Source organism: Ictidomys tridecemlineatus, chromosome 2 (genome assembly GCF_052094955.1).
Source record: "Ictidomys tridecemlineatus isolate mIctTri1 chromosome 2, mIctTri1.hap1, whole genome shotgun sequence".
Taxonomy (NCBI): domain Eukaryota; kingdom Metazoa; phylum Chordata; class Mammalia; order Rodentia; family Sciuridae; genus Ictidomys; species Ictidomys tridecemlineatus.
The window spans coordinates 5,938,487-6,081,791 of NC_135478.1; the positions used below are offsets into that span (position 1 = coordinate 5,938,487).

General features: G+C 41.6%; 15 protein-coding genes and 1 pseudogene across 15 annotated transcripts; 10 read left to right on the top strand and 6 right to left on the bottom strand.

The window, feature by feature from the left end:
- Nucleotides 1–2,230: 2,230 nt before the first annotated feature.
- On the top strand, nucleotides 2,231–3,190 carry LOC101954662 (olfactory receptor 7G2). Its single transcript, XM_005332161.3, has one exon. The coding sequence runs from the start codon at nucleotides 2,252–2,254 to the stop codon at nucleotides 3,188–3,190; it is 939 nt and encodes a 312-aa protein (XP_005332218.2). The 5' UTR covers nucleotides 2,231–2,251.
- A 3,974-nt stretch (nucleotides 3,191–7,164) lies between these two features.
- LOC144370715 (olfactory receptor 7G2-like) lies at nucleotides 7,165–9,913 on the top strand. Its single transcript, XM_078031613.1, has 2 exons — nucleotides 7,165–7,190; nucleotides 8,968–9,913. The coding sequence occupies exons 1-2, from the start codon at nucleotides 7,165–7,167 to the stop codon at nucleotides 9,911–9,913; spliced, it is 972 nt and encodes a 323-aa protein (XP_077887739.1).
- Nucleotides 9,914–14,001: 4,088 nt separating this feature from the next.
- On the bottom strand, nucleotides 14,002–14,972 carry LOC101969496 (olfactory receptor 7G2-like; annotated as a pseudogene).
- A 7,869-nt stretch (nucleotides 14,973–22,841) lies between these two features.
- Nucleotides 22,842–23,780, bottom strand: LOC101969791 (olfactory receptor 7G2). The gene has a single exon (XM_013361443.2). It carries the CDS (start codon nucleotides 23,775–23,777, stop codon nucleotides 22,842–22,844), a length of 936 nt encoding a protein of 311 aa, XP_013216897.2. The 5' UTR covers nucleotides 23,778–23,780.
- Nucleotides 23,781–30,568: 6,788 nt separating this feature from the next.
- Nucleotides 30,569–31,528, bottom strand: LOC144369428 (olfactory receptor 7G2-like). The gene has a single exon (XM_078029571.1). The coding sequence runs from the start codon at nucleotides 31,505–31,507 to the stop codon at nucleotides 30,569–30,571; it is 939 nt and encodes a 312-aa protein (XP_077885697.1). The 5' UTR covers nucleotides 31,508–31,528.
- Nucleotides 31,529–37,437: 5,909 nt separating this feature from the next.
- LOC101970083 (olfactory receptor 7G2) lies at nucleotides 37,438–38,358 on the top strand. Its single transcript, XM_013361441.3, has one exon. It carries the CDS (start codon nucleotides 37,441–37,443, stop codon nucleotides 38,356–38,358), a length of 918 nt encoding a protein of 305 aa, XP_013216895.2. The 5' UTR covers nucleotides 37,438–37,440.
- Nucleotides 38,359–46,577: 8,219 nt separating this feature from the next.
- On the top strand, nucleotides 46,578–47,537 carry LOC144370717 (olfactory receptor 7G2-like). Its single transcript, XM_078031627.1, has one exon. It carries the CDS (start codon nucleotides 46,599–46,601, stop codon nucleotides 47,535–47,537), a length of 939 nt encoding a protein of 312 aa, XP_077887753.1. The 5' UTR covers nucleotides 46,578–46,598.
- Nucleotides 47,538–53,167: 5,630 nt separating this feature from the next.
- Nucleotides 53,168–54,110, top strand: LOC144369431 (olfactory receptor 7G2-like). Its single transcript, XM_078029586.1, has one exon. The coding sequence runs from the start codon at nucleotides 53,193–53,195 to the stop codon at nucleotides 54,108–54,110; it is 918 nt and encodes a 305-aa protein (XP_077885712.1). The 5' UTR covers nucleotides 53,168–53,192.
- Nucleotides 54,111–68,374: 14,264 nt separating this feature from the next.
- Nucleotides 68,375–69,334, top strand: LOC101955216 (olfactory receptor 7G2). The gene has a single exon (XM_013361446.1). The coding sequence runs from the start codon at nucleotides 68,396–68,398 to the stop codon at nucleotides 69,332–69,334; it is 939 nt and encodes a 312-aa protein (XP_013216900.1). The 5' UTR covers nucleotides 68,375–68,395.
- A 6,835-nt stretch (nucleotides 69,335–76,169) lies between these two features.
- On the top strand, nucleotides 76,170–77,129 carry LOC144369434 (olfactory receptor 7G2-like). The gene has a single exon (XM_078029605.1). The coding sequence runs from the start codon at nucleotides 76,191–76,193 to the stop codon at nucleotides 77,127–77,129; it is 939 nt and encodes a 312-aa protein (XP_077885731.1). The 5' UTR covers nucleotides 76,170–76,190.
- A 6,769-nt stretch (nucleotides 77,130–83,898) lies between these two features.
- On the top strand, nucleotides 83,899–86,495 carry LOC101955510 (olfactory receptor 7G2-like). The gene is made up of 2 exons (XM_078031632.1): nucleotides 83,899–84,592; nucleotides 86,191–86,495. Exons 1-2 carry the CDS (start codon nucleotides 83,899–83,901, stop codon nucleotides 86,493–86,495), a joined length of 999 nt encoding a protein of 332 aa, XP_077887758.1.
- Nucleotides 86,496–102,729: 16,234 nt separating this feature from the next.
- Nucleotides 102,730–103,668, top strand: LOC101955800 (olfactory receptor 7G2). Its single transcript, XM_013361447.2, has one exon. The coding sequence runs from the start codon at nucleotides 102,730–102,732 to the stop codon at nucleotides 103,666–103,668; it is 939 nt and encodes a 312-aa protein (XP_013216901.2).
- Nucleotides 103,669–103,824: 156 nt separating this feature from the next.
- On the bottom strand, nucleotides 103,825–112,824 carry LOC144370718 (olfactory receptor 7G2-like). The gene is made up of 2 exons (XM_078031636.1): nucleotides 111,888–112,824; nucleotides 103,825–103,877 (listed from the first exon to the last, which is right to left on the bottom strand). Exons 1-2 carry the CDS (start codon nucleotides 112,801–112,803, stop codon nucleotides 103,825–103,827), a joined length of 969 nt encoding a protein of 322 aa, XP_077887762.1. The 5' UTR covers nucleotides 112,804–112,824.
- Nucleotides 112,825–121,669: 8,845 nt separating this feature from the next.
- Nucleotides 121,670–122,590, bottom strand: LOC101958942 (olfactory receptor 7G2). The gene has a single exon (XM_013366500.2). It carries the CDS (start codon nucleotides 122,585–122,587, stop codon nucleotides 121,670–121,672), a length of 918 nt encoding a protein of 305 aa, XP_013221954.2. The 5' UTR covers nucleotides 122,588–122,590.
- A 4,980-nt stretch (nucleotides 122,591–127,570) lies between these two features.
- Nucleotides 127,571–128,557, bottom strand: LOC101970671 (olfactory receptor 7G2). The gene has a single exon (XM_078031646.1). The coding sequence runs from the start codon at nucleotides 128,537–128,539 to the stop codon at nucleotides 127,571–127,573; it is 969 nt and encodes a 322-aa protein (XP_077887772.1). The 5' UTR covers nucleotides 128,540–128,557.
- A 5,982-nt stretch (nucleotides 128,558–134,539) lies between these two features.
- Nucleotides 134,540–137,379, top strand: LOC144370721 (olfactory receptor 7G2-like). Its single transcript, XM_078031650.1, has 2 exons — nucleotides 134,540–135,453; nucleotides 137,325–137,379. The coding sequence occupies exons 1-2, from the start codon at nucleotides 134,540–134,542 to the stop codon at nucleotides 137,377–137,379; spliced, it is 969 nt and encodes a 322-aa protein (XP_077887776.1).
- The last annotated feature ends 5,926 nt before the right edge of the window (nucleotides 137,380–143,305 follow it).

The following is a 143,305-nucleotide window of genomic DNA, read 5'->3' on the forward strand; positions in this document are numbered from 1 at the left end:
CGTGCAGAGAGCTGAGAGGGGCAAACATGGCCTCAGGGGTCAGGAATCAGCCTGAGTCCTTCCCTCCTGCAGAGTTGGTCTTCAAGGACGGGCCCTCTTGGGATCAGAGCATTAGTAAAATAGATGATCTAATGAGGACTTTTGGATAGTGAGCCTCCAGAGGAACAGAGACTATAGACGTCAGTATGGAATCATCTCACTCGACAGGAAGCAGCACCTGAGCCTCCTCCTGAGATGAGCCTTCCTGTCCAGGGTCCTCTGACTCCTAGGTCTGCCTGCATTTCCTGAAGACCCATCTTCCAGCTTCAGTATCCAGGTGAGGCTTTTGGCAACATTCCTATTTAAACTAACCCGGCATCTAACATCCATATTTAATGTTTTGGAAGTGTAATTTATGTGTCTCGTTCCTTCATTGCTGAAGTCATTTGAGTTCCTATTCATGTCATCACATGCCTCGCCTCATGTGTATGTGCCGCGCCCAGGACTCTGCATCTCCACCCTCCTCCATCTCACAATGCACGCTCCACGTTCCCTTCTTATTCCTCCACCCGACCATCAATTCCAGCATTTGTTTCATCACAGTAAACGCTTCCCTGGTTTTTGCATGTGTGCTGCCAACCATATTTTCTCTGTCCTCGCTCATCAGTTACTCTGACCCACTCTTCCTTCTGAGGAATGAAGAGGGCGCTGAGCCACAGTTCAGGACTGTAAACCTGGAAACACAAAGGAAATATCAGAATGGGGGACCCACGTGGCGATAGTGTGCAGGGAGCTTTTGTTGGATGAATTTCATCATGAAACAGGACTATGGTATTTTTACAGATTCCTTGGAGGATAATTCAGTAAGATTTGTATAAATGCAAGGTGTTCAATGTGAGGTTGGATCCATGGGTGCACTCCCAAATGATTTCCACAAGCAAAGCAACTAACACATTCAACAGGCTGCTGGTTTCTTGTTCAGGTGGTGATTTCCCTCTCCACAGCTTTTCTAGAGCCTGGATCTCGTTCAGAGAGTGTGCTTTCCATACTGCACCTGATGGTAAATGCCATCAGACCCAGTTCTGTCCCACTCTGCAGACGAAGGCCATTGCCCCACTGTGACACACCAGGTAGGTCCCAGGTTGTCCTGTGAGGGTGTGTGGACTTGTGCGTTACGAGAACCCCAAAATTGTTTCTATATGCATCACTTTTGTTAGGAGCATATACATTTACTTTTATCTCATTTTAATGTTTTAAAAAATTCTTATGTTGTCTATTAACTTAAGAAAGACCTCCTTTAGGATGAGGTAGGTAGAGAATCTCCTGGTTTCCCTTAGAATTAGTTGCTAACGGGGCTGACTTATGTTCCTGGGATGGTATCTTCTGAGTTTCGAGTGTAGAGGCAACATTTCCTAATCTTTGCTCAGGTCCACCAGGAAGGATGCCGTCCACCTTCTGTAACTATTTTTGTGGGTAGAACTGGACATATATTGAAGGCAAAGGCACGATCAAAGGATTTAGATAGGGGAAAGAATAAAATTACAAATGAAATGATGAGATCTGGGTGGCCAATTAGCAATGTTAGTCCTGTACTATCCAGAGGCATTGACAGATTGCTTGAGAATCAACTCAACAGTCAGAATATCTGAGCCCCAATCCAGGCTTGGCCCAACCTGCACTGTGGATCTGACATCCGTGATATAAACTCACCTTCCCTGATTGGCCTCCTGGGTCAATCAGGATGATAATAAAGCATATGAAATCGACAAGATGATTTTGAAGCAAGCCCAAGTTAGGGGGCCTTTGCTTTAGAAAACAGATTTACAGGTTTTCAATGACTTTTAGAATAAAGGCATGACAAATCCGAATTCAAAAGTAATATCTCACACTTTATTTCATTTGTAGCACTTAGCACAGTGCCTGAAACAGCACTGGTGTCCAGGAACCACTTATTTCAATGAAAGAAGTGGAAGGGGAGGGGCAGTGTGTAAAGAAATGGGAAAAAATAGTATCACAAAAAAGTTGGAGTATTCACTTGGGTTCACAATAACCATGAGGAAGCTTTTGTTTTTAAGTTTTGTTCTCAAACTGCATCAAACATTCTCAAGGGCTTACTGAAGCACAGACAGCTTGTGTTTATCCTGAGGGTGATTCAGCAGATAACTGGGGCTGGGGACGAGGGATGTGCATTTCTGTTATCTTCCTAAGTGCTGCTGCTGTCCACACTGTTGAGATGTTTTCTCTTATATTTTCCATAAGATTCACCAGGAACATGGAACCCACAAACCACACAGCTGTTTCAGAATTCCTTCTCCTGGGACTGACAGAGGACCCAGCCCTGCAGCCCCTCATCTTCAGCCTGTTCCTGTCCATGTACCTGGTCACCATCCTGGGGAACCTGCTCATCATCCTGGCGGTCAGCTCTGACTCCCGCCTCCACACCCCCATGTACTCCTTTCTGTGCAGTCTGTCCTTGAATGACATCTGTTTAAGCACAAGCACAGTCCCCAAGATGCTGGTGAACCTCCAGACACAGGATCAGAGCATCACCTACCCAGGATGTCTCTGCCAGATGTTTTTTGTCTTAGTTTTTGCATACTTGGAGAATTTTCTCCTTGCAGTGATGGCCTATGACCGCTATGTGGCCGTTTGTCACCCCCTGAGGTACACAGTCGTCATGCTGCCCCACTTCTGTGTCCTGTTGGTTCTGGTCTCCGTGTCCATCAGCACTGTGGACGCCCTCCTCCACACTCTGATGGTGCTGCGGCTGTCCTTCTGCACAGACCTGGGGATCCCCCACTTCTTCTGTGAACTCGCTCAGGTTGTCAAGCTGGCCTGTTCTGACACCTCAGTTGATAATATCCTGATCTATGTGGCAACTTGCCTATTTGGTGGCGTTCCTCTCTCTGGGATCATTTTCTCTTACGTTCACATTGTGTCCTCTGTCTTGAGAATGCCATCAACAGAAGGAAAGCACAAAGCCTTTTCCACCTGCGGGTCTCACCTGTGTGTTGTGTCCTTGTTCTATGGGACAGGTGCAGGGTTGTACATGAGTTCTGCATTTACTGACTCCCCCAGGAATTCTGCTGTGGCTTCAGTGATGTACTCTGTGGTCCCTCAGATGCTGAACCCCTTCATCTACAGCCTGAGGAACAGAGACTTGAAGGAGGCTTTGAGGAGTCTCATTGGAAGGATAACTTCCCTTCTGTGACATGATGACTTCTATTTCCACGCCTTCATGGTCTTTCTCCGTGGTCTAGGGTCTACAGTAAGTCAAGATGACAGGATTCCTGTTGGGCCCAAATGTGTCAAACTTGTCTTAATGCATATTTCTCAAAGGGTGAGGTCAATAATCACCATGTGCATTATGACTTGTCTTGAACTCTCACTTTTTCCATTTTTGTCTAACTTTGTAAGATTTGACTCATGATTCCAATGAACAGAACACACTTCGTTTGCTAATGTTTCACAGAAATGATGCCTGAAGCCCTGGGCTGCTGGTTTTTGACAATTTCATTGTGGTGCCCTCCAAGAAAAAGGCAAACTGTAGAAGGTGATCAGCCAGGAATCTACTGAATCGTACCTGTGGTCATATGTGGAGAGTTGGCTCCAGCAATTCTTACAGTTGAGGTCACCTGAATCTCCTTCAGATTCAGTCTCATGTGAGGCAAATGCTTCCTATTCGTAGTCTAAGAAACAACTAGTGAGAGCTTTTAGTGATTCACTGCAACCTCGAGATAACAATAGCATCCTCAACATTCAGTGCCTTCTTCTGTGAACTTGGCATAATTAGATGCTATCAGTGGTTTGAGATGATTTTGACATAGTCAAGACTCATCAGTGAAGTAACCCTCAGTCCTAATAGGAAAAGAGAAGGCTAATAGCAAAATGCTCATCTCACTATGAGATAGAGCAAAGTAGAGAGGAAGTGGAGAGGAAGAGGAGAAAAGGGGGCACATAACACTGGAGATACAAATGGATTGGTGCAGCCAGTAGCTAATCATTTTGCCCTACAAAAAATCCATTTTCATAAGATTATAGTGTGTTGTAATCACTGTTTTAGAGATCCCTATACTAAAAAAAGTGCTTCCTTTTGACCTTGTTAAAATTGAAAATCTGATAAATGAATTCCATGCCTCATGGTTGCTATCACCCTGCTTTGCAGAATCAATCATGTTGGGTTTTGTGGTTATCCATTCATTTTCAAAATCCCTATTTATGAATTATGACATTAAAAATCAGAGACACTGTAGTGTTGAAATATTAGCATATATTTTTCTGCTCCTGTGAATCAGGTTGTTTGAATCTTCTCTACGGCTTATAAAGGAAATAAAAAATTTATAAACCTGGGGTGAGCCTATTGGCTGTAACAGTAACTACTCACCTTTGGTTAGTTCCAAAGGTTTTTTCCATTTTACTTACCCCAAGCAGATATTCCTGCACTTCCACATCATTCCGCAAATATTTTTACTTAATCTGACAATCTAAATGGTGTAGAGAATCAGATGTGACTGCGAGCTTGAAAACATAATGCTTATTTTTTTTTATTGGTTGTTCACAACATTACAAAGCTCTTGACATATCATATTTTATACATTAGATTGAAGTGGGTTATGAATTCCCAATTTTTACCCCAAATGCAGATTGCAGAATCACGTCGGTTACACATCCACAATTTTACATAATGCCCTATTAGTAACTGTTGTATTCTGCTACCTTTCCTATAAAAAAAGAAAAAAAAATAAAATAACTGATCAAAAAGATAAAAAAAAAGAAAAAATAATGCTTACTGTCCTTGATGGGGCCTGCCTGCAAGCAGGATGTCCTGTCAAGGTCTAGATAAGGTGACGGCAAGCATACTTGCACAGGAGATGTTTGTTGTCTTTGATGGGGCCGGTCTGCAAATGGGAGGTTCCCTCAAGGTTTAGATAAGGTAACAGCAGACCTGCTTGAAAACTAGGTGTCTGCTGTCCTTGGGAGGATTTGCTCGCAAACGGGATGTTCTGCTAAGTGGGCTACGAGGGCACTGAGAAATTTTGTATCTGTTCTTAACAAAGAGCTGAGCTGAGCATGCTCCGGGCCAAGAGTAGATTAAGCCATGAGAAGCGGGTCACTTCTGATTAGAAAGGAAGACTTCTGTGTGTTATGTTTAATTAGCTGAAAGACCTGACTTATTGCTGTTGGAAGGCTGCCTTCTTTGTTCACAATACTATAAAAAGACTGCTGTATATAATAAAGGGGCTTTTTTCTTCTGCTTCTTCAGCTTCTTCTTTCTTGCTCACGCTGACTTTCGAGTGAGTTATTTGCAACAAAATGGTGTACAGTATAATTTAATTAACTTAAATTTCTCTTACAAAGGGAATCACTGTCACTTCACATAGAACTGGACTTGTTGTCTGTCTTTTGAAAACTGTGTACTATGTTTCCATTGAGCTTTTTATCTTTTTAAAAAATTAATTCCTGATAGTTCTTTAAGTAATCTGTAATAGCGGTCCTTTTTTCTCTTTATACATCACAATTTATTCTTTAGACATATGTTTCCTTTATCATATGTTAGTGTATTTAGTAGATACGCTAAAGTGTTTTGATTTAATTTGTCAATTTTTTTGTTCATATATTTCCTTTTTTAAAAAAATTATGTGTTTTAATTAGTTTTACATGATAGTAGAATGAATTTATGCACTTTGATGTGTCATACATAGATGGGATATCATTTCTCATTTTTCTGAGTGTACATGTTGGTCATGCAGTCACATATATACAAACAGTAACAATGTCTGTTTCATTCTACTATCTTTCCTACCCCCACATCTCCTCCCCTCCCATCACTTTCCTCTTTATTTTGTTTTTCTGACAGCATTTTTCTGGACCTTACTGCTCAGAGGTGTTGGTACTGAAACGCCTACTTTGAGAACACAGTAGTAGTCTTGCCTTTCCCACTGGAAGATGAAGCCATGGAAATTTACTTTTCCCTTTGGTGTGAGAAGGGAGTCACATTCATTTTCATTACTGAGCACCCTTCATCAGACAGCCCAGCCTTCACTGTAACTCCAATTCAGCAATGAAGAAGCGCCGTGCTCAGGTGTCCATGTTTCCTGGACTCTCTTTTCTAAAGGGGCACTGCTGGATCTCTCCCTGCATAACCTCACGTCCTTGACGACTGCAGCCAACAGTCAGCAAAGCTGAGTTTCCCATGGCAACAAACAATCCCTAGAGATTTTTAGTTACGATCACAGAGGTACCTTGTCCTCATATCAAAGTATTTTCTGTTAATTTGCTTTTTTGGCAATAATATTGATAAGACTCTTAATTTATATCTATGACCTCTAATTGTTACTTGCAATGTGTTTATGTGCTACGACTCTGAAGTTGCAAAAGTGCAGTGGTAAAACTCTAAAAAGAAAGTGACATGTCTGTTGTAGTCTATTCTGACTACAGATAATATATTAGAAGCTTTTGCTTATGGAATGCCAAAGAAGTTCAAATTTCACAGAGCCATACAAAGGCTCAGCCTTAAAAAGTGGGTATTTTTATGGTTCTTTCAGTACCAAATCAGTTACTAGACAATGAGATATTAAGACAAATAGTCTCCTAAGTATCTCACCCATAGGTCCATTTGGCATCCTCGTATATATGCCTAATAGACATTTAAAAAATTAATGATTTTAAGACATTTAGTCTTAAAATCAGCATTTATATGGGACTCATGGTGTTGACCTTCCCGTGTGCTGTGCCCACACAATTTCTTTGATGGCGACTCCCTTCTTCCAGGTGCTGAGCAGTTTCTCTCACTGAGCATCAGCCCTCATTCCTCTCTTTCCTGAACGCCCTAAGCACCTCATTGGGAAACCCCATTGTCCACACTGTTGAAATGTGCCCGGCATTCAGCGAAAGGCCTCATCTCCACCACTGCTGCTCTCTCTCCGTCCCTCGGGTGCGCACCCTCAGGGTTTGTGCAGGAGACCAAAGGAGTTGGCTAATGAGGAGCTTTGGATATTGAAGCCCCAAGGGCCACGGAGATGACAGTCTGCCTGTGACCCCTACTCCACGCTGGCCCAGGTGAATATGTGGTCCCCTGGCCCTGGGCTCAGCCGCATCCTTTCCGCACAGGAGGCAGGTGCTGCACTGTGTCCGTGTCCCTGAGAACAGAGCTTCCACCTTTCTCCTTCGTTGCAGGGAAGAGCCATGTCAGTGCTCCGTGTTGGCACCAGGTAATCTGAAGCCTCCTGGTTTATGTGTCCCTGTGGGGCCAGGTCTTTGTCTGTCAGTCCATCTGGGGCAGTGGTGAGGTAAAGACCTGAGGAGGAGCAGAACTAGGTCACCTGCAGGGTGTCCGCCTGACTGTGCCTCCTCTGCACAGGTTTGCCACCTCTTGTGCCCCAGCACCGAGCGGCCTTCCTCCCACTAACACCTCACTCTGCCCTGGGTCTAGCGCTGCCTTCCACACCCACAGCACTCTGCTCCTGCCATGGTTGTGATTTGCTCTGGAATTCTCTAACCTTTTCTCTCATTTACTTTATTAAGGACAAAGGTCTGTGGCCAGCTTCTAGTAACTTTTTCCTTCCTGGCTCATAATTCCCTTGGCAGAGCAGGTCTTTAACTTTAACAGCACTGCCTCCTGTTCATGAAAATACTGTGGAAGAGCAGGTGGAGAACAAGGGCCATCCCAAGGGTGATTCAGCTTTATCTTGGCATTAACCTATGAAATGTTAAAAAATAGAGGAGCACAGCGTAACCTGAGAACTAAGCATGCATGTATGATTCAACAGTGTGGACGTCTCGCCACCCATGATCTTTTCATAAAATAACAAAATAGCAGGCTTCAATGTGACAAAGAATCTGTGTTCCACTCCATTCTCTTTCCTTTTGCAGAAACAAAAACTGTTTTTGATTAAATTGTCCTTAACGTGTTATTTTAAATTCATTTTTTCTTTGCACTTTTTAATGTGTGTATCTTTATATGGAAGTGTGTGTACATGAATATAATGTTCAATAATTAAAATGACCATCAGTCAGAGAAAGGAAAATTAAATTGTGATTTAATAAGGCATTGGAAAGGTAGATAAGGTCTTGAACAAGAGAAAATTGTACCAATACTGAGAAGTGATTAAACATGTTATTTTTTCCAAATAACAGAAGATCATGTGGTTTACATGAAGTTTCTGTGCTTCTAAAATGTTTTTGTTAGTGCCTTGTAGTTAAACATAAGAGTGAGATTCATTTTGACATAGTGTTACACGCATGGATTATGATTTGCTCCATTTCAAGACCCAGTACTTCCTCTGTTCTGCAAGAACAGAGAATAATGTATATCAACTTCACTATTCTGATTCTCTTGGGGAAGAGAAATGTACATACTTCTATTATTAAGGATATGGAAAATGAATACATGTTACTTATTTTTCAACAATAATAATACAAATAAGGCAATATCTATTAATTGAATGTGTATGGTGCACACCCAGTTCCTCATTCATAATAATCTGTATTTTGAATACGTGAGATGTTTTCATAATTAAAGAACAGAGCCTCTGAGTTGGAATCTTTTAAAAATCCATTACAATTTGTTTTATTCATTTTAATTATATCTGACAGTAGAATGTATTTTGACATCATATGTACATTGAGTTGAAATCTTGATTGAAGGTGTTGTTATGGATTTTGGTATAATGTTGTCTGTTCATTCATTTACTGTTCACTTAAGGATTGGAGAATTTTCAAGGAAAAAGCTACTTTTTAGTTGTGTGTTTACTCCTATTAGTTGGACAGAGTAGGGATGGAGGTGGTATTTAAGGAGTAAACTTTGAACAGGCAGAAAGTTGGGAGAGTGGAAGTGAGAAAGACAGGAGACTGAGACGGAAAGGAGCAGGTCTCAGGAGGTGAGAAGACTGTCACCTTACTTCACCTCACAACGCAGACTCTGTACTTTCCTATCACAGAGGCTCATGCATCCGTTATCTGCCCCATCACCTGTATCTTCCCCATCAGGCTCTCCAACAGCACGGAATTAGAAAAGCAAGCGGGCACAGTAGAATTCCTCCTCCTGGGTCTCTCAGAGGATCCAGACCTGCAGCCCACCATCTTTGGACTGTTCCTGTTCATGTACCTGGTCACATTGGTTGGAAACCTGCTCATCATCCTGGCCATCATCTCTGACTCCCACCTCCACACCCCCATGTACTTCTTCCTCTCCAACCTGTCCTTCAGTGACATGTGTTTCATCTCCACCACGGTCCCGAAGATGCTGGTGAACATCCAGAGACACAGCAAGAGCATCAGTTACGCAGGCTGCCTCGCCCAGGTCTGCTTTGTCCTGGTTTTTGCTGGAATAGAAAACTCTCTTCTTGCAGCAATGGCTTATGACCGTTACGTGGCCATCTGCCATCCACTCAGGTACACAGTCATCATGAACCCCCGCCTCTGTGTCCGGCTGATTCTCTTGTCCTTGACCATCAGCATTACGTATGCCCTGTTCCAAAGTTTGATGCTACTGAGGCTGTCTTTCTGCACAAACCTGGAGATCCCCCACTTCTTCTGTGAAATTGGTCAGGTCATCAAGCTGGCCTGTTCTGACACCCTCATCAATAACATGCTGGTATATGTGATGACTAGCCTGCTGGGTGGTCTTCCTCTCCTTGGGATTCTTTTCTCTTATGTTAAAATTGTGTCCTCCGTTCTAAAAATGCCATCATCTGGGAGAAAGTCTAAAGCCTTTTTCACGTGTGGGTCTCATCTCTTAGTGGTCTCCTTGTTCTATGGGACAGGTCTTGGGGTGTATGTTAGCTCTGCAGTCACAGACTTAACCAAAAAGAGTGCAGTAGCCTCCGTGATGTATTCTGTGGTTCCTCCAATGCTGAACCCCTTTATCTACAGCCTGAGGAACAGGGACATGAAGGAGGCCTTAAAGAAACTCATTCAAATGTCTTCCTTATGATGAGTTCTGTGCTTTGTGCTTTCACTTCTAAAATGAATCAGTGTCCAAAGAGTTGGATATTGAGCCAAAGAGTTCTCTTCTACCATTAAGGTCTTAGGGTGCAATGCTTAGCCCCTCCTTTGCTCTGTGTATTTCTGCTAGTATTTGGAAACTTACCTGGGTCTTCAATAGTTTGGGATTTTGAAAACTCATATGACATTTTTTGAGCCTAATTTCATGGTCAGCTTCCATATAATATAAATAAAGGGTTCTTACTATAGTGATTTGGGGGTATTTCTTAGGAGGATGTGAGTGACAGCAGGGAATTAGGACGAAGGATGGAGCTAAGTATGCATCTCAGTACAGGAGGAGGACTCGCCTCTACCTCAACCCATGTACACGGCCATTTATGGCTTCCCCAAAAGATTGCAATCTGAGTTCCTGTTTTATAACTCATGATACTCTAAACTTTGTCTCTAAGGCTGATAACTACCCTGTCAGATTCTGTTAAGCTGTTAAGAGGTAACTCTGCAGAGAATACAGGAGCTATGCAGTGTCGGTCAACAGTGACAGCAGGTCAGCTCAGTGTCCTCAACCTGCTATTTACAGAGCAAAGCCACACCCACTAACCTTGGCTTCCTCTTTCACCAATTTGGCCTAAATTCCAAGTAGCAGAATGTGACCTAATGATGGGATGTTTGAATTTCCTGAATGAGGATGGCTCTATTAGCTCACACCATGAAGCTGATCATCCCAAGTTATTTAAATTTCACAAGCTGAACCTCCACACACAGTGCAACCGCTTTATTCACTCCTCCACCTGTTAGTTTCACCCTAACGCTGCTCCCCTGGTCGTTGAAAACCTGGCTCAGTTCCAGGGGTCATACGCCTACATTTTCCAGAAAACAGAATGCAGACTCTGTTTTCCTTAGGTTATGATTCAACAGAGAGCCAGCCATCTCATGGAGTTATTGAGAAAACATCCTTTCACGTATCACAGTCCAGAATCAGGATCTTTGCTCCTTTGTAAACTAATCACTGTGAGGTGAATGGGGCGGTATTCTGGGGTCCCTACAATGACAGACTCACCCATTTATCTACAGCCTGTGAAAGAGGACATGGAGGAGGCCCAAACTCACCAAGGCATAAATCAATACATGAATAATAGTAATATTAGTAATAATAATTAATAATAAATAGAAGATAGTAGAGTAGAATGAGCCAATCAGGAGAAGGAAGAAAGGAAAGGGAAGCTACTAGGAAATGAACTGAATCACGTTATATTATGTGCATGTCTGAATATGGCATAATGAATCTCACTACTATGTATTATTATAATGCACCAATAAAAATGGTGAAACACTCATTAGATCATCTTCTACCTTGTTGTTCTTGTGTCACTCGATTTGGACGTTGGCTTGTTATTGATCGCTTTCTTCTGTACTCATGAATGAATGTCAGCCTCGGTCAACGGGGGCTGCTATTGCACAACACTGTAGCCTGGGAAGGTTCAATAGTGGACATTTATTTCTCTAAGGACTGGATGTTGCAAATTCCAAGATCCAGGTGACAGATGATCCAGACCCTGGTGATGACTCTTCTTGTGGTTTGTACACTGCTACCTGTTTGTGGTGTCTTCTCTTAGCAAGGACAGGAATTTCTGCTCTCATCTTCTTGTAACAAGGCCATGGATCTCAGGGTGAAGCTCCATGACATCAGAAAAACCTTATTAATTTAACAAGTCCGACCTCCTATAGCTATCAATGTGGGAATAAACTTAAATGATCAGAAAAGCTCTGACCTGTTGTAAAAGTCCATTTGTGGTTAAGAATAAAAAAGGCTTCAGAGCTCAGTATTACCATGGCAAACTTAGTTTCAGCTGACTGATGTCCTATAGTGATGAAGGGTTGTGATTTTGGAGCACAACAAGGTATAACAGTACCATTGCTCAGAAAAGACACTCCAGAAAACATCGACCTCTAAGTGAAGTTTATTTCTGAATTGAAATTACAGTGGACAGATGGATTATGTAGTCAAAGGTGCTTAAGAAACAAAAATGAATTTGATTCCTTTCTTGGGTCAAAGGGAAAAATAAATTTCATGTGGTTTCAGCCTAAATTGAAAAAGATAAAACTAAAAATTCCTTATTGGGGAAAGGAGAAGTTTCAAAATTGAGACCTCCTGACCACAGAGCATGAGGGGAAGTATTCACTAATTAAACCATGGGAATGCTGCACACCGTGGCCAGCTAGTGAATACCACAAGGTACAAGCATAACACGGCACTGTCCTAAGTAAGGAACTGCAATCTTCTATATTTATGTATGCGATACATATATAGGATGACTCTTCCAATTATATAAAGAACAACTTCAAATTGCCTTTTTAAAATAGATGAACAATTCAGTGGATATATCATAGATACATACTTCCCAAGAGAGAGAAATAAATGGACAATAATATGTGAATGCACTCTAAGCCTCCTAATGCGATAAACAAATTAATCAACTGCCATTTGCATCCTGTAGATTACCAGGGTAATTTAACTATTAGAAAATAATATGGAAAATCAGGAATATTTATTGAGAAGGTAAATTGATTCAACTACTTAGCAGATCTTTCAGAACTATGCAAAAATGAAAATCCACTCCACTACAACCCACAGATCCACCCCTCTATAAAACCACCTTTTTTTCCCACGTCAGACATGGAGAAGAATATTGAAATGACTTTATTTACAAGAGAAGAAAAGAGATAAAACATTTCATCACCATCAAAAATATTCCTCAGTTTTAATGTCACTGTAACGGGCATAATCTTATGGAACATTTGGAATAAGAGAGTAACTGCCATACCCAAGAGCACAAGAGATTCTGGGGCAAAGGGATGAGAGTAACAGGGAGACATGGAATCCATCCACTAAGTTTGAATTGAGACACGTGAAATGGAAGCACTTTTATGTAATAAATTGCACAGTTATATCTGCACTGGAGATGCAAAGGTATTAGAGGTCTATGGGAATGACAGCTGTGTAAGGGAAAAACAGTCAAGTACCGACCACATCAATTCCATCATGACCTGTGTGATTCCCACATGTTGTTTTCTGTGCTTTCTCCCTTCTGGAATCACTTGATTCCCTGAGAGCCCAGATCATCCACTAATGCTCCTCCTCCACAGATCCCCTATTGCAAACAAGTGCCTTGCAGCAATTTGTCATGTAAGTTAGTCACAGTGGCTGAGACGGCAGCTGGACACTGAGGGCCACAGCTCCATGCACCTCAGAGATGTGATCTGCTTCACCCATGGGAAGGTCACCCACCAGTGACCCACGGAAGGACACTCAGTTTCCTGTCTCTGAGATCATGTCCAGGTGTGACACCTGATGGCAGCACGTTCTGCAATAACTTGGGGACCAAGAGAACCAGTCCCAGGATGTGGCCCCTTCGTGGAGAGAATCACTCTCTGTTCCAGTGTGTTCCCTGTCTCTGAGTCATTGCAGGAAAACTCGTGTTACTGTTTGAGCTCTTTAACAATTAGGTTTTCTCTTCCTTATTAGGAATGAAGACATCTTCACTGATGTGCTTCATGACCAATCACACCACTGACATCATCTAATTATGCAAATGTCATCACCATGAAGCTGAGGGTGGTGGATGCTAATTCCACCTTAAGTGGGCATGGTTCGCCAGGACAGGTCTCAGTGTTTATTTCCCAGGTCATGAAGGTTTACTACTTTGCCTCACATTACACTAGAATGTACTTCTATTGGCCCTAAACACATAAGCAGGCAGAAGTTATATATAAAATATAATAATAACTTTGTTTAAATTTTTCCTTGCCATCTCTGAACCTCACATTACCTACAGCTGAGGATGCAAAAAAAAAAATGTTTAAATTGGAGCCTTGTCCACAGGTTCTGCATCTACAGAAGCCAAGCAAGGAAAGATTATTTGGAGAATTGAGACAGAGAGCAGGACAAGAGCAAAATTAGGTTTAAGCCAATTTAAAATGGACCTAGTCATTATTTGATCATTATAGAAAACTATGGTTTCACAGAAGGTTCACAAAGAAAATTGTCAATTAGATTTTCTTTAGAAACCCAAATTCAATTCAAATAAAGCATAATAGAAAAGAAGCTGTCCTACTAATGAGCTTCCTCAAGGCCTCTTTCATGTCCCTGTTCCTTAGGCTGTAGATAAAAGGGTTCAGCATCTGAGGGACCACCGAGTACATCACTGAGGCCACTGCAGTCTTTCTGGGGGAGACAGTGACCTCAGAGCTAATGTACACCCCAAAAGCTGTCCCATAGAACAGGGAGACAACTGACAGATGAGACCCACAGGTGGAAAAGGCTTTATACTTTCCGCCAGATGATGGCATCCTCAAGACAGAAGACGCAATGTGAGTGTAAGAGAAAATGATCCCTGAGAGAGGAACACCACCAAATATGACAGCTGCGATGTAGATAAGGATGTTGTCAATGAACGTATCCGAACAGGCCAGCTTAATCACCTGAGCGAGTTCACAGAAGAAGTGGGGGATCTCCAGGTCTGTGCAGAAGGACAGCCGCAGCACCATCAGAGTGTGCAGCAGGGCGTCCACAGTGCTGATGCACAAAGAGGACAGAGTCATAAGGACACAGAGGCGCAGATTCATGATGACTGTGTACCTGAGTGGATGGCAGATGGCCACGTAACGGTCAAAAGCCATTGCTGCCAGGAGAAAGTTTTCCATTCCAACAAAAACCAGAGCAAAGTAGACCTGGGTGAGGCAGCCCGCGTAACTGATGGTCTTGCTCTGTCTCTGGATGTTCACCAGCATCTTGGGGACCGTGATGGTGCTTAAGGAGATGTCAGTGAGGGACAGGTTGGAGAGGAAGAAGTACATGGGGGTGTGGAGGTGGGAGTCAGAGCTGATGGCCAGGATGATGAGCAGGTTTCCCAGGATGGTGACCAGGTACATGGACAGGAACAGGCTGAAGAGGAGGGGCTGCAGCGCTGGGTCATCTGTCAGTCCCAGGAGCAGGAATCCTGAAACCATTGTTTGGTTTCTGGGCTCATGTTCTTGGTGAATCTCAAGGAAAAGATGGGGTGAAAAGATCATAAAACATATGGACTGCATCAGCAACATTATTTGGGAAGATGATAGCCTTGCAAATGCTCAGTCCCTCCATCAGACTCACTGCCAATAAACCCTGTGGATGAGGGCTGTCAGTCTAAGTTTCAACAAGCCCTTTGGGTGCCTTTGATATGTGCTGAATTCTGAGAACCATTTATTTTTTCACATTAATACTGTGAACACAAATGAATGTTCAATCATTCTCCTCTGCCACTCTCTCCTCCCTTCCCCGTTCACTCACTTCTCCTTTCTCTTACCTCATTCATTGAGACATTTGTTTTACTGAACACCTACCGTTGCACATACTGAGTTGAGTGCTGAGAATAAAGCAATGCGTAAGGCATGGCGTTTCCCTGAGAATTAGTCTGTGCCTTCAAGCAAACAGTAAGACAGGAATGGTGGTGTGATCTCTCTCCTCTTGATCCAAAGTTCACCAACTTTGGATTCTCTCAGAGTCATGGGATGATCTTGTCAAACTGCTGACGTGTTAGTCCTCACTGCCACTCCATCTTACCTACCCATGAAGACCCCTGAGTCACGGGAGGTCATCTTGGGATGTGGGATGTGAAATGGGTGCTTGGCTAAGACCAGGACTGAGCTCCAGTTGTCTGACTGAGGGGTCGACTCTCCACTAAGCTCTGCTAGTGCTCTGGATAGCACAGAACTTGTATTCCTCCATGGTCACTCAGATCTCATAATCTACCTTTGTAATTTTAATATTTCTTCCAATGCAAAGCCTTTAGACATGACCTGGCCCTCAGTGTTTGGCCACCTGTACCCGTGAAATTAGTTGTCGCAGGTAGATGGCATCCATCCAGGTGGGCATGAGCAAAGGCTAGAGAAGCCCGCATCTATACCAGAAGCTCAGAAGACTCGCCCATGGAATTGCAAGTTCTCTCCTTTGCAAATAATTCTGTGAGAATTTGGGCAACTGTTCATGAAATTCTTGTTCTCATTCTAAGGGAGTTCTTTGCCTTAAGGTAAAAAGCATCAAAATGAGAGAAATTTGGAGTCCATAGACTCCTAAGAAAAGAGGTGAGACTACATACAGCTGGTTCTTTGGAAAACAGAGACCAGATAACACAGACATATTTATTAGGTACTTTTAGGATGTCAGGTTGCTCCTAGGATTGTGCTGGCAGGTAGACCTATTGTCTCTGTCTACATGGGGAGACAGCATGTCTGACTGAGATTATCATTAGGTGACACATTGGTGTAACGTCTCACACTCTGAATATGATCCAAGCTCCCAAACCTGCTTTGTGAATGGGAAAAAGCTTCATTTAACTGCATGAACATCCTGGATGTTCCATTTGTACAATGGGGACTGTGATGGCTGTGTTCATTAGGATGTATTCATAGGTTATTAACCATCACCTTGAACATCGTAAATATTTGCCTTTCAGTCATGTTTCAGTGAAGCTTGAGGAAAAAAAAAACTGGGGAAGAGAAGTGAATAGAAAGAAAGCACACAGCTCAGTGTACAGCACGTGGGAACTTCACACCCCCACTTTTCAGGGGCCCTTTATTGTTTCTTTTTTATATTTATTTTTAGTTATAGTTGGACACAATACCTTTATTTTACCTATGTATTTTTATGTGGTGCTGAGGATCGAACCCAGAGTCTTGCAAGTGCTAGGCAAGCGCTCTACTACTGAGCCACAACCCCAGCCCCCTTTATTGTTTCTGACCTGAATATTGGAATAGGGCACCTTTAAAAAAAACATTTTTAGTTGTTAACGGACCTTTATTTAAATCATTTATTTATATGAAGTGCTGAGAATCAAACCCAGTACCTCACACTTACAAGACAAGTGCTCTATCGCTGAGCTACAATACCAGCCCGAACACGGCACCTTTTACTCCTCAGAAGGAAGCAATGTGTCAGGGCATGTGAGGCGAGAAGAGAGAAGGAAACCATGTCTTACGTGGTAAATGCAAACCCAGCATAGGAGTGCTGCTGTGGAAGGCTGGTCATGGAGGAGCAAGGAACCAATATTCATTGGCATTGCACTTGGGATTATACATTTAACAACATAAATGAATTAAACAATAAAGGATATGGGTATATGAGCCACACCTAAATTCACTTCCAGTGCATGTTACCTGGCTGGCTTCAAGAGGAACCATGTTCAACGCCTCATCTGTGTATTGGTGGTGGGCGATGCACACCCAGGAAGTGCAGACAGACTGACTGGGTTCGCAGGTCCTGGTCAGGAAGGGTCATGTCTCTAGGAGGAGGCTCCAGTGTTGCTTCTCCACTGGGCAGGGCTGTGGATTGGGGTGGCCACAAGCCGACTCTATGCAGTCTCCACACCCCTGGGGCTCAATATGCAAGCTCCTTGTTAGACTAGCAATTTCACTGCCTTCTGATCCCTGGGGTGCATATCCTTGAAGACCAAGGAAACAGAAGGGAAGCTTTCAGGCTGCCTTGTCCCCTGGCCCCAGAAGCCAGGTGCAGATCACCCAGTTCTCTCCACTGTTTCTCTTCCCCTCCATCATGGTGCCTTGCAAGTGAGACCCGTGGCAGTTTTCCAGTAAACCCCAAATATATACTTACCAGCAAAGAAAATGTAGCTATTGCATATCAAGTAACCCATTTTTCTTTTAGATGTGAAAATATAGTTTGTGAATATGGGTATTACAACCCTGATCAAAAATACAACTAAGAGGTTATAATAAAAAAAATACTCAGAGGCATCTTTTTAATGTCATTAATGATTCCTGATTCTTAATTTTCATTTTTTATATGTTGATCAGAAGATTCTAACCTATGATTAATAATGATAAAAAATGATTTTTTTAAATCATTATTAATTGTAGCAAGTATAGACAAGGATACTATTTCCTATAGGCATTTTACAAAATCCTTTTCTAATTGCATTACAAAGTATACTTTTATTCACATTAAAGGACTGTGAGACAAAATTACGGTCTTCAACTTAAAATAAGATGTTAATTCAGTTTCAGAATCTCTAAAAGGCAACAATAAGCAGATGTGTCCAGATGCTCAGTAGATTTGAATATATATGCACCATCATTTAATAGGTGGGGACAGAGCATCACAGTAGTGTAGATTTTAAAACCATTTACACTTAAGGACCTCAATATTTTTATATGTTTACCAATTTATTTTGCTGCAGGTTTCTTGCTTCTGAATGAGTCTATAAAACCTTGCCCTGTGGTGTCTTTTTTCATTCTCTAATTCCTTTTCCTTAAAAATATAAAAAATAGATGAGATTTTCAAAGACCTCAGTGACATTATTAAGAAAGGTGAATTTTTCCACGTATCTTATAAAGAACAGTAATAGGTAGAAATATACTGAAATTTCCAGGTCACTACAACAAAAAAATTGTTTCGTATTGTGGTGAACAGCCCAAACCAAAGGGTCTTATAGATTATGTCCTTTAGTGAGAACATTCTTCCTCCTTCCAGGCATTGAGGACACCGTGTCCTAGAGGACCTGAGTGGCCCGGGCACGGGCAGAGCTGCTTTGTGGGAGAAACGCGGCTCCACTCGAGAGTGGAGCACTGCCAGACCCAGGACCGCAGACTTGGATCACATGACAGTTTCAGGACAACCTTCAAGGAGGGCCCTAATCCAGCCCAGTGCGGCTCGGTGGGTGGGGTGGTGACCTTCTCCACCAGCAGGAAGCAGAGTCAGCAAACCCAACTGAGGAGCAGAGACCTGAGTGGAGACCGGCTGTGGCCCTGTGAGAGGAGAGGCCAGGACAGAGCCTCTTTGGACAAATTCAATAAAACATGGGAGGAGAAGAACTGGGGAGAGGGAACATAGAGAGCAGCTTGGAGAGGGTTTTTGTAAATCGAGAAGAGAATGAGGTTGCAGTTAGAGCAGGATGAGCCGTCAAGAGGCCACTTTCATTTTACTAAGGGAAGTGCACATACAATGACACTGAGGACATCATCAGACTTGGATGTGACCTTATATTTTCCCCTGCTGTGACCTCTAAGTACCACATTAAGATCACTGAAGTGTCCCCAAGACTCCATCACTTGATTGACAACTTCCACCTGAAGAGAGCGACACACAGCCTGACTTTAGCTCTCACTGTCTCCCATTCTCTGACCACACAGGTCCTATCTACCAAGTGGTCGTGTCAAGCTGGACCAGAGCACTTGCTTCCCCAAGCCTGACGGGTCTTGAGTATTATTATTATTGCCAGGGATTGAACCCAAGGGCATTTAACCACTGAGACACATCCATTATTTTGTTATTTTTTTTTTTTAAATTTTGAGACAGTGTCTCGCTCAGTGGCTTGCAGCCTCCATAAGTTGCTGAGGCTAGCTTTGAACTTGTGATCCTCCTGCCTCAGCCTCTGAGCTGCTGGGATTACAGGTGCGCACCACTGCACCTGGGTCTTGAGTAATATTTTGAGGAGGTATTCTTTTCAGTAATTTCTTGAAGATTAAATTTGTTGAGGTGACATGTTGCTTCCATTTTTTTTTCCAAAATAGAGGAATGAGAGGAAAAAATCACATGGAGGATTCCATACACCTGCAAAAATAGCAGCAATTGTTCGAGTGTCTTAAGCTGAAACCTAGGAGAACAAATATACCATCTACCCATATGAGTGCCCCTGTTGCTGGTGCAGCTGGTGAGGACACCATTGAGGAAGATTGAAAGAGGGGAATGGATGGCTGGACACCTCAACACCTCTTACAGATGAGGAGGAGTTTTAAGTATTTAAACACAAGTTATATAGCAGGGGCTCACATGTTGAGAGTGAAGTCCTTGCACCATAAGGCAGGAGCCAGGATTGATTCAGGAACTGAGACATTTGAGAACGTCGTCTTCTTTCCTAACCTGATGCTGACTGATCCCTCATCCTGAGAAACCCTGGTTCCGCGGTCTTTTTCCATGATGTTGATCAAGCTGTTGCAAACAAAGTGGTGAATATACATAGATCTGTGGCAGCAGCCCAACGAGGGGATGTGTTTGAACACCACTCCTGAGACACTTTGACCTCTGCACACCAGCATCTAGAACTCTGAGAACATCATCATACACATTTGTTTGTACACAATTCTCATCTTTTTTTCCTTAGGTTGCTTTAGAGTCATAACAACCTGTACATACAATATCAGGAAGACTGACACAACCTTCAACTCAAAACTAAAATGTAGCTGTAGAAGACAGTTACAGTGTATAGTTTTAGTTATACATAGTATATATAGATATTGTTACAACTAGTTGTTGCACAGTTATACTTGAGTTACATGTATACATGTGAGTTATACATATAGTTATATGTAACTATAACCCAATTCTGTGATTTGTATTTATAATAAATAATAAAAGTAAAAGAGGTGACACTGTGAGTATACAATAAAATGCAACCATAGTGGGTAATTCTAAGTATGGCTAAGTGAAAGGTGAACATGATTTTGGATATTAAAAAGAAGAGTTTCTAACACATTTCCTCTAACCAAATTGACTAAAAAAAGCATATATTTCATCACTTTTTAAAAGAATTTTTGAATTTCACTATCAAGTATTCATTCAAAGTAATATAATTTATACTTTTACACATATGTATACAAACACATTGAGACACACACACACACACACACATACACACACAAACACACAAAGAAGGACCTACATCCAAATTTTGGGTCTCTATTATCAATTTTGTTGCAGAAAATTTCAAAGTATCAGGAAAGCCATTAACCTGGGTACAAGGCACTTGTTTGTTACCACGCTAAAATTGGTCTTAGCTGGCATGGTGGTGCTTGGTGGCACACGACTATAATCCCAGTGGCTTGGGAGGATGAGGCATGAGTATCACAAGTTCAAAGCCAGCCTCAGCTAAAATGAGGCCCAAAGCAAATTATTTAGAGACAAGGGCTGGGGATGTGGCTCATCTCTGGATTCAATCTCCAATACCAAAATAAATAAAAATTAAAATAATATAGTTTTACCTGTCTGAGGTGCGGCAACAATGAAAGTCTGTGAGATTCAGGAAGAGAATTCACAATATTCACATAAATATTGTGAATTAACGATAGTAATGCAGCATGATGGACATATCGCTCACGTGTTTTACTTCAGAGAGGAATCCAATGGCCCATAATACATGGAAAGGCTCATAATCTCCTAATATCAAACTGTAAGTGAACTGTTACACCCTTTGAATTGTCAGAGCAAATGGAAGTGTTTGGGGGATGATGCCGAACCCCAGAATACCTAAGGGGAGGGTAAGTTGGTTCAATTCTTTGAAACTACCCAAACGTGAAAACTGTTCTACTACAGCCAGCACTTTCACACCAAGTATGTGTCCCAGGGCGTGGGGTTCAATCTGAGGGCACTGGCCACGTGTGCCTGTACAATACCACTGAGCTACGTCCCCAGCCCTAAAACTATTTTTTATTCACTTTGAGAGTCATGGTAGAGAATATTCAAGAAGTTTGTCCAAATAGCAGAAAAATGGACACCAAACGTTGTTCCACATCAGAGAAGCTACGTATGTTTAATGTCACCATATATAATGTGTAAAAAATACAGAGCACCCAAATCAAGAAATAACTTCTGAAACCAACAAAAGGGTCATTTATGAAGCACGAAGATGAGACTTGCATGAAAAATTGGAATTCATTATGTGACATGTTGTGCAGGGTTGTTGTGAGGGTGATGAATATGGATTGGATTGCTGTAAAAATGACAGTTTTTCAGGGCAAAAGTGACCCAAATCTGGCAATCAGATACTGACTTCATCAAACCAGTTTCCACGGTCACAAAGCCTCCTCCTGGGTTCTGTCTTCTCCACTCCTGTCTTAGAAAGAGCCATGGGATTACATTTAGATCCCACCCAGATGGTCCACTAAGTGCCCCTTCTCTGCCAACCCTCTTGTTCCCAACAAGCAACACTCATCGTTCATCCCACACTGGGATCACAAGTTGACATAGTTTGAAGACCACCATGGAGTCCACCCCAGAGATGCCAGTGGTTGGTACATGGAGAATTCCCTACCCAAGACACCCAGGAGTGGGCTCCCAGACTGTTGCCTGTGGCATCGGGTCCAGGTATGACAACTGCATTTGCCAACTTCATCGGAATTGAGTGAATGAAGTTCTGCTCTCTGTGCCAGCATATTTCATACCTCTGATATCTTTGGAATGAAAGTTTTTTCTCCTTATTGTCACAGCATATTAAAATCATGGTTTTTTAAACTTAAGAATGAAGATATCTTCATTGTGGACTTCAAGTATGTCACAATCATCTCAAACCACTGATCTGATCCAATCATGCCAATTTTCTAGATAAGACATTGAGTATGGTCAATGTTGTTTTTTCTACAGAAGCATATGGATGCCAGTAGCAGATCTCAATTATTGCTTCTGAGGATATGAATGTCCACCAATTTGCTTGCATTAGATTGACACTGGGATGCAATTCTAATGGCCCCAGCTGTGATCAGTGGAAGCGATTCGATTCTCTTAATATGGCCAAGCGTTGCTTAAATACCACCCCTATCCTGCCATCCTTCACTAACTTGCCTTCTTCTGAGACTTCAATGCAAAGAAAATTCTCAGACTGGAATCCTTGCTTCAGGGCCTGCCTCTGTGGAATCAAAGCAACAAAGTTATCTTTGGGGAGAGAAATCATGTGGCAAATACCACAGAACTAGACAAAAAGCCACGCCAGGATTCAGGGTGATTTAAAATCCACTTGGCCATTATGTGAGTTCATTAATTTAGAAGAGTATAGTGACAGAAGAGTCAGGAATTATAACTCATCACACATGTTTTCACTGTTAACTATTCTAGAAATCCAGTTCAAAAAAAAAAAAAAAAAAGGGCAAACAACACATCATAGAACAGCTCTCCCACTGAGGAGTTTCCTCAAGGCCTCCTTCATGTCCTTGTTCCTCAAACCATAGACAAATGAATTCATCAACTGAGGGACCACTGTGTACATCACTGAAGCCATTGCAGTCTTCCTGGGGGAGTCAGAAACTGCAGAGCTAATGTACACCCCAAAAGCTGTCCCATAGAACAGGGATACAACGGACAGGTGAGACCCACAGGTGGAAAAGGCTTTGTGCTTTCCTTCTGTTGATGGCATTCTCAAGACAGAGGACACAATGTGAACGTAAGAGAAAATGATCCCAGAGACAGGAACGCCACCAAATAGGCAAGCTACAACATAGATAACGATGTTATCAACGAAGATATCCGAACAGGCCAGCTTGATGATCTGAGCAAGTTCACAGAAGAAATGGGGGATCTCCAGGGCTGTGCAGAAGGACAGACGCAGCACCATCAGAGTGTGCAGTAGGCCATCCACAAGGCTAACCAACAAGGAAAACAGCATCAGTAGTCCACACAGCCAGGGGTTCATGATGACTGTGTACCTGAGTGGATGGCAGATGGCCACGTAGCGGTCATAGGCCATCACTGCAAGCAGACAATTTTCCAAGCCACCAAAGACTAAGACAAAGCAGACCTGGGTGAGGCAGGCCGTGTAGGTGATGCTCTTATTCTGTGTTAGGATGTTCACCAGCATCTTGGGGATGGTGCTTGAGCTTAAACAGATGTCAGTGAGGGAAAGATTGGCAAGAAAGAAGTACATGGGGGTGTGGAGGTGGGGATCAGAGCTGACGGCCAGGATGATGAGCAGGTTCCCCAGGATGGTGACCAGGTACATGGACAGGAACAGGCTGAAGATGAGGGGCTGCAGGTCTGGGTCCTCTGTCAGTCCCAGGAGAAGGAATTCTGAAACAGCTGTGTGGTTTGTGGGTTCCATGTTGGTGATAAATCTGAAGGGAAAGAAAGAGTCAAGGGCTGGGTTGTGGCTCAGTGGGAGAGCGCTGCCCAGCATGCATGGGTTTGATCCTCAGCATCATATGAGAATAAAATAAATATTAAAAAGAGTCAAGATATAATAAAACATAAAGACTCCAGTGAATGGAATCTGTTACTGCAGAGAGATTGAGGCAGGCAGAATGAGAGCTGGTGCGTCTTGGTGCTGATCCATGAGAACATGCCTGGGAAGAAGATGTTCCACGGGAGCCGAGTGGGCACTGCTTTCTCTTTATCTCACTTATGTTCTTTCTTGTTGCTTCTGCAGGGTGAGATTTTCATAAAACACTGCACTCACTTTCTGACCATTAATTAGGGGGCCCTGTGCTCCCTGATTGGCTCCGAGAGCAATGAGGTCGAGCATCCTACCTGTACACTGAAGATGGAAGGTGTGTCCTCCAGACGTGCAGACACACTCAGTGAGAGACTGGGATCTTCGTCTTAAGGTTCATCTCTGGGAGGAGGCTCCGGAGGTGCTTCCTGACTGGGGCAGGGCCGTCCAGTGACATCACAGGCCAGCTCCTATTGTCTCCATATCCCTGGGGGCTCAAAATCTAAGGTCTTCATTAAACTAGCTATTTTACTGTCATTCCAATCCCAGGAGTGCATGTCCCCAGAGACCAGGACTTTGGAGGTGGGAAGTTCAGGACGAAGGCTGATTTCCTGACCCCAAGGCCAGGTGTGTTCTTGTTTCTGCACACCTCACACACACCACTTCTACGATACAGAGGTGTGTTCCTTGTGAGTTACAAACTAAGTCACATCTATCTATCACATTTTATCTCAAAATCTGTTGCCCTTTTTAGGTGTGAGAATGTCTTACAGATTCAGGTATAAATAGTGTCATTTTAAATGTTATCTAAATATTTAAAAATACAGCAACTCAGGCACGTCTTTTCTTAATTATTTGGTGTTGATTGAACATTAATTTTTGTACTTTATATTTAGCATAGTCTGTTTTCTATGATCACAGCTAATGGTTCAAAATACAGACAGACCATGACACCTTGTTTAGAATTTGAAAATATGTCCTTCAACGTTTTCACATATGACTTCATCAAACCAGTTTTCCACGGTCACAATGGCTCCTCCTGGGTTCTGTCTTCTCCACTCCTGTCTTAGGAAGAGACATGGGATTACATTTAGATCCCACCCAGATGGTTTCAATAGTTTTTTTCACAAAAGGAGACTGAGTTGAAATTATGATTTTTCATTTTTAATGAAGAAACATGTTAGTTACTTACTAAATTACCAAAAAAAACAAGAGCTATGCAAATGTGTCCATAAACTCAGCACATTTGTTTAGATTTTGGACATCTTTTAAAGGGTGAATGTGTTGTTCATGTTAGTGTTCACTTCAGAGACATTTTTAGTTAAGGGTTTTGATATTTTCATGTGTTATTAACACATTTTACACCATGTTAACTCATTCATATAAATTTCTAATTTTCAAGTAGCTGATTTTTTTTGACAAGATGGCATTGTGATTTTATTTTATTTTATTTTTGTTACTAGGTGTTGAACCTAGGGGCATTCAATCACTGAGCCACATCCCCAGCCCTTTTTATTTTTTAATTTGCAGACAGGGTCTCACTAAGTTGATTAGGGCCTTGCTAAATTAGGCTGATCTCGAACTTGTGATCCTCCTGCCTCAGCCTCCTGAGCCTTTGGGATAACAGGTGTGCACCAATATGTCCTGTTCATTGTGATGTCTTTCTTTACTGTAATAACCCCATCAATATTTACATGCATGAGTCATAGTTAAAATGAACAAAGACATTGATGGGATTAAAAAAGACAATTTTTCCCCTATGTACTTCACAAAGAGAACAGCAAATATTAAAAGAGGATAATGTTTTACAGGTACCAATAAAGGACTTGAAACACTTTGTCAAGAATAGAAGTAAAAGGGGCCGTGGATGTTTCCCCATAAACAAGAAATATTTCTTCTTTCTAGATATTGCAACCTCAGGGTTCCAGAGGACTAGTTGCTAAGGGCAGAGGTAGAGCTTGCTTTGCTCCAGAATATGGGCTAACCCAAGAGTCAAGCATTGCCTAAACCCATGGCTGTGGTCATAGACCTCCTTAGAGTTGCAGAAAAATCTCTAAGGAAGAACATAACCAAGCTTGCTATTGACTTGGTGGATGGATTTATGATATGGTGTTCTTCATATCTTCAAATATCCAAACTCAGTAAACTAAATTCAGGAGTAGAGACCCTATTGGTGACGGATAAGGCAACTATGACCCTGACAGATAAGAAATCAGGTCAAAGCCTCATTGTATTGATGGATGGATGGATTGATGCATCATAGTTATACATAATGTTGGAGTTCATTTTGACAGAATTATAAAAGCATGGACTATAATTTGCTCCACTTCAGGCCTCAGTACTTTCTGTCTCCCTTCCCTCCTTCCTCCTTCTCTTCCCCTTCCACTGCTCCCCTGTCTTCCTTCTACTTACTTATAGCTTGTTAAATTCATGCTTTATAGATACACATCAAGGTGCAGTTCACTCTGGTATATTCATACATGCACATAGTATAATTTGGTCCATTTCATTTCCCAGTTCTTCCCTTTCCCGGTCCCTCCTTCCTCCTCCTCCACCCCCTTCCTCATCTCCACTGATATCTCTTCTTTTCATGGGTTTCCTTCTCCTTTACCCTTGGTTTGCTCGGGTGTCAACATATGAGAAAAACTTTTTTGCGTTTCTGAGACCAGCCTATTTCACTCAGCATGATGCTCTCCAGCTCCATCCATTTACCAGTTAATGACATAATTCCATTCTTCTTTATGGCTGAGTAAGACTCCATTTCTTTATCTAATCATCTATTGAGGGACACCTAGGCTGGTTTCATAAACTGGCTACTGTGAATCATGTTGCTATAAACATTGGTATGCATAGATCACTGTAGTGTGCTGATTTTAGTTCTTTAGGATGAATACGAAGGAGTGGGATAGCTAGGTCATGTGGTGGTTCCATTCCTTGTCTTTTGAGGAATCTCCATACCACTTTTCAGAGTGGTTGTGGTGATTTGCAATCCCACCAACAACATGTAAGAGAACCTTTCTCCCACATCTTCAGCACTTATTATTATTTGTATTTTCATACTTGCCACCAGAACTGGAGCGAGATGAAGTCTTGGTATAGTTTGGATTGGCATCTTCCTGATTGCCCTCAAGAGATGAACATTTCTTCATGTATTTGTTGGACATTTGCATTTCTTCTTGTGAGAAATGTCTCTGCTCATGTTCATCAAAGCACCACTGACATATGGGCACCCTTCCTTCTGTACTAGGTACCTTTCTTTCAAGGTATCTTTAGAGTCACAACTATACTCACAGATGAAATCAGGAAATCTGACATTGCAATTCAACTCAAAATAAGACATGCATGAACATATCAACATATAAATAGAAGTGGTAATGCACAGAGAGTCCCATAATAATGCAACCCTATAGGGCTCATTCTATTTATTGCTCAGTTAAATTTGAATTTGTTCTTGAACATTATAGGCAGACTTTTCTAATAGATTCTCTGTAATCATAATGGACTAAGCATTTAATCAATATTTTGCTTCCTTTTTAGAATTTTACTGCCAAGTTTTCCGAATTTCATAGTATTGGTGCATGTATGTGCTGGTTCGTGTATACACACACACACACACACACACACACACACACACACACAGTCACAGAGTAAAACTGTGTCTTGTTTATCCACAATTTTACAGAAAATTCCAAACTATCAGAAAAGAATTAATTTGTGATACAAAGCCATTTTGTGATTGTATATAAAAAACTTGAGGGCTTGTTTGTTACCACACTGAACTAGATATAAATGATTGATGTGTTGAGATCAGTAAGACAAGAGATATTGTTGCAAGAATACATAGTTATCTTATTATTCAAAAAAGAGAGTCCAGGAAAACATTAACTCATGCATGAATGGCTTCTTTAGTGCTGAATTGACATTACAGTGAATGGATGGACTATTTCATAAATCATGCTAAAATAAAAATGAATTTGGATATCTTTCCTCTTATGAAAGACAAATAAATTTCAGGTGGTTTCAGCCTCAATTGCAAAAGAAAAGAGAATAATTTATTTGTTGAGGTGATTAGTCATTTCAATGTCAAGACTTATTGTGTACAGACCAAGAGAGAAAATACTGACAAATTAAAACCTGCTAAAACCAAGCACTTTTGGACATCCATGATATAGTATAAAGCACATGGCAAAGGAGGCACACTCCCCCAAAATAAAATTTTACTATTACAAACTTCAAAGAATTGCTATTCCAAATGCATAAATAATTTGTCTATTTGGAAAAGAAAATGACAGGCAGGTCAATGGAAATATCATAAACATTTATTTAACAAGGGAAGAAAATAAATGGCTCATAATATGTGAGAAGACTCTCAATGTCATAATAAGAAACGTAAATTAATTAATGTTTTACATCCATTAGATTGTCGAGGTAAATATTCTGCAAGTGACGTAAAACACAAGGAGTATCTAATTAGAACTTAAATTCATTATACTATTTAGAAATATTCTTCATCCAACCCAAAAGTTACTAAGCAATAGCTAGTAATTTCAATATGTGTGTCAAAATATGTTTATTTCCTCCAGAAGACACAGAGGAGAATGTTCACACAGCTTTGATCACAACATAAGAAAAATAGATACCCAAATTACATCCACATCAAAAAGATGTCCCCGACCTTCAAGGTCTCAATACACAACTCAAGCACTGAAAATAGATGGATAACTGCTAAATGGACAACAGCAGGCTTGATGGAGAAGCCCAATGACGAGAAGAACGTGACATGTGATTAATCTATTCATTACCATTAATGTGGACATTGGCACGATTTCTATTCACTAAACATATTCTCTCTGTCTGTTCCATAGAAGCAGACCCTAAGGCAGAATTTCTAGTTTCAGCAATTTTTCTGTGGTACATTCTCAGAAAAGACAAGCTCAAAATGAAACAAATTTATGAAATGAAAAGTATAGGAATATCTGCAAGGGTGATAAAAATGCACTAGAGTGGAAATCACAATGATGCGGTTAAAAAAAAAATGATGGAATACTGGAGGTCAGTACTGGGCAGCTCAATACAGATTCCATCTCCACAGATACAATGCCTCCCACTCTTCTCTGTGTCTTCTCCACTTTTATCTTGTAAAGAGACATCATTACACTGCAGGCCACCCAGGTGAACCAGAATACCCTTCTCTTGTGCAAATCCTCTTTCCCCCATTACGATATGAGTAACATTCACACATTGATCACATAAGAGAAGTACAAGTTATTGAGACAGGATCTGGGTGCATTTAGAGGACAACCATTCAGTCCACTACAGAGATGCAATTTGGTAGGTTCACAGAAAAAAGGACCAAGGGGAGGACCCTCAGCATTCCATCTCTGGCATCATGCCCAAGTGCGACACCTCAATTTGTTCCTATCTCCTGGGTTCCTGAGGGAGAACCAGCCCTGGGATGAGCTCACCTCAGGGAGGACTGAAGGAAGCCATGTCTCTGTCCCTGTAGATTCTCTGCTCACTCGTCCTTGACGTGAACGATGACTCTCTTTGTTGTTTCAGTTTATTGTCATTGGATTTTACTTCTTCTTAGGAATGAGGGCATCTTCCTCGATGAGTTTTAAAGATCTCGCAATCATTTCAAAACAGTAATATGGAATTAAGCCATTTTAATGATAGAAACTAAAATGGACTATGGTAGATGCTATTACTACCTGAGAAACATATTTGCTGCCAGTAACTTGCTTCAGTAATTGCTTTATGTAATCCCTTTACCTCCCATTAGTATTAAGTCTAAGGAGGAAATTCACTTCAACCTAATTAAGTCATCAGGTGAAAACTGTTGTAGGGGTTCTGTGTTTGGGATGGGGATCCCTGATGACTTCATGGCTGTGGCATGTTTAGTGTGCCTGAGAAAGCTTCTGGGCAAAGGCATAGGTTACCTGGTTGCTACGGCAATGCTAGAGTCTTATCGGCGTCAACCTTAACCTTAGGCACAAAACTCCTGGGAATAGAGGAACTTGGTTGCTAGATAACTACAAGGTTTCCCCAAGCTCCGGTGCTCCTGGAGCTGCCCAACTAACAGTAACTTCAGACAGTGGACCTTCCTGAGAGCTGCACAAAGCTCCTGACACTGCATATTGTAACTATGAAATATAACTGCAGAATAAGCAGCCTTCCTAAATGTGGTTATGGTACTAATGACCTAATGTAACCTATTGGTATAAATAAAGGTGGCCACTTGAACAAAGTGCTACTCTGCCATCTTCCCTACCTCTGCACCTTGTCTCTGTCTCCTTATTATTATTATTCTTTACAAATTATTCCCTAGGTATGAGTACCATTGGGCTTATGGTCCCTGGCCTGTCCACTGTGTCTAACTTGCCTCTTATGAGGCAGCACCAAATTTGTTTCTTTCTGAAATTGTGAACTCTGACATATGCTCTTCTTCCATGGAACCTGAGTAAATCAATGGTATTTAGAGAAATGAAGTCATGCATCCAGCATTACAGAGTTAGACAGAAAGCAAAGTGAGGTTATAAGCCAAGTCACAATGCACCCGGTCATGTGATCTCGTTATTTTAGAAGAGGCCCTTTAAAGAATATAAGTGACAGGGATTCAGGACCACCAGTAATCATGTCATTTTGACATAGTGGAGAAACCCTTGTGCAAAGCAAATGAATCATTATAGATGAGCCAATATCCTGCCAGAGAGTTTCCTCAAAGCCCCCGTCATGTCCCTGTTCCTCAGGCTGTAGATAAAGGGGTTCAGCATTGGAGGGACCACAGTGTACATCACTGAAGCCACTGCAGTCTTCCTGGGGGAGTCACTAAATACAGAGGTAATATACACCCCAAAAGATGTCCCATAAAACAAGAAAACAATAGACAGGTGAGACCCACAGGTGGAAAAGGCTTTGTGCTTTCCTCCCGATGATGACATTTTTAACACAGAGGACACAATGTGAATGTAAGAAAAAATTATTCCAGAGAAAGGAAAACCAACAAATATGCAAGCTGCCAAATATACCAGGATGTTGTGAATAAGGGTGTCAGAACAAGCCAGCTTGATGAGCTGAGCAAGTTCACAGAAGAAGTTGGGGATCCCCAGGTCTGTGCAGAAGGACAGCCGCAGCACCATCAGACTGTGCAGCAGGCCATCCCCAACGCTAATGATCAGAGAGACCTGGACAAGCACAACACAGAGGCAGGGGTTCATGATAACCATGTAGCTCAGGGGGTGGCAAATGGCCACATAGCGGTCATAGGCCATCACTGCAAGGAGAAAATTTTCTAAGACACTAAAAACCAAGACAAAGCAGAGCTGTGAGATGCATTCTGCATAAGAGATGCTCTGATTCTGTGTCTGGATGTTCACCAGCATCTTTGGAATCATGCTTGTGCTTAAGCAGATGTCATTCAATGAAAGATTACAGAGGAAGAAGTACATGGGTGTGTGGAGGTGGGGGTCAGAGCTGACGGCCAGGATGATTAGCAGGTTCCCCAGGATGGTGACCAGGTACATGGACAGGAACAGGCTGAAGATGAGGGGCTGCAGGGCTGGGTCATCTGTCAGTCCCAGGAGGAGGAATTCTGAAATGGCTGTTTGGTTTCTAGTTTCCATGTTGTTGACAAATCTTATGAAATTGATGGGGTGAAAGCTAAAAATTAATGGACCAGCAGGTGCAGCATCACCTGGGAACAGGTTAGGACCACCTGGCAGACTCCTCAATCGTTAGATTTTTAGAACCATTAGTATGGAAATTTCTATTAAGACACCCAGTCCAAGGTAACTGGTTATGATGCTCCTACCAACTAATATACTCACCACCATCCCTGCTCAACACGCACAAGAACACCAACACATTTCAGAATATTTTATAGGTCATTGCACTGAAGAAGCAGCAGATTTCTGCTGTGTAGGAAAAGTGGCGTCTGCTTGAGGAGACTAGGAGACTGCAACAGTGAGAACTGGGTGGGTATCAGTTCACACGTCGGGCAATTCGCCCAGAAGATGACGGTTGACAGGAGTGGGCTAGGGAGACCGGCTTCTCATCATCAGGGTGAAATAACCACAAAACATCAGCTCTGCCTTCCAAAGCTTGATTAAGGCTGTGTGTTCCCTGTTTGGGTGGAAGAGGGGTGGTGTTGAACATCTTACTTCATGTTTTCTGTGGTGCTGGGGATGGAATCCAGGGTTCACAAGCGCTAGGTAAGGGCTCTACCTCCGAGCCACATCCACAGCCCATCTTACCTGAATGTTTTGCAGAAATAAGATGCGTCCTCAGGACTGATTAAAGGAGTGGCTGAGACCCTGGTCAGGAAGGCTCATCTGTGAGAGGAGGCTCAGGTGCTGCTTCCAAGATTGGGAAGGACTTTTGAGGACACAGAGGCTCTAGTCTCTGTGTCCCTGGGGCTCAATGTCCAAAGCTCCTCATTAGACCAGTTATCTCACTAGTATTCTAATCTCAGGAGTGCATGTCCTTAAAGACCAAGAACGGAGGTGAGGAGTTTGGGACAGGCCAGATGTTCCCATTCAGTTCACCCCATTTTTCCTGCCCATCTTCATTTCTGAGTCCTTGAACATGTAACACACACCACTTCTCATGCATTCCAGTGTTCCTTTTGACTTACAGACTAAGCCATCTCTATTTATTTTGTGAAATCAGGAAGCCTGGTTCTTATGTTAGGTATCGTAATATGTCTTATATATGTGGATCTAAATGGTGTCATTCTAACTGTTATCTAAAAATTATAAAATACAGACCCTCAGGGGCGGCTCTTCTTAGCTATCATTGATGTTAATTTTTGCTTTCATATTGAGCACAGAGGATTATAATCTATTTTCTAGGATTACTGCTAATGGCCAAAATTATAGACAGGACCGTGACTCTTCATTTAGAATTAAATGAACACCTGCTTCAATTTTATCACAATAGTTTTCTTCACATACAGAGAGGATAGTTGAACTTATGGTTCTCCATCTTTACATGAAATTCTAATTCAAATTACAAAATCATCCCAAGGTAGTGTGTCCATATATTTAGCTCATCAGGTTGGATTTCAACCATCGCTTAATGGAGTTGGTGTTCCGCATTGGTGTTTATTTTAAAAAACTTTCATATTTGGGGATTTCTCTATGATCATATGTTTATCAAGCTACTTTACATTTAACCTCTTTTCATGTGAACTTATAATTCACTGGATATATTTTTTGCAATTTGTGAAGAGATAGATTGGATGGTTTTCTTCAATGTCTCAACTATATTAATTTTAAAAGGAGAAAGAGTGAAAAAACTGTAATAGGTCTTCAATAGAGTTTGGTTTAATTTTTAAGAGAAACTCATATACATTGGATGCTACTATACATGGTCTCATCAAATCAGAAAAATACGATGCAGATCAGAGATAAAGGGATTTCTAGAACTATGTCTTAGAATGAGTGAGTTCAATGTAAGACGGGAGTATTGGATTTAATTAAGTGCACACATTTCTCTCAATAAAATACAGAAAGCAATTTGTCTTGGAAACAAAAAAGTAATTTAACATTTATCAATAATACAACTTTCCATGGAACATCACCAGCCTCACAAAATTTTATACAGAAGCTCTCCCCAATTTTCAGGAGAATTGATTTCAATTAAAGGGCAATTTCAGAAAATATGGGTAAGGAATATGCTCTATATTATCCTCAATTTAAATGTCAGATATAGACAAGTTTAATACACAAAAGGGAAACCCAAATGTACTCTGACTGCAGATTTTCTGCAGAATATTAGAAATAGGAGTCCAACAAAGAATAGAGAGTGTGACCATTTTTTGTTTGTTTTTCTCTCAAGGAATGCAAGGTTGGTTCTATCTCTACATAACCACATCATGTGCTCTTGACTACACTAGGTCTTTTCTCAAATGTCATCTTTTCAATGAAGCATCTCATTATCATCCTGTTTAAAATTAGAATAACTTTCACATCATCGTATTCCTAACATATATAATCCATAGCATTTCTCAGCACTGAAAAGAATGTGATTTTCATATGAAAACAGGTTTGGCTACCAAGAATAAAACAGAAACAAAGTTTTATACTGAAAGGTTATTAGGATATGTAACTGGGATGAGACCCTGTGGAAGAGAAGTGATTGAAATTTGCTTAGCCTGAGGGATAAAGTGTGCTGGGACAACCAGTATCTCCCAGTAAGTGTCCTCTGACCTGCCAGGGGTTAGGAAATGGAGACGAACCTTCAGATTTGTCTAAAATGAGGGCAAGTGAGTCAGGTCTTTAAACTGCACAGTATTACCACGGATGCAATTTGGGAAGGGAAAATAATCTTGGGTTGCAGTCAATCTCTTTTATTTTTTAAAATTAATTAATTGATTTATTTATTGATGCTAGGGATTGAACCTAGGGGCACTTAACACCTGAGCCACATCCCTAGCCCTTTTTTGTTTTAGCAACATAGGGCCTTTCTAAGTTGCTCAGGATCTCGTGATCCTCCTGCCTCAACCTGGGATTTCAGGTGGGTGCCACGGTGCCCGACGCAGTCAATCTCTGCTATGGAGGCATTCCCAGAAGGGGTGCAAGAGGAAGGGCTGTCTGCTAGCAGCACCCAGCTGCTGTGGTGATGAGTCCATCTCTCCTGACAGGACATGCAGATGGCTCATCTCATGGCCGTCGTGCTTGCCTTCCTTGTGCATTGCCTGTTTCTCCTCTCATGGATGAATCAGGATGTTTGGATGAGGGCACTGGATAGATGGGCTTGATGATCCGATCCGGTGAGTTTGCAGAAGAGGGCATCTCCAGGTCTGTTCAAAGGGCAGTCACGGCCCCATCTGACTCATCAGGCTGTGTGCAGTGCTGGCTAACAAAGGCCAGCACCAGCAGGACTCAGACAGACAGGGGTTCATGGTAACTGTGTACCCAAGGGGTGATGATGGCCATGCAGTCACCACCATGTAGACATGACTGCAAGGAGAACGTTTTCTAAGGCAGTCGAAACCAAGACAAAGCCCGACTGGGAGAGAAATCATGCTCAAGTGTTGCTTAGACCCTGAGCTTGGGTGTTCCCAGCATCTTCCGTATTGTGCGGGGGCTTAAATGCATGTGTAACTGGCGGTCTTGCTCTGTCTCTGGACGTTCACCAGCATCTTGGGGGACCGTGGGAGATGAAGCAGATGTCAGTGAAGGACAGGTTGGAGAGGAAGAAGTACATGGGGGTGTGGAGGTGGAGGTCAGAGCTGTTGGCAGGCTGCCAAGCACCTTGACAAGGCACACAGACAGGAAGAGTCCAAAGAGAAGGGGCTGCAGTTCTTGGTCCTCTGAGAGTGCCAGGAGGAGGAACTCTACTGCACCTGTTGGGTCTTCAGGTTTCATGTTGCTGAGGAGGAGGATGGGGAAAGTAAAGGCCATGAACCAGAATGAGTGTACAAGGGTCCTTTATTTTGAAAACCTTCCATATATATTTTGGAAAGAGAATATTACTAGTCAGTCTCTTTCTCTCTCTCTCTCTCTCTCTCTCTCTCTCTCTCTCTCTCTCTCTCTCTCTCTCTCTTTTCTCTTTCTGTCCAAGTAGTGTCTACACTACTTGATTGCCCAAAACTTTTAATGGAATGCCCACTCTTTTTCACATTGTATAAATGACTAGAAGAGAATGCAACTGTAGATAGACCAGGAGGTGTGGTACACATAAGGTTTATTCTTTGCTTTTCTAAAGAGAAATTTCTGACTATTTGACATCATATCAGATTTTGGAGTTGACACTGTTTTCTTTCTGTGATACATGAGAAGACTGACATTTTAAAATCATCTCAACCATATCTCTGCACATTTTATCTATGATTAACGTGTTATCAAATTTAATGAGTTTAAAATAGTGAAGAAAGATGCCATCTTGCCCAAAATCTCAAAGAACATACCTTGAAAATTAGAAATTCATACAGAATGAGCGAACATGGGGTAAACTAATGTGATAACACATGAAGGTATTGAATCCTTAAGTAAAATGTCACAAAATGAACACACATGTGGAGCTTCACCTCTGACCACATGTACTGAGTATGTGCAGATTGGCATAGCCTGCCTTTTGGGTTCTTTTTAGTTATACATAACATTGGCATTTATTTTGACATACTTATAAAGGCATGAAATATAATTTCCCCTTTCCCTCCACTATTCTCCTACCCTGTTCCCTTTCATTTTTCTGGTATTTCTTTTTAGTTTTTTTCTTCCAGTTTTTAGTTATTTTGTATTTTTTTAATTTAATTTTTTATTTTTTAGTTAGTGTTTTGTGAATATACATGATGATGAGATTCATTGTGGCATGCAATGTATACATAGGAAAGTTAGGTCAGATTAATTCCCTGATTCTTAGTTCACATTTAAATGTCATAATTTATACCTGTATATATGTGGATATAAATATGTGTGTGTGTACACACACTCACGCACACATGTATATGTATGTATGACATTTATATATATGTGTGTGTGTGTGTATATATATAATATTCTCACATCTAAAATAGGGACCAGGCTTCAGAAGGTAATTAAATACACAGCTGTTCCTTAGTTTTTAACTTGGACGGAACACTGGGATCTATTGTAGAGGAGGTAGGCATTGCAAGTTCAAGGTCTGGGAACTGGGGATGGGCAGGAACCATGGGGAGAACTGAATGATGAACAGTTTCCCTCAGGGTCAGGTAGTCAGCCATCCTGAACTACCCACCTCCAGAGTCTCGGTCTTTAAGGACCTGCACTCCTGGGGTGAGAATGACTGTGAAATAGCTGGTCTAATGAGGAGCTTTGCATCTTGAGACCCCAGGGAAATAGCATCAGGAGCAGCATCTGACCTCACTCCCCAGCCCTGCCCTGCTCAGGAAGCAACACCCAAGCCTCCTCCCAGAGACGACCTTCCCTGACCAGGATTCCTTATCCATCTGGTCTGTCTGCACGTCCTGAAACAGATTTCCCATCTTCAGTATTCAGGTAAGATGTTCAGCTTCTTTCCTCTTGAAACCAGAAAGGGAACACAAAGTCCCCGAGTTAATGCTCTGGGAATGAGGGAAGACGTGTTTTGAGAATTTCATCCTGGGGAAGCAGGAGAAATCGTGTGCAGGAGACCATGAGAAACAAGATCCATGCCCAGCAAGTCAGTCTCCACCCCTTAACCCTTCGCATAGGCGCTCACCTGATGTCACGCAGCTCCTGTTCTTCATTCTGTGCACAAGCTCATGGGCCATTTCCTTCAGACAGGAAATCTTCCCTTTCTCAAAGGTGATGACTCTTACAAAGCACTCTGACATTTACTCAAAGTCTTATTTGGTGTTGGGTGTATTAGCCTATGACCGCTATGTGGCCATCTGCAACCCCCTGAGGTACACATAACCACCTACCACAGACTAGTGGCTTTGCAACAGAAGCTGATGTTCTCACAGTCCTAGATGCTGGTGTGCAGAGGTCAAAGTGTCTCAGGAGTGGTGTTCAAACACATTCCCACGTTGGGCTGCTGCCACGGATCTATGTATATTCACCACTCTATTTGCAACAGATTGATCAACATCATGGAAGCTAGAAACCACACAGCTGTTTCAGAATTCCTGCTCCTGGGACTGACAGAGGACCCAGCCCTGCAGCCCCTCATTTTCAGCCTGTTCCTGTCCATGTACCTGGTCACCATCCTGGGGAACCTCCTCATCATCCTGGCCGTCAGCTCTGACTCCCACCTCCACACCCCCATGTACTTCTTTCTTGCCAATCTTTCCTTCACTGACATCTGTTTAAGCTCAAACATAATTCCAAAGATGCTGGTTAACATCCTAACACAGAATAAGAGCATTACGTACACAGCCTGCCTCACCCAAGTCTGCTTTGTCTTGCTTTTTGGTGGCGTGGAAACTTGTCTCCTTACAGTGATGGCCTATGACCGCTACGTGGCCATCTGCCATCCACTCAGGTACACAGTCATCATGAACCCCAGGCTCTGTGGACTGCTGATGCTGTTTTCCTTGTTGATTAGCCTTGTGGATGCCCTTCTGCACACTCTGATGGTGCTGCGTCTGTCCTTCTGCACAGCCTTACAGATGCCCCACTTCTTCTGTGAACTTGCTCAGATCATCAAGCTGTCCTGTTCTGACCACTTCATTGATAACATCCTGATATATGTTGTAGCTTGCCTATTTGGTGGTGTTCCTGTCTCTGGGATCATTTTCTCTTACGTTCACATTGTGTCCTCTGTCTTGAGAATGCCATCAGCAGAAGGAAAGCATAAAGCCTTTTCCACCTGTGGATCTCACCTATCCGTTGTCTCCTTGTTCTATGGGTCAGGACTTGGGGTGTACATTAGCTCTGCAGTGACTGACTCCCCCAGGAAGACTGCTGTGGCTTCAGTGATGTACACTCTGGTCCCTCAGATGCTGAACCCCTTTATCTACAGCCTGAGGAACAGGGACATGGAGGAGGCCTTGAGGAAATTCCTTTGAAAGACAGCTTCTCATCTATGACAAGGGGTCTCCCGAGTAAGTCACAGTGAAGTGTTCCTGCTTAGCTAGAATACCTGACACTTTGTCACAACATCCTTCTGAGATGTTGAGATACCACAATGACCACTTGCATTTTAACTTGGCTGAAACCTTACTTTTCAGGTGGTCTAGGTTGGTGATGATTGACTTATGATTTCCATTCTCTAAACACATTTCCTTGTTCAGGTTTCACAGAAGTGGAGTCTAAAACAGGGCTTCCAGTTGTAGTGAATTTCTCTGTGTTGCACCCTCAGTAGATGGCACATTAGTGAAGCAGAACAGGGAAAGGATGGACACAGAGCATGGTCACATCTGCAGGACAGCTTCCCCTGGAGCTTTTGTCCAGGGCCATCCCAGCTGCCTTCCACTGTGAAACCTGCTGTGAGACAAAGGGATGCAAATTCTTAACCCAGGAAGAATTCCTGAGCATATCTGTGTGAGGCAAAAGAGCATCAACACACACAATGTCTATCTATGAAAGTTGCATAATTAAATGATGTCCATGGTTTGAGATGACTGTGATGTAGTAGAACATTTAAATGAAGATGACTTCTGTGCTAATATGAAAAGAATACCATGCATATGATAGCTCTACCAATGAAGAGAGTCACCTTCCATTCCTAGATCCTCAGAGTCTGGGAATGCACTGGGACAGATGGTGGAGCTTCATTCAGATCCCCATGAAGTGGCCTCATCTCAGCACTTGTTCTGTTCCTGTCTTCAGGCCATAACTGCATGGGCGGTGTCACATATGGACAGGATGCCTGAGGTGACACTCTGAGAGCCTGTTCCTGGAGACTTAACTAGGAAGTCATGGATCATGGGTCAGTCACATTGTATCCTTGAAGTGGACTAAATGTTGGCCATCAAAATATCCACAATCCTGTCCTGTTAACATGCAATATATGTGGGATAAAGGTGACCGTTACTTGCTTATAAGAAGGGGTTTGTAGAGCAGGAGCTTTCACCTGATTCTGTGGACAGTCTGTAAATGCAATCCTGTGTTTCCCTTAGCAGAAGCAGAGGACACGTAGCCCACAGAAGGCACTGTGACCAGAGGTGGGCATTGGATAGATGGAGTCGCTATTGATGCCAGTGTTTGATCACTAGGCCCCACAGAGCTGTCATTTAGTTAGACTCTTATGGGTTTGTAAAAATCAATCCTTTAGGTATCCCTCTTATTAAATAAATTAACTACTATTGCAGTTCAAATTTAATACGTGAATTCCATGACTTCTTGTTAGTCCTGTGATTTTGCTTCAGAATCAGTCATGCTGTTGGGTGTGGCAGTGATTCACTGTGGTGTGCCCCAAGGACTAAATTCTACCCAGCTTGCAGGAGTGCTGGTGGCACCCAGCATTGGCCGTCAGCCCTTGCTGGGACAGCATCTGTGAGAGGGAGATACTGCTCATGACCCTTCTCAAGGGGGCAACCAAAGACTGGTCAAAGCAAAGATGAACACCTGGTCCACCTGGTGCACCTGGAGACACGTCTGTCGGTGCATCTCATATCAAGCTCAGCTGTCCATTTGTGGGGGACCCTGTGGATCTGTCTGCATCGACACCAACCTCAAGCTGCTTTAATTATTGTAGCTTTATCATCCAGGTGGCATGAGTCCTCTGACTTTACTCTTCTTTTTCACAATTGTTTTGGCTCTTCTAAGTCTTCCATATTCCCTTGCAACTTGAAATTCCTATCAAATAGCCTGCTGGGATTTCACTGAATGTACTTATCAATCTAGGGGCAATTGACATTTTGAGAAAGCTAAGTCTTCCAATCTGTGCATATATTATATGTGTCCATATTTTTAGACTTTCTTTAATTTTCTCCAACAGTTTTTATATCCATCAGGGTACAAACACTTCACATATTTTCAAATATATCTTTTAAGTATTTCATATTTACGAAAATATTTAAAAACTAATCCAACATCCATACCTGTCTGAAATAAACAAAATCCCCAAACAAACACCCCTCAGTAAAGCAGAAATAGGAGAGATCTTCCTCAGTCTGATAAGCTCACTTATGAAATACTTCGGCTACCGTCACACTTATGGAAGTTCTCTGTACGCCTCTGCTCAGCGGCGTTGCCTGGGCCCTGCTCACAAAACACATGACATCTCTCTAATGAATTCCAGGGCTCCTCTTCAGTACAAAGGCAGCTCTAATAACGATTTCAAGAAGTCTTATTTCATTTCAGATGTGAAGCAATATTCTGAATATATGGGCACGAATAATTTGCTAACATTAGATAAGATATTGTGTCATCATCCTTTATGGCTTAAAGAATACTTCAGATAAATCAGTCTCAAAAGAGGAAAGGTTTATTTTGGCTCATTTCTGAGGTTTTCTTTTATTGTCATTTCTCCTGTTGCTTTGGGCCTGGGATCATGAAGAACGTCATGGAGGGAATCTCAGGCAGAGGACGCCACCAGGAGAGAGAGAGAGAGAGAGAGAGAGAGAGAGAGAGAGAGAGAAGGGAGGGGTTCTCACTCTTCCCTTCAAGTGCACAGTCCCCAGTGACCTATCTACCTTCTGCTACACCCCATCTCTGAATGGTCCCACCACCTCCCAAGAGCACCCCAGTGTGAGGAACAATCCTTTAACATACTGGCTTTGGTTGGACCAATATCCAAACTATCACATGGTAAAGATGCAAATGCTCAGGGTGCTTCTTCTTGACTTTTGTTGAATATTTTATGAACTGTGAGATGAAATGAAATCTCTCAATGTAGTTTTGATTTACATTTCCCTGATTGTTAACAGTTTGAACATTTTTTATATGTTTGTTGGCTATTTGCATTTGTTCTTTTGAAAAATGTCTGATTAGTTTGTTTGCCCATCGACTCATGGGGTTACTTGTTTTTGTTAGTGTTATTGTTTGAGTTCTTATGTATTCTGGATATTAAGCCCCTGTCAGAGAAGCAGCTAGCAATGACCTTCTCCCATTCTGTAGGCCCCCTCTTTGTCTTCTTAACTATTTCCTTGGCTGTGAATAACTTTTTACTTGATGGCCTTCCACTTATTGATTCTTAGTTTTATTTCTTGAGCTTTAGGGGTCTTGTTAAGGAAGTTGGTTCCTGCTCCAGTAGGATGGAGGGGTGACCCTTTGGGAAACTGCTTCTTGTAATATGAAAACTCAGTTTCAAGTTTCAGCAAGTTCAAGTTTATCCACAAGACATTAATTTAAAAAAGAACTGGAAATAACTTGCAAAAAATCAGTGGAGAAGAGGAAGGGGAGTAGAGGGGAAGGTGGGGGAAGGGGGGAAATGTTGGGACCTGAATTCAGGAAATTATACTCCATGTTTGTGTAATTATGTCAAAATGTATCCTAAAGTTAAATGTGACTGAAAAGTATCAATAAAAAAATTTTCAGTGAGTTACACTGGAATTTTCCTTTATTAAAAAGTTGGATTTTAATGACATATTCAACAGCATCATCACTCATATTTATTTCTTGCAATAATTATTTATATTAATAAAGATAAGTTATAGTTATAAATATGTGCATATATTAATATGTGTAACTAGACACTCTTTACTTGTACCTACAGCTGTCTCCATTACCATACATAACTATAGAAACTATCTTCTATAGTTTATTTTGGAGATGAAAGGCAATACTTTTCCTGAGGTTGTGTGTTAGGTGGCACTGCAGCACTATCTGGGGACAGAGGACTAGGATACATGCAGAAGGAAGCCATGTCCATGTGTGAAAGGTCCTTGTGATGGACCTGGGGAGAAGGAGGTGGAGGGACGCCTGGACATAGCTGTAGCTCAGGATGTGGGATCAGCCAACACCACGCTGGGAAAGGTCAGGAATCCCTCCACCAAATACCACCTAGTGAGGGTCTCACAGGCAGCAAGTGACTACCCGGCTCAGCAGCTGGTGCCGATAAGATATTTCAAGTTCCTGGAGGTGAAGGTTGTGGAGGTGTCGGGGCACGTCCTGCTGGAGGCCTGTTTTGTGTCGAGGTCTGTGTGCTGGGCAGTCTTCCTCCCCTTGTCCTCTCCCAGCTGCATCAGCTGCCTGGACTCCTGTCCTGGGAGACTGCGTTCGACCTCCTAAGAGTTGGTCTGTGAGGCATTTACAAATATGGCTATTTCTTCAGATTTTCAATTCTCTGCATATTTATCTTTCCTATTATTCCTATGTTTTGGAAAAAAAATATTGTGCAACTTGTCACCTGAACTCATAGAGATTTGATCTTCAAGAAATTACTGAAAATAATGTCTCAGTAAAATAGTGGTCATGAGTCCTAAGGTTTTGGAAGCAAGCCCTCTGACCCAGAGTGTGGGTGCTGTCTGGATGCTGTCCCTTGGTGGATAGGACCTACGAGGCCAGCAAACTGGAGACTTTGAGAGCCGAGTGTACCTGTGTCTCAATCAGGTGAAAGTTTTCAGTGATGTTTCAGTTTTCCTAATCTAGTACTTCTCAGAGATCAGTGAAGCCTGACATCCTTACTCCAAATGCATATGAACTTCCCCTAAAAAATAAGAGGAAGCGATTTTACATTCTCACCCTGCTCTATCTGCAGTCTCTCCTCTCTTTGTATCACAACTCCTCGAAGGAGATTTCTCTACTCACCATCCCTCGCTAAGTGGCTGAGACTGGATTTGAACTTGCAATCCTCCTGCCTCAGCCTCCCGGGATTACAGGTGTGCGCCACTGCACCCGACTCAAATAATGCATTTTTAAAATGTTAAATTCATGTAGAAACAGGAAACAAGTGATAAAACAAGTTGATAAGCATAGGGAAATATTACTGTCCTGAAATATGAAAGGTTTTAAATGAACACCAACATGGAAATCCGTCTCTGCCTAGTAGAGCATGCTTGAGATCCAGCCAATTCTACTGAGTGTGTGGACGCATCTGCCTACTGCTGACTTTTGCTGAGTTTGTATTTGAATTAACACCTCATTTTAAATTGCAGACCCATAATCTCAGTTCACAGCTTCCTTATGTGAAGGAAAGTGAACCGTGATGACACAGCAATGATTAAAGAAAAGGATGAGAATGTGCTAGTGCCCTTCAACAGATGCACAGATAAAGAAAGGGTGGTACATATACACAGGGGAGTTGGACTCCGCCATAAAGAAGAAGGAAATTATGGCACTTGCTGGTCAACAGACGGAACCCGAGAACATCATGCTAAGTGAGATCAGCCAGACTGAGAAGGTCAAGGGTGGAATGTTTACTGTAATGTGGGGGAGCTAGAGCAAAGTAAAGAAAAAGGTGGGGGAACCCCAAGAAAATAGAAGAGAGACCAGTGAAGGAGGGGAAGGAGGTAGAGATGGAGGAGGAGGGAAAGAGAAAGTAGGAGCTGCAGAATGACATGGACCAAATTATACTATGTACAATACAAATATATCACAGTGAGCTTCGCTTTATGGATATCTTTTAAAATTGATTTTTCAAAAAATGAATGTCAGCAGAATGCATTACAATTCTTATTACACAAACGCAGCACAACTTTTCATGTCTCTGGTTGTATACTTTATGTCTATCTATAAAGCTCAAAAACTATCAATAAAGAGAGGGAAAGATGAGTAAAGTAGAGGAAGTAGAAGAGGAGCAGAGGGGAGGGAGGGAAAGAAGTACCAGGGACCGAAGTGGAGCAAATCGTAAGCCATGTGTGCTGACTGGGTCAACATAACCCCTGTATGTTGTGTAACTAACTATGGCGCACGATTGACAACACAAAAAAGGCCTTGGGGAAAAGAAATTAAGACTCAGGTATCATCAATGACAAGAGGAGAAACTTTGATTTTTATTTTAAAACCTCTTAGCTATATTTGTAGTCGTGTTATTTATACCCTCTGTATGAGGTATATTTCACACTAAAAGTAAATCAGGCTCCTTGATTTCATGAATAGATAGAGACACTTCTTTAAAGCTAAAGCAGAAGTTTGCAATTTATTGGAAAATGCTGTGTGTTGTGTTCACAGGCTACAATAAATGGAGGGAGGAGAAACAGTGGAGAGAACTGGGTGCTCTGCACCTGGCTTCTGGGGCCAGGGGACAAGGCAGCCTGAAAGCCTCCCTTCTGTTTCCTTGGTCTTCAAGGATTTGCACCCCAGGGATCAGAAGGCAGTGAAATTGCTAGTCTAACAAGGAGCTTGCATATTGAGCCCCAGGGGTGTGGAGACTGCATAGAGTCGGCTTGTGGCCACCTCACTCCACAGCCCTGCCCAGTGGAGAAGCAACACCGGAGCCTCCTCCTAGAACCCCATTCCTGACCAGGACCCGTGGACCCAGTCAAGTCTGTCTGCACTTCTTTGGTATGTACTTTCCACCACCAATACCCAGATGAGGCCTTGAACATGGTTCCCTTGAAGCCAACCAGGTGACATGCAGTCCCTTGGTTAACACACTGGACATAAGGTTTGGTGAGATTCATGTATGTAATTCATTTATTAGTTAACTCAATTTCATGTTTCAGGATATAGCCCTGCCAAAAGTACATGTGAATTATTGATGTTTCTTTACTCACTTTTCTCCATGACCAGCATTCCCAGAGGGCAGTTCCCCAAATAAATGCTTCCCTGAGATGTGCATTTATCATATTAATCATGTGCTCTTACTTTTTTCCTCATCTGTCCCTACTCACTGCTTTTTATGAGGAGTGAGAGGTGCAAGATATAAATATTCATGATAGAAAAAATAGGCCAATAGGAAACAACCATATTAGGGTCCCACATGCTATACACCATGCTGACAGCTTTTGTTATGTTCATTTCTCATCATTACCCAATTTTTTCAGCTTATTGAAGCATAATTTAATAAAAAACATATATTCAAATATACAATGTGGGGACCCCATATGCACCTGTACTGAAAAATGATTAGCAAGATCCAGCTAATTAGCATGGCCATCATGCAGTTCCCATTGAACATGGAGAACACCGGGGCTTCTCATACAGTGAAGATGTTTCCCCTACACAAAGTGTGTTCTGGAGCACAGATTAGAATGTATGAGCCCATATTACGTCTAATCAAAATCTCTGTCATTGACAACCTTGTTTCACCCTGTAGAGAGACCACTAGTCAAGAGGGACACTCCCGGCAGCACTCTAATTAAATGTATCTCATAAACGTGACGATTCTGTGTTATGAGGTCTCTGTTTTCTGAAGAACAGAGAATCATTTTTTGTTTCCATTGACAGTAGTTTGTGCACATCAGTCTTTCTCTCATTTTAAGAATCTATTTTAAAAATCCTATGTTCCTATTACCTTCAGGGAAGAATTCCCTTGGGATGACACAGAATCCCATGGACGGAGTTCCCCAGCTCCTCTTAGAATTAATGCTAAAGGAGATGACTTGCCGCTCCATGGGTCAGTCTTCTGAGCTCCAAGCCTAGAGGCAACATTTCCTTGTGTCCACCTGGATCCATGCCACCCACTAATTTCATCTCATCAGGGAGAAGTCAAAACACCTTGAAGGCCAGGGATTGTCTTTACGCTTTGCTCAGGAAGTAGATGTTAAAAGGACAAAGGTAAATTGTGAGGTTGGAATGATCATCAGGAATGCTGCTTCTTGCCACCCAGAGTCATTGGCAGAGCCTGGTCAAGATCTAGCTCCTCAGGGAGACTTTCTGAGTTTGTCCCAGTCCTTGCAAGCACTTATGGGTATCGCATATCCAAGGATTATTCACGGGTAGATTTGGCAAGGTCTTCAGATGATTTTGAGAGACTCCAGATTTTGTGAATCCACAGATCAAGTAGACGGAGCTAATGAAGTCATTATCATCTTTTTGTTTACTTGAAGGCATGGGCAATTCTGTCTGAAAGCCTTGTCCTTTTCTTTATTCTCAACACTGAGCACATTCATGAGAAAGAATTGGTTCTCATCCAGAGTGGCTTGTATAAAGGGATTCCAGGGGAAAGGAAGGCTGAGCAGAAAGGAGCAATTGGGAAAGGAGAAGGGGGAACTATTTGGATACTCCTGAGAGCTCATGACACAGTTATGAAGTGTTTGTTTTTAATGAACTGGTTCTCAGTGTTCAGCTTATATCAAAACCACTTGGAGGGCTGGTTGAAGCATAGACTGATAGCCTCATCCCCAGAATTTATCACCCATAACTATGGAGGGGGGCTTAATCTTTACATTTTTAACTCCTTCCCAACTGATGCTGCTGCCACCGTCCGTTCATGTTATGATTTTTTAACTGTATCTTATCCGTCAGATTATTCAACAACATGAAAGCCAGAAACATGTCCGTTTCCTCAGAATTCCTTCTTCTGGGACTGACAGATGACCCAGCCCTGCAGCCCCTCATCTTTAGCCTGTTCCTGTCCATGTACCTGGTCACCATCCTGGGGAACCTGCTCATCATCCTGGCCGTCAGCTCTGACCCCCACCTCCACACCCCCATGTTCTTCTTCCTCTCCAACCTGTCCTTGGCGGACATCTGCATCAGCACCACCAGGATCCCCCAGATGCTGGTGAACATCCAGAGAAAGAGAAAGACCATCAGTTATGCAGGCTGCCTCAGCCAGGTCTGCTTTGTCCTGGTTTTTGCTGGATCGGAGAACTTTCTCCTGGCAGCAATGGCTTATGACCGTTACGCCGCCATCTGCCATCCCCTCAGGTACACGGCCATCATGAACCCCCGCCTGTGTGTCCTGCTGGTTCTGGTCTCCTTGTCCATCAGCACTGTGGACGCCCTGCTGCACAGTCTGATGCTGCTGAGGCTGTCCTTCTGCACAGACCTGGACATCCCCCACTTCTTCTGTGAACTTGATCAGGTCATCACGCTGGCCTGTTCTGACACCCTCATCAATAACCTCCTGATATATGTCACAGCTGGGATATTTGCTGGGCTTCCCCTCTCTGGAATCATTTTCTCTTACCTTCACATTGTGTCCTCTGTCTTGAGGATGCCGTCACCAGGAGGAGTGTATAAAGCCTTTTCCACCTGTGGCTCTCACCTGTCTGTGGTCTGCTTGTTCTACGGGACAATTTTTGGGGTGTACATTAGCTCTGCAGTGACTGACTCACAGAGAAGAGCTGCAGTGGCCTCAGTGATGTACTCTGTGGTCCCTCAGATGCTGAACCCCTTCATCTACAGCCTGAGGAACAGGGACATGAAGGGGGCCTTGAGGAAGCTCCTGGGTGGGGTCACTTCTCCTCAGTGATGGATCATTTGTTTTGCACTGGAGTAAACCAGAGCTACCAGATTCCTGGTGAGCGGAACTCCTGACTTTCCTACCCCGACCTTTTTGTAAATGCCTAAACAGGGTGGGTATGTGGTCCAGTGTTGGAGCAGTTGCTGAGCCTGTGTGAGACCCTTGGTTGGAGCCCAGCAATGCAAAAATAAAATATAAAATAAATACAATGACGAACACAATGACCAGCTGCATTTTACTTGACTCATACTTATGCTTTGTCCTGCTGATAAAACTTCAATTCTCAAAGCATGATTTCTTTGGTCGGGTGCCACATGATCTAATCCTAGAGCAGAGATTCTGTTTTGTCAGTTCTTCTGTGGTAATCTCTAAGAAGGAAAATTAGAGAAAGAACACAAAGAAAGTATTTAAAGAGTTGTGGTCATATTTAGACAAAACTTCTACCAGATCATGTGAGTAGAGCCTGTAGAATTGCATTCTAGATGGAGGCACATTGTGGGTGCCTGTGTCCTATGAATAAATACTGAACCCTCACGGCCAAGCCACATCCTCCCCAACCATCTGCCACACTCAGTATCAATGTCTATAAAATTGGAGCAATTAGATGACATTGCTGGTTTGACATTGGTGGTGACATTTCAGAAATTCATCGATGACAGTATTTATGCCACAAATGTTCTTCCATTTGGCCTTGTTGAAAGTCACGTAATTTAGTGGATAAATTCTACATCTTGTCATTTTCATCCTTGATCAAAAATCAATCATTTCATTTAGCAGTTATTTGTTAGGGCCAATCTCTGTAATTTTACATGATGTGTGATGGGCTTAACAATAAGGAGACTTTCTGACGTTGATGACAGAAAGTCATCAAAGTCTATTTTTATGCTATTATAATGAACCTATTTTAGTGTTCTCTCCATGTGCTCTGAAGGAATTCAAAACAGTTTTATACTTTGAGTATAATTATTGAATACCACAAAGTAGCTTCTCAGTTTGGGGAACTTCCAAAGAGTTTTCCTAAGTGGTGAAATCAATGTGCCTTACCATTAGACATTCCTGGGTTCCACATCATCCCCAGAACATAGCCTTTGGCCTGACAATCTAATGGGTATATAATGGCATTTAATTAATTCCCATTTATCTTATGAGATTGATAGTGGTTTCAAATATTATGTGTCATTTATTTTCCCTGTTTGTGAAAGAAATTTTCTATGATATTTCCATTGAGATTCTTATTTTTAACCAATAATAGATTTCTGATGTTTTGAGAAATTTTCATATTTTTTCCATCTTTTTTAAAAATAGTTTTTAGTTGTAGTTGGACAAAATATCTTTATTTTACTTATTTATTCCTATGTGGTGCTGAGGATTGAACCCAGCGCCTCACATGTGCTGTGTGAGCACTCTACCACTGAGCCACAAACCCAGCCCTTTCTTTCCATCTTGATTGTACTAATGTAAAGTCCCACCAAAAATGCATTTGTGCTCCTCTTATTATAAATCCTCATGAGCATTTTAAATTATTTGTATTCTAGATCATTGCCATTTGAACTGGAGTGAGCTGAAATTTCAGTATATTGTCATTTGCATTTTCTTACTGCTAAGGAGCTGGACTTTTTTTCACACATTTTTCAATAAAATACAGAAAGCAATTTGTCTTGGAAACAAAAAGTAATTTAACATTTATCAATAATACAACTTTCCATGGAACATCACCAGCCTCAAAAAATTTTATACAGAAGCTCTCCCCAATTTTCAGGAGAATTGATTTCAATTAAAGGGCAATTTCAGAAAATATGGGTAAGGAATATGCTCTATATTATCTTCAATTTGAATGTCAGATATAGACAATTTAATACACAAAAGGGAAACCCAAATGTACTCTGACTGCAGATGTTCTGCAGAATATTAGAAATAGGAGTCCAGCAAAGAATAGAGAGTGTGACCATTTTTTGTTTGTTTTTCTCTCAAGGAATGCAAGGTTGGTTCTATCTCTACATAACCACATCATGTGCTCTTGACTACACTAGGTCTTTTCTCAAATGTCATCTTTTCAAAAAAGCATCTCATTATCATCCTGTTTAAAATTAGAATAACTTTCACATCATCGTATTCCTAACATATATAATCCATAGCATTTCTCAGCACTGAAAAGAATGTGATTTTCATATGAAAACACGTTTGGCTACCAAGAATAAAACAGAAACAAAGTTTTATACTGAAAGGTTATTAGGATATGTAACTGGGATGAGACCCTGTGGAAGAGAAGTGATTGAAATTTGATTAGCCTGAGGGATAAATTGTGCTGGGACAACCAGTATCTCCCAGTAAGTGTTCTCTGACCTGCCAGGGGTTAGGAAATGGAGACGAACCTTCAGATTTGTCTAAAATTAGGGCAAGTGAGTCAGGTCTTTAAACTGCACAGTATTACCACGGATGAGATTTGGGAAGGGGAAGTAACCTTGGTTGCAGTCAATCTCTTTTATTTTTTAAAATTAATTAATTGATTTATTTATTGATGCTAGGGATTGAACCTAGGGGCTCTTAACACCTGAGACACATCCCTAGCCCTTTTTTGTTTTAGCAACATAGGGCCTTTCTAAGTTGCTCAGGATCTCGTGATCCTCCTGCCTCAACCTGGGATTTCAGGTGGGTGCCACGGTGCCCGGCGCAGTCGATCTCTGCTATGGAGGCATTCCCAGAAGGGGTGCAAGAGGAAGGGCTGTCTGCTAGCAGCACCCAGCTGCTGTGTGATGAGTCCATCTCTCCTGACAGGACATGCAGATGGCTCATCTCATGGCCGTCGTGCTTGCTTTCCTTGTGCATTGCCTATTTCTCCTCTCATGGACGAATCAGGATGTTTGGATGAGGGCACTGGAGAGATGGGCTTGATGATCCGATCCGGTGAGTGTGCAGAAGAGGGCATCTCCAGGTCTGTTCAAAGGGCAGTCAGGGCCCCATCTGACTCATCAGGCTGTGTGCAGTGCTGGTCAACAAAGGCCAGCACCAGCAGGACTCAGACAGACAGGGGTTCATGGTAACTGTGTACCCAAGGGGTGATGATGGCCATGTAGTCACAACCATGTAGACATGACTGCAAGGAGAACATTTTCTAAGGCAGTCGAAACCAAGACAAAGCCTGACTGGGAGAGAAATCATGCTCAAGTGTTGCTTAGACCCTGAGCTTGGGTGTTCCCAGCATCTTCGGTATTGTGCGGGGGCTTAAATGCCTGTGTCACTGGCGGTCTTGCTCTGTCTCTGGACGTTCACCAGCATCTTGGGGGACCGTGGGAGATGAAGCAGATGTCAGTGAAGGACAGGTTGGAGAGGAAGAAGTACATGGGGGTGTGGAGGTGGGGGTCAGAGCTGTTGGCAGGTTCCTGAGCACCTTGACAAGGCACACAGACAGGAAGAGTCCAAAGAGAAGGGGCTGCAGTTCTTGGTCCTCTGAGAGTGCCAGGAGGAGGAACTCTACTGCACCCGTTGGGTCTTCAGGTTTCATGTTGCTGAGGAGGAGGATGGGGAAAGTAAAGGCCATGAACCAGAATGAGTGTACAAGGGTCCTTTTACTTTGAAAAACTTCCATATATATTTTGGGAAGAGAATATTACTAGTCTCTCTCTCTCTCTCTCTCTCTCTCTCTCTCTCTCTCTCTCTCTCTCTCTCTCTCTCTCTCTCTCTCCCTCTCTTTTCTCTTTCTGTCCAAGTAGTGTCTACACTACTTGATTGCCCAAAACTTTTAATGGAATGCCCACTTCTTTTCACATTGTACAAACGACTAGAAGAGAATGCGACTGTAGATAGACCAGGAGGTGTAGTACACGTAAGGTTTATTCTTTGCTTTTCTAAAGAGAAATTTCTGACTATTTGACATCATATCAGACTTTGGAGTTGACACTGTCTTCTTTCTGTGATACATGAAAAGACTGACATTTTAAAATCATCTCAACAATATCTCTGCACATTTTATCTACGATTAACGTGTTATCAAATTTAATGAGTTTAAAATAGTGAAGAAAGATGCCATCTTGCCCAAAATCTCAAAGAACATACCTTGAAAATTAGAAATTCATACAGAATGAGCGAACATGGGGTAAAGTGATGTGATAACACATGAAGGTATTGAATCCTTAAGTAAAATGTCACAAAATGAACACACATGTGGAGCTTCACCTCTGACCACATGTACTGAGTATGTGCAGATTGGCACAGCGTGCCTTTTGGGTTCTTTTTAGTTATACATAACATTGGCATTTATTTTGACATACTTATAAAGGCATGAAATATAATTTCCCCTTTCCCTCCCCTATTCTCCTACCCTGTTCCCTTTCATTTTTCTGGTATTTCTTTTTAGTTTTTTTCTTCCAGTTTTTAGTTATTTTGTATTTTTTTAATTTAATTTTTTATTTTTTAGTGTTTTGTGAATATACATGATGATGAGATTCATTGTGGCATGCAATGTATACATAGGAAAGTTAGGTCAGATTAATTCCCTGATTCTTAGTTCACATTTAAATGTCATAATTTATACCTGTATATATGTGGATATAAATATATGTGTGTGTACACACACTCACGCACACATGTATATGTATGTATGACATTTATATATATGTGTGTGTGTGTGTATATATATAATATTCTCACATCTAAAATAGGGACCAGGCTTCAGAAGGTAATTAAATACACAGCTGTTCCTTGGTTTTTAACTTGGACGGAACACTGGGATCTATTGTAGAGGAGGTAGGCATTGCAAGTTCAAGATCTGGGAATTGGGGATGGGCAGGAACCATGGGGAGAACTGAATGATGAACAGTTTCCCTCAGGGTCAGGTAGTCAGCCATCCCAAACTCCCCACCTCCAGAGTCTTGGTCTTTAAGGACCTGCACTCCTGGGGTGAGAATGACTGTGAAATAGCTGGTCTAATGAGGAGCTTTGCATATTGAGACCCCAGGGAAATAGCATCAGGAGCAGCATCTGACCTCACTCCCCAGCCCTGCCCTGCTCAGGAAGCAACACCAGAGCCTCCTCCCAGAGACGACCTTCCCTGACCAGGATCCATTATCCCCCTGGTCTGTCTGCACGTCCTGAAACAGATTTCCCATCTTCAGTATTCAGGTAAGATGTTCAGCTTCTTTCCTCTTGAAACCAGAAAGGGAACACAAAGTCCCCTAGTTAATGCTCTGGGAATGAGGGAAGACGTGTTTTGAGAATTTCATCCTGGGGAAGCAGGAGAAATCGTGTGCAGGAGACCATGAGAAACAAGATCCATGCCCAGCAAGTCAGTCTCCGCCCCTTAACCCTTCCCATAGGCCCTCACCTGATGTCACACAGCTCCTGTTCTTCACTCTGTGCACAAGCACACGGGCCATTTCCTTCAGACAGGAAACCTTCCCTTTCTCAAAGGTGATGACTCTTACAAAGCACTCTGACATTTACTCAAAGTCTTATTTGGTGTTGGGTGTATTAGCTGTCAGGAATGCCAAAACCAACTACCACAGACTAGTGGCTTTGCAACAGAAGCTGATGTTCTCACGGTCCTAGATGCTGACATGCAGAGGTCAAAGTGTCTCAGGAGTGGTGTTCAAACACATTCCCACGTTGGGCTGCTGCCATGGATCTATGCATATTCACCACTTTATTTGCAACAGATTGAGCAACATCATGGAACCCAGAAACCACACAGCTGTTTCAGAATTCCTTCTCCTGGGACTGACAGATGACCCAGCCCTGCAGCCCCTCATCTTCAGCCTGTTCCTGTCCATGTACCTGGTCACCATCCTGGGGAACCTGCTCATCATCCTGGCTGTCAGCTCTGACTCCCGCCTCCACACCCCCATGTACTTCTTCCTCTGCAGCCTGTCTATTAATGACATCTCCTTAAGCACAACCATCATCCCCAAGATGTTGGTGAACATCCTGAGAGAGGATCAGAGCATCTCCTACATGGGATGCCTCTCTCAGGTCTGCTTTGTAATAGTTTTTGTTGGTATGGAGAATTGTCTCCTTGCAGTGATGGCCTATGACCGCTATGTGGCCATCTGCCATCCACTCAGGTACACAGTTCTGATGAACCCCTGCCTGTGTGTCCTGCTGGTTCTGGTCTCCTTTTCCATCAGCACTGTGGACGCCCTGATGCACAGTCTGATGGTGCTGCGGCTGTCCTTCTGCTCAGATCTGGAGATGCCCCACTTCTTCTGTGAACTCGCTCAGGTCATCAAGCTGTCCTGTTCTGACCACTTCATTGATAACATCCTGATATATGTTGTAGCTTGCCTATTTGGTGGTGTTCCTGTCTCTGGGATCATTTTCTCTTACGTTCACATTGTGTCCTCTGTCTTGAGAATGCCATCAGCAGAAGGAAAGCATAAAGCCTTTTCCACCTGTGGATCTCACCTATCCGTTGTCTCCTTGTTCTATGGGTCAGGACTTGGGGTGTACATTAGCTCTGCAGTGACTGACTCCCCCAGGAAGACTGCTGTGGCTTCAGTGATGTACACTCTGGTCCCTCAGATGCTGAACCCCTTTATCTACAGCCTGAGGAACAGGGACATGGAGGAGGCCTTGAGGAAATTCCTTTGAAAGACAGCTTCTCATCTATGACAAGGGGTCTCCCGAGTAAGTCACAGTGAAGTGTTCCTGCTTAGCTAGAATACCTGACACTTTGTCACAACATCCTTCTGAGATGTTGAGATACCACAATGACCACTTGCATTTTAACTTGGCTGAAACCTTACTTTTCAGGTGGTCTAGGTTGGTGATGATTGACTTATGATTTCCATTCTCTAAACACATTTCCTTGTTCAGGTTTCACAGAAGTGGAGTCTAAAACAGGGCTTCCAGTTGTAGTGAATTTCTCTGTGTTGCACCCTCAGTAGATGGCACATTAGTGAAGCAGAACAGGGAAAGGATGGACACAGAAAAGCATGGTCACATCTGCAGGACAGCTTCCCCTGGAGCTTTTGTCCAGGGCCATCCCAGCTGCCTTCCACTGTGAAACCTGCTGTGAGACAAAGGGATGCAAATTCTTAACCCAGGAAGAATTCCTGAGCATATCTGTGTGAGGCAAAAGAGCATCAACACACACAATGTCTATCTATGAAAGTTGCATAATTAAATGATGTCCATGGTTTGAGATGACTGTGATGTAGTAGAACATTTAAATGAAGATGACTTCTGTGCTAATAAGAAAAGAATACCATGCATATGATAGCTCTACCAATGAAGAGAGTCACCTTCCATTCCTAGATCCTCAGAGTCTGGGGATGCACTGGGACAGATGGTGGAGCTTCATTCAGATCCCCATGAAGTGGCCTCATCTCAGCACTTGTTCTGTTCCTGTCTCCAGGCCATAACTGCATGGGCGGTGTCACATCTGGACAGGATGCCTGAGGTGGCACTCTGAGAGTCTGCTCCTGGTGACTTAACTAGGAAGTCATGCATTATGGGTCAGTCACATTGTATCCTTGAAGTGGACTGAATGGTGGCCCTCAGAATATCCACAATCCTGTCCTGTTAACATGCAATATATGTGGGATAAAGATGACTGTTACTTGCTTATAGAGCAGTAGCTTTTACCTGATTGCTGTAAATGCAATCCTGTGTTTCCCTGTAGCAGAGCAGAGGACACACAGCCCACAGGAGGCACAGTGACCAGAGGTGGGAGTTGGATGGATGGAGTCGCTATTGATGCCGGTGTTTGATCACCTAGCCCCACAGAGCTGTCGTTTACTTAGACTCTTATGGATTTGTAAAAATCAATCCTTTAGGTATCCCTCTTATTAAATAAAGTAACTACTATTGAAGTTCAGATTTAATATGTGAATTCCATGACTTCTTGTTAGTCCTGTGATTTTGCTTCAGAATCAGTCATGCTGTTGGGTGTGGCAGTGATTCATCTATGTTCAATGCTCTGTGGTTGCATATTACGTGTGATGAGATTAAAATATAGAGCATTTCTGGCATTGATGAAGTTTCGGTAACTTTTTTTTCCTCTTACAAGAAAGCTACTTTAACATTCTCTTCTATGTCCTCTGAAGGAACAAAAAGATAATTTTCTTCTTGTGGTAAAATTATTGGATACAAAAGAGGATCTTTTCACTTTGGGTTAGTTCCAAAACGTTTTAAGGACTTAAATCTATTTATCCTACCCTCAGAAATTTCTGGTGATCCACATCCTCCCTGAAGCATTCCTTTACCCTGACAATCTAATGGGTCTAAAATAGCATTCAGTTAATTTACGTTTTTCTTATTATGAGGCTGAGAATTCTTTTATACATTAAGGTCTATTTTCTTGTCTTGTGAGAAACATGTCTGTGATATTTCCAATGTTCTGCTTAATATCTTATTCAAAGGAGTTCTTTATGCAACATCACAAGGAATTATATGTTATTACACATATTATACATATTATTATCACATATATAAGGTATATGTATATTGACATGTATGAATGGCAAGTGGATGGCTTAGTTGTGTGTTATAGTATTTGTAGATACCTACCCCTGTCTAATTTTAACAGGGTTAAATTTGTCAGTATATGCCCTCCTTATCTCTGCTCACTAGGTATTGGTCTTGAAAAGTGTACTTCCTTTTCAACTTGAAACTTCTACCAAAAAATCCTGCTGAGATTTTCATTGCGATTTCACTGAATTTACTTATCAATCTAGGGGCAATTGACATTTTGACAAAGCTGAGTCTTCCAATCTGTGCATATATTATATGTGTCCATATTTTTAGACTTTCTTTAATTTTCTCCAACAGAGAATATAGCTATCAGGGTACAAAACCTTCACATGTTTTTAAATGTATTTTTAAGTATTCATGTTTACAAAAAAATTTAAAAAACTAATCCAACATCCATACCTGTCTGAAATAAACAAAATCCCCAAACAAACACCCCTCAGTAAAGCAGAAATAGGAGAGATCTTCCTCAGTCTGATAAGCTCACCTATGAAATCCTTCGGCTACCGTCACACTTACGGAAGTTCTCTGCATGCCTCTGCTCAGCGGCGTTGGCCAGGCCCTGCTGACAAAACACATGACATCTCTCTAATGAATTCCAGGGCTCCTCTTCAGTGCAAAGACATCTCTAATAACGATTTCAAGAAGTCTTATTCCATTTCAGATGTGAAGCAATATTCTGTATATAACTGCATGGATAATTTGCTAATAAATATTATATAAGATATTGTGTCATCAGCCTTTGTGGCTTATAATAACTTCAAATAAATCAGTCAAAAAAAAGGAAAGGTTCATTTTGGCTCATTTCAAAGGTTTTACTTTATTGTCATTTCTCCTGTTTGTTTGAGCCTGGCATCATGAAGAACATCATGGAGGGAATGTGAGACAGAGGAGGCCACCAGGAAGAAAGAGAGAGAGAGAGAGAGAGAGAGAGAGAGAGAGAGAGAGAGAGAGAGAGAGAGAGAGAGAGAGGAGGTGGTCTCACTCTACCCTTCAAGTGCACAGTCCCTGGTGACCTGACTACCTTCTGCTATACCCCACCTCTGAATGGTCCCACTTGGATAATGGCTTTTCTTGGACCAATATCCAAACTATCACATGGTAAAAATGTAAATGCTCAGGGTGCTTCTTCTTGATCTTCATTGAATATTTGATGAACTCTAATTTTTCTACCCTATATTTTACAAATATTTCAATATATTTTCATTGATCATTGCTAATGGTGAAAAACATCAACAGGCTGTCTCTCCCTCCGTACGGTTTTAAGAACAGCATTTGCAATTCCATCATGAGAGTTTCATTATGCTTTTCTTCATATTAGGGGACTGTGAGATGAAATTATGGTTCTCTATGTCTGTTTTTCTTTTTTGACTCTCTGATATGTTTGTCTGTCTTTTAAAACTGCTGCATCATGACAAGACATACCAGTGGGATTCACTGTGACACACAGAGAACATGTGATCAGTTTCATTCCCCAGGACCTGTCCTTCCCCTTCCCTTCTCCCACCTCCAGTCCTCTTTCTGAGGATCTCCCTTCTATTTTCATGAAGTTTCTTTTTTTATTAATTTTTAAATTTGTTTTAATTAGTTATAGGTGACAGTAGAATGCATTTATGCACTGTGATATTTCATACATATTATATTCCAAGTATTGTGATTATGTCAAAATGTAGCCTAACGTTATTTTTAATAGATGCATCATTTTATATATAACCTTGGAATGCATCGTGGCATATTCCTACATTCACCTGGTATAATTTGGTCAAATTCATTCTCTAGTTCTTGGTCCCCCACTTGTAGTCTATTGATTTCCCTTCTATTTTTGCGAGATCCTCCTTTTTATTCCTTTTTTCTTTTTCTCTTTAGATTCCACATGTAAGAGAAAGCATCTGATCCTTGACTTTCTGAGTGGCTGACTTCATTTAGTTGATGTTCTCTAGTTCCAACCATTTATCAGCAAATAACAGAATCTCGTTCTTCTTAATGGCTGAGTAGAACTCCATTGTGTGTATATACCACCGTTTAAAAATCCATTAGCTATTGATTGGCATCTTGGCTGGTTCCACAACTTGTCTACTGTGTATTTGTGCTGCTATAAACATTGGTATGCACACATTAATATAGCTGATTTTAATTACTTTGGATGATTATTGAGGAGTGGGATAGCTGGGTCACATGGTGCCATTTCTAATCTCTTGAAGAATCCCCATACTGCTTCCAAAGTGGTTGTACTAACTTGCATTCCCTTAAAAAATGTATTAGTGTATCCTTTCCCCCACATCATCACAAGCATTTATTTATTATTATTTGTATATTGATTATTGCCAATCTGACAGGGGTGAGATGGGATGAAATCTCAATATAGTTTTGATTAACATTTTCTTGATTGCTAGAGATTTTAAAAGATTTTTTTTCTTATATGTGTTGCTATTTGTGTTTCTTCTTTTGAAAAATCTGTTTAGTTTGGTTGCCTGATTACACTTTGTGTTAATTTTTTCTTTTAGTGTTATTTTTTTTGAGTTCTTTATATGTTCCGGATATGAATCCCTTGCCAGAGAACCAGATGGCAAAGATCTTCTCCCATTCTGCAGGCTCTCTCTTGGCATTCTCAATCATTTCCTTTGCTGTGAAGAGCTTTTAAATTTGAGGGCATCCCACTTACTCATTTGTGGTTTTATTTCTTGAACTTCAGGGGTTTTGTTAAGAAAGTAGATGTCTGTACCAGTAGGACGGAGTGTTGACCCTATGAGAAATTGCTGTTTGTAAAATGAAAAATGAGTTTCAAGTTTTAGCAAGATCAAGTTTGTCTACAAGACACCAATGGAAAGAAAAAACTATAAATAACTTGCAGAAAAAATTAGTAGAGAAGAGGGAAGGGAGCAGAGGGGAAGGTGGGCAAAGGAGGATATGTTGGGAACTGAATTAGAGAAAATTATATTCCATGTTTTTGTGATTGTGTCAAAATGTATCCTAACGTTATATATAACTGAAAAGATTCAATTAAAAATTTTAGTGAGTTACACTGGCATTTGCCTTTATTAAAAAGTTGGATTTTAATGGCATTTTATAGAATTATCATTCACTTTATCTCTTGCATTAATTATCTATATTAATAAATATAAATTATAGTTATAAATATGTGCATACATTAATATGTGTAAATAGACACTCTTTACTTGTACCTTCAGATGTGTATATTACTGTATATAACTATAGAAACCATCTTTTATAGTTTGTTTTTGAGAGGAAAGGCAATAGTTTTCCTGAGTTGTTTTAGCTTCGACTGCTGCAATGCCTGGGGACAGAGGACTTAGGATCCACACAGAAGGAAGCCATGTCCATGTAGCTCAGGAAGTGGGATCAGCCAACAACACGCTGGGAAAGGTCAGGAATCCCTCCACCAAATACCACCTAGCGAGGGTCTCACAGGCAGCAAGTGACTACCCGGCTCAGCAGCTGGTGCTGATGAGATATTTCAAGTTCCTGGAGGTGCAGGTTGTGGAGATGTCGAGGCATGTCCTGCTGGAGGCCTGTTTTGTGTTGAGGTCTGTGTGCTGGGCAGTCTTCCTCCCCCTTGTCCTCTCCCAGGTGTATCAGCTGCCTGGACTCCCATCCTGGGAGACTCTGCGTTTGTCCTCCTAAGAGTTGATCTACGATGCAGTTACAAATATCATTATTTCTTCAGATTTTCAATTCTCTGCATATTTATCTTTCCTTATTGCTCTGTTTTGGAAAAAAATGTGCAACCTGTCACCTGAACTTATAGAGATTTGATCTTCAAGAAATTACTGAAAATAATGTCTCAATAAGATAGTGGTCATGAGTCCTAAGGTTTTGGAAGCAAGCCCTCTGACCCAGAGTGTGGGTGCTGTCTGGATGCTGCCCTTTGGTGGATAGGACCTATGAGGCCAGCAAACTGGAGACCTTGAGAGCCGAGTGTACCTGTGTCTCAACTCAGGTGGAAGTTCTCAGTGACGTTTCAGTTTTCCTAAGCTAGTACTTCTCAGAGATCAGTGAAGCCTGACATCCTTACTCCAAATGCATATGAACTTCCCCTAAAAATAAAACAAAGAGATCTCACACTCTCATTCTGCTCCAGCTGCAGTCTCTCCTCTCTTTGTAACACAACTCCTAAAAGGAGATTTCTCTACTCACCATCCCTCCCTAAGTGGCTGAGGCTGGATTTGAACTTGCAATCCTCCTGCCTCAGCCTCCCAAGCCACTGGGATCAGAAGCATGCACTACCACAATTGGATTTTTATTCATTCTTTTTTAAGTGAATGGAATTAGAATGAAGAAAAATAATATTACAAGTCCATCTTGTCATAAACATCAAATATGTATCTTTTTTTTTTGTACTGGGAATTGAATCCAGGGGCACTTAATCACTGAGCCCCAGCCCTTTTTAAAAAATATTTTATTTAGTTACAGGGTCTCACTGAGTTGCCTAGGGTTCCACTCAATTGCTGAGGCTGGCTTTGAACTCGCAAGCCTCCTGCCTTAGTCTCCCAAACCTCTGGGATTACAGGTGTGTACCGTTGCACCCAACGCAAATAATGTATCTTCAAAATTTTAAATTCATGTAGAAACAGGAAACAAGTGATAAAACGAGTTGATAAGCATAGGGAAATATTGCTGTCCTGAAATATGAAAGGTTTTAAATGAACACTAACATGGAAATCCGTCTCTGCCTAGTAGAGCATGCTTGAGATCCAGCCAATTCTACTGAGTGTGTGGACGCATCTGCCTACTGCTGACTTTTGCTGAGTTTGTATTTGAATTAACACCTCATTTTAAATTGAAGACCCATAATCTCAGTTCACAGCTTCCTTATGTGAAGGAAAGTGAACCGTGATGACACAGCAATGATTAAAGAAAAAGATGAGAATGTGCTAGTGCCCTTCAACAGATGAACAGATAAAGAAAGGGTGGTACATATACACAGGGGAGTTGGACTCCGCCATAAAGAAGAAGGAAATTATGGCACTTGCTGGTCAACGGATGGAACCCGAGAACATCATGCTAAGTGAGATCAGCCAGACTGAGAAGGTCAAGGGTGGAATGTTTACTGTAATGTGGGGGAGCTAGAGCAAGTAAAGAAAAAGGTGGGGGAACCCCAAGAAAATAGAAGAGAGACCAGTGAAGGAGGGGAAGGAGGTAGAGATGGAGGAGGAGGGAGAGATAAAGCAGGAGCTGCAGAATGACATGGACCAAATTATACTATGTACAATACGAATATATCACAGTGAGCTTCGCTTTATGTAATCTATAAAGCAGAAATTAAAAATAACAGACTATAAATAAATAGAAGGAAAGATCATTAGAATGGAGGAAGTCGAGCAGGAGGAGAGAGGAGACGGGAAGAGAAGTACTGGGGAGTGAAGTGTCGCAGATGTGTGTATAATTATGTGAACGTGAACCCCAATCTTATGTAACTAACTATAATGCAGCTGTAAAAATACAAAAAAGATCGTGAGAAAAAACATTCAGGCTCAAGTATCATCAATGACAATAAGAGAAGCCTTTTTTTTGTATTTTAAAACCTCTGAGCTATATTTGTACCCTTGTTGTTTATACTCTCTGTATATTTTCACACCTAAAAGCAAATCAGGCTTCCAGATATCAGGAATAGATAAACACTTGTTTAAATCTAAAGCAGAAGTTTGCAATTTATTACAAAATGCTATGTGTTGTGTTCACGGGCTACAATAAATGGAGGGGAGGAGAAACAGTGGAGAGAACTGGGTGATTTGCACCTGGCTTCTGGGGTCAGGTCTGAAGCCAACCAGGTAACATGCAGTCCCTTGGTTAACACACTGGACATAAGATTTGGTGAGATTCATATATGTAATTCCTTAATATTACATAATTACATATATGGAATATATGTAATTCCATATATGTCAATTTCCCATGTTTAGGATATAACCCTGCCAAAAGAATTTTGGAATTATTGATGTTATTGATGTTTCTTCATTCCCTTTTCTCCATGACCAGCATTCCCAGAGGGGAGTTCCGCACATAAATGTTTCCCTGACATGTGCATTTATCATATTAATCATGTTCTCTTACTTCTTTCCTCATCTGTCCCTACACCTTGCTTTTTATGAGGAATGGGAGGTGTCAGGAATAAATATTTATGACAGAAAAAAATAGCCCGATAGGAAATGTATGAGGGTCCTACCTGCTGTACACTGAGCTGACAGCTTTGGTTATGTTCCTTTCTCATCATTCCCCAATTTTTTCAGCTTATTCAGGAATAATTTAATAAAAAACATATATTCAGATGTACAGTGTGGGGATCCCATATACATATATACTACAAAATGATTAGCAGGATCCAGCTAATTGGCACGGCCATCATGCAGTTCCCATTGAACATGGAGAACACCGGGGCTTCTCATACAGTGAAGATGTTTCCCCTTCACAAAGTGTGTTCTGGAGCACAGATGAGAATGTATGAGCCCAATATTACGTCTAATTGTAACAATCTTGTTTCACCCTGTAGAGAGACCACTGGTCTACAGGGACACTCCTGGTAGCACCCCAATTATATGTATCTCATAGATATGTAATAATTCTGTGTTACGAGGTCTCTGTTTTCTGTAGAATATAGAATCAGAAATTTATTTTTTCTGATTTATTTTCATCTGTTTTCTTTATTTTTTTTCATATTTTATTTAGAGACAGGCTCTCATTAAGGAGCTTAGGGCCTCACTAAGGTGCTGAGGCTGACTTTGAACTCGTGGTCCTTCTGCCTCAGTCTCCTGAGATGCTGGGATTACAGGCATATGCCACTGTGCTCTTCTGTTTTCTTAGGAGTTTTGCACATTAGTCTTTCTCTCGTTTAGTTGCTCTATTTTAAAAATCCTATGTTCCTATTACCTTCAGGGAAGAATTCCCTTGGGATGACACAGAATCCCATGGACGGAGTTCCCCAGCTCCTCTTAGAATTAATGCTAAAGGAGATGACTTGCCACTCCATGGGTCAGTCTTCTGAGCTCCAAGCCTAGAGGCAACATTTCCTTGTGTCCACCTGGATCCATGCCACCCACTAATTTCATCTCATCAGGGAGAAGTCAAAACCCCTTGAAGGCCAGGGACTGTCTTTACGCTTTGCTCAGGAAGTAGATGTTAAAAGGACAAAGGTAAATTGTGAGGTTGGAATGATCATCAGGAATGCTGCTTCTTGCCACCTAGAGTCATTGGCAGAGCCTGGTCAAGATCTAGCTCCTCAGGGAGACTTTCTGAGTTTGTCCCAGTCCTTGCAAGCACTCATGGGTGTCGCACATCCAAGGATTATTCACGGGTAGATTTGGCAAGGTCTTCAGATGATTTTGAGAGACTCCAGACTTTGTGAACCACGGATCAAGTAGACGGAGCTAATGAAGTCATTATCATCTTTTTGTTTACTTGAAGGCATGGGAAATTCTGTCTGAAAGCCTTGTCCTTTTCTTTATTCTCAACACTGAGCACATTCATGAGAAAGAGTTGGTTCTCATCCAGAGTGGCTTGTATAAAGGGATTCCAGGGGAAAGGAAGGCTGAGCAGAAAGGAGCAAATGGGAAAGGAGAAGGGGGAACTATTTGGATACTCGTGAGAGCTCATGATACAGGTATAAAGTGTTTGTTTTTAATGAACTGGTTCTCAGTGTTCAGCTTATGTCAAAACCACCTGGAGGGCTGATCCTCATCCCCAGAATTTATCACTCATAACTCTGGAGGGGGGCTTAATCTTTACATTTTTAACATTTTCCCAACTGATGCTGCTGCTGCTGTCCATTCATGTTATTATTTTTTAACTGTATCTTATCCGTCAGATTATTCAACAACATGAAAGCCAGAAACATGTCCGTTTCCTCAGAATTCCTTCTCCTGGGACTGACAGATGACCCAGCCCTGCAGCCCCTCATCTTCAGCCTGTTCCTGTCCATGTACCTGGTCACTGTTCTTGGGACCTGCTCATCATCCTGGCCATCAGCTCTGACCCTCGCCTCCACACCCCCATGTACTTCTTTCTCTGCAGCCTCTTCTGCACTGACATTGGCTATACAACATGAACCATCCCACAGATGCTGGTCAACATCCAAATGCAGGATCAGACCATCACCCTAGCAGGCTGCCTCACCCAGGTTGGCTTTATCATAATTTTTTAAACTCGTGGAAGACTTTCTCCTTGCAGTGATGGCCTAAGACCGCTATGTGGTCATTTGTCACCCCTTGAGATACACAGTCATCATGAACCCCTGCCTGTGTATCCTGCTGGTTCTAGTCTCCTTGTTCATCAGCACTGTGGACGCCCTGTTGCATAGTCTGATGGTGCTACAGCTGTCCTTCTGCTCAGACCTGAACATGCCCCTCTGGAACATGCATTTTAACCTCATTCATGAATATACCTGTGAACATTCTAAGGAAATATAATCAGGAAATACACTTAAAATTATAATGGGAACAATGATATTCCAAGCATGTAAGGAAATTTCAATGTGTTTCCTCGTATTAATACTTCAAAAAAGAAAACGATATGATGTTGATCACCTATGACTGACACTAACTTTAAAAATGCGAAGTAAAATAGACACAAACCTTGCTTATAGTCCCATATATGTCTTTGTAGAGTTTAACCATTATTTCTCTTTTTAAAAGTGAAGAAGGTTATCATGGTGAGGAAAATCACTATGATGCTATCTTCTCACAGATTTCAGATGATTCATGTTTGTAGGTTGTTCTCTTATCTGGCAAGCTTTCTATATTCTTTTATCAGTTCTAACAGATTGGGGGTTGATTCTGATTTTTCCTAGGTAAATGATTATGTAACCTCAAATAATGACAAATTTAAGGTTTTATTTTCATAACTTCTAAACATGATGTATTAGATACTAGCTAGTCAGTCTCACCAGCAAAGCATTAAAAGAGATCTTACTGGTAGAATAAACAGACATGATTACCTTATGTACATATATGACTGCATGACGAATGTGATTCTATAACATTATAATAAAAAATGAGAAATTATACACCATTTATGGAGGATGTATCAAAGTGCATAAATGCATTCCACTGTCAGGTATAACTAAGTAAAACAAAATATATATATATATATATTTTTTTTTAAAAGAGATCCTACTAAAATCAAGGAAAAAAAAGCACATCCATTATCATTATTTAGTACTTTTCTGGAAGAACTACAACTGGACAATAAAAGCAATAGGAGCACAAAAGCTGGAAATAAAGAGGCAAACTATATCACTTATAGTGGATATGGATGTACACATAGATATTAGTCTCTTGAAATCAGAGTTCTGGAAATCCTCCTGGTTTATTCCACTGATAGGATCTGAAAGTGGCCTAAGTAATCTGAACCCAACTGCCTCTTCCCGAGTCAATTCTTGGAAAGACCAGGAATTTTTCCTTAAAAAGGAGACCAGCAGAGTAGAGGGAAAGCCCTAGAGAAGGGAGGCGGGGATAGACGGGGGCGGTGGTAGGGAATGACATTGACCAACTTAAGTCGTTACCTTGTGTGCATGTAGAAATAAGGAACAACAACCCCTCTGTTACATATAATTATAATGCAGCAATGAAATTTTGAGAAAAATAAATTTAAAAAATAAATAAGTAAAAAAATAAATCGAAAAATTAAAAGGGTCTTTTCCCAAAATAAAGAATTTATACATTACAAATGAATCAGTCAACATATGCAATGTGAAAGCCTTTAGAGGCGAAAGAGTTTAAAATGAACACTCACCTGGGATGTCACCTGCGCTGATTAAGTGATGGGTGAAATCTAGCCCAACGTACTGGAACATCTCTGTAGCACTCAGTCTCATTGATTTTGTCATTAAGTATCATTTAAAAAAAAATAACACGACTTTACCTAAAGGTTACCTAATAAAAAGAAAAATGTATTGGAAATGTTATGATGGAATTGTAACGGTGCTAATTATACCCCATGCAGGAAGTAACAGCTCTGTCTACATTTTGGTAGTCAGCAGTGATAAATGAGAGTCTATTAGAATCTTTGTAAAATATGAGAAAAAATAGTTCAACAAATATTTCATAATGATTCACACGTGTGTTAAGTATACCCCCTTGTTACAGCAAGTAGCTTTACACCTAAAACTGAATCAGGCATGCTGAAATCATTAGTTAAAATGTGATGGTTTCGTTTGTAGTTTAAAGGAGGCCTGTAATTCTTTAGAGTGAGGCCACCTGCCATGTGAGTAGGGGTGGGGCAATGAGCTGAGCAGAGACAGGGCGGAGAGCTGAGTGGTACAAACAGGGCCTCAGGGGTCAGGAATCAGCCACCCTGAATCCCTCACTCCTGCAGAGTTGGTCTTCAAGGACCCGCACCCTTGGGATCAGAATGATCGTCAAGTAGCTGCTTTAATGAGGAGCTCGGGATATTGAGCCCCTGGGACACAGAGACTATAGGAGTCAGCGTGGGGCAGCCCACTCAGCAGCTCTGCCCCAGCCAGGAAGCAGCACCTGAGCCTCCTCCCAGAGATGAACCTTCCTGACCAGGTACCATTAAGTCATTCAGTGTGTCCTCCCTTCCTGTGGACACATCTTCCATCTTCGATAGCCAGGTGAGATGCTGAACGACACTCATACATAAGCCAAACAGGTATGTGAAGTCTCTTAATGCTTTGGGAGAGTAATCCATGTTTCAATTCACTTGGCATTTATTTCATCTTAATACCTATGTATTTAAACATATTCCAATGCCAAATGAATATTGGTTCTTATTGGTGTTTCCTTATGTTTTAATCTGACAATTCCCAGAGGGAATTTTAGAATATTAAATAATTCCCTGATATTTTCATTTATCATTCGCCTTCTTTTCTGTTTTTTTTTTTTTTTTTTTTTTTTTTGTACTGGAGATTTAACCCAGGATCTCACTAAGTTGCTTAGGGCCTCGCTATGTTCCTGAGGCTAGCTTAGAACCTGTGATCCTCCTGCCTCAGCTTTCCAAGTCTCTGGGACGACAGGCATGCACCACTACCATCTGGCTCTTTCTGAGGAATGAATAAACACCACTTGTGAGAGTTCACTACAGTATAAAAAGAAACCAAGAGGAAATGTCAGCATGAGGGTCCCATAAGACAAGCAGCATGTTGGGTGCTTTCCTTTCAGTCTTTCCTCATCGTGAACTGTACCTCCTATTGTCCTTCTAGCTTCATTGTAGTAAAGTTGAAAAAAAAATTTAATGTATATGTGAGGAGTACAAATAATGGTTAGATAAATTTATGCACTGGAAATAATGATCACAATCAAGTAGTGAACACCTCCCTGATCCAGTTTCCAGCCTACAGGTACCTACAGGTAGAACATCGTCCACAAGGTCAATGACGGCTGCTCCTCACAAAGGACGTTCTAGAGCCTCGGTAACATTTGGAGTGTGTGACTGCAACATTGCACCAAGTGGTAAGTGCTTCACATCCTGAAGGCAGAGACGCTGCTCTCCAGGGTCCTGGTAGGACCCTGACAATGCTCACGAACAAGTGTGTGTTATCTTGCCAGCTTCCGATTTCTGAATATCAGGGAATGTATTTTACTTTTGTCTGTTTTCTTACATGTCTATGCATTTCACTTTTTCTCTAAAAATGACGTGACACCTATAGAATCAGGGCCACAACTCCCTTAATGAGACAGAGGATCTCAAAGACAGGGTCCCCCAACTTCCCTTAGAACCAATTGCTCAAGGAGACGATGGGTGTTTCTGTGGGGAGTCTGCAGAGCTTCAAATGCGAAGGCAACATTTTCTGATTTTCACTCAGATTCCATCCACCTGCTCTAATTAATTTCACTGGTAGCAATGGATACTTTGAAAGCAAGGGAAAGACCAGAGGCTTTGGTAAGGAAGAAGTCATTAAAATGTCCAAGGAGAATCATGAGAACTGAGTGATCATGGAGCCGCGCTAGTTCTGAGGCTTTGCTGGCGATGACTCAAGAATCAACTAGGCAGTCAGAATATCTGAGTTCCAACCCAGTTTTGACCAGCATGCACTGGGGATCTCATATCCATGATATAACCTCACCTTACCTAAGTGTCCTCCTGGGTAAATGGAGATGATAGTAAGTATCAACACATCCTTGATTTGAAAATATCTTTAGATGATTCTGAAGCAAGACAAAGCCAGAGAACCTTTGCTTTAGAAGGATTTCAAAATTTCATTCTCACTTTTTAATCTTTACTTTTGAAACCTGACACCTCCTACTTTGTTTCATTCTCTATACTTGGCACAGAAACAGTGTGTATTCAGTAAATTTTATTTTGATAGAGGATGTGGAGAGAAAAAGAGGAATGAGTAAGCATCTGCATTTCTATCATCTTCCCAAGGGCTGCTGCTGACCATAAAATTTCTTATCTTTTCACACATATTTTCTATCAGATTCATTAAGTACATGGAACCAGCAAACCACACAGCTGTTTCAGAATTCCTCCTCCTGGGACTGACAGATGACCCAGCCCTGCAGCCCCTCATCTTCAGCCTGTTCCTGTCCATGTACCTGGTCACCATCCTGGGGAACCTGCTCATCATCCTGGCTGTCAGCTCTGACCCCCGCCTCCACACCCCCATGTACTTCTTCCTCTCTGCTCTTTCCTTTAATGACATCTGTTTGAGCTCAAGCACAATCCCAAAGATGCTGGTGAACATCCAAAGACAGCATCAGAGCATCACCTACACAGGCTGCCTCACCCAGGCCTGCTCTGTCATCCTTTTTGTAGTCTTGGAAAATTTTCTCCTTGCAATGATGGCCTATGACCGCTATGTGGCCATCTGTTACCCCCTGAGGTACACAGCCATCATGAACCCTCGCCTCTGTGTCCTGATGGTTCTGGTCTCTGCATTCATCAGTACCATGGATTCCCTGTTCCACACTCTGATGGTGCTGAGGCTGTCCTTCTGCTCAGACATCGAAATCCCCCAGTTCTTCTGTGAGCTTGCTCAGGTCCTCAAGCTCTCCTGTTCCAAAACCCTCATGGACAACATCCTGATCTATGTTGCATGTTTACTATTTCTTGGAGTTCCCCTCTTTGGAATCATTTTCTCTTACATTCACATTGTGTCCTCTGTCTTGAGGATGCCCTCATCAGGAGGAAAACACAAAGCCTTTTCCACCTGTGGGTCTCACCTGTGTGTTGTCTCCCTGTCCTATGGGACAGGTTTTGGGGTATACATCAGCTCTGCAGTGAGTGACTCTCGCAGGAAGATTGCAGTGGCTTCAGTGATGTACTCTGTGGTCCCCCAGATGATGAACCCCTTTATCTACAGCCTGAGGAACAAGGACATGAAAGAGGCTTTAAGGAAGCTCACGGGTAGGATGGCTTCCTTTCTGTGATGGGTCCTTGCTTTGGATATAGGTTTGTAGAGTAAATTAAAGTTTCAGATTTTCTGGTGACCCAGAATTCCTGTCTCCTCCATCAATACAGTTTTTCTAAAATAATGAGACAAAACCCTGACCATATGTACTTTAAACTGCCTTGAATCCTGAATTTTCTTTTATGACAGAAGATTGCAATTATCTGAACACATTTCCCTTTCTTGGAGCTCTGGATTTTTCCGATTCTGTGTGGCACACACTTAGAAAAAGGCAAGCTGTAGGACATGAGTGTTTTGGGAAATAATGAAGCGCCCCGTGGCGGGATGCAGAGTCTGTTTCCCGTGATCATATGGTTGGGAGGATAGATGACAGCTAAGTTCATTTCTACTTGGACTTCAAACTTGTCATGGATTTTGAACAGTTCTGCAGTGTTTCCAAAATAATTCAGTCTCTAACTTCAACATCATTTCTTTGATTCCATCCAGCAGAGCCTGAGTTGGGTATTTTTTTTTTTTACTTTTGTGATATTTTATTGGACAATCTCAGAGGTCAGAGAGTTGTAGAAGGTAGACATTGTGTCCTGCATGGAAAGGTTTGCACAGGTCAAGATCATATCTGGAGATTGTCTTCAACCTGATCTCATGGGTCGGGAGGGCTACATACACTGCATCTGACAGGTAGATCAAATGTGAGGCAAGAGAACTGTACTTTCATACTCAATTACATAATTACTGAGCCATTCCCTTAAAAGCATATCATTATAAGGTCATGTTTAGTTTCATTATTTATAAAATCCACATTATTTATAAAATCCACATAATAAGATTATCTCAGTGACTTGAGATGGTTTTGTAATTTGGGGAAGCTGTCATTTTACAAAGAAAACAAAACTCTTATAAACCTAGACAATGGAGGGAATTATTGTTCCTTACTAAGAATTCAGAAGTAGAAATGTGTAGTTTCAGGCAGTTGGGCTTCACTGAGCCCTACGTGAGGTGACCTCCTGCCAGGACACGTACTCCTCAGAGTCCCCAGGTGGTTGCAGCAGATGTGGATGCTGTGCCTGGACATGGGGCCAGAGCCAGAAAGATGAGAGCCCGTCCATCTGGGTTTTGGTAGCGGCTTTCTCTAAGGAGTCACACAGAAGACATCTGTGTCCTCAGTTGAATGGCGGCCTCCAAAATGATGCTTCCATTTGCTAACGCCTCTTATTCTCGCATGTAGACCTATATGGCAAGTGGGTGAGTGTTACATAGGCTGGAAGTGAAGGTTCATAGAGAATGATCTTTTCCAGATTATGTGTTTGGGCCTTCATGTGATTTTGTGCATTCTTTCAATACTGATGGAGGTAGAGCGAAATTTCATTAGTGGAGCCAGAGTTTTTCTAAGTGTTGGGGAATCCAGGGCTCCTTTTATATAGGCTACATCTGTGGGTTTTGAACAGTTCTGCAGTGTTTCCAAAATAATTCAGTCTCTAACTTCAACCTCCTTTCTTTGATTCCATCTAGAAGAGCCTGAATTGGGTAATTGGGCAATCAAAAAGCTGCTTTTGTAGAAATCCAGTGCATTGGTATCACCCATATTTACCTGCTTATAGAATTAGTTACATCCATTTGCTTTTTGACTTTGCTATAGTTTCTAGGTTATAAATGATTTCTGGGTCTTTGTTGTCATTTTCATCATTGCATTTCTGAGAGTTCATCATATTTGGGATTTAGTCCATTAATTTTCATTATAAGGTCATGGTTAGTTTCATTATTTATAAAATCCACATAATAAGATCATCTCAGTGACTGGAGATGGTTGTGTCTTTTTATGTGATATGTAGTGACAATAAAAGCAGGTGTTCTTTCTGATAATGATGAAATTTAGACAGTCACTTTTCTGCTGTTGTGAATAGAGGTGATTCAATATTCTCTTTCATGTTTCCTGGTAGAAATGTAAGATGGTTTAATTTGCGGGTGGTTTTATTGAATACAAGTGTGCAAACCTCCTCCTTCGAGTAGTTCTAGTGAGTTTTCCACACCTTTGATAATAAATGTTTGTGGTTTAAGTCACCTAGTCCATGATATTTTGTGAGAGCAACTCCAGCTGATTGATAAATACACTCACCCATGAATAGAGAAAAATCAATCCCAGAGAGATACATGTGGAGAGGACACTGTGATGTGCTGATTGAATTCCAGAAGGAATGAGAATAATTATTTTCCTAGAAGTTGTTTTTATTATTCATTCATTTTTCCACAAAAATACCCCCACAATATAGCCAGGTCCTATTCTGGACACTGAGGATATAACAAAACTTGGTACAAATCCTTGTTCTCCGGGAGAGTTCATTCATCTGTGAAGGCAAGAGCTGGCGGGTGGCATGGACACTGATGTACACCTGGATCTGCTCTCAGGGGGAGGGAATTACTGCCCCACACTGGGAGTGCACCTGTCAGACAGCCCTTCATTGGCAGCCCAGTTCTTGGACTGCCTCAGCAGAAGGGAGAGATTGCACCCAAGGTCTGCAACCAATGACTAGTCAATGAGCATTAAAGGCCTGGCCCATTGCCAAGATGGGAAACTTCAGAAGGTACCTCTCATCTCCATGATTCCAGTGGGCACTGACACTGAGAGAATGTCACAGTTCAGTTTCTCCCTTTCGTTGTTATTATTATAGAATTTTTATCGTATAGATTTTATAAAATTTTCATTGGTTCTTAATAGCTATACATAACATTAGGATTTATTTTGACATAATTTTACATGCACATAGTAGAGCTTTCTAAAATTAAGTCCCCTGTACTTTCCCTCACCCTTCCACTCCTACTCCCCCCTGTTTACTTTCCTCTACTTTGATCTATTTATTTACTTTTGGAAAAAAAATAGTACCTTGTGGATATACATAATGGTGAAATTCACTATCATATATTCATACATATAGATTGGAATGTTAGGTAAGAATCATCCTGCTGTTTTCCCGTTATCCTATCCCTTCTTCCTCCCCTCAGTTCTCTTCTATTCCCTTGATAATTCTTTCATTTTGATGTCATTCTTCCCTGCATTTCTTCCCTCTCTTGCTCTCTCTATCCCCACCCATCAAAGTTTAGACTAGCTTCTTCATGTTGGAGAGAACATTTGACTTTTGATTTTGTGAGTCTGGCTTACTTCACTTAGCATTATAATCTCTAGTTCTATCCATTTACCAGCAAATGTAAATTCATTGGTTTATCCCTTTCCTAATCATCCTGTTACTTCCATAGGAATAGAACTCATGTAGACACCCTAATATATTTCCCCAATAGCCCAAGAAAATTATAGTCTGTTAGATGCTGACTAATGCATCAGGAAGTAGGATAAGAACATATTAAAGTATTGTACTTTTTGTAGAGTGATAGCATAGGGGAAGCTTCATTGATAGGCTGGCGTTTGAGCAGAACTGAAAAGGGTTCAGGGATGACTGATGTGATTCTGTAGAGAACGAACCAACCTTGCATTCCTGGAGCAAAACCAAACTTGAAAAAATCCATGATACCTTTGCATTCCTTGCTGGATTTTATTTTCTGAAGTCATTTTAATAATTTTTAGGAGGCAGGGTACTTTGGTTTATTACCTGAGTGTATTAATCTTGTCTGAATTGGGCATCCATCTTACGGTGATCTGATAAAACAATTTGCATGCAACATGGTTTGTAGTGATATTATGAATGAATTCACACCTGAATTAAATGCATTCAAACATACTTTCAGCTAACAATCCCCTAAGGTGAAGAAAACTATCCATTGAAAATATTGGGATTGAATTGGAAAAGTATTCATAAAGGATAATTAGGAAACAATAGTCCTTTTTAATGCAGCCAGAAGTATCAAACAAAAACAGATGAGAATCTTCTGTACAAAATAAGTAGAACAAAAATTAAGGTTTAAGAAGCATTAATACACTTAAGAACAAATATCTTTGTATGCAATTTTGCAACATCTTAGATCTATTTACAATTCTCTTGTATGTGCCTATGTATATGCAAGTTCCATTTTTCACACCTAAAATTCAGTTAGGCTTTCTAATAAGATGAAATGGATGGGGATGTGTAAAATGGGAGGCGGATATTCATTGGGAAATTCAATGTGTTTGGTATTCAAGGTATGTGAAATGGAGGTTAGCAGAATCCCTGGAGAATACTGGATGACGTAGGCCTGGCCTCGTGGGTCAGAAAATCAGCCACCCTGATTTCCTGTCTTCAGCAGACTTGGCCTTTAAGGACATTCACTCCTGGGATCAGAATAATAGTAGCATTTCTGGTATAACGAGGAGCTGTGGATATTGAGTCCTGAGGGACACAGAGACTGCAGGTGTGAGCTGGTGAAAACGGCACTCAGAAGCCCTGGGAATCAGGAGGCAGCAGCTGTGCCTTCGCCCAGCGATGGTCCTCCCTGATCTGGAGCCCAGAGGCTCAGAGTGCGTCTTCCATCCTGAGGACACGTTTCTGTCTCCACCTGCAGGTGAGGTGCTGGCTCCTTCTCAGGGAAGTCACCCGGGAGCTCACTGTCCCCGAAGGCTTTGGACACTAGGGCAGGTGTTTTGCTCCACTTTTTTCCTAGGGAAGCCATGAGGAGCGTGCAGGCAGAGGATGAGGAGAAGCAGGTCCCCGTGGGGGGCGGGGTGGGGGGCTGCTGCCTGAGTCCACCTCCCTGACACATTCCCTTCACCAATATCCACGCAGCGCCCATCCTGCTGGGCACCTGCTCTCTCTGGACAGCTGCAGGGACGTTTTCCTCCAAAGTGTCCCTTCTTGGTGATGCTTCTTTCAAAATGTTTTCACTTTTTTATTTTTTATTCTTGGGTGGTAGATGGATCAGTTTGTGAGGGCTGCCATAAGAAGATGCCCCGATTGGGTGGATGAAGGAGAGATATTTGTTTTCTCTCAGTCTGGAGACTAGAAGTATGAAGACCAGGTGTCAGCACGGTTGGCTCCTCCGGGGGCCTCTCTCCTCACCTGGAAGCTGACTGTCTTCCCCCTGTGTCTTCACGTGGACTTCTCTGTGTGTGTGTGTGTCTGTGTCCTAATCTCTTGGGAGGACACCAGTCATATTGGATCAGGGACACCCCGTGACCTTGTTGAACTGATCGTTTCAATGCATTATCTCCAAATGCAGTCACATCTTCTCCAAATGGGAACTAAGACTTCAACATTTGAGTTTTAAGGATAGAGAGTTCAGCTCATACTAATTATTCCCTTTGCTGGTTCTTGGTGCTTCAATGTACAGAGAGCTTTTGTTCTATCCCTCTTGCAGGACTCTGAGGGCTCTGGGCTCTGGGCTCTCAGGTGTAGACACAGAGGGGCTCACCAAGAAGCTTTCTAGTCCTTATGGTTTGCTTTCCAGATCTGCCAAATATTTTGAATTGGAATAGCAGAGAGTTCAGTTAACACCACCGCCAACATGGCCACTCATCTCCTTTGTTTCATAAAAATCCAATGGTAACATTATGTTTTATCCTTTCAGGTCTTTTTTGTAAAAGGAAGTAATAAAATAAGAAGCATACTAAATTGACCACCTTGGTCCCCCCACCCCCCATTTCATCTTCTTCCCTTCTCAGGAGTGCCATCTTGAATGTGGGTGTGTCCACCTCACATGGCTTTATATTATATATGTAGTCATGAATAACAGGCAGTAACCAGGACACCTGTCCGTTAAAGAATATAAAAGTAAATTAAGTTGTAAAAATGTAGTGGAATATATAACAAGTCTGTTTTGTTGTAAGTCTCTGTCTTTTGAAGGGCAAATGTTTTTGCTTCCGTCTGTCTTCATAGGCGCCTCTGAATTTCATTTGACATTTAGCTATTGTTGTTTGCTCTCTTGTATTAGATAATGATACATTACCCAGCTCCTTCAGGGAAGAAGTTCCCTTGGGATGAGAAAGAGAATGTCATCCACATGCACCTGCTTCTCTTAGAATTTATTGCTAGAACACACTGTGTGTGTTTCCAGTGGAGAATCTCACGAGCTGAACATTTGGAGGGGACATTGTCTCATCTTTGCTCCTGTCCACCTGGTTGGACATCCTCCACCTGCTAAAATTAACCCTGTGTACAACAGGACACACCTTGAAGGGAAAGGATGCTTGGACTTTTTTCAACAAGAAACAGCTACGATTCTAAAAACTATTGTGAGACCCGAGGGAGCAGCTTGGAGCTAATCTTGTACTGTCCAGGGGCACTAGACAGACTAGTTAAGAGAGTCCATTTTGCAGAAAACTGGAGCGTGACCCTGACCCTGACCCTGTCCCTGCCAAATGTGCTATGTACTTTGTACACGTCCTCACCAGCCCCTGAGGCTGAAGCATGAACTAACTCATCTGTAATTTGGTGAGTGTTTGAATGATTCTGAGGCATGCCCAAGTTAGGGATTGTGGCTCTAGAAGATAGATTCCATGTTTGTCCTCACCTTTCTGTTTGATTCAATGCATGGACTAATTCTGAAGGAATAACAACGTCTTATGGTTCTTACAGTCTAAGCACTTGGCCCATGTGTGAAAAAGGTTACTTATGAATGCAGGTATTCGAGGGGAAGATGGAAGAGAAATGGAGGCAGAAAGAGGCCAAAGGAAAGATCCAAATATCCATGTAGGTTCACAATGTAAATCACATTTTTTTTTTACTTTTAAGGATCTGTGTGTTTAAAAGAATTAAAAAAAAAACTTAGAAATATTGAACTCATCTATACTGTGTGATGAAACATAAACCACTGCTCCTCATCCTCATTCTTTTCAAACATTCTCTCCAGAGTGGCATCAAGAGTGTTTTCCCATTCACTAGGTGATACCATTTCTGCTCCTCCAGGAGATATTCCTTTTATTCTCACTCATCTTTTCCAGAAGATTCATAATCAACATGGAACCCAGAAACCACACAGCCGTTTCAGAATTCCTCCTCCTGGGACTGACAGAGGACCCAGCCCTGCAGCCCCTCATCTTCAGCCTGTTCCTGTCCATGTACCTGGTCACCATCCTGGGGAACCTGCTCATCATCCTGGCGGTCAGCTCTGACCCCCGCCTCCACACCCCCATGTACTTCTTCCTCTCTGCTCTTTCCTTTAATGACATCTGTTTGAGCTCAAGCACAATCCCAAAGATGCTGGTGAACATCCAAAGACAGCATCAGAGCATCACCTACACAGGCTGCCTCACCCAGGCCTGCTCTGTCATCCTTTTTGTAGTCTTGGAAAATTTTCTCCTTGCAATGATGGCCTATGACCGCTATGTGGCCATCTGTTACCCCCTGAGGTACACAGCCATCATGAACCCTCGCCTCTGTGTCCTGATGGTTCTGGTCTCTGCATTCATCAGTACCATGGATTCCCTGTTCCACACTCTGTTGGTGCTGAGGCTGTCCTTCTGCTCAGACATCAAAATCCCCCAGTTCTTCTGTGAGCTTGCTCAGGTCCTCAAGCTCTCCTGTACCAAAACCCTCACTGACAACATCCTGATCTATGTTGCATCTTTCCTATTTCTTGGAGTTCCCCTCTTTGGAATCATTTTCTCTTACATTCACATTGTGTCCTCTGTCTTGAGGATGCCCTCATCAGGAGGAAAACACAAAGCCTTTTCCACCTGTGGGTCTCACCTGTGTGTTGTCTCCCTATTCTATGGGACAGGTTTGGGGGTGTACATCAGCTCTGCAGTGAGTGACTCCCCCAGGAAGATTGCAGTGGCTTCAGTGATGTACTCTGTGGTCCCCCAGATGATGAACCCCTTTATCTACAGTCTGAGGAACAAGGACGTGAAAGAGGCCTTGTGGAAGCTCATGGGTAGGATGGCTTCCTTTCTGTGATGGGTCCTTGCTTTGGATATAGGTTTGTAGAGTAAATCAAAGTTTCAGATTTTCTGGTGACCCAGAATTCCTGTGTCCCCCATCAATACAGTTTTTCTAAAATAATGAGACAAAATCCTGACCTTTAAACTGCCTTGAAACCTGAATTTTCTTTTATGAAGAAGATTTCAATTATCTGAACACATTTCCCTTTCTTGGAAAATCCTTTCTTGGAAGGGCATGAGTGTTTTGGGAAATAATGAAGCGCCCCGTGGCGGGATGCAGAGTCTGTTTTCCGTGATCATATGGTTGGGAGGATAGATGACAGCTAAGTGCATTTCTACTTGGACTTCAAACTTGTCATGGGTTTTGAACAGTTCTGCAGTGGTTCCAAAATAATTCAGTCTCTAACTTCAACATAATTTCTTTGATTCCATCCAGCAGAGCCTGAGTTGGGTATTTTTTTTTATTTTTTGTGATATTTTATGGAACAATCTCAGAGGTCAGAGAGTTGTAGAAGGTGACAGGGCATGGAAAGGTTTGCACAGGTCAAGATCATATCTGGAGACTGTCTTCAATCTGATCCCATGGGTCGGGAGGGCTACATACACTGCATCTCACAGGTAGATCAAATGTGAGGCTAGACAACTGTTCTTTCATACTCAATTACATAATTACTGAGGCATTCCCTTAAAAGCATATCATTCTAAGGTCATGCTTAGTTTCATTATTTATAAAATCCACATAATAAGATTATCTCAGTGACTTGAGATGGTTTTGTAATTTGGGGAAGTTGTCATTTTACAAAGAACACAAAACTCTTATAAACCTAGACAATGGAGGGAATTATTGTTCCTTACCAAGAATTCAGAAGTAGAAATGTGTAGTTTCAGGCAGTTGGGCTTCACTGAGCCCTACGTGAGGTGACCTGCTGCCAGGACATGTGCTCCTCCGAGTCCCCAGGTGTTTGCAGCAGATGTGGATGCTGTGCCTGGACATGGGGCCAGAGCCAGAAAGATGAGAGCCCGTCCCTCTGTGTTTTGGTAACGGCTTTCTCTAAGGAGTCACACAGAAGACATCTGTGTCCTCAGTTGAATGGCGGCCTCCAAAATGATGCTTCCATTTGCTAACGCCTCTTATTCTCGCATGTAGACCTATATGGCAAGTGAGTGAGTGTTACGTAGGCTGGAAGTGAAGGTTCATAGAGAATGATCTTTTCCAGATTATGTGTCTGGGCCTTCATGTAATTTCGTGCATTCTTACAATACTGATGGAGGTAGAGCGAAATTTCATTAGTGGAGCCAGAGTTTTTCTAAGTGTTGGGGAATCCAGGGCTCCTTTTATATAGGCTGCATCTGTGGGTTTTGAACAGTTCTGCAGTGTTTCCAAAATAATTCAGTCTCTAACTTCAACCTCCTTTCTTTGATTCCATCTATCAGAGCCTGAATTGGGTGTTTGGGAAATCAAAAAGCTGCTTTTGTAGAAATCCAGTGCATTGTTTTCACCCATATTTACCTGCTTATAGAATTAGTTAAAAACATTTGCTTTTTGACTTTGCTATAGTTTCATGGTCATGAATGATTTCTGGGTCTTTGTTGTCATTTTCATCATTGCATTTCTGAGAATTCATCATATTTGGGGTTTAGTCCATTAATTTTCATTATAAGGTCATGCTTAGTTTCATTATTTATAAAATCCACATAATAAGATCATCTCAGTGACTGGAGATGGTTTTGTCATTTTATGTGATATGTAGTGACAATAAAAAGCAGGTGTTCTTTCTGATAATGATGAAATTTAGACAGTCACTTTTCTGGTGTTGTGAATAGAGGTGATTCAATATTCTCTTTCATGTTTCCTGGTAGAAATGTAAGATGGTTTTATTTGCAGGTGGGTTTATTGAATACAAGTGTGCAAACTTCCTCCTTCGAGTAGTTCTAGTGAGTTTTCCACACCTTTGATAATAAATGTTTGTGGTTTAAGTCACCTAGTCCATGATATTTTGTGAGAGCAACTCCAGCTGATTGATAAATACACTCACCCATGAATAGAGCAAAATCAACCCCAGAGAGATACGTGTGGAGAGGACACTGTGATGTGCTGATTGAATTCCAGAAGTAATGAGAATAATTATTTTCCTAGAAGCTATTTTTTTTATTCATTCATTTATCTACAAAAAACACACAATACAGCCAGGTCCTATTCTGGACACTGAGGATATAACAAAACTTGGTACAAATCCTTGTTCTCCGGGAGAGTTCATTCATCTGTGAAGGCAAGAGCTGGCGGGTGGCATGGACACTGATGTACACCTGGATCTGCTCTCAGGGGGAGGGAATTACTGCCCCACCCTGGGAGTGCACCTGGCAGACAGCCGTTCATTGGCAGCCCAGTTCTTGGACTGCCTCAGCAGAAGGGAGAGATTGCATCCAAGGTCTGCAACCAATGACTAATCAATGAAGCATTTAAAGGCCTGGCCCACTTGCCACAAGATGGGAAACTTCAGAAGGTACCTCTCATCTCCATAATTCCAGTGGGCACTGACACTGAGAGAATGTCACAGTTCAGTTTCTCCCATTTGTTATTATTATCATAGAATTTTTATTGTATAGATTTTATAAAATTTCCATTGGTTCATAATAGCTATACATAACATTAGGATTTATTTTGACATAATTATAAATGCACATAGTAGAGTTTTCTGCAATTAAGTCCCCTGTACTTTCCCTCACCCTTCCACTCCTACTCCCCCCTATTTCCTTTCCTCTACTTTGATCTATTTATTTACTTTTGGAAAAAAAATAGTACCTTGTGGATATACATAATGGTGAAATTCACTATCATATATTCATACATATAGATTGGAATGTTAGGTAAGAATCATCCCGCTGTTTTCCCGTTATCCTATCCTTTCTTCCTCCCCTCAATCCTCTTCTATTCCCTTGACCATTCTTTCATTTTGATGTCATTTTTCCTTGCATTTCTTCCCTCTCTTGCTCTGTCTATCCCCACCCATCAAAGTTTAGACTAGCTTCTTCATGTTGGAGAAAACATTTGACCCTTGACTTTGTGAGTCTGGCTTACTTCACTTAGCATTATTGTCTCCAGTTCTATCCATTTACCAGCAAATGTAAATTCATTGGTTTATCCCTTTCCTAATCATCCTGTTACTTCCATAGGAATAGAACTCATGTAGACACCCTAATATATTTCCCCAATAGCCCAAGAAAATTATAATCTGTTAGATGCTGACTAATGCATCAGGAAGTAGGATAAGAACATATTAAAGTATTGTACTTTTTGTAGAGTGATAGCATAGGGGAAGCTTCATTGATAGGCTGGCGTTTGAGCAGAACTGAAAAGGGTTCAGGGATGACTGATGTGATTCTGTAGAGAACGAACCAACCTTGCATTCCTGGAGCAAAACCAAACTTGAAAGAATCCATGATACCTTTGCATTCCTTGCTGGATTTTATTTTCTGAAGTCATTTTAATAATTTTTAGGAGGCAGGGTACTTTGGTTTATTACCTGAGTGTATTAATCTTGTCTGAATTGGGCATCCATCTTATGGTGATCTAATAAAACAATTTGCATGCAACTTGGCTTTGTAGTGAAATTATGAATGAATTCACACCTGAATTAAATGCATTCAAACATACTTTCAGCTAACAATCTCCTAAGGTGAAGAAAATATTGGGATTGAATTGGAAAAGTATTCATAAAGGATAATTAGGAAAGAATAGTCATTTTTAATGCAGCCAGAAGTATCAAACAAAAACAGATGAGAATCTTCTGTACAAAATACGTAGAACAAAAATTAAGGTTTAAGAAGCATTAATACACTTAAGAAGAAATATCTTTGTATGCAATTTTGCAACATCTTAGAACTATTTACAATTCTCTTGTATGTGCCTATGTATATGCAAGTTCCATTTTTCACACCTTAAAATTCAATTAGGCTTTCTAATAAGATGAAATGGATGGGGATGTGTAAAATGGGAGGTGGATATTCATTGGGAAATTCAATGTGTTTGGTATTCAAGGTATGTGAAATGGAGGTGAGCAGAATCATTGGAGAATACTGGATGACATAGGCCTGGCCTCGTGGGTCAGAAAATCAGCCACCCTGATTTCCTGTCTTCAGCAGACTTGGTCTTTAAGGACACTCACTTCTGGGATCAGAATAATAGTAGCATTTCTGGTATAACGAGGAGCTGTGGATATTGAGTCCTGAGGGACACAGAGACTGCAGGTGTGAGCTGGTGAAAACGGCACTCAGAAGCCCTGGGAATCAGGAGGCAGCAGCTGTGCCTTCGCCCAGCGATGGTCCTCCCTGATCTGGAGCCCAGAGGCTCAGAGTGCGTCTTCCATCCTGAGGACACGTTTCTGTCTCCACCTGCAGGTGAGGTGCTGGCTCCTTCTCAGGGAAGTCACCCGGGAGCTCACTGTCCCCGAAGGCTTTGGACACAAGGGCAGGTGTTTTGCTCCACTGTTTTCCTAGGGAAGCCATGAGGAGAGTGCAGGCAGAGGATGAGGAGAAGCAGGTCCCCGTGGGGGGCGGGGGGCTGCTGCCTGAGTCCACCTCCCTGACACATTCCCTTCACCAATATCCACGCAGCACCCATCCTGCTGGGCACCTGCTCTCTCTGGACAGCTGCAGGGACGTTTTCCTCCAAAGTGTCCCTTCTTGGTGATGCTTCTTTCAAAATGTTTTCACTTTTTTATTTTTTAATTCTTGGGTGGTAGGTGGATCAGTTTGTGAGGGCTGCCATAAGAAGATGCCCCAGACTGGGTAGATGAAGGAGAGAGATTTGTTTTCTCTCAGTCTGGAGACTAGAAGTATGAAGACCAGGTGTCAGCACGGTTGGCTCCTCCGGGGGCCTCTCTCCTCACCTGGAAGCTGACTGTCTTCCCCCTGTGTCTTCACGTGGACTTCTCTGTGTGTGTGTGTGTCTGTGTCCTAATCTCTTGGGAGGACACCAGTCATATTGGATTAGGGACACCCCGTGACCTTGTTGAACTGATTGTTTCAATGCATTATCTCCAAGTACAGTCACATCTTCTCCAAATGGGAACTAAGACTTCAACATTTGAGTTTTAAGGATAGAGAGTTCAGCTCATACTAATTATTCCCTTTGCTGGTTCTTGGTGCTTCAATGTACAGAGAGCTTTTGTTCTATCCCTCTTGCAGGACTCTGAGGGCTCTGGGCTCTGGGCTCTCAGGTGTAGACACAGGGGGGCTCACCAAGAAGCTTTCTAGTCCTTATGGTTTGCTTTCCAGATCTGCCAAATATTTTGAATTGGAATAGCAGAGAGTTCAGTTAACACCACCGCCAACATGGCCACTCATCTCCTTTGTTTCATAAAAATCCAATGGTAACATTATGTTTTATCCTTTCAGGTCTTTTTTGTAAAAGGAAGTAATAAAATAAGAAGCATACTAAATTGACCACCTTGGTCCCCCCACCCCCCATTTCATCTTCTTCCCTTCTCAGGAGTGCCATCTTGAATGTGGGTGTGTCCACCTCACATGGCTTTATATTATATATGTAGTCATGAATAACAGGCAGTAACCAGGACACCTGTCCGTTAAAGAATATAAAAGTAAATTAAGTTGTAAAAATGTAGTGGAATATATAACAAGTCTGTTTTGTTGTAAGTCTCTGTCTTTTGAAGGGCAAATGTTTTTGCTTCCGTCTGTCTTCATAGGCGCCTCTGAATTTCATTTGACATTTAGCTATTGTTGTTTGCTCTCTTGTATTAGATAATGATACATTACCCAGCTCCTTCAGGGAAGAAGTTCCCTTGGGATGAGAAAGAGAATGTCATCCACATGCACCTGCTTCTCTTAGAATTTATTGCTAGAACACACTGCGTGTGTTTCCAGTGGAGAATCTCACCAGCTGCACGTTTGGAGGGGACATTGTCTCATCTCTGCTCCTGTCCCCCTGGTTGGACATCCTCCACCTGCTAAAATTAACCCTGTGTACAACAGGACACACCTTGAAAGGAAAGGATGCTTGGACTTTTTTCAACAAGAAACAGCTACGATTCTAAAAACTATTGTGAGACCCCAGGGAGCAGCTTGGAGCTAATCTTGTACTGTACAGGGGCCCCAGACAGACTAGTTAAGAGAGTCTCTTTTGCAGAAAACTGGTGCGTGACCCTGTCCCTGTCCCTGTCCCTGCCAAATGTGCTATGTACTTTGTACACGTCCTCACCAGCCCCTGAGGCTGAAGCATGAACTAACTCATCTGTAATTTGGTGAGTGTTTGAATGATTCGGAGGCATGCCCAAGTTAGGGACTGTGGCTCTAGAAGATAGATTCCATGTTTGTCCTCACCTTTCTGTTTGATTCAATGCATGGACTAATTCTGTAGGAACAACAACGTCTTATGGTTGTTACTGTCTAAGCACTTGGCACATGTGTGAAAAAGGTTACTTATGAATGCAGGTATTCGAGGGGAAGATGGAAGAGAAATGGAAGCAGAAAGAGGCCAAAGGAAAGATCAGAATATGCATGTAGGTTCACAATGTAAATCACATTTTTTTCTTTACTTTTAAGGATCTGTGTGTTTAAAAAAATTAAAAAAAACTCAGAAATATTGAACTCATCTATACTGTGTGATAAAACATAGACCACTTCTCCTCATCCTCAGATCTTTTCAAACATTCTCTCCAGAGTGGCATCAAGAGTGTTCTCGCATTCACTAGGTGATACCATTTCTGCTCCTCCAGGAGATATACCTTTTATTCTCACTCATCTTTTCCAGAAGATTCATAATCAACATGGAACCCAGCAACCACACAGCCGTTTCAGAATTCCTTCTCATGGGACTGACAGAGGACCCAGCCCTGCAGCCCCTCATCTTCAGCCTGTTCCTGTCCATGTACCTGGTCACCATCCTGGGGAACCTGCTCATCATCCTGGCTGTCAGCTCTGACCCCCGCCTCCACACCCCCATGTACTTCTTCCTCTCCAACCTGTCCCTCACTGACATCTGTATGGGTACAACCTCCATCCCCAAGATGCTGGTGAACATCCAAGCACAGGATCAGAGCATCTCCTACACAGGTTGCCTCTCCCAACTGTGTTTTGTCTTGATTTTCAGTGGTTTAGAAAACTGTGTCCTTGCCGTGATGGCGTATGACCGCTATGTGGCCATTTGTTACCCGCTGAGGTACATGGTCATCATGAACCCTTGCCTCTGTATCCTGCTGGTTCTGGTCTCCCTGCTCATCAGCATTTTGCATGGTCTACTTCACACCCTCATGGTGCTGCGGCTGTCCTTCTGCACAGACCTGGAGATCCCCCACTTCTTCTGTGAACTCGCTCAAGTCATTGGGCTCTCCTGCTCTGATACTCTGGCCAATAGCCTCCTGAAATATTCAGTGGGTATTATATTTTTTGGTGTTCCTCTCTCAGGGATTATTTTTTCTTATATTCAAATTGTCTCCTCTATTTTGAGAATGCCGTCAGGTAGTGGAAGATCTAAAGCTTTTTCCACCTGCGGGTCTCACCTCTCGGTTGTGTCCTTATTCTATGGGACAGGTTTTGGAGTTTATTGCAGCTCTGCAGTAAGTGACTCTTCCACTAAGAATTCAGTGGCTTCAATGATGTACAATGTGGTCCCTCAAATGCTGAACCCCTTCATCTACAGCTTGAGGAACAGAGAAATGAAGGAAGCCCTGGGTCACCTCTTCACTGGGATACCTTTGCTGTGACTTTGGGCTTAGGATTAGAGAATATGTTAAAGGGACAGGAATACTGGTGAGCCAGAATGCCTGATGCTTCTGTTACTGCGTTCTTCCACCACGACTAGAGAATGTGATGTGTAAGTTCATTCCACCTGTTCTTTAAACCTGACTGATTTTGTTCACATGTGATTTTGTCAAATGATTTCCATCTCAAGGTTCCGTTTTGTTGCTGTGACATTATGGAAGCAGATTCGCGTCTGTGGTTCAGTGTTAGTGATGGCTGAGGATCAGTTTCAGAAGAAAGAGTGCTGGAGCAGTGGGTGGGTCAAGGCCGGGTTACAGAAGGCTGTGTGAGCGTCTGCAGACTAGCTTCCTGACCTGAGCTCATGGTCGGGGCCAGTGGGCGTCATCCCCCGTGTAGACCTACAGTGAGGCCAAGAACTGACATTTCATACTCCATTAAATAACAAGCAAGGTTTGCCCTGGAAAACTGTGTCCTTCTGATGTAGTGTGAACAGACTCCCTACTCAGTTTCATTATTTACACAAATTACACAGTTTTGAGATATTTGAGGTTTTGGACTTTATCTGTGAGTTGACCTTCTGTTGTCATAAGATTCTGTTGTCATAAGAAAATGAGACCCTCACCCTAATAAGGTCAGACCGTGAAGAGAACTGCTGTTCATTGCAACAAGTCGAGATGGAAGGAATGCATAGTGTCAGGGATTAGGGCTTCACTGAGTTCTACACGAGGTAGACATTTCCTAGGACGGATCTCCTCAGTGTCCCCGGCTGCTATAATTTGGGTCTGAAATGTGCTCAATGGCCAGTGTATTAAAGGCTTGGTCCCCAGACTCTGCTTCTTTGTTGGTGTCATGACTTTAAGAGGTGGAACCTAGTTGGAAGAAGTTGGGTCACTTAGCTGTGCTCTTGAAGGGGAGAGAGGGATGCCACACCTTCTTCCTCTTTAGCCTCCTGCCGTTTGCTTTACCACATGCTCCCAATGTGATGTGCAGCCTCACCACAGGTCTGCTTTGTCTTAGTTTTCATTGACATGGAAAATTGTCTCCCTGCAGTGATGGCCTATGACTGCTCCATGGCCATTTGTCCTCCCCTTAGGTACAGTCATCATGAACCCCTGGCTGTGTGTCCTGCTGTTTCTGGTCTCACTACCCATCAGCACTGTGGACGCCCTGCTGCACAGCCCTGGAGATGCCCCACTTCTGTGAACTGGCTCAGGTCATCAAGCTGGCCTGTTCTGACACCCTCATTCATAACACCTGGAAACACGCTCCATCTTGAATATTTATTGGTGTTCCTCTCTCTGGGATCATTTTCTCTTACGTTCACATTGTGTCCTCTGTCTTGAGAATGCCATCATCAGAAGGAAAGTACAAAGCCTTTTCTACCTGTGGGTCTCACCTGTCTGTGGTCTCCCTGTTCTATGGGACAGGATTCGGGGTGTACATCAGCTCTGCAGTGAGTGATTCCCCCAGGAAGACTGCAGTGGCTTCTGTGATGTACTCTGGGATCCCTCAGATGCTGAACCCCTTTATCTACAGCCTGAGGAACAGGGACATGAAGAAGGCCTTGAGGAAGCTCATCAGAAGGACTGTTTCTCTGACACGTCATTTGTTGGTTTGTAAAAGAAGTCACAATGACAAGGTTCCTGATTTCCAGAATATCTGACTTTTCCCACTACATTCTTTTAACATGATAAGGTAACTTAATAACCAGGTACATTTTAACTTGCCTTGAGCCCTGGCTTTTCTCTCTGTCTCATTTTGTGAAGTTAGATGCAGAATTTTAATTTTCTGAACATAACTTGTTTCACAGAAGAAATTGGTCAGCTCTCATAGAAAGAGTACCTGCAGAAGGGGTTCTAGTTTTAGTGAATATATTATATTGTTGCCCTCTAAGAAAAAAGCAAGTTTGAGGAGAAGGGCCAGGTAAATGCTAAAGCAGAGCTGTGGTCATTTCTAGAGAAGAGACCCCACGTGATCATGTGCTTGGGGTTGTGTGCATTAACTCCTAATTTTAGTCCTACTGTGAAGCAAAGTGGTGGCTATTCCCAGCCGACAAAACAATTCTGAGACCTCTTCAGAGGCAAAAAGAGAATGTTGATTATCATCTTCTACAAACTCAACATAATTAGATGATCTCAGTGGTTTGAGATCACTGTGAAATGGTTGAAACCCACCAATGAAGTTTTCTTCAGTCCTAATTTTTTTTTTAAAAAAGGAAGTCTAAGATGAGTATGCTCTGATAGTAAAGAGAATTATCCTTCCTTACAGAGACTTCTGAGGTATGGAATGTACCCAAAGAATGTATGACTTTCATCACTCCTCCATTTCCTAGGCTTCATTCTCTTTCAGGTCAACAACTGATAGCAGGAAATTCAGGTGTTGCACCTGGACCTGATTGTTCTTCCTTGGATCAATGGATGAGTAACATTTCCATGGACCAACCATACTGCATCTCTGCAGTGAACTGAATGCTGGTCCTCAAAATATGTTCAGATTCTTTCCCAATAATTTAACTATAACTTATATGGTAATTGGGTGAACATTACTTGTTTGAGGAAAGAGTATTTGCTGAAAAGGAGTTTCTCCTGGATCACAGTAAGTGTAATTCCGTGTTTTCTTCTAAGACAAGTGGAGAAGACATGAGAAAAGGAGGAGGCGTGGTCACCATGGGATAGCATCGTGGCAGCCAGGACTCGATGGCCAGTATTTACTCACTATTGTTCTATACACTGACATTTTCACAGGACTCTACTGCATTTTGTCACCCTGATAGATCTCCTAGTACAATGTATTACATAAATGTGCTCCTCTTTGATCCTGTTAAACTTCAAATTTAGTACATGAATTCCATGTCTATAGTTACTCTCATCCTGTTTTTCAGAATCAATCGAATTATGTTTAGCAAATATTTATTCATTTTCAAGCACCATTTCTTAAGTCTTTTATGGTGACATTGAAAATAAGAAGCACCTCCTGGGTTGTAGAAGTTTTGATTTTTTTTTTTTTTTGCTATTGTAAATCAAGCTAGTTAAATATTCTTTCTCTGTCTTCTTTTTTATTTTATTTTTTTATTGGTTGTTCAAAACATAACAAAGCTCTTGACATATCATATTTCATACATTAGATTCAAGTGGGTTATGAACTCCCATTTTTACCCCGTATACAGATTGCAGAATCACATCGGTTATACATCCACGTTTTTACATAATGCCATATTAGTAACTGTTGTATTCTGCTACCTTTCCTATCCTCTACTCACTCCCCTCCCCTCTCCTCCCATCTTCTCTCTCTACCCCATCTACTGTAATTCATTTCTCTCCTTGTTTTTTTCCTATTCCCCTCTTTCTCTATCTTCTGAAGGAAAAAAGTCAGTTATATACCTTGTGTGGAATTATTAATGATAGGAGAATTGATGATAGAATTAAACTATTCACTATCAGGCAGGTCCAAAGTGGTAACTGTTTTACCTCACCAGTAGATATTTTGGGTGATATTTTCACATCATCACCACAACTTTGTCACTTTTCCTGACAATCTAATGTGTATGAAACTACAATTAATTTCCATTTCTCTTTTGATGAAGTTCAGAGTTGTTTTATATAGAATGGGTCATGTTTCTTGCTTATTAAAAATATGTATTTATTCTTTTTTTTTCATTGAGCTTCTTATCCATCTTAAAACTAATTGCTAATGTTTCCTTTATAATTGTAATTATAGCCATTTTTATTCATGTATATTACAAACTTATTCTTCATATGCATGTTTCCTTTGCATGTGTATAGTAGATGCCTACAAATGCTTAGATTTAATTCAGATTCCCAGTTATATTCCCAGTTATATTTCCCAGATATATTCGTTATTCAGTTGACACTCCTGAATTAATTTTATTGAATTCTGTTTGTGATATTAATAATATCATGAGTACCATCAATCCAGCCAGAAGTCTGAGTGGCTTTTCTGAAATCTTCAGCTCTTCTAAGTCCACATACGTGAGTTCAGGCTGTGTCGAACACCTCTGTTCACACTTCCCTAACCTTGAAGCAACACTTTGACTTTACCTTTAAGCACCTAAGCTCTTCTTGTGCCTTTAGACTTTATTGTCTAGACATGGTAACTTCTTCCTTCTGGACATAAATCTGTTGAGCCCCTTGGCTCCAACCCAAGCACCCTTTATGTCATAGTGAATTTTGTGGCATACAGGAGATTTTGTCTTGCTTTATGAAATAAACTATCTCTCTTTACAATTGTCCTTTCATGCATTTGGGGTAAATGGGGGAAAGATGGTGTGGTCTGACATAACAATGCCATTTTTTAAAAAATTGATGTTAAACTTTAATAAGTTAACATGGTTACTCTGCAAAAGGCACTTTTAAGAAAATGAAAAGAAGCCATCTGAGATACAATATTTGTAAAACACGTATTTTACAAAGGATTCATGTTCAAATACACAAATGAGTCTCTAATTATAACAAGGCAAAACTAAAATAGGTAAGTGGTTTGGACTGACATTTCACAAAAGAAGCTTTATGGCTGATGAATGAGCATATGTAAAGATGCTAAACGTTATTACCAATATGGAAATAAATACTGAAACCACAATGAGACAGTACTATAGACCTATAAAAAATTGATGTCAATATCAGCTTCTGGCAAGGATATAAGACATCAGGAATTATGATACATTTCAGATGAGAATGAAAACATGTATCATTACTTTTGTAAACAAGTAGTTCTTTACAAAATGATGCATACAACTATCATAAAACCAAACAATACTGCTCTGAAGTATTTGCCTAAGAAAATGAAAGCAAATGTCCATTTAAAGATCAATGTACAAAAGTAACAGTAGCTGTAATCATCATCACCACAAAAGGAATAATGTAGTGTCCTTCAACTGATAAATAAAAAACTATGGTGCTACTGTATAAGGGAAATGCCACTTAAAAATCAAAACAATAAAAAGCAACAAACTATCAATTCCTGCAATAACATAGACAAATCTCAAATGCATTATTTAAATGAAATAAGCTAGACTTAAAAAGATATATAGTATATAATTGTATTTAGGTGACATTCTGGAAAAGGACAGATAAAATGTTGCCAGTGTCTGAGTTTGGGCAATAGGGTGAGAGACATATTCTCTATCTCAACAATACTGATGGAAAATTCATGCAACTATACATCTAAAAAGGTCTATTTCACTGTATGTAAATTGTACCTGCATAAATCTGATTTGAAACAAACTTATTAGAAAAGAATAAGGAGAAAACCCTGAGAGTTGAGCAAAAAGGTGTTCTGTTTTTGTTGTTGTCATTGTTTTGCTTTTTGAATATGGTATATTGTTTAAAAAATTTCATCTGTTGAAATTTTGAAATGGTAAAACTGGGGCTTCACATAATAATTCTAAAATCCATCCTCTCTCTCTCATCTTTAGAGAATTCTAGTGGAGCTAGAGCTGGGGGAGGGGCAAGTAGGAAAAATCCAAAGGACAGAGTGGCTGGGATCCCAACTGCCAACTGTGGGACCCCGGAGATCCAGGCCCACTGATTCGTGCGGCCTGCCCTGCGGCTACACAAGGCGTGGCGCCCCAGGGAAGCGATTAATCAGCAAGCAGGGAGAGGCTCGGCTGCGATCAGGTGGAATCCCACCAGCCAAGCCCGCACTGACCCCCGGGCTGAGTACGGGAGTTTAGACGGGGAAGGAAGCGGTACAGTCCCATCCCCCACAGCGGACACTCCGCCAAGGCAATCAGCAGTCAGCATCTTGAACAGCTGAAATACCCACCGCCATTCTCCGACAGATCTCAACAACAAAACAGGTGTGTGGCACTCAGCCCATCCCCCATACATCGGGAACTCGCATAAAATCTCTCCTAGGCTTGCCGGGGGAGGGAGAATCAGAGTGAGCCTGCATAAAGACTAGGGGGGAACTAGAGGCACCTGACCTGCAACCCCCCCTACCCATCTGCAGCCAAAAGGAAACCTGTCTAGCTAGAGCTGGGGGAGGGGCAAGCAGGAAAAATCCAAAGGACAGAGTGCCTGGGATCCCAATTGCCAACTGTGGGACCCCGGAGATCCAGGCCCACTGATTCGTGCGGCCTGCCCTGCGGCTACAGAAGGCTAGCAGGAGAAACCAGGAGGCTAGAGGCAAGGCCCTCGAGACTGGGCAGCTGGAAATTGCAGGCCCGCCGGCAACAGTTCACCCACTGCCTGCATAGCTGGGCGGTAGGAGAACACCTGGCCGAAGGTGACCGATCACCCGCCCGCGGCCTGTGATACTGGGCGGCTGGATACCGCCTGCCTGCCGCGACTGGGAGCTGAAATCAAACAGAGACAGTCCAGTCACACCACCTCATCAGGACACCCCGGCAAGGAACTGGGGCTGGTCATAGCAAAGTAGTGTCGTCACTGGAGCTCGGACGCCGGATCTTCCTTCACAGTGGAATCCACGTCAGCAGGCATAGTTTAACCACACTAAGGAGAGGCATCAGAGTAATACAGAACCAAAACAAATCTATAGAAGAGAGCAGAAACACGACAATCAAATAGAGCTGGAAAGCAATGGGGACAACATGAGAAAACAAGGGAAAAAAGGAGTACAAACAATGCAAGACAACTTAATTCTACAAGAGGACATAGAAACATCAGAAGCAGGGATAGGGAAAGAACTCAAGGCATACCTAACTCAAATGGAAAGGAATATTAGAGAAGACATGAGACAGCAAGTCCAAGCAATAAAAATATATTTTGAAAATGAATTAAACAAACAAATTCAAATGGCAAAGAACGAGCTCTACCAGGAGATAGAGATCTTAAAAAAGAATCAAACTATAATCCTAGAATTGCAGGAAACTATAAACCAAATTAAAAACTCAAACGAGAATATTACAAATAGACTTGATCAAGTAGAAGTCAGAACATCAGATAATGAAGACAAGGTTTATCAACTTGAAAAGAGTATAGTCAACACAGAAAAGATGCTTAAATCCCATGAGCAATCTATTCAAGAGATATGGGATGTCATTAAAAAACCAAATTTGAGAGTCATCGGGATAGAAGAAGGCATAGAGATTCAAACCAAAGGAATGGACAGCATATTAAATGAAATAATTGTAGAAAACTTCCCAGAGATGAAAGATGGAATGGATTGCCAAATCCTGGAAGCCTACAGGACCCCAAACATTCAAAACTATAATAGACCAACTCCAAGACACATAATTATGAAGATAGCCAACATACAGGACAAGGAGAGAATATTAAAAGCTACCAGAGAAAAGAGACAGATTACATTCAGGGGTAAACCAATTAGGTTAACGACTGATTTCTCAGCACAGACTTTGAAAGCGAGAAGATCCTGCAACAATGTATTTCAAACGCTGAAAAATAATGGATTTCAACCAAGAATACTGTATCCAGCAAAATTGAGCTTCAGATTGACAACGAAATTAAAATCTTTCACGATAAACAAAAGCTAAAAGAATTTGCAGCAAGAAAACCAGCACTGCAAAGCATTCTGAGCAATATACTACAAGAAGCGGAACTGAAAAATAGTGCCCAAAACTAACAACAAGAGGTATCTCAGTAAAGGAGGAGAAAAATAACCAAAAAAGTAAAACTAGCCAAACTAAAATAAATAAATAAAGAAGCATGACTGGAAGTACAAATCATATCTCAATTGTAACTTTAAATGTTAATGGCCTAAACTCACCAATCAAGAGACATAGGCTAGCAACCTGGATCAAAAAAACAAATCCAACAATATGCTGCCTTCAGGAGACTCATATGATAGGAAAAGACATACACAGGCTGAAGGTAAAAGGTTGGGAAAAATCATACCACTCACATGGCCCTCGGAAGCAAGCAGGAGTGGCCATACTCATATCAAATAAAATCAACTTCAAACCTAAGTTAATTAAGAAGGATAAAGAAGGACACTATATACTGTTAAAAGGGACCATCCACCAACAAGACATAACAATTATCAATTTGTATACACCAAACAATGGAGCTGCAATCTACATAAAACAAACGCTCCTCAAGTTCAAGAGTCAAATAGACCATAACACAATAATTACGGGTGACTTCAACACACCGCTCTCGCCATTAGACAGATCCTCTAGACAAAAACTGAATAAAGAAACTATAGAACTCAACAGCACAATCAATAACCTAGACCTAACTGACATATATAGAATATACCAACCATCATCAAGTGGATACACGTTCTTCTCAGCAGCACATGGATCCTACTCAAAAATAGACCATATATTATGCCATAAGGCAAATCTTAGTAAATATAAAAGTGTGGAGATAATACCATGCACCATATCTGACCATAATGGAATGAAATTGGAAATCAATGATAAAAAAAGGAAGGAAAAATCTTACACCACATGGAAAATGAACAATATGTTATTGAATGATCAATGGGTTACAGAGGACATAAAGGAAGAGATAAAAAACTTCTTAGAGTCAAATGATAATACAGACACAACATACCGGAATCTATGGGACACAATGAAAGCAGTTTTAAGAGGGAAATTCATATCCTGGAGTTCTTTCATCAAAAAAAGAAAAAACCAACAAATAAATGAACTCACACTACACCTCAAAAACCTAGAAAAGGAAGAACAAAACAACAGCAATTGTAGTAGAAGACAAGAAATAATTAAAATTAGAGCAGAAATAAACGAAATTGAAACAAAAAAAACCATTGAAAAAATTGATAAAACTGAAAGTTGGTTCTTTGAAAAAATAAATAAGATAGACAAACCCTTAGCTATGCTAACAAAAAGAAGAAGAGAGAGAACTCAAATTACTAATATACGGGATGAAAAAGGCAATATCACAACAGACACTACAGAAATACAGAAGATAATTAGAAAGTATTTTGAAACCCTATATTCTAATAAAATAGAAGATAGCGAAGATATCGATAAATTTCTGAAGGCATATGATTTGCCCAGATTGAGACAGGAAGACACACACAATTTAAACAGACCAATAACAAAGGAAGAAATAGAAGAAGCCATCAAAAGACTACCAACCAAGAAAAGCCCTGGACCTGATGGGTTTACAGCGGAGTTCTACAAAACCTTCAAAGAAGAACTAACACCAATACTTTTCAAACTATTTCAAGAAATAGAAAAAGAAGGAGCTCTTCCAAATTCATTCTATGAGGCCAACATCACCCTGATCCCAAAACCAGACAAAGACACTTCAAAGAAAGAAATATACAGACCAATATCTCTAATGAACTTGGATGCAAAAATTCTCAATAAAATTCTGGCGAATCGGATACAAAAACATATCAGAAAACTTGTGCACCATGATCAAGTAGGATTCATCCCTGGGATGCAAGGCTGGTTCAATATACGGAAATCAATACATGCTATTCACCACATCAATAGGCTTAAAGACAAGAACCATATGATCATCTCGATAGATGCAGAAAAAGCATTTGAAAAAATACAACATCCCTTTATGTTCAAAACATTAGAAAAACTAGGGATATCAGGAACTTACCTCAACATTGTAAAAGCTATATATGCTAAACCTCAGGCTAGCATCATCCTAAACGGAGAAAAACTGAAGGCATTCCCTCTAAAATCTGTAACAAGACAGGGATGTCCTCTATCACCACTTCTATTCAATTTAGTTCTCGAAGTACTAGCCAGAGCAATTAGACAGACAAAAGAAATTAAAGGCATAAAAATAGGAAAAGAAGAAATTAAATTATCGCTATTTGCAGATGACATGATAATTTACTTAACAGACCCAAAAGGATCTACAAAGAAGCTGCTAGAGTTAATAAATGAATTCAGCAAAGTGGCAGGATATAAAATCAACACGCACAAATCAAAGGCATTCCTGTATATCAGCAACAAAACCTCTGAAATGGAAATAAGGAAAACCACTCCATTCACAATATCCTCAAAGAAAATAAGATACTTGGGAATCAACCTAACAAAAGAGGTGAAAGATTTATACAATGAAAACTACAGAACCCTAAAGAGAGAGATAGAAGAAGATCTCAGAAGATGGAAAAATGTACCCTGTTCATGGATAGGCAGAACTAACATCATCAAAATGGTGATATTACCCAAAGTTCTCTACAGGTTTAATGCGATGCCAATCAGAATCCCAAAGACATTTCTTGTAGAAATAGATAAAGCAATCATGAAATTCATATGGAAAAACAAAAGACCCAGAATAGCAAAAGCAATTCTAAGCAGGAAGTGTGAATCTGGAGGTATAGCGATACCAGAGCTCAAACTGTACTACAAAGCAATAGTAACAAAAACAGCATGGTACTGGTACCAAAACAGGCAGGTGGACCAATGGTACAGAATAGAGGACACAGAGACCAATCCACAAAGTTACAACTATCTTATATTTGATAAAGGGGCTAAAAGCATGCAATGGAGGAAGGATAGCATCTTCAACAAATCGTGTTGGGAAAATTGGAAATCCATATGCAACAAAATGAAATTGAATCCCTTTCTCTCGCCAGCCACAAAAGTTAACTCAAAATGGATCAAGGAGCTAGATATAAAAACAGAGACACTGCGTCTGATAGAAGGAAAAGTTGGCTACGATCTACATATTGTGGGGTCGGGCTCCAAATTCCTTAATAGAACGCCCGTAGCCCAAGAGTTAATAACAAGAATAAACAAATGGGACCTACTTAAACTAAAAAGTTTTTTCTCAGCAAGAGAAACAGTAAAAGAGGTAAATAGAGAGCCTACATCCTGGGAACAAATTTTTACCCCTCACACCTCAGATAGAGCCCTAATATCCAGAATGTACAAAGAACTCAAAAAATTAAACAATAAGATAACAAATAATCCAATCAACAAATGGGCCAAGGACCTGAACAGACACTTCTCAGAGGAGGACATACAATCAATCCACAAGCACATGAGAAAATGCTCACCATCTCTAGCAATCAGAGAAATGCAAATCAAAACCACCCTAAGATACCATTTCACTCCAGTAAGATTGGCAGCCATTATGAAGTCAAACAACAATAAGTGTTGGCGAGGATGTGGGGAAAAGGGCACACTTGTTCACTGCTGGTGGGACTGCAAAATGGTGAGGCCAATTTGGAAAGCAGTATGGAGATTCCTGGGAAAGCTGGGAATGGATCCACCATTTGACCCAGCTATTGCCCTTCTTGGACTATTCCCTGAGGACCTTAGAAGAGCACACTATACGGATATGGCCACATCAATGATTATAGCAGCACAATTCACAATAGCTAGACTGTGGAACCAACCTAGATGCCCTTCAATAGATGAGTGGATAAAAAAATTGTGGCAGCTATACACAATGGAGTATTATGCAGCACTAAGAAACGACAAAATCATAGAATTTGCAGGGAAATGGATGGCATTAGAGCAGATTATGCTAAGTGAAGCTAGCCAAGCCCTAAAAAACAAATGTCAAATGTCTTCTTTGATATAAAGAGAGCCACTAAGAATAGAACAGGAAGGAAGAGCATGAGGAAAAGACTAACAGTAAACTAAGACGAATGGGGGGAGAGAAAGGAAGAGAGAAGGGAAAACATATGGAAATGGTAGGAGACCTTCAGTGATACACAAAATTATAAGAGGTTATGAGGGGCAAGGGGGTGGGGGGAAAAAAGGGGAGAGAATTGAATAACAGCAGAGGAGGTAGAGAGGGAAGATGGGAGGGGAGGGGAGGGGAGGGGGGATAGTAGGGGATAGGAAAGGTAGCAGAATACAACAGTCACTAATATACCATTATGTAAAAATGTGAGTATGTAACAGAAGTGAGTCTGTATTATGTATTTGGGGAGTTCAAAACCCAATTGAGTCGAATGTATGAAAGATGATATGTCTTGAGCTCTGTAATGTTTTGAACAATCAATAAAAAAAAATAAAAATAAAAAAATAAAAAAAATACTAACATAAAAAAAAAATAAAATGTTTAAACACTCACAAAAAAAAAAGAGAATTCTAGTGATCACGTTGAAACACAGGTTTCATTTTCAAAGTTCAAATTCAATAATAATGCTATTTTGACACAATTGGTGTGAGATATATATATATATATATGACATTTTTATAACCTTAGCTACATCATGTGCAAATATATTTGTATACCCATGTGTAAGATTAAGTTGCTACACCTCAAGATAGCATCAGGCTTCATATATGCCATTGATTGTGTCATATATATATTTATATATATATGAAATTTTATATATGAGATTTAAAAAGTTCTTATAGAAAGATTTATCATGCTGCAAAAGATATCCATAAATGCAAGATAATATTGAATTCATTTAATATAAAATTTTTAAGTATTAACACACAGTACTGTCTTCACGTGTTAATTATGATTGAAATCTCATTGTGTGATCTGGGAGGATGGATGAACAGCCAGCAGACAACTGCTTGGTCATTGTTGTCATAAAGTCTCATAACTACATTAAAAATCAAGTCCTAAGGTACACCCATGATCACCTGCTATGAAGAAAAGTTTTTCCAAAACTATTGTGTTGAAATTTGAAAAGGTGGTTATGAAACTAAACAGAGATTACACACATATCTCTCTTAGTCACGGTCAGAACTGACTACAGAGAGTAGATTAGAATCTGCTGCACCAAATACACAGAATGGAGATTCATTCTCAGAAAACATTCAGTAGCTTTGAGGAAGAGATTCCTCTGAGTGTTGGCCTTTTTACAACCTGAGCTATATATGTAAATATGTTTGTGTACCCACATGTAATATTAGGCTGCTACACCCCCAAGGTAGCATCAGGCTTCAGATACGGCATTGATTATGTCCAAAAATGATCTCTGAAATCGAGTTAGAGAAGGGTGGGACATGAAATGGAAGTCAACAGACAGGTGACAAGAGGTGGAGGAGTCCCTTGGCTTGGCCATCCTGAATTTCCTTTCTGGATTATTGGTCTTGAAGGAATTGCATTTGCTTAGGATCCAAATCACAGTATCAGCATTTCCCTGATGAGGAGCTTTGGAATTTGAGGCCCCTGAGACACAGGAACTACAGGTACCCTGTGTGTGACCAGTCAGGAAACATCAGCTGAGGAGCCCTCAGAGGTGATGTCTGCGGCACAGAGATCAGCGCTGCACTGTCCCTCTGCCCTTGAGAGGACCTATCCTCTGTGACCACCCAACATCCAGGGGAGAGGACAAACATCTTCCGTCAATAATACCAGCAAAGTCCCAAGGTCTCTCAGACTGTACTTTGGAAATCAGGCAGGAGTCACTACAGGTCCATCCTGGTGAAGCTGGGAGGAAAATACACACAGAGGATGGTCAAAACCGAGTCCTCCTTAGGGCCCTTTCCTAGCTATCATCATTGAGAAGCTTCTTTGGCTCCGTCACAAAATGCCTCAGTGCAGCTGTAATTCTGCTAGTGTCCTTGGTCTGTACAAGGGCAGCGATCTTTTTGTCCTTGAGCATGAATTCTGCCTCTCAAATAGAATTGCAGAATTGTGGTGGTGGAGGAGAGGTGTGGTCAGCTTCCCTTATCTTTCCTCCCCAAACCCCTCCCTGCAGGACCGTGATGTCCTCTGTGTGTGCTGGAGATGAGGAATCTGGGAAGGAAGCACTGGCCCAGGCTGACCCAGGAGCTACCTTCCTTGTCTTAACAGTTCCTCTTCATGAAAACAGAAAAATTTTAAATGAAACTATAGCACAGAGAGTGTAAAAATAACTTTTGTTTTTAAGATATGATCACTTACCCTTTTCCAGTTAAACCAACATGGAGGTTCTACTACCTGAGCTGCAATTATTTTCATGTTATATATTTATATTTATTGAAGGCACAATTACATATTTCCCTTCACTCCTCTCCATCACTTCCTTGATGCAAGAGCAACCTGATAAATTTCCCTGTACAAGTTTCGTATCTATCTGGGTATAAAGAGAAATGGCAAACACCATAATATCAATCAGACAGAAAGTGGATAAATCAATGGTGAAGTAACAGCACTGTGTAACTGTCTTTGGTAGTTAATATTAATGAAGAAAGGAAAATATTAAAAATAAAATACATATTAAGTAAAAAAAATCTATAATAAAATGAAGTGAACAGGATGATACTGTTTCTTTGCATCTTTTTAACATGAAATATGCAATTATTTCTGGATGAATAATACCACAACCCACAAAGTCCTGGGGGAATCATGTACACCGACGTAATACCCTGGTTCTGCTGTGGATGTCAAGAAGTAAAATAGTTTTAAAAAAAAGGCTTCAGGTCTATATCTGTTATTGATTGCAATAGTGATACTTGAAGTGAGGATGATGAAGCTGTAAGTTGAATAATTTGGTAGGTGCCTCACCAGTCAATATCATTTTCTGTTCTTTTCTATGCTTGAACAATCCATTAGAGACATAGAGTACTTGAGCAGGTTTGCTAAATATTTAAAAGAGTCTCAAAAATCATAACTTTTGTAATTCACTTCTCTTCTTCTATAGATTTTCACCACTTGCAGAGATGCCTTTGCTTATTTTTCGTCACAAGAAATCCACTGCTCCCATAATCTGCAGCTATAATTTTATAGTTGCTTCTCTCTTTCTCTCCTGGTTTTTGTTTGCTCCAGTGACCACTGCTTCCCTAGGCAGGACACACAGATTCCCAACAGGAAATGTCACGATGTCGTCCCCAGGTGTCGAGCACTGTGCTGGCTGACTTGGGCCTGTCCATTTCTCATTGCAACAACCCCAGCATGTGTTACGATAGCTACGAGGACGCTGTGGCCATGGAAACAGTGGAAGGAAGATGGGTCACTGGGAGCCTGCCCTTAAAGGGGGCATTTGAATTCCATTCCTTCCCTTTCCCTGATTTTGTGTTCCCTGAACCTGGCCATGCTCTGCCTCCATGAGGTACCCTTGTCACTGGCTGAAAGGAACAGGCCAAATAAGCATGAAACAACACCTCTGAAGCCAGCTGCCAAAATAAACCTCTCAGGTATGTGCTAAGGCAACAGAGAGCTGATCACCTCACACCTCAGATAATATTTTAAAATGTGCTGTTTATGTCCTCGTGCATAGAACACACCTTCATGTTTACCACTGAAGCAGTCTCCTAACGACTTCAGTTAAAAAGTGATGACTGTGTTTATACCTTAAAAAGAGCACTGGAATTTACCAGAGTGTCGTAGATTAGTGAGCCAGGTCCAGGCAAGGAAGCTGAGCAGAAAAAAATGATGTAAACATGACCTCAGGGTCAGGGATCAGCCACCCTGAATCCCTCACTCCTGTAGTTGGTCTTTAAGGACATGCCCCCTTGGGGTCAGATTGTTAGAGCTATCACTGGTCTAATGAGAAGCTTTGGGAATTGATCCCCAGGGATACAGAGACTGCAGGAAATATCCTGGGACCACCTCCCACAGCCACCCTGCCCCAGCCAGGAAGCAGCATCTGGAACTCCTACACAGATGAGCCTTCTTGACCATGGTCTACTGCCTCATTAGGTCAGCCTGCATTTCCTGAAGTCACACCTTCTATCCTCAATATCCAGCTGAGATGTTGAATAACAGTCCTCTTCAATCCAGCCAGGTAAATAAAGTCCCAAATTTAATACTTTGCATGTGTCATGTATCTATCAAATCCATTTATTATTGAGTTCAATTTAATTATATTTTAAAATATGCCTCAAACAAAACAAAATGTACTTATTGAAGTTTCTTATTTTTCTTCATCGTCCCCAGTGGTCATTTCAGCACATTAAACACTTGCCTGATATTTGCATTTATCACAGTAGGGAAGTTCTCTTTGTCTTTCCTCAATTGCCCTGACACATCCTTTCTTATCAAAGAATAAACAGTGCTACCTGTGATAGTCCATGAGAGTGAACTATCCCATTTTTGGCCAGCACTGTACTGGTGACAGGTGACACTCTTGATTTAAAAAGAAAAAAAACAATCAGCTCAAGAATAGGAATAAGTGAAATATCTAGACATCTAAGAAAACATGGAAATATGAATACTTCCCTAAAATGTAGACTTATAAGTGAAATATATGTGCTAGGTGTCTTTGTTTTGTACATTTCTCAACATGTAACGTCCCTCAAGTTCTTTCCAGGTTCGCTGAAGTGTATTTGAGTATTCTCCATATAGATTCAACGTGTTCCATGGGATGGTTGTATATGTCTATATCACCAAATGAAAACCCCGATCAAGTGAGTTAAGGCATCCATCATGCAGTTCCAGTGGTAGAAATAGAACATCCAGATTCTCTGGAATTGACTGTTCCTTTCTCAGTGCATGTGGAGGAGTCTGGATGAAGTGGAGAGTGCTTGACACCAACACCTCTTCTAAAAGGTAAATGTTTTCTCAGCTTCTTCTGCCTCTCCCTGTGGACAAAGACCATTGTACCACGGGGACACTCCTAGCAGGATCCTGATTGTCTTGTAAGTGTGTGTTTCTTATAAGTGTGCATTTTAGGGAAGTGTTTCTATTTTCGTATGTTCTTGGATGTCTCTATATTTCACTTAGTCCTCCTGTTGAGCTGATTGTCTTTTCTTTAAAAATCAAAAATGCCACCTGTCATCTTAAGGGGAGAACTCCTTGAGATTGAAAGAATATCACATATAGAGTTGCCCAGCTTCCCTTAGAATCCAATGCTATACAGGAGGACTTGCATTTCCATGGGGAGCTCTTATAACTTTCAAGCATGGAGGCAGCACTTTGAGGTTTTTTCTCAGGTCCACATTAATGAATGCAGTTCATCGGCTACAAGAAATGTCATGAGTAGAGAAGAAGGCCTTTTGTTATAGATTTAAGAGACATAGGGCTGGGGATGTGGCTCAAGTGGTAACGCGCTCACCTGGCATCCGTGGGACGCTGGGTTAGATCCTTAGCACCACATAAAAATAAAATAAAGATGTTGTGTCCAATGAAAATTGAAAAATAAATATTTAAAAATTCTCTCTCTCTCTCTCTCTCTCCCTCTCTCTCTCTCTCTCTCTCTCTCTCTTTAAAAAAAGAGAGACATTAATTTTTGAGACTGGGTTCCACTGTGCTGGCCAGGCTGGCCTCTGAGCTATAATCCTCCTTCCCTAGCCTGTCCAGTAGCTGGGATCACCTGCATGTAGCATGGCAGCTGGCTGAGGTGGACACACTGTGAAGGCAAGGAAAAGACAAGAAGCTTTGGTCAGGAAGAAAATATTAGAATTACAAAGGAATGTTATGAGATCTGAGTGGTCATTGTACAGTGCTGGTTCTGTACTGTCCAGAGGTATTGAGAGAGCTTGTTCTAGAATGAACTCGGCATTTAATTGGAGGTCAGACCCAGTCTGCACTAAGCACTCACTGTGAATCCCACATCCTTGACATAACCTCCCCTTACTTAGGTGCCCTCATGAGTCCACAGTAAGAACTAACCCATCTGCAACTGGAAAAGGCTTCCAGGTGATTCTGAACCAAGCCAAGGTTAGGGAACCCTCGCTCTGGAAGACAGATTTCTAAGTCGCATTCATGACTTGGTAAAGGCAGAGGGTGATTCTGACTGAATAGCATGTCTTTTGACCTTTTTCCATCTGAACACTTAGCACAGCACATGAAACAGAGTTGGTGTTCACTAAAAATGTTTTACATAAAGGGAGTGGAGACAGAGGAGGAGTGAGTGGAGGATTGGGGAAGAGAGAAAAAGAGGAAAACATCAGAATATTCACTGGATGGCACGGCCAGCCACAAGAAAGGTTTTGTGTATAAAGAACGGATTCTCCACACTCTGCATACATCAGAGCCATCCAGAGGGCTTGCTGAAGCACAGACCACTGGTCCTCTAGCCCAGAGTTTCTCTCCTTCTATCTTTAAGTCAAATGAGACTACAGCTATCCCAACATTTTATGATCTTTTCACCTCATTCTTTGCATCAGAATCTTCAGCAACATGGAATCCAGAAACCAAACAGTGGTTTCAGAATTCCTTCTCCTGGGACTGACAGATGACCCAGCCCTGCAGCCTCTCATCTTCAGCCTGTTCCTGTCCATGTACCTGGTCACCATCCTGGGGAACCTGCTCATCATCCTGGCTGTCAGCTCTGACCCCCACCTCCACACCCCCATGTACTTCTTCCTCTGCAGTCTGTCTTTTAATGACATCTGTTTAAGTACAAGCACCATCCCCAAGATGCTGTCAAATATCCACACCCAGGACCAGAGCATCACGTACCCAGGCTGCCTCTCCCAGGTCTGCTTTGTCATTGTTTTTGCTGTCTTGGAAAATTTTCTCCTTGCAGTGATGGCCTATGACCGCTATGTGGCCATTTGCCACCCCCTGGCTTATACAACCATAATGAATCCCACCCTCTGTGTCCTGCTGCTGCTGATATCTCTGTCCATTAGCACTGTGGACGCCGTGTTCAACACACTGATGATTCTTCGGCTGTCCTTCTGCACAGACCTGGAGATCCCCAACTTCTTCTGTGAACTTCCTCAGATCATCAGCCTGGCCTGTTCTGACACTCTCATTGATGACAACCTGATATACATTGAAACTTGCCTATTTGGTGGCTTTCCTCTTTCCGGGATCATTTTCTCTTATGTTAACATTGTGTCCTCTGTCTTGAGGATGCCATCATCAGATGGAAAACATAAAGCCTTTTCCACCTGTGGGTCTCACCTGTCTGTGGTCTCCCTGTTCTATGGGACAGTTTTTGGGGTGTGCATTAGCTCTGTAGTGAGTGACTCCCCCAGGAAGACTGCAGTGGCTTCTGTGATGTACACTGTGGTCCCTTCGATGCTGAACCCTTTTATCTACAGTCTGAGGAACAGGGACATGAAGGAGGCCTTGAGGAAGCTCATCAGTAGAGTAGCTTCTCTTTTGTGATTAGTTATTTGCTTTATTGTTAGGTTTCTAAAGTGACAGGATTCCTAGGGAGCCATCAATGCTTGATATTCTGGCCTAATATTTGTCTAAGACCATGAAATAATGTAATGTCCATGTACATTTTAGCCTGACCTGAAACCTGATTTTGCCTTTTGTCTAGGTTTTTGGGTTGAACCCATGATTTCCATTGCTGAAACACAATTTCTTCCCTGGGTTTCACAGAATAGAGACTGTGGAGGGGTACTAGTTTTTGCAGATTTTGTTCTGGTTCACTCTTAGAAATCTAGGTGAAGGTTAAATGGGACAGGAAGATATTTAAGCAAATTCATGGTGAGAAAACCTAATAGTTTTCAGGTAATTGTTTGATTGAAGCCATCAGAATTTCCTCTGCGTATTACCCCTGCTGTCTTTCTGAGTGATGGGCTTTCATAACCTCCAAAGTAAAGAGAAAGGCCAGTTCTTTACAAACCATATTCTTCTGAGATTAAAACAGTGCCCACAACACTTGCATTCATTGTCTACAAACATTTTTTGAAATGATGGTGAGATAGTTGAGTCTCATCTTTGAAGGTGTGTTTAGTGCTACTAAGACAAAGAAAGTCTATCACTAACATTCTGTAACAATAAAGAGAGTTGGTTACTTTTCTTGCAAGGACTTCCAAAGTAGGAAATGTACAGAGCAGAATAGGGCTTGCATCTGCCCTCCATGAGTGGCCTCCTCCTGGGACTAATTGCCTTCCAAGACACCAGGTGGTAGCAACAAATGCAGGTGTTGTTCCTGGACTTCATTCTTGCTCCTTGAGAAACTATTTATTTCATCCAATTCTCACTCTATCTTTTTATACTATTCACCAGCAACATGGAACCCACAAACCACACAGCTGTTTCAGAATTCCTTCTCCTGGGACTGACAGATGGCCCAGCCCTGCAGCCCCTCATCTTCAGCCTGTTCCTGTCCATGTACCTGGTCACCATCCTGGGGGACCTGCTCATCATCTTGGCCATTAGCTGTGACTCCCACCCCCACACCCCCATGTACTTCTTCCTCTCCAACCTGTCCTTCAATGACATCTGTGTAAGCTCAACCACCATCCCCAAGACGCCGGTGAACATGCTGAGACAGGATCCAAGCATCTCCTACACAGGCTTGCCTCTCCCTGGTTGTCTTTGTCATTCTTTCTGCATAACTGGGGAATTTTCTTCTTGCAGTGACGGCCTGTGAACACTATGTGGCCATTTGTACCTTGAGGTACACAATCATTGTGAAGCCCTGCCGCTGTGTCCTGCTGGTTCTGGTCTCCCTGTTTGCTAGTTGTGTGGATGCCCTCCTGCACACTCTGCTGTTGCTGTGGCTGTCCTGCAGAGAACCAGAAGTCCCCCCATTCTTCTATGAATTGGCTCAGATCATTGAGCTCTCCAGTTCTGACACCTTCACTGATAACCTCATAATACTTATTGCAGAGTGTGTATTTGCTGGTGTTCCTCTCTCTGGGATCATTTCTCCTATGTTCATATAGTGTCCTCTGTCTAGAGAATATCACCATCGGAAGGAAAGCATAAAGCCTGTGGGTCTCACCTGCCAGTTGTCCCCTTGTTCTATGGGACAGGTGGGGGTGTGCCCATTAGCTCTGCAGTGACTGACTCACCCCTAGGAAGACTGCAGTGGCCTCAGTGATGGACTCTGGGTCCCTCCAATGCTGAACCCCTTCATTTGCAGCCTGAGGGACAGGGACATGAAGGAAGCCTTGAGGAATCTCATGGGTAGGATGGCTTCTTTCCAGGGACGTGCCATTTGCTTTGGATTTAAGTTTCTGGAATACGAAAAAGTGTCAAGATCCCTTCTGAGCCAGAAAGCCTCCCAGATCCATCACAACTTTTTTTCTAAAAGGTTGAGACAAAATAATGTCCGTATGTACAACTTGTCTTGAAACCTGACTCTTCTTTTTATCTTTCCCTGTGATAGTGACACTTGATTTCTATTATTTCAATATAGTTTCTTTCCTTGAGTTTCACAGAAGCAGAGAGCTTGTGAGCCTCGTTCCTGCTTTAGGAAATTGAGTTCTGGTGCCCTCTTAGAAAAAGGCAAGTTGGAAAAGGAGAATGGGGAAACCATTCCATCAACATTGTGTTCACAGGTAGGGTGCAGCTTTCCCCTGGTCCTGTGGTGCTGAGGATATGCTAGATAAGAGCGTTTCCCCCTGGGACTCCACTTTGATTCTGCACAGTCCTGGGGTGTTAGATAAGTGATGAAATCTCTAACCTCCAGCTCATTGCTTTGGTTTGGGTTCTACTTTAGTGAGCATTTATGAATAAATCTCAGAAAAGGAGCATTGTATAAGTTGGACAGAACCGGGAAAGGTTTGTGTAAGTTCAAGTTCAGACGTGGAGACTATATTTAGCCTAATTCCATGGTTAGAGCTGTGTGTCTTGCATCTCAGAGGTAGACAAACTGTGAACACTGTGTCAAATGAGCTGAAATGTCCCGTGTGACAAAGATATAAGTGAATAATTCCCTGGGAAGCTGTATCCATATGAGGTCACGTTAGCATTCACTCTTCTCTATTATTGATAAAATTCACATAACTAGTTACCTGAGTGGCTTGAGGTGGTTCTGTGATATTGGAACCATCTCAAGACATTATGAAACACAGTTCTCAAGGAAAAGGATCTCTAATTCTTACTGACAGAAGGAAGAGAACCAATGTTCATTACAAGGATTCAAAAGTGGGGTGCATATTTCTGGGGATTAGGGCATCACCAATTCTTACATGAGGTGGCCTCTTCCAAGGACCCGTTCTCCTAAGAGTTCTCAGGTGGTTTCAGCAGATGCAGGTGTTTTGCCTGAACATATGACGCCGGAGACAGTCAACTGAGGGTCCTCTCCTTGCTCTATCTATGGTCCACCTCTCCATGGCGACACACAGCAGACGTTGTGTCATGAGTTGAATCAAGGGGCTGGGATGATATTCTATATCCGAATCACCCTCCCTTTTTAATATGAGCAAATATGATAAGATGGTGAATATGGTTCAATTTCCAAGAGGATTTTTGCCTAGGATGATCTTATTCCCAACTACCTGGGTGGGCTGAACTGTAATTGCACAACATCTTACAATACACACAGAAGTAAAGACAGAAAGTTTATTAATGATTGCCAATATTTACATATTTTTCTTTTAGGATAGTATTTTGGAGGACCCCAATGAATATTTACCACCACTTAATAAATGCCTGTCCAATTTATTATATGAATTTACTTATTTTTGACCTTGACATGGTTTTAAGGACATGACTGAGTTCTGGGTCCTCATGGTTATTTCATCACTGAGCATCTGAGAGTCGGCTCTATTGTTGGTTTAGTCAATGCTGGCTCAATTTCAGTCCTATTTCCTATGATGTAAGGTAACAACAGAACACAGGGTGTCTTTCTGATATTGGTAAATGTTGCATAGTTATTTTCTGTTATTGTGAATAAAGATGATGGTATTTTCTGCTTCATGATTCCTGGAGGAAATGTAAGGTTGTTTCAATCTTGTGGTGGGTGCCTTGGCTACGAGGGTATCGACGTCCTCTTTGGTGCAGTTCCATTGAACTGACCTGCTCACTAGATGATTTTCTGATGTTCCGAATCATCACAATTCATTTTCATTTACATAACTTCGATGGTGGGAAATAATGTTTTACTAATTGATATTTCTTTTTTAATGAAGTGGTGTCCTTCCCACATGTAAGTCACTTCCTTTTCTTCTTTTCGGAAATGGGTGTTGGCAATATTTCCATTGAGGTGTTTGTCTTTTTTAAAATGTATAACAGCTCTTTATTTATTAGGAAATTCAATTCTTTATCATAATTTCCAAGTCATTAAAGAGCCTGTTAATACAAGAAACCATATTAAACCTGAATACCTGCGCATTTACTAAACACTATAAAGTTCTTAAAAAATAAGCCAAGCACACCAAAAGTGAATTGTCATAAATACAGCTGTTATTTTTATTTCAGTGGCATCAAACCTACTGTGTTTAATTAGAATTTGAATTGACATAGAAATCCACATTTCTTTTTACCTCCAATTCCAACAAAAAATAATGGCTCCTTCATGGGTCACTAGTTTTCTGGACTGTCTCATCTGACCAAGTTTTTGAACTAGTAACTTACGTCTTCATTAATGAAACAAACTGACAGCTAAAATCAAGTTGCTTGTGTTACCAGTCTCCAAACCCTCCTTTCATGAACCTTATGCATATTACATTCTTATTCCATGTTGGTTGCATAGAATATTTTAGAAACAGCTAAATTTTAAAAAAAGAGATGAACTTTAGCTAAATCATACCTAGAATTATCTCTTTCTTTGGGGAGGGTATTCTCTGTATTATCACGTTTTTATACAGGAAATAGGGAGATTTCATTAAAATGAAGTTTATATGACTTTTTTCCTCACATGGTTTGTTTCTAATATTGCTTCTTAGGATGAGACAACCTTCAAAGGCAGCTAGCCTGAGATACGGTGAATTCAGAAGACAGGAAGGGTGTTTCCCTGTGGAATAGGCTGTAAAGTAAGAGATGGGAAGAAAAGGGAGAAGGAAAAGGTAGCATAATCATGTTATCTCAGCTCAGAGCAAAGCCAGTGCCAGACTGAGAAAGGAGAGGAGTCTATCAGAGTAGTCATCTCCTCTGTTGTCATTGTCCTGATTAAGAGCACATGACTCATTGCACGTGAGTTCCTGCTGAAGTAGTCGTGTTGATGGGATGCTAGAGATGCCCTCCACTGTGACCTTCAGCCAGGCACCCAGGGGACTGGTCTCAGTGTCCTCCGCCTTCCCTTGCAGTGCTCCTCCTCCTCTTCCTCATCCGGCAGCTGCAAAAGCAATCTGGAAACTTGGGATTGGACATTGTGTGTCTCTTACCCTAAGATGCAGCCTAAAACGAACTGCACCTTTTTTCTTCTCTTTTTTCAAGTGGCTGCATATATCATCTTTCCTCTAATTCCTGTGTTTTGGGGAAAAAAATCCACATGCAATACTGCACATTAATGACAGTGATTTAATCATAGAGCTAAAACTTGAGACCACCTTATTAAAATATGTGTCGATACCTGAGATTTCAGGAAGCACATTCTCTGTTCCTGAACGTGGCTCCTATTTTGATGCTGCCTCTAGCTACACATCACCTCTGTGGATGGGAAATTGAAGACCTTGATGACCAGGGGAGTCTCGGTGGCTGTTCTCAGGTGGACATTTTCAGAAGGCTCATAACAGAATCCAACTGGCACTTCAGTGTCCTATCACAGCACTGATGCTGAGAGGTCACCTCTTGTGATGGTAGATGGCACATATTCCAAATTCTGATATCCTGGGTTCAAATGTTCCGGGATGTCTTTGTACAGATCCCTGAGAGGGGCAGTGGTGAGGCACACTGTTAGACCCGGAGAGGGTTCAATACCAACGTTTCTGATAAATGCCCAGGTGATGCCACTACGGCTGTGGGCCAAGGAGTGGTCTGTATTACTGTGGTGTCACCCAGGCTTTACACAGGATTCCTTAGCACCATGAAACCCAGAAACCAAAGAACCATTTCAGAATTCCTTCTCCTTTGACTGACAGAGGACCCAGCACTGCAGCTCCTCCTCCTCTTCAGCCTGTTCCTGTCCATGTACCTGGTCACCATCCTGGGAAACCTGCTCATCATCCTGGCTGTCAACTCTGACTCCCACCCCCATGGCTCCATATATTTTCTTCACTGACATCAGCTTAATCGTGGCATGTTTCCAAAGATCATTGTAAAAATTGAAATACAGGATGAGAATATCACATATGCAAAAACTGTCTCCCAGGCCTGCTTAGTCTTGATCATGGGTGGTTTAGGAAATTGTCTCTTTGCAGTGATGACCTGGGACCACTATGTGGCCATTTGTCAGGCAGGAGATAGAGGATCCTCAAGAACCCTGCCCGTGTGCCCCACTAGCTCTGCTCTCTCTGTCCCTTGTCACTGTGGATGCCCTCCTCCACACTCTGGTGGTGCAGTGGCTGTCCTGCCTAGACATGGAGATCCCCTGCTTCCACTGTGAACTTGCTCAGGTGATTAAACTCATCTGTTCCGAGATACTTCTCTCTTTGCCCCTGGGATCATTTCTCAAAAACTTGAATTGTCTGCTCTTTTTTGAGAATGCCATAAACTGGCAGAAAGTGCAAATCCCTTTCCCCTGTGGGTCTCACCTGTCTGTTGTCTCCTTGTTCTATGGGACAGGTTTATGGGACCTGAGGTACTGGGACATGAAGGAAGCCCTGAAGAAAGTAATCAGTAAGATGATTTTTTTTGGTGATTGTCATAATATATAAAGCAGGTGTCTAGAATGCATCCAGATGTCCATTTAGGGCTGTCCTTTTTAATGTGTTTTTATGAGAAAACATACTTCTGGAAATATAATTTACTTTTGAAGCAGGTGTTTGGTGTAAAAGAAAGAGGGCAGCACGATCAAGGGGAAACCAGCAGTATTGAGGTTCATCAGCTTCCCACAATCAATACATGGGCACACTAACCAAAAAAAAAATTCTCAAAGAATAAATACAAATGGCCAACAAATGTGTGAAAAAAAGTCCAGCTCCTTAGCAGTAAGAAAATGCAAATGAACACTGAACTGAAATTTCAGCTCACTCCAGTTCAAATGGCAATGATCTAGAATACAAATAATTAAAAATGCTCATGAGGATTTATAATAAGAGGAGCACAAATGCATTTTTGGTGGGACTTTACATTAGTACAATCAAGATGGAAAGAAAGGGCTGGGTTTGTGGCTCAGTGGTAGAGTGCTCACATAGCACATGTGAGGCGCTGGGTTCAATCCTCAGCACCACATAGGAATAAATAAGTAAAATAAAGATATTTTGTCCAACTACAACTAAAAACTATTTTTAAAAAAGATGGAAAAAATATGAAAATTCCTCAAAACACCAGAAATCTATTATTGGTTAAAAATAAGAGTCTCAATGGAAATATCATAGAAAATTTCTTTCACAAACAGGGAAAATAAATGACACATAATATTTTAAACCACTATGAATCTCATAAGATAAATGGGAATTAATTAAATGCCATTATATACCCATTAGATTGTCAGGCCAAAGGCTATGTTCCGGGGATGATGTGGAACCCAGGAATGTCTAATGGTAAGGCACATTGATTTCACCACTTAGGAAAACTCTTTGGAAGTTCCCCAAACTGAGAAGCTACTTTGTGATATTCAATAATTATACTCAAAGTGTAAAACTGTTTTGAATTCCTTCAGAGCACATGGAGGAGAACACTAAAATAGGTTTATTATAATAGCATAAAAATTGACTTTGATGACTTTCTGTCATCAACGTCAGAAAGTCTCCTTATTGTTAAGCCCACCACACATCATGTAAAATTACAGAGATTGGCCCTAACAAATAACTGCTAAATGAAATGATTGATTTTTGATCAAGGATGAAAATGACAAGATGTAGAATTTATCCACTAAGTCTGACTTTTAACAAGGCCAAATGGAAGAACATTTGTGGCATAATTACTGTCATCGATGAATTTCTGAAATGTCACCACCAATGTCAAACCAGCAATGTCATCTAATTACTCCAATTTTACAGATATTGATACTGAGTGTGGCAGATGGTTGGGGAGGATGTGGCTTGGCCGTGAGGGTTCAGTATTTATTCATAGGACACGGGCGCCCACAATGTACCTCCATCTAGAATGCAATTCTAGAGGCTCTACTCACATGATCTGGTAGAAGTTTTGTCTAAATATGACCACAACTCTTTAAATACTTTCTTTGTGTTCTTTCTCTAATTTTCCTTCTTAGAGATTACCACAGAAGAACTGACAAAACAGAATCTCTGCTCTAGGATTAGATCATGTGGCACCCGACCAAAGAAATTATGCTTGGAGAATTGAAGTTTTATCAGCAGGACAAAGCATAAGTACGAGTCAAGTAAAATGCAGCTGGTCATTGTGTTCGTCATTGTATTTATTTTATATTTTATTTTTGCATTGCTGGGCTCCAACCAAGGGTCTCACACAGGCTCAGCAACTGCTCCAACACTGGGCCACATACCCACCCTGTTTAGGCATTTACAAAAAGGTCGGGGTAGGAAAGTCAGGAGTTCCGCTCACCAGGAATCTGGTAGCTCTGGTTTACTCCAGTGCAAAACAAATGATCCATCACCGAAGAGAAGTGACCCCACCCAGGAGCTTCCTCAAGGCCCCCTTCATGTCCCTGTTCCTCAGGCTGTAGATGAAGGGGTTCAGCATCTGAGGGACCACAGAGTACATCACTGAGGCCACTGCAGCTCTTCTCTGTGAGTCAGTCACTGCAGAGCTAATGTACACCCCAAAAATTGTCCCGTAGAACAAGCAGACCACAGACAGGTGAGAGCCACAGGTGGAAAAGGCTTTATACACTCCTCCTGGTGACGGCATCCTCAAGACAGAGGACACAATGTGAAGGTAAGAGAAAATGATTCCAGAGAGGGGAAGCCCAGCAAATATCCCAGCTGTGACATATATCAGGAGGTTATTGATGAGGGTGTCAGAACAGGCCAGTGTGATGACCTGATCAAGTTCACAGAAGAAGTGGGGGATGTCCAGGTCTGTGCAGAAGGACAGCCTCAGCAGCATCAGACTGTGCAGCAGGGCGTCCACAGTGCTGATGGAAAAGGAGACCAGAACCAGCAGGACACACCGGCGGGGGTTCATGATGGCCGTGTACCTGAGGGGATGGCAGATGGCGGCGTAACGGTCATAAGCCATTGCTGCCAGGAGAAAGTTCTCCGATCCAGCAAAAATCAGGACAAAGCAGACCTGGCTGAGGCAGCCTGCGTAACTGATGGTCTTGCTCTTTCTCTGGATGTTCACCAGCATCTGGGGGATCGTGGTGGTGCTGATGAAGATGTCGGCCAAGGACAGGTTGGAGAGGAAGAAGTACGTGGGGGTGTGGAGGTGGGGGTCAGAGCTGACGGCCAGGATGATGAGCAGGTTCCCCAGGATGGTGACCAGGTACATGGACAGGAACAAGCTGAAGATGAGGGGCTGCAGGGCTGGGTCATCTGTCAGTCCCAGGAGAAGGAATTCTGAGGAAACGGACATGTTTCTGGCTTTCATGTTGTTGAATAATCTGATGGATAAGATACAGTTAAAAAATCATAACATGAATGGACGGTGGCAGCAGCATTAGTTGGGAAGGAGTTAAAAATGTAAAGATTAAGCCCCCCTCCAGAGTTATGGGTGATAAATTCTGAGGATGGGGACCAGCCCTCCAGGTGGTTTTGACATAAGCTGAACTTTGAGAACCAGTTCATTAAAAACAAACACTTTATACCTGTATCATGAGCTCTCACGAGTATCCAAATAGTTCCCCCTTCTCCTTTCCCATTTGCTCCTTTCTGCTCAGCCTTCCTTTCCCCTGGAATCCCTTTATACAAGCCACTCTGGATGAGAACCAATTTTTTCTCATGAATGTGCTCAGTGTTGAGAATAAAGAAAAGGGCAAGGCTTTCAGACAGAATTGCCCATGCCTTCAAGTAAACAAAAAGACGATAATGACTTCATTAGCTCCGTCTACTTGATCTGTGGGTTCACAAAGTCTGGAGTCTCTCAAAATCATCTGAAGACCTTGCCAAATCTACCCGTGAATACTCCTTGGATGTGCGACACCCATGAGTGCTTGCAAGGACTGGGACAAACTCAGAAAGTCTCCCTGAGGAGCTAGATCTTGACCAGGCTCTGCCAATGACTCTGGGTGGCAAGAAGCAGCATTCCTGATGATCATTGCAACCTCACAATTTACCTTTGTCCTTTTAACATCTACTTCCTGAGCAAAGCATAAAGACATCCCTTGCCTTCGAGGGTTTTTGACTTCTCCCCGATGAGATGAAATTAGTGGGTGGCATGGATCCAGGTGGGCACAAGGAAATGTTGCCTCTAGGCCTGGAGCTCAGAAGACTGACCCATGGAGAGGCAAGTCATCTCCTTTAGCATTAATTCTAAGAGGAGCTGGGGAACTCCGTCCATGGGATTCTGTGTCATCCCAAGGGAATTCTTCCCTGAAGGTAATAGGAACATAGGATTTTTAAAATAGAGCAACTAAGTGAGAGAAAGACTGATGTGCACAAACTACTGTCAATGGAAACAAAAAAATGATTCTCTGTTCTTCAGAAAACAGAGACCTCATAACAGAATTATCACGTTTATGAGATACATATGATTAGGTTGCTACCAGGAGTGTCCCTCTTGACTAGTGGTCTCTCTACAGGGTGAAACAAGGTTGTCAATGACAGAGATTTTGATTAGACGTAATATGGGCTCATACATTCTAATCTGTGCGCCAGAACACACTTTTTGTAGGGGAAACATCTTCACTGTATGAGAAGCCCTGGTGTTCTCCATGTTCAATGGGAACTGCATGATGGCCGTGCTAATTCGCTGGATCGTGCTAATTATTTTTCAGTACAGGTGTATATGGGGTCCCCACATTGTATATTTGAATATATGTTTTTATTAAATTATGCTTCAATAAGCTGAAAAAATTGGGGAATGATGAGAAATGAACGTAACAAAAGCTGTCAGCACGGTGTACAGCGTGTGGGACCCTAATACGGTTGTTTCCTATTGGCCTATTTTTTCTGTCATGAGTATTTATACTTGGCACCTCTCACTCCTCATAAAAAACAGTGAGTAGGGACAGATGAGGAAAAAAGTAAGAGCACATGATTAATATGATAAATGCACATCTCAGGGAAGCATTTATTTGCGGAACTGCCCTCTGGGAATGCTGGTCATGGAGAAAAGTGAGTAAAGAAACATCAATAATTCACATGTACTTTTGGAGTAAGGATGTCAGGCTTCACTGATCTCTGAGAAGTACTAGCTTAGGAAAACTGAAACATCACTGAAAACTTTCACCTGATTGAGACACAGGTACACTCGGCTCTCAAAGTCTCCAGTTTGCTGGCCTCATAGGTCCTATCCACCAAGGGACAGCATCCAGACAGCACCCACACTCTGGGTCAGAGGGCTTGCTTCCAAAACCTTAGGACTCATGACCACTATTTTACTGAGACATTATTTTCAGTAATTTCTTGAAGATTAAATCTCTATGAGTTCAGGTGACAGGTTGCACAATATTTTTTTTCCAAAACAGAGGAATAAGAGGAAAGATAAATATGCAGAGAATTGAAAATCTGAAGAAATAGCCATATTTGTAAATGCCTCACAGACCAACTCTTAGGAGGTGGAACACAGAGTCTCCCAGGACAGGAGTCCAGGCAGCTGACGCAGCTGGGAGACGCCGCAGTCTGGCTGGGCACAAAATCAGGAGCTTGGCAATGACTCTCAGCAGGGAGAGTTCAAGGTGGAAGAAGACTGCCCAACACTTAGACCTCGACACAAAACAGGCCTCCAGCAGGACGTGCCTCGACACCTCCACAATCTTCACCTCCAGGAACTTGAAATATCTCATCAGCACCAGCTGCTGAGCCGGGTAGTCACTTGCTGCCTGTGAGACCCTTGCTAGGTGGTATTTGGTGGAGGGATTCCTGACCTTTCCCAGCGTGGTGTTGGCTGATCCCACATCCTGAGCTACAGCTATGTCCAGGCGTCTCTCCACCTCCTTCTCCCCAGGTCCATCACAAGGACCTTTCACACATGGACATGGCTTCCTTCTGCATGGATCCTAGTCCTCTGTCCCCAGATAGTGCTGCAGTGCCACCTAACACACAACCTCAGGAAAAGTATTGCCTTTCATCTCCAAAATAAACTATAGAAGATAGTTTCTATAGTTATGTACGGTAATACAGACAGCTGTAGGTACAAGTAAAGAGTGTCTATTTGCACATATTAATATATGCACACATTTATAACTATAACTTATCTTTATTAATATAAATAATTAATGCAAGAAATAAATATGAGTGATTATTCTGTTGAATATGTCATTAAAATCCAACTTATAAATAAAGGCAAATGCCAGTGTAACTCACTGAAAATTTTTTTATTGATACATTTCAGTCACATTTAACTTTAGGATACATTTTGACATAATTACACAAACATGGAGTATAATTTCCTGAATTCAGTTCCCAACATTTCCCCCCTTCCCCCACCTTTCCCTCTACTCCCCTTCCTCTTCTCCACTGATTTTTTGCAAGTTATTTCCAGTTCTTTTTTAAATTAATGTCTTGTGGATAAACTTGAACTTGCTGAAACTTGAAACTGAGTTTTCATATTACAAGAAGCAGTTTCCCTCCGTCCTACTGGTTCAGGAACCAACTTCCTTAACAAGACCCCTAAAGCTCAAGAAATAAAACTAAGAGTCAATAAGTGTAAGGCCATCAAGTTAAAAAGTTATTCACAGCCAAGGAAATAGTTAAGAAGACAAAGAGGGGGCCTACAGAACGGGAGAAGGTCATTGCTAGCTGCTTCTCTGACAGGGGCTTAATATCCAGAATGCATAAGAACTCAAACAATAACACTAAGAAAAACAAGTAACCCCATGAGTAGATGGGCAAACAAACTAATCAGACATTTTTCAAAAGAACAAATGCAAATATCCAACAAACATATAAAAAATGTTCAAAATTTCTAACAATCAGGGAAATGTAAATCAAAACTACATTGAGAGATTTCATTTCATCTCATAGTTCATCAAATATTCAACATAAGTCAAGAAGAAACACCCTGAGCATTTACATCTTTACCATGTGATAGTTTGGATATTGGTCCAACCAAAGCCAGCATGTTAAAGGATTGTTCCTCACACTGGGGTGCTCTTGGGAGGTGGTGGGACCATTCAGAGGTGGGGTGTAGCAGAAGGTAGTCAGGTCACCAGGGACTGTGCACTTGAAGGGGAGAGTGAGAACCCCTCCTCCCTCCCCCCTCTCTCTATCTCTCTCTCTCTCTCTCCTGGTGGCGTTCTCTGCCTGACATTCCCTCCATGACATTCTTCATGATCCCAGGCCCAAAGCAACAGGAGAAATGACAATAAAAGAAAACCTCAGAAATGAGCCAAAATAAACCTTTCCTCTTTTGAGACTGATTTATCTGAAGTATTCTTTAAGCCATAAAGGATGATGACACAATATCTTATCTAATGTTAGCAAATTATTCGTGCCCATATATTCAGAATATTGTTTCACATCTGAAATGGAATAATGCCTCCTGAAATCATTATTAGAGATGCCTTTGCACTGAAAAGGAGCCCAGGAATTCATTAGAGAGATGTCATGTGTTTTGTGAGCAGGGCCCAGGCAACGCCGCTGAGCAGAGGCGTACAGAGAACTTCCGTAAGTGTGACGGTAGCCGAAGGATTTCATAAGTGAGCTTATCAGACTGAGGGAGATCTCTCCTATTTCTGCTTTACTGAGGGGTGTTTGTTTGGGGATTTTGTTTATTTCAGGTATGGATGTTGGTTTAATTTTTAAATATTTTTGTAAATATGAAATACTTAAGGATATAGTTGAAAAACATGTGAAAGGTTTGTAACCTGATAGCTATAAAAACTGTTGGAGAAAATTAAAGAAAGTCTAAAAATATGGACACATATAATACATACACAGATTAGAAGACTCAGCTTTGTCAAATGTCAATTGCCCCTGAATTGATAAGTACACTCAGTGAAATCTCAGTGAAAATCCCAGCAGGCTATTTGGGAGGAGTTTCAAGTTGCAAGGGAATGTGGAAGACTTAGAAGAGCCAAAACAATCGTGAAAAAGGAGAGTAAGTCAGAGGACTCATGCCACCTGGATGACAAAGCTACAGTAATTAAAGCAGCTTGAGGTTGGTGTTGATGCAAACAGATCCACAGGCACAAATGGACAGCTGAGCTTGATATGAGATGCACCGTCAGACGTGTCTCCAGGTGCATCAGGTGGACCAGGTGTTCATCTTTGCTTTGACCAGTCTTTGGTTGCCACCTTGAGAAGGGTCATGAGCAGTAGCTCCCTCTCACAGATGCAGTCCCAGGAAGGGCTGACGGCCAATGCTGGGTGCCACCAGCACTCCTGCAAGCTGGGTGAGAATTTAGGTCCTGGGGGCACACCACAGTGTCCACCACACACACCTCTGTTGGACTGCCCATGTCGCTCCTCCTGGTGGGATGGCCCCTGGAATAAGGGTCTACTTCAGCATGGGTACAGTTGTCTCAGCATCTAGACTAGAGCAGGGCTCCACTCACGTTCATTAAGACTGGGTGGAATGATGAGTGATGAAACAATAAGTAAGTGGCTGTTAAGAAAGTGGATCTTCCCATGGCCACTGGAAATCCAACCCCACACTGGATGGCCGCCAGACTTACATTTTGCTGTTGTCTCTACACGTAGACAAATGGGATTCTCAGTCAATGGGGGCTGCTGTAACGAAACCGCAGAGAGTGGGTGGGTTCAACCACAGACGTTCATCTCCCAGACTGCTGCATGTTGCAAAGTCCAAAACTGAAGTGCTACAAATTCACTGGAAATGGTGGGTCATCTTTATGTTTTTCACATGGCTCTCTTCTCTTGGCAGAGAAGGAAGTTCTGGTGTCTTTTATTCTCCTTACAGGGATATGAATCCCATCATGTAGCTCCATACATAAGACCTTATATAAATCTAAGGACCTCCACATTACCACCCCCTAAATCACCACATTTACAGAAATTTGTAAAATATAATAAAAGCTGTTGAACCGGCAAAAGTTACCTTCACAACTGTAAATAAAAAAAACTTAAAACCGAAAAAAACCCAAATAACCCAATCAATAAATGGGCTAAGAAAATGAACAGACACTTCACGGAAGAAGAAATACAACTGATCAACAAATACATGAAAAAGTGTTCAGCATCTCTAGCAATTAGAGAAATGCAAATCAAAACTACTCTAAGATTCCATCTCACTCCTGTCAGAATGGCAATCATCAAGAATACAGGCAACAATAAATGTTGGTGAGGATGTGGGGGAAAAGGTACACTCATATATTGCTGGTGGGACTGCATGTTAGTGCAACCACTATGGAAAGCAATTTTCTGAGGAGATTCCTCAGAAAATTGGGAATGGAACCACCATTTGACTTGAAATCAGCATACTGTAGTGACACAGCCACATCAATGTTTATAGCAGCTCCATTCACAATACCTAGACTATGGAACCAACCTAGGTATCCCTCAATAGATTAATGGATAAAGAAAATGTGGTTTATATACTCAATGGAATATTACTAAGCTTTAAAGAAGAGTAAAAGTGTGGCATTTGCCAGTAAATGGTTGGAGTCGGAGAATATCACACTAAGTGAAATAAGCCAATCCTATAAAACCAAAGGCCGAATGTGTTCTCTAATATGCAGATTTTAATTCACAATAAGATGGGAGGGCACTAGGGAAGAATAGAGTTACCTAAGATTAGGTAGAGGGAAGTGGTGGTGGGGGATGCGGGGATAGGAAAGATAGTGGCATGAAACAGATATTATTACTGTATGTATATATGTGGCTGCATGACCAGTGTGATTCTGCAACATGGGCACTCAGAAAAATGAAATTATATCCCATCTACGTATGATATATCAAAGTGCATAAATGCATTCTATTGTCATGTATAACAAATTAAAACAAATATAAAAATTTTAAAAATAAAGGTATACTAAATTTTGGGAAAAAAAGCTGTATGGCTTATTACTACATCAAAATTAATGTCAGCCAACTGCTATTCTGTAATCATAGAGATGTGATATTAGAGCAGGATATGACAATCACACTGTTCAGGAAAGAGGGTTCAGAAAAGCATCAACACATAAATGAAGAGTTTCTTCGTTGGCGATTTGGCTTTACAGTGATGGACTACGGAATATAAGGTGTGCTGAGAAATAAAACTGAGTTTAGATTCCTGCCTGAAATCAAAGGCAAAAATAAATTTTGGTAGCTTCATCTTTGGTTGCAAAAGGTAACAACAACAACAACAACAACAAATGCTTTCTGAGTGCAAGTAGGCCTTTCAGATCACTACGTTGTGAGCAGAGACAATCAGGGCATATACTGACAAATTAAAACCAAGCAGGGGTAGGTATCTACAAATACACAACTGAGCAATCCATTCCATTCAGACATAGGCAATATATACTTTTATATGGGATAATAATATGTACAATAATATATAATTCATTGTGAAATTACATAATGAACTACTTTGAATAAGATTCAGAGAACAATGGAAATATCATAGATATGTATCTCTTAAGAAAGGAAGATAATTACACCATAATGCATAAAAGAATTCTTTTTAGATACAATATAAGAAAAATGCAAATTAATTGCATGCTATTTTAGGCCCATTAGATTGTCAGGGTAAAGGAATGCTTCAGGGAGGATGTGGGCCACCAGAAATTTCCGAGGGTGGGGTAAATAGATTTAAGCACTTAAAACTTTTGGGAACTAAAACAAAGTGAAAAGATCCTCTTTTGATTCCAATAATTTTACCCCAAGAACAAAATTATCTTTTTTGTTCCTTCAGAGGACATAGAGGAGAATGTTAAATAAGCTTTATTGTAAGAGGAAAAAAAAAGTTACTGAAACTTCATCAATGCCAAAAATGCTCCATATTTTAATCTCATCACACGTAATATGCAACTACAGAGCATTGAAAATAGATGAATCACTGCCACACCCAACAGCATGACTGATTCTGAACCAAAATCACAGGACTAACAAGAAGTCATGGAATTCACATATTAAATCTGAACTGCAATATTAGTTACTTTATTTAATAAGAGGGATACCTAAAGGATTGATTTTTACAAATCCATAAGAGTCTAAGTAATCGACAGCTCTGTGGGGCTAGGTGATCAAACACTGGCATCAATAGCGACTCCATCTATCCAACGCCCACCTCTGGTCACAGTGCCTCCTGTGGGCTGTGTGTCCTCTGCTCTTCTATAGGGAAACACAGGATTGCATTTACAGCCTGTCCACAGAATTAGGAAAAAGCTCCTGCTCTACACATCCCCTTCTTATAAGCAAGTAACGGTCACCTTTATCCCACATATATTGCATGGTAACAGGACAGGATTGTGGATATTTTGATGGCCAACATTTAGTTCACTTCAAGGATACAATGTGACTGACCCATAACCCACGACTTCCTAGTTAAGTCACCAGGAGCAGACTCTCAGAATGTCACCTCAGGCATCCCGTCCAGATGTGACACTGCCCATGCAGTTATGGCCTGGAGACAGGAACAGAACAAGTGCTAAGATGAGGCCACTTCATGGGGATCTGAATGAAGCTCCACCATCTGTCCCAGTGCATTCCCAGACTCTGAGGATCTAGGAATGGAAGGTGACTCTCTTCATTGGTGGAGCTATCATATGCAGGGTATTCTGTTCTTATTAGCACAGAAGTCATCTTCATTTAAATGTTCTACTACATCACAGTCATCTCAAACCACGGACATCATTTAATTATGCTAGTTTCTCAGATAGACAATGTGTGTGTTGGTGCTTTTCTGCCTCACACAGATATGGGTTACCAGTAAGAGGTCCAAGGAATTGCTTCCTGGGTTACGAATTTGCATCCCTTTGTCTCACAGCAGGTTTCACAGTGGAAGGCAGCTGGGATGGCCCTGGACAAGAGCTCCAGGGGAAGCTGTTCTGCAGATGTGACCACGCTTTCCTGTGTCCATCCTTTCCCTGTTCTGCTTCACTAATGTGCCATCTACTGAGGGTGCAACACAGAGAAATTCACTACAACTGGAAGCCCTGTTTTAGACTCCACTTCTGTGAAACCTGAACAAGGAAATGTGTTTAGAGAATGGAAATCATAAGTCAAACATCACCAACCTAGACCACCTGAAAAGTAAGGTTTCAGCCAAGTTAAAATGCAAGTGGTCATTGTGTTATCTCAACATCTCAGAAGGATGTAGTGACAAAGCATCAGGTATTCTAGCTAAGCAGGAACACTTCAATGTGACTTACCCTGGAGACCCCTTGTCATAGATGAGAAACTGTCTGTCAAAGGAGTTTTCTGAAGGCCTCCTTCATGTCCCTGTTCCTCAGGCTGTAGATAAAGGGGTTCAGCATCTGAGGGACCAGAGTGTACATCACTGAAGCCACAGCAGAATTCCTGGGTGAATCAGTTAATGAAGAGCTAACGTACACCCCAAATCCTGTCCCATAGAACAAGGAGACAACACACAGGTGAGACCCACAGGTGGAAAAGGCTTTATGCTTTCCTTCTGGTGATGGCATCCTCAAGACAGAGGACACAATGTGAACGTAAGAGAAAATGATCCCAGAGAGAGGAACACCAGCAAAGATGCAAAATGAAATATAAATCAAGATGTTCTCAATGAAGGTATCAGAACAGGCCAGCTTGATGATAGGAGCAAGTTCACAGAAGAAGTGGGGGATCTTTAAATCTGTGCAGAAGGACAACTGTAGGATCATCAGACTATGCAGCAGGGCATCCACAGTGCTGAGGAATAAGGAAAACAACAAAAGCAGGACACACAGGCAGGGGTTCATGATGACTGTGTACCTCAGGGGATTGCAGATGGCCACATAGCGGTCATAGGCCATCACTGCAAGGAGACAATTCTCCATACCGACAAACACTAATACAAAGCAGACCTGAGAGAGGCATCCCATGTAGGTGATGCTCTGATCCTTTCTCAGGATGTTCACCAACATCTTGGGGGTGATGGTTGTGCTTAAGGAGATATCATTAATAGACAGGCTGCAGAGGAAGAAGTACATGGGGGTGTGGAGGTGGGAGTCAGAGCTGACGGCCAGGATGATGAGCAGGTTCCCCAGGATGGTGACCAGGTACATGGACAGGAACAGGCTGAAGAGAAGGGGCTGCAGGGCTGGGTCATCTGTCAGTCCCAGGAGAAGGAATTCTGAAACAGCTGTGTGGTTTCTGGGTTCCATGATGTTGATCAATCTGTTGCAAAAAAAGTGGTGAATATGCATAGATCCGTGGCAGCAGCCCAAGGTGGGAATGTGTTTGAACACCACTCCTGAGACACTTTGACCTCTGCACGTCAGCATCTAGGACCATGAGAACATCAGCTTCTGTTGCAAAGCCACTAGTCTGTGGTAGGTGGTTATGTGTACCTCAGGGGGTTGCAGATGGCCACATAGCGGTCATAGGCTAATACACCCAACACCAAATAAGACTTTGAGTAAATGTCAGAGTGCTTTGTAAGAGTCATCACCTTTGAGAAAGGGAAGGTTTCCTGTCTGAAGGAAATGGCCCATGAGCTTGTGCACAGAGTGAAGAACAGGAGCTGCGTGACATCAGGTGAGGGCCTATGCGAAGGGTTAAGGGGCGGAGACTGACTTGCTGGGCATGGATCTTGTTTCTCATGGTCTCCTGCACACGATTTCTCCTGCTTCCCCAGGATGAAATTCTCAAAACACGTCTTCCCTCATTCCCAGAGCATTAACTAGGGGACTTTGTGTTCCCTTTCTGGATTCAAGAGGAAAGAAGCTGAACATCTTACCTGAATACTGAAGATGGGAAATCTGTTTCAGGACGTGCAAACAGACCAGGGGGATAATGGATCCTGGTCAGGGAAGGTCGTCTCTGGGAGGAGGCTCGGGTGTTGCTTCCTGAGCAGGGCAGGGCTGGGGAGTGAGGTCAGATGCTGCTCCTGATGCTATTTCCCTGGGGTCTCAATATGCAAAGCTCCTCATTAGACCAGCTATTTCACAGTCATTCTCACCCCAGGAGTGCAGGTCCTTAAAGACCAAGACTCTGGAGGTGGGGAGTTCGGGATGGCTGACTACCTGACCCTGAGGGAAACTGTTCATCATTCAGTTCTCCCCATGGTTCCTGCCCATCCCCAATTCCCAGACCTTGAACCTGTAATGCCTACCTCCTCTACAATAGATCCCAGCGTTCCGTCCAGACCTTCATATATATGCAGGTATAAATTATGACTTTTTAAACGTGATCTAAGAACCATGGAATTAATCTAACCTAACTTTCTTATGTACATATGTAAATATGCAGCAGTCATTATGTATATTCACAAAACACTAACTAAAAACTAAAAAAATGACCTAAATATAAATACCAGTAACCTAGGTAACAAGAGGAAAGGGAAGAAGGTAGGAGAACAGGGGAGAGAAAGGGGAAATACTGGCGAAATTATATTTCATGCCTTTTTAATTATGTCAGAGTGAATTCCAATGTTTTGTATAACTAAAAAGAACCAACAAAAAGGAAATGATGTCAGCTAATCACCAAAAGGCAGACTGTGCCAATGTTCACATTCTCAGTACATGTGGTCAGAACTTAACCTTTTGCTTAAAAAGCAGAGGTGGAGCTCCACATGAGTATTCATTTAAAACATTTTACTTAAGGGTTCTAGATCTTCATGTGTTATCAAAACATTTTACCCCATGTTCACTCATTCTGTATGAATTTATAATTTTCAAGGTATGTTATTTGAGATTTTTGGCAGGATGGCATCTTTCTTCACCACTTTAACCTACTTAAGTTTTATAACACATTAATCATAGATAAAATATGCAAAGATATTATTGAGATAATAAAGGAAGACCAATCTTCCATGTATTGCACAAAGAGAACAGTTAATCTAAATAAAAGTAAGTTCAAGTTTTTCACACACTTACCAAGGAACCCCTAGAAAGCATGTTTAATGGGTAGAAGCCAAGGATCTCTGGATTTATCCCCGTAAGCTGGAAAGGACTTTCCCTTTCCTGGTATGAGGACTAAACGCCCCAGGAGAAGATGTATTGCCAATAGCTGAGCTGGAGCGTCTTTATCTGAGAAATGTGAATGAACTGCAGAGTGAAGCTCAGCCTAGACCCAGGACTTGGGCTTGGAATCCCTCAAAATGTCAGAAAATCCTCCAAGAGTCTAACCAAGCTCACTGTCCACCAGGTGGACAGGTCTGTGACAGTGTCCACATCGTCAAGCAGCAGAAGTCAGTGATATGGGTCAGTTGGATGGACCTGACTGGCGACTGGTGAGGGCAACTGTGACCTGCAGATGACAAATGTGGCTACGGCCTCATTGGATAGACCTCAGAACAATATGAGTGGAGAGAGCTGGAGAGAGCTTCCTGAGGAGTTTTGCTATTAACAAAGAAGAGAATGCGACTGTAGCTAGACCAGGACTGTAGTACACATGTAAGGTTTATTGTTCACTTTTCTTTTCCAAGCCATTTTTATTGTGTTATAATTATACCTCATGGGGTTTGTCTGTACACACAACATGGTTAGATTGGTTTTATTTTTTTCTCTCCATCCTCACTCTCTCTGATCCACTTGCTCTACTCTAGTGATATCACTCCTATTTTTGTTGTTGTTGTTGTTATTTTCATTAATGTATTCAAATCATATGTAAAATGGGGTTCGTTGTGCATATTGGTACATGGACAGATCATAATTAGTCGGTCTCATTCCCCAGTTTATCCCCACGCTGTCCTCTCCTCCTTGTCTCTCCGTCCCTCTTCTACTCTACTGATCTTTCATCAGTTTTCATGTAATCGCTCTATTTCCCCTTTCTTGTTCTTACTTCCATCTATGAGAGAAAACATTAGACCACTGATTTTTCTGAGTTTGACTTATTTCACTCAGTATGATATTTCCTAGTTCCATGCATTTGCCAGCAAATGATGTGATTTCATTATTCTTTGCTTTTCTAAAGAGAAATTCCCGACCATTTGACATCATATCAGACTCTGGAGTTCATTCTTTGCCATCATGTAAGGTGACCTATTATGCTACTGGATGAACGAATCTGAAGTCGCTAAGAATCCATCACCCGCCTCCTGAACAGAGCATCAGAGATGTTCCTCAGCTCTCAAGGTCTCCAGCCCTCTGCACACACAGTTGTATTGAGCATGTGGCAGCATCAAAACAGGCCCAGAGCAACTTCCCCAAACTTCCAGGTGTCATGGCTACTGTTTACGTGAGCCAAGGCTTTTAGTTATCCCTTTAGAATGAAACATTATTTCTTGTGATGTGTTGCACACAATTTCTTTCCAAACCAGAGGAGCGAAAGAATATAATACACAGGGATTTGAAAAAGCTGGAGAAAAGAAGTAAACATTTGTTGTTGCAGCCTGAGTTTGTGCTACCTGTCCCTAAGCTGCTTTTGAAGTTGGAAGAGCAAAAAAGAGAGGATTTCAAAGACAGAAGAAACCATTGAGCCAAGTATGCATGGGCACATCAGTAGGTGTAAAGGTTGAGGGACTTCCGATACTGAATCCAGTGTCTTATCAGGGAACTCACTGACAGTGAAATCATTGCAATGTAAGATTATTGAGACAGTCGTTTGAGACATGAGACACATCAACTCCTTTCTTAACACATCTTTCCTAACTTGGTGTTGGCCAAATCCTCATCCTGAGATACCATGAGGATGTCATTATGTCCCTCCCATCTTTCTGCTCATGTCCATCACCAGCACCACTCACGTGTTGGACATGGGTCCTTCTGTACTAGGTTCTGCCTCCCTTGAGTAGGTGTCTTTAGACTTACACATGAAATCAGGAAGTCTGACACCATGGCTCACATCAAAAATAAGATAGGCACACATACAGATATGTATTTATAAATACATGTGTATATATATACATATTAACACGCGTGGCAATACATACAATATATAATAAAATGCAACCATGGAGGTTTAATGGTATTTAGGATTCAGTGAAATTTGAGTCTGTACATTTTAAACATGACTTTCTAATATAGTCCCCGTAATCAAATGCACTAATCATTTTGCTGAGATTTTATTTTATTTTTAGAATTTCACTGTGAAGTTTTCCAAACATCAGAGTTTGTTCCTTTCTCTCTCTCTTTCTCTTCCTCAACACACACACACACACACACACACACACACACACACACACACACACACACCACTTAAGTTTATAGATTGAAATTTTATGTTTTGGTTATCAATAGTTTTACAGAAAAGTGTAAATTAACAGTGAAGCAGCTGTTCCCGTCATACAAGGAACCTTAGTGCCATCTACAATGATGATGAAAATGTACAATAGTCCATTGAAAATGTGAGTGTTGCAGGAAAATGATCAGACACTGACAGTTCATACAGTCTGCATCTCCAGGGTTACAGTGCCTCCCACGTTTCTCTGGTCTTCTCCCCTCTGTCTATCTTATAAGGAAACGTGAGTTTACACTTAGGGTCCATTAAGACACTCCAGGAAAAACTCCTATTCTGAAAATCACTTTCCCCCTTCATCCTAGAGGTGACATTTGCCCATTTATCATATTAGATAAGTGTAAGTGAGTGCAACCAGATCTGGTCTTAATTGAAGGGCCACCATCCCCTCCACCACAGAAATGCAGTCTGGTTGATGCATGGAAATATTAAATATCAGCACATGAAGTGGGAGGAATCTTGATTTTTTGCCTCTAGCATCATGTCCAAAATGACACCTGAATTTGTTCCTATCACTGTGGGAACTTAAGGAGAACCAGTCCTGGGTGAGCTCAGGAGGGGTAAAACCCTTCCCCTTTTATCACTCATCCCCCTACAGTATTCGCTCCATTGGCTCACAATAGCATGTGATCTAGGATGAGATTCCCTGAGACGTAACTACATGATCTGGTGAAAACCCCTTTCTAGATATGACTCCAGTTGTGCTACCCTGTCCCAAATCAGTGTGTCAAAAACATTGCTAAAAGTAGAAACCCTGCTTTAACCTCTTCTTCCTGTGAACCCAAGAAAGAAATTGTATTTAAGAACAGAAAAATGACTTTTAAAAATCACAAAGCTTGATACAAAGTAAACTCAGGTTTCAACCAAGTTAAAATGTACCTACTCATTGTGTCATTACTTTAGAAGAAGGTAGCGATAGAAACAATAGGCATTCTGCATCACCAGGAATCCTGTCACTACAACTTTCTCTAAAAGTGAAGTCCAAAGCAGATGACACATCTTGGAGGAAATGCTATCCTACCAATGAGCTTCCCCAAGGCCTCCTTCATGTCTCTGTTCCTCAGGCTGTAAATAAAGGGGTTCAGCATCTGAGGGACCACAGAGTACATCACTGAAGCCACTGCAGTCTTCCTGGGGGAGTCAGTCACTGCAGAGCTAATGTACACCCCAAAACCTGTCCCATAGAATAGGGAGACAACAGACAGGTGAGACCCACAGGTGGAAAAGGCTTTATGCTTTCCTCCTGATGAGGGCATCCTCAAGACAGAGGATACAATGTGAATGTATGAAAAAATGATCCCCAAGAGAGGAACACCAGCAAACACACAGGCTGCAACAAACACCAGGATGTTGTTAATAAGGGTGTCAGAACAGGCCAGCTGGAGGACCTCAGCTAGTTCACAGAAGAAATGGGGGATCTCCAGGTCTGTGCAGAAGGACAGGCGCAGCACCATCAGAGTGTGAAGGAGAGCATCCACAGTGCTGATGAGCAGAGAGAATTGAAGAAGGAAGATATAGAGGTGGGGGTTCATGATGGCTGTGTACCTCAGTGGGTGACAAATGGCCACATAGCGGTCAAAGGCCATCACTGCAAGGAGAAAATTTTCCAAGATAGTAAAAATCAGGACAAAGCAGACCTGGGAGAGGCAGCCTGTGTAAGATATGCTTTGATCTCGTGCTTGGATGTTCACCAGCATCTTGGGGACTGTGGTGGTGCTGAAACAGATGTCAGTGAAGGAGAGATTGGAGAGGAAGAAGTACATGGGGGTGTGGAGGCGGGAGTCAGAGCTGATGGCCAGGATGATGAGCAGGTTCCCCAGGATGGTGACCAGGTACATGGACAGGAACAGGCTGAAGATGAGGGGCTGCAGGGCTGGGTCATCTGTCAGTCCCAGGAGAAGGAATTCTGAAACAGCTGTTTGGTTTCTGAATTTCATGATGTTGATGAATCTGATGGAAAAGAAGTGGTGAAAAGATGAGGAAAAATATTAGACCACCAGCATCTGTGTAACATGGAGATGTGTTAGGGAAACCACAGTGGACACTCCGGTCTCTGAAAATCACCTCCCCATACATTAAGAAAAGAAATTCTTTTTAAAATGTATCCAGTTGGGTACTTGATTATGATAGCCTTTGCAACTATCTCACTCAAAGACTTCCTGCCTTATAAAGCCTGAGAATACAAGTAAATATCCAAATCCTTTGTAATGGTCATTATGTTTGATGAGGGGTAGCCTTCTGCTCTGGAGGAATAGGACCTGGGTAATATCAGTCTAAATGTATGTGGCAGGGGATCATGGGGAAAACAGACAGTTGACAAGAGTGGCTCAGGGCACTGGTTCCTCAAAATCTTATGCATACCCTGTCCTCACTGCTTCCATAGAATAAAATTTTCATGAAATCTCGGTCCTCATTTCCAAGATACTTTCTGAGAGGCTTTCTGTTCCCTAATTGGCTTTGAGAAGGATAATGTTGAGCATCCTACCTGAGTACAGAACACAGAAAGTATGTCCTCAAGAAATGGGGACAGACTGAATGAGCCAGTGGAACTCTGGTCAGGAAGGCTCATCTCTGGGTGGAGTCTCAGGTGCTGCTTCCTGGATGGGCAGGACTGTTGACTGAGGTCACAGGTTGACTTTTACAGTCTCTGTGTCCCTGGGGCTCAATATTCAAAGCTCCTCATTAGACCAGCTATTTAATCCCAGGAGTATGATTCTTCAAAGAACAAGACCTCTGTCTTCTGAGCATCAACAAAGTGTTGCTATCCTCAATTTTATAAGCCTATGCTTTTCAGTTTTTCTCCCACTAGGTTATTTTTTCTTTTAATTGTATGCACCTTCAACCTCAGGGAACATGCCTTCCTAATGATGAGACCCGGTTAAGTGATTTTATTGTTGCATTTTTTTCTGCTTGCTTGAAAGTGTAAAATAATTATGAAAGAATAAAGTCATGTCTTTTTATTAACTTCTCAGAATTTGGTACAACATGTGAGGGTGTTAATATTGAACAAAAAAATACTGAGCTGAATAGGTTTGTACTGAGAAAGAAGTGAGGGAGAAAAAGGATGAAAAGAGACAAGCAGAGGGAAGGATTTAAAGGTCCACTTGAATTCACAATAGAGATGAGATAGTGTTTGTAAACCAGCAATTCTCCAACGTTAGCATGTGGGAGAGAGGTAAAGTCACCGATTGTTGATCTCATCTCTGGAAATTACCACCAGTAGATTGAGTGGGTTACAATGATCAGCACCCATTACAAGTTCCCAGGTGATGCTGCTAGTGTTAGGTATCACTGAGTTTATTGTCATTTTGCCCACCTATGCTTTTGATTCATCAGTAGCATAGAACCCCGATACCAAAAAGCTGTTTCAGAATTCCTTCTCATGGAACTGAAAGAATATCCAGAAATGTGGCTGCTCCTCTTCCTTCATTCCTGTTCATGGACCTTCCTGCCCTGGGAAGCCTGATCATCATCCTGGTTCTAAGTTGTGACTCTCATCTGCAACTCTCCCATGCTACCTCTTCTTTACCGGCATCTGCTTAAGCACATGCATCATCTCAAAGATGCTGGTGAACAAGCAAGCAGACTCAGACAATTACCTACCCACGGTGTCTCAATCAGATCTTCCTTGTTTGGTTTTCCTGTCTTGGTAAATTCTCTCCTCACAGCAATGGCCCATGACTACTATAGGGGCCTTCTGTTGCTCACTAATGTGCATGTTCATTATGAGCTTCTCACTCTGTATACAAATGCCTAGTCTCTCTGACTACTAGTTCCTTGGATTCCATGCTGCTCAGCCTGATGATGTTGTGGCTGTCCTTCTGTACAGATATGGATATCCCCCACTTCTTCTTAGGCCTGAATGTTCTGATACCCTCATCAGTAACATTTTGTTCTGTTTTTAAAAATTATTTATTTATTTATTTATTTGTTTGTTTATTTATTTATTTATTTATTTATTTTTGTCTTTCATATCAATTGGTAGTTCCTGGATCATTTTCTTATGTACTCAAAGTGTCTGTTCTCTTTTAACAATGTCATCATCTTGCAAAACATACAAAGATTTTTTTCCACCTAAATGTCTCCTCTCTTAGTTTTGTTTTGTTTTTCTTACTCCATGGAAAACTTTTGGGATTTACTTTTGCTTTTTACATACTTACTCAGCCAGGAGAGCTGCAGTGGCTTCAGTGCTGTATTCTATGGTCCCTCATCTCATTATCTACAGCCTGAGAAACAGAGACACAAATGAAGCCTGAAGGAGAATATTTAGTAGAGTAACATTATTAGGTATTAGATTTCTAGAATGTATCTTAGTGATCACTGGAGCTTTCATGTAAAACTTTTTAATTTGTCTTTTTGAGGAAGACCAATTTCTGTAAAGAAAAACTTTACTTTTTGGAGTAAGTGTTCAGTATGGAAAAACATGGAAGAAAATGAAAGCTGGAAGGATTAAGGATCATGAGTTTTTTACAAGCAAAAGAAGACCATCCATAAGTCGAACACATCTCTGTAGGTGTGGAAATGAAAATAACGGAATTGTGACATCTCACAGGAGAATCTGGAGAGTACCCAGATAGACCATCATTGGAGCAGGTGCAGGGAGAGCAAAGGGAAAAGTGTTCAGCACCACAATTGGTGGACAGCTCCATGCTTACTCTCATTCTGTCTTACAGAACTTCTCCACTGGTGTCCCCAAAGGGGATCATCTGAGGACTACATTCAGATTCCTTGATCTCACCCCAAAACTATTGAATTTGGATCTTTGCTGAGACTTCTTAAGTATGTCCTTTATAAAGAAGTACTTCTCAAATCTGAAGAGATAGATGTTAATTAATATTTAAAGAACAAATAGTATAAGAACAGGAAAGAATAGTTAGTGATAAATATTTAGCTCCTTCCAAATCAGTTAAATATCTCTATCTCATGACTCATTCATTTCACTCCTCAGTATTTTCCTAGGAGAAATGAAAACACATGTCTTCAAAAAGATCTGTATGAGAATGTTCATAACAATGCTGTTTGTAATCATCCCAATCATTTATGAACAGCAGGTGAATGAATAAGCAAAGCATGCAACATTCAAACAATGGAATACTGCTCAGGAAAATAAGTAACAAACTAGAGACATAAGAAAGGTGTTGTGTCCAAAAACAAGTATGATGTGGAAAAAACAGAAATGAGTTTTACAAAGGAATATGAGAACTGGAGATGTAACTCAGTGATACAATACTTATCTAGGATGTGAGAGCCATGGGATGAATTTTTAGCATGGAAAAAATGGACAAAGAGACAGAAGGAAATTTTTGCTGTAGAGGGATGCATCATTGTTGATTTTGGTGATCCATCAAATCTATTTTTATCTATCTATCTATCTATCTATCTATCTATGCATATATATAGAGAGGCATGTATCTACATGTCTATATCTATATATACTAAATTCTGTTTACATGCATATAAATAAAAGTACATACTTTAAATATATGTACCTTATTATATATCAATCACACTTCAATAAAGTTGTGAATAAGAATAAAATGCCTTTTTGCATTTGATTGCATGTAATATATTAGTAACTGTTTGATGTAAAATGCAACATAATAAGCATAATCAATGTTCCATGGGCCATAGTATTGCTTCTCAGAGTTTGAATTTTTATCATACATTCATCATTTTATCACATGAATTTATACAAGTAATGTATATATCTACCCATGTAAATGAGCTATATTTACCAACATGAATGTTGCATTTTTCTAGTATCATTATTAGGTCAGTGTTTCCTTGAATATACAAAAATAAGAAGAATAGAATACAACAAAAGAAGGGAGGTGTGTTGAGGTGTGCAAGGTTCTTGAAGTGGAGGTGAGCCTGAACAGACAGAGGGAAGAAGGCATCTGGTTGGCCTCTGCATGTGGGAGAATCAGCCAAAGCAAAGCTCTCCATCACTCAGGTTTGCTCATTAAAGATTTCTGCTGCCCTATGATTGCATAAGACTAAACAGAGTTTGACTAATTAGGAGCTTTGGATATTGAAGCCCCAAGTGTCACAGAAATGGCAAACATTTTGCCCATGACCACACACTCAACACTTTTCCCAGGGGAGAAACAGCTCACCTGGCTCTGGTCTCAGGACCATCATATCTGCACAGGAGGCAGGTACTGCACTATCTCTCTGTGTTCCCTGAGAACAGAGTGCTCATCTTTCTCCTTCATATCCCGGGAGGAACAGAATGTCATTCCTCAGTGTTGTCACCCAGGTAATAAGAAGTCTGCTGGCTTGTGCTTTCCCATAATGGCAGGTTTTTGTCTGTCAACTAATATCAGAACTGGGTCATTTGTGGGGTGTCTTCCTGGTTCTCTGTCATCTCCATGTTTCCTTCTACTCATGCACCATTATCTGAGTAAGTTTCATTCTACTAATGCCCTACTCTGACCTTAAAGTCCAGCCACTCTTGCTCAGTTTTGAAGGATGTTTTAGAATTTCCCAATCTTTCCTTTAATTTATCTGACAAGTGTCAAAAGTACATGGCCAGTTTCTTTTTACTTTTTCTGTTCTGGACCATAATATCCCTGTTGTAAAGCAAATACCTGGCTGATACTACTTTCTGTTTGATGATACTCTAATAGACAGCCACAGAGAAGAATGAATTTATGGCATTGGCTAGAAAATGGGTGAAACTGGAGAACTTTATGATAAGTCAAATAAGCCAGGCTCAGAAGATCAAGGATGGAATGTTTTCTCTAATACATCAAAGCTAGAGAGAATAAAAAAGAATAAAACAAGGAAACTCAAAAAAAATATAAAGACCAGTGGAGTAGAGAAAAGGTATGTAGAGACAGGGTGAAGGAAAGGAGAATGGAAAGTACTGGGGAATGAAATATGCCAAATTATGCTATGTCCATGTATGAAAATACCACAATTAATTCCACATCTTTAGTTGATAATTGCAAATTTCTGGGAAGAGTGAGTTTATGAAATCTCCCCCCGAGAATCTCACACATATGCACAAGCAGGAAAAGCAAACCACTCAATGAACACAAATGATATTTAATGATTATATCTCATATCTCATGTACATATAACAATAAGTCTAGATAAAAAATAAACAAACCTGGATATAGCAACACAAATAGAAAATGAATAAGAGAGAAAATTTTCCTAAAAGACACATATACCATAACAAAATTCAAGTAAGTTCAAAAATAGCAATGATAATAACTTTTTGATTTTTTATAAAATATATTTTATATCTATCTCTCTCTCTCTCTATATATATATATATATATATCATCCTGTCACCTTATACATTTGTCCCAACCATCACTTCTCATCTACTATGACTGGTGCAGGCAGTCTGGTCATGTCCACAGCAGAAGCAAGTAACAATACCAAGATCAAGAGTGTCTCATGTCCAGCCCTGTCCCTGAAGCTTTCCTCACGGCACATCCTCACAATATTCCCACCAAGCTTCATCATGGCTCCCGTTATACAGAAGAGGAGCCTGTATAATCACACAGTGGAAAACTTAGTGTTGGTTGTGAACCTAGCACCAAAACCAGAATCTAACTCGGGTGTGTGAAATCCTGACAGACATGGTTTGGGTTACCTAGAGTTAATATAGTTTGTTATTCATTTTCCTGCTGGTTTGAGGCTTGGGATATTTTTCAGTGTTTAAGGCCAATAATGACTGTCTGTTTTGTTTCTAGTCATTGCTACAATGTGGAAAAGAATGGACCATTAAATTTTTGGACAATCAACTAGTGTGGTAGAGAGTAGGACAGAAAGAAAAGAGAGGGAGGGAGGGAGGGAGAGAAGGAGGGAGGGGGGGTAATACTCCCTTTACAAAGTATATGTGAAAGCCTTTCAAAATAAGGCATCTTTGCACACCCATTTGGTTTCATGACCTTTACTTTCCCCATCCTCCTCCTCAGAACATGAAACCAGAAAACCAATCAGGTGTCTCAGAATTCCTCCTCCTGGGCCTCTCAGAGGACCAAGAACTGCAGCCCTTTCTCTTTGGACTGTTCCTGTTCGTGTACCTGGTCACAGTGCTTGGGAACCTGCTCATCATCCTGGCCATCAGCTCTGACTCCCACCTCCACACCCCCATGTACTTCTTCCTCTCCAACCTGTCTCTCACTGACATCGGTTTCAGCACCAGCACAGTCCCTAGGATGCTGGTGAACATCCAGAGACAGAGCAAGAGCATCAGTTACGCAGGCTGCCTCACCCAGGTCTGCTTTGTCCTGATCTTTGCTGGGATGGAAAACTTTCTCCTTGCAGCAATGGCTTATGACCGTTACGTGGCCATCTGCCATCCCCTGAGGTACACAGTCATCATGAACCCCCGCCTGTGTGTCCTGCTGATTCTCTTGTCCTTGACCATCAGCATGGCAGATGGCCTCCTGCACAGTCTGATGTTGCTGCGACTGTCCTTCTGCACAGACCTGGAGATCCCCCACTTCTTCTGTGAACTTGATCAGGTCATCAAGCTGGCCTGTTCCGACACCCTCACTAACAACATCCTGGTATATGTAGTGACTAGCGTTTTAGGTGGTGTTCCTCTCCTTGGAATTATTTACTCTTACATCAAAATAGTCTCCTCTATTCTGAGGATGCCATCATCTGGGGGAAAGCATAAAGCCTTTTCCACCTGTGGGTCTCACCTGTCTGTTGTCTCCTTGTTCTATGGGACAGCTTTTGGGGTCTACATTAGCTCTGCAGTGACAGATTCAACCAGAAAGAGTGCAGTAGCTTCACTGATGTACACTGTGGTCCCTCAGATGCTGAACCCCTTTATCTACAGCCTGAGGAACAGAGACATGAAGGGGGCCTTGAGGAAACTCATTGGAACATCTCCTTTATTGAGACTGTAGAAGGAGTCAAATGAAAGAACACCGTGTAAGACTAATGGAGAGATCTTCCAACATCACATCCCTATGCTACCGTAATCAAACTCCCTTTTGCTGTGGATATTTCATCTTCCATCTGAAAACTGACTTTGTCTTTTCTTGAAAACACCTGTGATCTTTGTGACCTTGATCCACTGGTCGTCTTTCTCAGTAGCAGAACATAAGCAAAGGATTCTTCCTATAGTGACTGGGGGATATTTCTCAGGTGAAGGTTGGAGAGAGTAAGTCCAAGGGAGGAGTGAAGGAAAGATCTTGGTGTCGCCGAAGGACTAGATTTCATCTCAGCCCATGTAGAGCTCCATGTCTGTGGCTTCCTGATGTTATTACTAGTTTAATAGCCAATTACATTTTGACCTTTCTCACTGGGGCTCTGAAGACTGATTATCCAGACAGAATTCTGTTGAGTTCTCCACAGAACAGAGCAGCTGTGCATTTCTGCCTGTCAATCCTCTCTGAGGCCACAGCTCAGAGGCTGATAAGTATTCTGCCTGCCCAGCACCAAGAGCACGTACTGCACTTAGCTTCTCATCCAGGAAATTGGGCTGAGTTGTCTACTCACAGATTTGAGGTTGCTATAAAATTTTATAATTCTATCCAGGAGGATGGCTCTATCTCAAATAATAAAAAAAATTGCCACTCAACTTTGATCAATCAAGATAATCATCTTGAATAAATTAGAGTTAATTATGGACCTCCGTGCCCTGCACCCTGGAGTCCCTCTATCTCTGTGTGAGCCAGTTTCATCCGCCTGCTGGCTCCCCCCATGGTCACTGGATGTCTGGTCTGCTTGCAGGTGCCATATTCTGACATGATGCCTCTCCCAGAGTGTCCACTCTTAAAATTCAATTGTGTATTAGCTGCTGTGTGTTGCAGCATTTCATGTGTTTGACCTAAGATATGATTCACAATTTTACCTGCATTTTAGCTCGTTACAAGTTTAATTCTGCCAGGCACAGTGGTACACAGTCTGTAATGACTATGACTCAGGAGGCTGAGGCAGAAGCATTGCAAATGTTCTAGGTCAGCCTGGGCCACTTGATGAGACCCTTTCTCAAAATTAAAAAATAAAACGGCCAGAAGTGTAGATTGGTGGAAGAGTACACCCTGAGTTCAATCCTCTTAGTACCAAAAATTGAATTATATCTTATGTACTGTGCCTTCTAATACTCATCCTGATGTATTGGAGATTTACTGACATTACGGTGTGTCAAGAGTTCATTTTCAATGCTGTATATATTTGCAAGACACATGATGATTTCACAATGTAATTATCTCTGAAGTATGTGAGTAGCCATTTCACTTAATTTTGTTGTATGTATTTAAAGTATGCAATGTGAAATGATTATTATAGTCATCAAGTAAATTATCATGTCTGCCATTTCATATATGATAAAAGCACAGTAGTCCAGAGCTCTTTATCTGTGGTTTCTCTGCAGTAACCCATACACAAATGCAATCTGAAAAGTTTACATGGAGGATATTTTTTAAAAAATATTCTTAACACACTTAAATTATGCTGCATTTTCAAATTCAATGTACATGTTGTATAGTGACTGAACTTTTATTTTGATCTGTGAAAATGAAAAGCTGTGAGGTGAATTTAAACACAGTTATAAATATGGTAATACATGCTCTCTGCTTTCAAAACCCCACTATGAAATACAGCACGTAATATTATTGACCACAGTCACCATACTGCAATAGGACCCCAGAACTTGTCCCTCCTCTCCACCTGAAACCTTGCACCTGTTGACTGACACTTCCTCACCTTTCCCTCCTCCCCACCATCCCCAGAGTCTGGCAAGTACTATTCCACTCTCTATTTCTATGAGATCAATATTTTAGATTTCCCCCTTGAATGATTTGATCATTATACAATGTACACATGTAATAAATTATCAGACTGCACTGTGTAAAGATGTACAATTGTGTCCTTTAAAATAAAACTTACAAATCAAAGTCTTTGGGCTGGGGATGTGGCTCAAGTGGTAGTGCGCTCACCTGGCTTGTGTGTGGCCCGGGTTCGATCCTTAGCACCATATACAAACAAAGATGTTGTGTCCGCCAAGAACTAAAAAAAAAAAAAATATTAAAAAATTCTCTCTCTCTCTCTCTCTCTCTTTCTCTCTCTCTCTTTAAAAACAAACAAACAAAGACTTTGACAATGCACCAGGAAGAAATTATTTTTAACTAATAATAGACAGTGCTTTGCTCAATTCACATGGACACAGGAACTCTTATACATACGCAAATTTTTTGTAAATTCCAGAAAGTCTGAGTTAAGGGTCCAAAAGAAAGTAAAGCAAGAATAAATATGTTGCCTTTTTGTAACATATTTGAGATGGTTTCATGCTGCATCAGACTTTAATGAAAGATAATCATGAAAATTGTTAAATGGCCACTTATAGGGAGCAATGACCAGCATCTCCTTGGGGAGTTCTTCTTCCTGCTGAGGAGGGAGGAAGCCACCTGAGAACTTAAAGTCTAAAATAATTAGTGAAACACAAGAAAACAAAGAGTCAGAAATATATTTTCAAAAGTGGAGCCCCTGATAGATCCAGTCCACACAAGAGTTGGAGCTAGACAAAAGAAGATGGCTCTAGTGGTTTATTTAAGGGGGTGCATCACAGGCAGGGATAAAGTTTCAAGGGCAGAGTCTTGCTTCCTGATATTTTGCTGTCAGCAGTTGATCGACATCTTGGCAGGTTACACCCATCTCAGGTGCTGTGTGGGACATGGCAGAGTGGGATAGGAATTCACAATGCGTCAGGCCAGTTAACCAGAGGAAATGTCCACTGGTCATTCCCAGACACCAGATGATCCTATCCACTAGGCTCCATGAGCGGTGGTCCACACACAGCCCCTGGATGGTTCATGATAGTTAGTCACAGAATGAAGTGAAAATTATTTTAACAGTGCATGTAGAAGACTCCCCTCCTCATACCGAGCTGTGCTTCATCTTAACTGACACCTGTTTAAACACAAGCGTAATGCCAGAGAGGCTGGGAACATCCGAGCACAGGACCTGGGCATCACTTAAGCATGATGTCTCTTCCAGTCATGGTCTGCCTTCATTTTCACTGCCTTAGAAAAGTTTCCTTGCAGTCATGTCCTGTGATGACCACATGGCTGTCAGTCACCTCTTGGGTATGCGGTTACTATGAACCCCTGCCTCTCTGAGTCCTGCTGATTCTGGCCTCTCTGTTCACCAGCATTGAAGATGGCCTGATGTATCAGATGGTGCTGTGACTGCCCTTCTGCACAGTCCCAGGGAGCCTCACTTCTGCAGACTCACTCGGATCATCAACCCCATCTACCCAGTGCCCTCATCCACGAGGTCCTGATTCTTCCATGAGAGGAGAAACAGGCAATGCACAAGGCATGTGATGAGCCATCTGGATCTCCTGCCAGGAGAGACGGGCTTACCAGCACAGCAGCTGAGTGCTGCTAGCAGACAGCCCTTCACTCTCAGACCCCTTCGGGGAATGCCTCATACTCTCCTCAAGGAGATGCCACTTTTCCTACACAGCAGAAATCTGCTGCTTCTTAAACTTAATAACCTACAAAATATTCTGAAATGTGTTGGTGTTCTTGTGCGGGTTGAGCAGGGATGGTGGTGAGCATATTAGTTGGTAGGAGTATCATAACCAATTACCTTGGACTGGGTGTCTTAATAGAAATGTCCATACTCATACTTCTGGAGGCTTGCAATCTAAAGAGGGAGGAGTCTACCAGGTGATTCTAATCTGTTCCTAGGTGAAGCTGCACCTGCTGGTCCATTAATTTTTACCTTTCATTCCATCAATTTCATAAGGTACATCTATAACATGGAACCCACAAACCACACAGCTGTTTCAGAATTCCTTCTCCTGGGCCTGACAGATGGCCGAGCACTGCAGCCCCTCCTCTTCATCCTGTTCCTGTCCATGTACCTGGTCACCATCCTGGGGAAACTGCTCATCATCCTGGCCATTAGTTCTGACTCCCACCTCTGGACCCTCATGTATTTCTTCCTCTCCAACCTCTCATTTAATGTCATCTGCTTAAGCACAAGCATGATCCCAAAGTTGCTGGTGAACATCCAAGCACAGAATAAGACCATCACTTACGCAAAATGCATCTCCCAGCTCTGCTTTGTCTTGTTTTTTATTGTCTTAGAAAATTTTCTCCTTGCAGTGATGGTCTTGACTGCTATGTGGCCATTTGCCAACCCCTGAGCTACATGGTCATCATAAACCCCTGCCTCTGTATGTGCTTGTCCAGGACTCTCAGTCTACAAGATATAAAAGAGCTACATTTTCTTTCTTGGTAGGTATATATTTGGGGTTTACTAGAAAACTGCCATGGGTCTCACTTGCAAGGCACCATGAGTGGAAGGGAGAATAAACAATGGAGAGAACTGGGGCCAGGGGACAAGCCAGCCTGAAAGCCTCCCTTCTGTTTCCTTGATCTTTAAGGATATGCACCCCAGGGATCAGAAGGTAGGGAAACTGCTAGTCTAACAAGGAGCTTGCATATTGAGCCCCAGGGGTGTGGAGACTGCTTAGATTCAGCTTGTGGCCACCCCACTCCACAGCCCTGCCCAGCGGAGAAGCAACACTGGAGCCTTCTCCTAGAACCCGCTTCCTGACCAGGACCTGCGGGCCCAGTCCGTCTGTCTGCACTTCCTGGGTGTGCGCCTTCCACCACCAATTTAAACTTTTTTTTTTTTTGCATGCTCAGAAGAAGGGAATATGAGGTTCAGAAATGACAGGAAATATTTGAATAAAGTTATTGTTGTATTTTACATATAACTTCTGCTAGCCTATGTGTTTAGGGCCAATAGAAGTACATTCTAGTGTAGTGCTAATGTGAGGCAAAGTAGTAAACCTTCATAACCCGGGAAATAAACACTGAGACCTGTCCTGGCAAACCATGCCCACCTGAGGTGGAATTAGCATCCACCACCCTCAGCTTCATTGTTGATGACATTTGCGTAATTAGATGATGTCAGTGGTGTGATAGGTCATGAAGCACATCAGTGAAGATGTCTTCAGTCCTAATAAGGAAGAGAAAACTTAATGTTAAAGAGCTCGAACAATAACACAAGTTTCCTGCAATGACTCAGAGACAGGGAACACACTGGAACAGAGAGTGATTCTCTCCATGAAGGGGCCACATCCTGGGACTGGTTCTCTTGGTCCCCAGTTATTGCAGAACGTGCTGCCATCAGGTGTCACACCCGGACATGATCTCAGAGACAGGAAACTGAGTGTCCTTCCGTGGGTCCACTGGTGGGTGACCTTCCCATGGGTGAAGCAGATCACATCTCTGAGGTGCATGGAGCTGTGGCCCTCAGTGTCCAGCTGCCGTCTCAGCCACTGTGACTAACTTACATGACAAATTGCTGCAAGGCACTTGTTTGCAATAGGGGATCTGTGGAGGAGGAGCATTAGTGGATGATCTGGGCTCTCAGGGAATCAAGTGATTCCAGAAGGGAGAAAGCACAGAAAAGAACATGTGGTAATCTCACAGGTCATGATGGAATTGATGTGGTCGGTACTTGACTGTTTTTCCCTTACACAGCTGTCATTCCCATAGACCTCTGATGCCTTTGTATCTCCAGTGCAGATATAACTGTGCAATTTATTACGTAAAAGTGCTTCCATTTCACGTGTCTCAATTCAAACTTAGTGGATGGATTCCATGTCTCCCTGTTACTCTCATCACTTCGCCTAAGAATCTCTTGTGCTCTTGGGTTTAGCAGTTACTCTTATATTTCAAATATTCCCATTATGGTGCTAGTAGAACTGATGAATATTTTTGATGGTAATAAAATGTTTTATCTATTTTTTCTCTTATAAGAAAAGTCATTTCCATATCTCCTCTATGTCTAATGTAGGAAATAAATGGTGGTTTTATAGAGGGGTGGATTTGTGGGTTGTAGTGGAGTGGCTTTTCATTTTTGCATAGTTCCAAAGGATCTGCTAAGTAGTTGAATCAATTTACCTTCTCAATAAATATTCCTGATTTTCCAAATTATCTCTAATATTTAAATTACTCTGATAATATAAAGGATGCAAAATGACAGTTGATTAATTTGTTTATCTCATTAAGAGGTTTAGAGTGCATTCACATATTATTGTCCATTTATTTTTCTGTCTTGTGAAGGATATATCTGTGACACATCTACTGAATTCTTCATATATCCTTAAAAAAGCCAATTTATAATTTTTCTTTATATAATTTGTATAGCCATCCTATATGTGTATAGCATGCATGGATATATAACATTGTCTCATTTTGCTTGTGCCTCATGGTATTCACTAGTTGGCCACAGTGTGCAGAATTCCCATGGTTTAATTGGTAAGTACCTACCCTCATGGTCTGTGCTCAGGAGGTCTCTATATTGAAACTTGTACTTTCTTCAATAAAGGATTTTTAGTTTTACCTTTTCCAATTTAGGTTGAAACCACATGAAATTTATTTTTGCCTTGACACAAGATATATATCAAATTCATTTTCTTTTTCTTAGTGCCTTTGACTAAATAATCCATCTGTTTCCTGTAAGGTCAATTCAGAAATAAACTGTTCATTTACAGGTGAATGTTTTCTGGAATTTCTTTTCTAAACAATACTATTGTTGTATCTTTCCTGCTCTAATATCATACCTTTTAATGTCTGTAGACCACCAGTCAGCCAAAACTGTTGCTGTGGTAATAAAAAGCTCTAAAACCTTTTTTTATTCTTACTTACAAGTGTAACTTTTACAACTGGTAAATGCTTTTCTGATTATTTAAATTTGTGCCCATATTTAATAGTGATAGGAGGTGGAACTTGTTAAATTAATTAGGTTTTTCTAAAGTCATGGAGCTTCATCCTAAGATCCATGCCCTTGTAACAAGAAGATGAGAGCAGAAATTCCTGTCCTTGCTAAGATAAATCACCACAAACAGGTAGCAGTGTGCAAACCACAAGAAGAGTCATCACCAGGGTCTGGATCATCTGTCACCTGGATCTTGGAATTTGCAACACCCAGTCCTTAGAGAAATAAATGTCCACTATTGAACCTTCCCAGGCTACAGTATTGTGCAATAGCAGCCCCCGTTGACTGAGGCTGACATCCATTCATGAGCAGAGACAAAAACAATCAATAATAAGCCAAGAACAAATCAGATGATACAATAGCAGCAGGTTAGAAGACATTCTGATGAGTGTTTCACTTTATTGGTGCATTGTAATAATACATAGTAGTGAGATTCATTATGCCATATTCAGACATGCACATAATATAACATGATTAAGTTCATTTCCTAGTAGCTTCCCTTTCCTTTCTTCCTTCTCCTGATCTGCTCATTCTATCCTACTGATCATCTATTTATTATTATTATTATTATTACTATTATTCACATATTGATTTATGCCGTGGTGAGTTTGGGCCTCCTCCATGTCCTATTTCACAGGCTGTAGATAAATGGGTGAGTTTTTCATCATAGGGACCCTAGAATACCACCCCATTCATCTCACAGCGATTAGTTTACAAAGGAGCAAAGGTCCTGATTCTGGACTGTGATACGTGAAAGGATGTTTTCTCAATAACTCCATGAGATGGCTGGCTCTCTGTTGCAACAAAACCTAAGGAAAACAGAGTCTGCATTCTGTAGGAATATGACCCCTGGAACTGAGCCAGGCTTTCAATGACCAGAGGGGCAGCGTTAGGGTGAAACTAACAGCAGAAGGAGTGAAGAAGGGGCTTGCACTGTGTGTGGAGGTTCAGCTTGTGAAATTTAATTAACTCGGGATGATCAG

Excerpts from the sequence above, each read along its gene's own strand:
- LOC101970671 (XM_078031646.1), bottom strand. The coding sequence starts at position 128,539 with ATGAAATTCAGAAACCAAACAGCTGTTTCAGAATTCCTTCTCCTGGGA.
- LOC101955800 (XM_013361447.2), top strand. The coding sequence starts at position 102,730 with ATGGAATCCAGAAACCAAACAGTGGTTTCAGAATTCCTTCTCCTGGGA.
- LOC101970083 (XM_013361441.3), top strand. The coding sequence starts at position 37,441 with ATGGAAGCTAGAAACCACACAGCTGTTTCAGAATTCCTGCTCCTGGGA.
- LOC144370721 (XM_078031650.1), top strand. The coding sequence starts at position 134,540 with ATGAAACCAGAAAACCAATCAGGTGTCTCAGAATTCCTCCTCCTGGGC. Across the intron at positions 135,454-137,324 it reads GGGGCCTTGAGGAAACTCAT|CTATTCCACTCTCTATTTCT; the intron begins TGGAACATCTCC and ends GTCTGGCAAGTA.
- LOC144369434 (XM_078029605.1), top strand. The coding sequence starts at position 76,191 with ATGGAACCCAGAAACCACACAGCCGTTTCAGAATTCCTCCTCCTGGGA.
- LOC144370718 (XM_078031636.1), bottom strand. The coding sequence starts at position 112,803 with ATGAAAGCCAGAAACATGTCCGTTTCCTCAGAATTCCTTCTCCTGGGA. Across the intron at positions 103,878-111,887 it reads GGCCTTGAGGAAGCTCCTGG|GGAAGAAATTGTGTTTCAGC; the intron begins GTGGGGTCACTT and ends TGTGAAACCCAG.
- LOC144370717 (XM_078031627.1), top strand. The coding sequence starts at position 46,599 with ATGAAAGCCAGAAACATGTCCGTTTCCTCAGAATTCCTTCTTCTGGGA.
- LOC101955216 (XM_013361446.1), top strand. The coding sequence starts at position 68,396 with ATGGAACCAGCAAACCACACAGCTGTTTCAGAATTCCTCCTCCTGGGA.
- LOC101969791 (XM_013361443.2), bottom strand. The coding sequence starts at position 23,777 with ATGGAACCCACAAACCACACAGCTGTTTCAGAATTCCTTCTCCTGGGA.
- LOC101954662 (XM_005332161.3), top strand. The coding sequence starts at position 2,252 with ATGGAACCCACAAACCACACAGCTGTTTCAGAATTCCTTCTCCTGGGA.
- LOC144369428 (XM_078029571.1), bottom strand. The coding sequence starts at position 31,507 with ATGGAAACTAGAAACCAAACAGCCATTTCAGAATTCCTCCTCCTGGGA.
- LOC144370715 (XM_078031613.1), top strand. The coding sequence starts at position 7,165 with ATGTCAGTGCTCCGTGTTGGCACCAG. Across the intron at positions 7,191-8,967 it reads GTGCTCCGTGTTGGCACCAG|GCTCTCCAACAGCACGGAAT; the intron begins GTAATCTGAAGC and ends CTTCCCCATCAG.
- LOC144369431 (XM_078029586.1), top strand. The coding sequence starts at position 53,193 with ATGGAACCCAGAAACCACACAGCTGTTTCAGAATTCCTTCTCCTGGGA.
- LOC101955510 (XM_078031632.1), top strand. The coding sequence starts at position 83,899 with ATGGAACCCAGCAACCACACAGCCGTTTCAGAATTCCTTCTCATGGGA. Across the intron at positions 84,593-86,190 it reads TTTGAGAATGCCGTCAGGTA|AAGGAAAGTACAAAGCCTTT; the intron begins GTGGAAGATCTA and ends TGCCATCATCAG.
- LOC101958942 (XM_013366500.2), bottom strand. The coding sequence starts at position 122,587 with ATGGAACCCAGAAACCACACAGCTGTTTCAGAATTCCTTCTCCTGGGA.